Raw genomic sequence first — 144,179 nt, forward strand, 5'->3', positions numbered from 1 at the left:
CAGGGCCATTTTGTGGGTGGCTATTGCCTGGTATAAAAAGGATAAAGCTACCAAGTGGAAGAGAAGGGATCTTGTGTGTATCAGAGATGCCTTACAACATGTGGTCAGTTTGACAATCCTTGATTCTTAAATGACAACCTTACTCTCGGAAGTCAAAGGAGAGATGCAGAGTAAAGAATTGAAGGATGCCTCTTAAGCCAGATTGCATAGTAGAAAAACTTGGTTGGAGCTTAGGGTTTGTGGTTTGGTGGGTGCTCATGCTGTCCAAGATGCCGAATCAAGAGATGCAACTTCTAACGTCCTATTGGGGATTGATTCGAAGATCATAGATTCACAGAGGTCAAGGTTGGGTACGCCCTTTTCCCTTAATGAGCTGTGGAAAGCTCTCAAGTCCATGAAAAGGGATAAAGCCCCTAGTTTTGATGGGATAACAGTAGAATTTTATGTTTATTTTTGGGACTGTATGGGTAAGGATTTATTGATGATGGCCAATGCTGCTGTGGATAAAGGGATTCTGTCTATGGATGTCAACACTGGATTGATAAAACTCTTTTCCCAGCATCAGAACAGACTTTCTACAAATGATTGGTATCCAATTACAATGTTGAATAACTCTTAGAAAATTATAGCCAAAGCTTTGGCTATTCGAATTCAGGATCTTTGTGTGTAGGTGGTTGACACTGGACATCTCTATCCTGTTCGTCGGTCTAGACTTGGATAAAGCCTGTGATCATATAAGGTGGGATTTTACTCTTCTGATGCTGGGTTTTGGTAATGCCTTCACCCAAAAGTTGTCACTCTGTTTGGGAATGCCTCAGCAACCTTATGTCTCAATGGTGGGGTAGTGGGATGTTTCAATCTCATAAGGTCCATCAAGCAGGGGTTGTTAGAATATCATTGTCCCCACCTGTGAGCCCTCGATTTGAGGGGACAAGGAGGAAGGAGATAATAGGGGGATGAAGAGGGCATGCAGGGAAGGATTGTGGCCTACCAACTATAGCCCAAAGATCCCTATTTGAGGGCCCATTTACAGGCCAGGCCAAGTCAACCTGGTCTGCTACTACTGGTTGGCAAAAATGGCCGATAGTAGAAGGCGCCACATGCAGGTCGTGCATGCTGACTGACCCCATACTGGCTAGTTTTGATAGCCCTAGATAGGGCCTATATAAAGGGCACCTCACTCCTCCATTCCCTCATTCACTAGACTGAAGCCTTTACCCACACAGGCAACATTCTTTGAGGGAGGAGATTTCTGAGATACTAAGTAGTTTTAGATAGCACCCTTGCTACCTACTTTGTGCTCATCTAGGACTTGTTTATTACACACTATGTGGAAGAATATAGTCTGAGTTTTGTCTCTCTCTCTCTCTCTCTCTCTCTCTCTCTCTCGCGTACTGTTCCAGCAAGGTTTCATAGTATATGTGATCATCTATCACGAGGTTTTTGAGTGTTGTATGAGTTGAGATTGGAGAGAGAGGTGAGAGATTCTATACTCTTATTTCCAACATGGTATCAAAGCAAGGTTTCTAGCTTTAAAAGGGATTTCTTTAGTAAGAAGGTGACTCCAATCAACACTTAGGTTTGCTGCGTGGTGAAGTTCTCTACTACAACTCCATTTTTCAGTTTGTTGTGTGCTATTATAGTGAAGATGGAAGAGAAATAACCATCTATAGCCTCTTCATCCCATGCTTGTTCTTCCTCCTCCTTTTCTCATCTTCCTTCATTCATCCCTAACTTTGGGGAGTCTAGAAAGCTGGATGGGACTAAATATCCCACATGGAAGGTGAATATCCGGAGCCATCTTGTGGCTCAAAATCTCTGAAAGCTTGTGATGTGACAGGTGTTTGTTAACCCTGTGGCAACAAGGGCCAGAAGTGCAGTAGTCTAGGACAACAACTATGAGAGCATTGTGTGTGTAGAGTAGCAACAAATCTCTGCTTGTAATATCTTGAGCCTGAAAGACAGTATGATGAATTTTAAAGGATGAGGATAGCCAAAATCCTCTCTAGAAAAGATCCAATCATATTTGCAAAATCAAGATCTAGAGAGAGAAAGCCTAAATCTAGAGAAAGAAAGACTAAAAGCCTACACTTTCTAAGGTCCCTCCACTTTGTATAGAGACCCAAAAGGTCCCCCCACTTTGTGTAGAGACCCAAAAAGTCCCCCCCAAAAGTGAAGGGAATTCTGTCCAAAAGGTCTCCTACAAAAGAGGTCCCACCACGGAGATACCTAGGAATTGTGTAGAGACCATGTATAAATATCTTTCAATGGAATGAAGTTCCCACTCTTTGGGGCTCAGTGTTAAAGCTCACTATTGTGTTCATGCGAATGATCTCCATTGCATCCATGCTCTCTTACACTATCGTGTTCTAGTATGCCCTTACCCTTGCACTTTCTACCCATGTACTCCCTCCTCCTCCTCCTTCCTCCCTTCTCCTCCCTCCTCCTCCTCTTCCTTCCTCCCTCCTCCTCCCTCCTCCTCCTCCTTTCTTCTCCTCCATCTCCTCCTCCTCCCTCCTCCTCCTCCCTCCTCCTCCCTCCTCCTCCCTCCCTCCTTCTCTTCCTCCCTCCTCCTCCTCCTCCTCCTCCTCCTCCTCCTCCTTCCCTCCTCCTCCGCTCTCCTCTCTCTTCCTCCTCCTACCTTGTCCCTCCTCCTCAACCCTTACCCCTCGAATCCGTGAAGGAGACCAACTCTCCACTCCTCAACCTTGGACTCCTCCTAAACCCTGCAATCCCCTTTGAACCCTGGAAGTCCTAGTTAGTTCTCTCAACCCTGTCCCCCTTTCGGACCCTGAAATCCCCTTCTAAACCCTTGACCTCTTGTGGAGGTGAGAGCCTCCATCAATTGTTATGATCAATCTCTCTCTCATTCACTCGCGCATGAGATCTGCTTTCCATGCTTTAGCCTACACCTCTCACTAGAACATGACCTAAGGACCTATGCTACACTTGTGAACACCTATGCTACAATGAGCAATGACACGACTGTAGGTGACCAACACCCTCGAAACCTACACTTGGGAGAAACATGGACAACATTTTGGCCTAAAGTGAAAGCAGAGCACGTGTTTGCATGTGTGAAAAAGAACCCCCTTCGGAAAACCATTCAAGATACATCCCTCAAGGCAAAGGAGTGAAAAAATTCTTCCAAATGGTGCAAAAGGATAATGTTGACTCACAAAATCACATTAATACACTAAACACCCAAAATTAACCCTTAATCCCCCCACATCCTATAAAAGAAACACCAACCCCTCTCACTTCTTTCCCCACACTTTTGCAAGCCACTTCCTTCTCCAAATTCTATTAAACCTCCATATTTTTCGTCTATCTCTATTTTTCGTCCTCCAACTTTCGTCCACTATTTCCACCACCACCACCACCACCACCACTTCTTTTTCCATCAACCCCCCTTCCACCACCACTTTTTCCGTCACCCCCCTTCCATCTCCACCACCACCTCCCATCATCTTCCTCCCCACCACCTCCACTTTTTCCGTCCATTCCCCACTCAAGGTAACCATCCTTTCCCCCTCCACTATCTCTCTACCTCTCTCTATACCCCCATCTCCCCTTTTTCCCCTCCATATCCCCTTTCCCCCCTCCATCTCCACCTGTTGAGATATCGAGCTCCACTCGTGATATGCCAGGGTGACCGTTGTGCATTTATGTCACCGACTTGTTAGCTGCAGATGCGGTTGGTACACCGCCCATGAATAATAGCTATATGACAGCTATCCTTATGCACTCTAGTTCGTGGCTCAGTTAGTATGCCACCTTATTAGTTGAGTTTGGTTTAAGACCCACATATAGGGTTCTTCTATATCTTTGTACTAGAGTTCTTTTGGCTTTCACAACTAAGAAGAGGAAAACTGTTTTCAGCCTCCACCTTTGTGTGTATTCCCCCATTGTGCTTGTGAGAAAGCCTCAAGTGAGACTCCTTCCCTCTCTCCCACTATCTTCACATGGTATCAGAGCCTTGTTCATGGTAAGGAGCTCAAGAAAGCAAACCAAGTTCGCGGTGTCCTAGTAAGAGGACCAGTGTTGCTTTTCTTTTTCAAGTTTGGGAGCAAATCTCTGCAGGTAGCACAGCCGGAAGTGCAAGAGTGCACTGTCTCAGATTGAGACGCCCTTCACGGTGTGGCGAGAGGGCATTATATGTTGCGGGTAAGGGCAAAGCCCTTGTTGACTTTATTTTTCTAATTCGAGGTCATTTCGGGGCCCGTTTTGGAGGTGGGAATTCTCCGCAGGCTCTCAGAAAAAGGCCCTGTTTTTTGCTGTGCGACCACTGTTCTGCAGGTCGGTGAAAAATTTCCATAAAAATTGCATCGTATGCCTATGCGCAGAGATATTGGAAGTTGCAGAATCATCCTTATTGCCTGTTGATGCAAAATCATCACTAGGAAGTGACTATGTGGTCAAATACCACTTTCGTTAGTTTTGCAGATTTGCCCTTGTGAGGCAGAAGCTGTGTTTTTTGCAGTGACAGAATATTTTGTAGTGTTCTCTAATGGCGTCTGATTCTCTTTCACAGATTGTCACTGAAAAGCTTGACAAGAACAACTTCCAAGCATGGAAGTTTAGAATGACGAATTTCCTTATGGGAAAAGGCTACTGGGAGTTCATTACAGGAAATGAAGAAGAACCAGTTCTTCCTAATGTTCCCAATCAACAGGAAATGCAAGCATTTAAAGGATGGCATGAGAGAGCCAGAAAAGTTATGTACTGGCTGTCTATCAGTATTTCAGATTCTATGATTGTGCATATTCAGGATATGCAAGTACGCCAAAGGTGGCATGGGATACTTTAGCAAAAATGTACAGCACAAATATGCAGGCCAAGAAAATGCAGCTCAAGCAGGAGTTGCATAATGTGCAGAGAGAAAATATGAGCATCAATTACTACCACATGAAGGTGAAGAAGATTGCAGATGCACTTGCTTCCATTGGGTTGCCAGTGGACGATGATGATTTAGTTTCTGTGACCTTGAATGGTCTAGGAAAGGATTATGCACAGTTTCGGACATCCATTGCCGTCCGTGAAAAATTTCCTGATTTTGAGGAGTTGATTGCTCTTCTAATTTCTAAAGAGTAGAGAAATGGTGGTGCATCTTCTTCAGGAGGAACTTCAAAAGAAACTATCTTCTACTCAAATGTTGGAAGAGGAAGAGGCAGAAGTAGAGGAGGCCAATCTGGAGGCCATGGTAGAAATCAGAATATGCAGTAAACTCAAGAAAACCAGTCCTATGCAGGAGGACGTGGTAACTCTAGAGGCAGGGGGAGCCAAAGAGGTCGTGGTGGATGGCAGAGAGGCCAAAATGTAAATAGCAATGTTGAATGCTACTATTGTGGTAAAATGGGTCATATGGCTAAAGACTGCTACAAAAAGCAGAATGACATCATGAATGGAAAATTGCAGCAAGGGAATTATGCATCTTCTAGTAGATAGGGTGATGACAGAAATGAGCATCTGTTTATGGTGCAACACATGACCAATTCTGTAATAAGTGTAGAAGAAAGCAATGATGTGTGGTATGTTGACTCAGGTGCATCAAACCACATGACAGGTCAAGCAGAATGGATGCAAGATGCAAGGGAAATGGAAAGACTAGGATTTGTGGAGACTGGTGATGATACTGCGCATCCTATTGTGCAAATTGGTAAAATTCCTTTGTCTATGCAGGATGGGAAAAAGAAATACATGTCTGATGTTTCTGTTGGTCAAATGGTTGAGCAGGGGTTGCAGGTCAGATTTAATCCTCATGGATGCTTTGTTGAGGATATGAAGAATAATGGTCGCTTGATAGCAAAAGGAAAGAAGAAGGGCAGGATGTTTACGTTGGATGCGGACATGCCTGAATTGAGTGCAGCAATGTTTGCACATGGGACCGGTGTAGTTGCAGATATTGATATCTGGTCATGTTAATGTACAGTGACTTAAATCAATGCAGGCCCAAAATATTGTTGCAGGATTGCCTAAATTCAAGGTTGCAGAAATGCATAAGGCATGTGAAGCCTGTCAATTTGGAAAACAGGCAAGGAAACCATTTCCTAGGCATGTTCAAGAGAGTAAGAAGCCATTGGAATTAATCCACTCTAATGTGTGGACTACTAAAGCTGCATCTATTGGAGGCTGTCATTATTTTGTCACTTTTATTGATGACTACAGCAGAAAAGTTTGGGTGTATTTTATGAAAAAGAAAAGTGAAGTGTTTGGGCATTTCAAAGCTTTTAAAGCTATGGTTGAAAAAGAAACAGGCCTGCAAATAAAATGCCCAAGGTCAGATGGAGGGGGAGAGTACCTCTCAAATGAGTTTGCAAGGTTTTTGCAGGAGCATGGCATAAAGCAGCAATATTCATGCAGTGATACTCCACAACAAAATGGACTTGCAGAAAGGAAAAATAGGCATATTGGAGAGGTATCTCGTGCCATGCTTAATGAAAAAGACCTGCCAAATTTTTATTGGGCTGAAGCAGTTGCTACAGCAGTTTACATAATGAAGAGGACTCCCAGTACAGCAATACATGGCATGATGCCAGAGGAGATGTATACTGGTAGGAAACCAGATATTTCTCATTTAAAAATTTTTGGTTGCATTGCCTATGTTCATGTGCCAGATGAGTTGAGGTCCAAGTTGGATCCTAAAGCTGAGAAGTGCATCTTTATTGGTTATTCTCTGCAGCAGAAAGGGTATAGATACTACAACCCTTCTACTCGTAAGTTTACAATGAGCAGAGATGTTGTTTTTGATGAGATGAGCAACTGGTATAAACCAATAAATGTGATGATTGATGTAGATGCACAAAATGGTAATGCTGCACAGAATTCACAGCAACAATCACAAAATATTAGTGGACCTGGAGTGTCCTCTAGCAGTGGTTCACATACTTCACCATGGACAAGCAGATTGAGATCAGGAGAATCTCCTCAAAGCAATGTAGATAGTGGTATGCAGGTATCATGAAAAGGAAAAGAGAAGGTAGATCAGCCCATGTTTGATGTGAATGCAGGTCACTCTTATGTGGATGGTGAATCCAGTGGCTCAGAACAGAGCATTGATGATGAGTTGGGTATTCCTTCTGTTGTTACACCTGGAGTAAGGAAGACCAGGGATGTTTTGAGAGCACCTGGAAGTGAGCCTATTTTGTGCAGGTCTACCAGAGCTAGGTATCCTGTGGATAGGCTGAAATATGATGGATTTACAGCCATTCACTATGCCTACATGGTCAAAGTGATACAGGAACCAGCAGAACCCACTTCTTTTGAGCAAGCCATGGGAAAAGAAAAATGGGAGAAAGCCATGGATGAAGAAATGGATGCCTTGGATGAAAATGCAACATGGGAATTTGTGCCTTTGCCTAAAGACAAGAATGCAATTGGCTGTAAATGGGTTTATAAGGTGAAGCACAATGCAAATGGTTCTGTGATCAGATACAAGACAAGATTAGTTGTTAAGGGGTATGCACAGACATATGGCATTGATTATGCAGAAACATTCAGTCCGATTGCAATAATGGCAACCGTAAGAGCAGTCATTGCTATGGCTGCATCGAAAGGATGGTCTTTACATCAGATGGATGTAAAGAATGCCTTCTTGCATCGTGATTTGCAAGAAGAGGTCTATATGGAGCAGACACCAGGTTATGTGCATGCTGTTCATCCTGAGTTTGTTTGCAGGTTGAAGAAAGCCTTGTATGGCTTGAAGCAAGCACCTAGAGCATGGTCTGACAAGATAGGACAGTATCTTGTCACTATTGGCTTTCAGATTTCCAAGGCAGATTTCTCACTTTATGTGAGAAAAATAGAGAAAGGTATTATGCTGCTTGTCATTTATGTTGATGATTTGATCATCACAGGTGATAGTGATGAAGACATCCTTCATGTGAAAATGCTATTGAAGCAGAAGTTTGAGATGAAGGATTTGGGAGAGCTACGTTATTTCTTGGGCATTGAGGTGATTAGGTCACCAAGTGGGATACAGCTCTTGCAGAGGCAATATGGATTGGACATGCTGTCCAAATATAGGATGACAGGCTGTAAGCCTATTTCAGTTCCTTTGGAGCAGAATGTGAAGTTGAGCACAGATGCAGGTGAGCTTCTAGAAGACCCTACTATGTACAGATGCATAGTAGGAAGTTTGATTTACATGACTATTACCAGGCCAGATTTGAGCTATGCTGTTGGATTGGTAAGTCAGTTTATGCAGGCTCCAAGGAAACCGCATTTGGATGCGGCTAGACGCATACTCAGGTATGTGAAGTCCACATTGCAGTATGGACTATTTTATGAGGCTGGGGTTCAGATTCAGTTGCACGGATACACTGATGCTGATTGGGCTGGTAGTATTTCTGATAGACGATCTACCAGTGGATATGTGTTCTCTTTTGGGAGTGTTGCAGTCACTTGGAGCAGCAAGAAACATCCTACAGTTGCCTTGTCGAGCACAGAGACTGAGTACAGGGGTGCAGCAATGGCTGCATGTGAGGTAGCTTGGTTGCATAAGCTACTTTATGATATGCATCAGTCTACATATGGGCCAGTTGTCATTTATTGTGACAACATGAGCAATATACACTTGGCAAATAACCCAGTCTATCATGCTAGAACAAAGCACATTGAGGTGCATTATCACTATGTGCGGGAGAAGGTTTTACTAGGTCTTATTGATCTAGTTTATGTCAGCACAGAGGATCAGGTAGCTGACATATTCACAAAGGCATTGGGTGTAGAGAAGCTACGCAAGTTCAGAGACCTGTTTGGTGTGAAGGAAATTGGATTGAGCTCGAGGGGGAGTGTTGAGATATCGAGCTCCACTCATGATATGCCAGGGTGACCGTTGTGCATTTATGTCACCGACTTGTTAGCTGCAGATGCGGTTGGTACACCGCCCATGAATAATAGATGTATGACAGCTATCCTTATGCACTCTAGTTCGTGGCTCAGTTAGTATGCCACCTTAGTTAGTTGTGTTTGGTTTGAGATCCACATATAGGGTTCTTCTATTTCTTTGTACTAGAGTTCTTTTGGCTTTCACAACTAAGAAGATGAAAATTGTTTTCAGCCTCCACCTTTGTGTGTATTCCCCCATTGTGCTTGTGAGAAAGCCTCAAGTGAGACTCCTTCCCTCTCTCCCACTATCTTTACACCACCTCCACCTCCAACTCCAACCCCCACCTCTACCCACCCACCCCCCTCCTCTTCGACCTCCCCCATCCCTCCTACCCCCCCCCCTTCAATCTTCCCCCCTCTCCTCCACCTCCACCCACCCCTCTACTCACCCCCAACACTGACAGAGGAAGAGAGGAGAGAGAAAGAGAGGGAGAAAAGAAGAGAGAGGGAGAGGGGAGAGAGGGGAGGAGAGAGAGAGAGAGAGAGAGAGAGAGAGAGAGAGAGAGAGAGAGAGAGAGAGAGGAGGGTGGAGAGAGAGGAGAGGAAGAGAGGAGAGCGGAGGAGGAGGGAGGGAGAAGAAGGGGGATCTCTTATCTGAACAAGTCATAAGGAGGTTCCAAACCGAGAGGCTACAAGATGATCCTACCCTCCAACTTGGGAATATGCAGATGTGCAAGAAGGACAAGGTTAGAACATACTTGGGGAGAATGAAGAGATTGATAGCCAAGTGTGAACCCTACCCTGACGAGAAGTATTTAATTGCATGGTTCATCTAAAGCCCATTTGCAAAGAGATGAAAAAAGTCAGCAACTGTGCACAATTTAGTGATGCACATGAGGCTGCAATCGACATCGAGGATGGCCAGACCGACTCCGATAGTGATGATAACAAATCAAGCCATCACAATAACAAATCTTCCAAGAAGGGTAGCACTTCCACCAGGACCGCACTACTGAGGATCGAATGGAGGCCATGGCTTTACAAATAAAAGAAGAAATGATGCAGGCCATAAAGCAAAAGTTGCGAGTCTCTCAACCACCACAATATCCAAGGAGAGACAATGCATGGCAAATGACACTGCCAATGAGTGTCCGATCCTGAGGAATAGACTCTACTCCCTAGAAATAGACCTCAGGGGGGTCACTATGTATAAACCCTCTATATCACGTGCGTTCAAGGCCTATATTTAAAATCTCTTATATGTAAATTTTTTCATTAATAAAATGTACCCCTTTTCTATACAAATCTGTAAATTTTTTCCAAAACTATTTTAAATAGTCCCTTATGTATATTTATTTCTGTAAATTTTAGAAATAAAAAATATCCTTCTGTTGAACTCACGTGATAGGGTTACATATGATGAGTGACCCCCCCGAGAAATAGACCAACCACCATAGTTATCGTGCCACATTTGCAATTTTTTGGGCCATGATGTGAATAATTGTTTCTATAATATGAGGGTTGTGCAACCCAGACCCCAGCAATACCAATAAGTGCCAATCCTTGTGTACCGGTATCCAGCACTTGCACCCAATGCACAACTACCAAGGCTCACCCCAATCCTGTAAGAACACAAGTGCCTCAATTGTTGAGAAATCCTAATCCTCCACAGTATCCCTGACCTCCCAGCTCCAGCAGTCCCACTTCAACAACTCCAACTTGAAGAGCTGGAGCCGCAATACGAGTATGAACAAGAATACCCAATGTACTACATGGAAGGTATAGAAGGTCTCATTCTAGTCTATGCAAATCAAGTAAGGCCAACCACATATCGAACACCCATCAAGTGTTTCGAATGTGGAGAAAACCACCAAATAGCAGAATGCCCACACAAATGTAACCCGACACATTTCAACCTGTGTGCAAAGATTGTGGAGTTGGGCATGCATGCATGGATTTCCCACTCAGAGCCAAGCCTCAACAGACCAATGACATAAAACATGATGTACCCCTAGGGATGATAAGTGTGGAAAATCACAGTATGGCAACACAAAGTGTGGATCACAGCCAACCTTGATCATAACAAGACAGCAGAAAGAAGCGGCACGACAAAAACTCCTTTATGCTCGAAAAGCAAAGAGCCCTCTGGCAAAATAAGCCATGCCAATCCCACAACACAGTGAGACCATACCTAGCACATCCATGAAAAGTGCCACCCAAGGAGCCAAGGAAGCATACCCCAATGTTGAAACTGAGAAGGTGCATTACCAAGCCTTGAAGAAATGGGTGCAACAAGAGCAAGAAAAATGTGAGATAGATAGGATGGCAATAGCAAAGGTCAGAGCACCCAGCATTGACACAATGGTTGACCCCAACAACTTCCAAGGGGTAATAGAGCAACATGCAAAACATCCCCAATTAGATGGCACCGCACTAGCAAGCTTGATAAGCTACCTCGCACGATGCAATTGGGACCTTACTAAGAAATTGCCCTACAATGTGCGAGAGTTTCAAGGGATGGATTGAATCTTTACAATACTTCCCCCCATTTGAAGAAGAGGAAAAGGTAATTTCAGTAAAATTCGGTGCTAGGGATGACATAAAAAATGTAACCATCCCTCTGAAGCATAAAGCCTTTTGGCCAATACTCGGCAATAGTGGACGGCGGAGCCGGAGTAGACATTCTGGCAAGAGAGCTATATGAGGAATGGGGCCTACCTCCAATGCAGAATGCCACACTTAACATCCACCTAGTTGACCACACAAAAATCAATCCCCCATTTTTTAAAGGGTTTTTGTGCAACGACTTTTGTTAGGGGATTGAAATCTTTGTGTTGCAGTTTAGTAGTTTGTTGGCATACGTCATAGCTTTTGACATATTCATAGACATCTGACCAAAGTGTTGGCCATCGAAATCCTGTGAGAAGGACTTTTCTTGTTGTTGCTTCCCCTTGGAAATGTCCACTTGCAATGCCTTCATGTGCTTCACCGAGGATTGGCATGATCTCATGTGGCATCACACATCTCCTTAAAACCTGTATAGTTGTATAGATGTGGCATGATCTCATGTGGCATCACACATCTCCTTGCCCATGTTGTATAGTTGCCCTGCAATGAGTTACTAGGGTGTAGCTTTTAGAATTAGCTTCCTAGCATCCACTGCTTTCAAGAGGTGGTCTTCTTGCCATTAAGTACCCAATGATGTCTGTAGACCAATCAGGCACAACGTCTATTTGAAATAATGCAGACCAATCAAGCACAGTGTCTATTTGAAATAATGCGGCATTGGGTAGTTCATCTTCTATTCCTTCTGGCTCTTCTCCTATCCTTAATCGTCGTGACAGGTGATCGAAAATGAAATGTTGAGCTCCTTTTCTCACCACGATTTTAAAATTGAATTCTTGTAGTAGTAAAAGCCATCAAGTGATCTGGCATATGGTACATGGCCCCGATTCGCAAGATATAATAAGGCTTGATGATCTGTGTAGAAGATAAAGTTAGTAGACAATAGATAGTGTCAAAATTTCTTCATTCTATAGATCATTGCCAAGGCTTCTCTTTCTATTGTGGTGTAATTCACCTCTGCATCATTTATTTGTCTGCTTGCATAATCCGAATGGCATGACTCTGTATGAAAAAATGCCCCATTCTATGGAAAACGGTGTCTTTGCCTGATCTTGAGGTGCAATTTGTACTTGGTTGTATCTACTGAACCCATCCAGGAAGCTATATACTTCAGATCCTGCTACCCTTTCCAAAACTATTTTAGTCAATGGTAGGGAATAATGATCTATGATTGTTGCTACATTGACATTCTTGAGATTCACACATATTATGAGCTTCTTGTTTTTCTTAGGAACAATCACAATTGGTGACATGCAATCAGTATGCTCGATCTCATAAATGAAACCATCATCCAATAATCGTTCTAGTTCTTCATAGACATGGGTGCCATACTTGGGATATTTGTCCTATAAGGTCTGCATACCTTTGGTTTGGATCCTTCCCTTATTGGTATGGTATGTACTGCAACTTCTGGGGAAATCCCTTTCATTTCTTTGTAGGACCAAGCCATGCAATCTCTATATTCCATCAACAATGCTTTCATTTCTTTTTGTTCTTCTAGAGTGAGTTGTTCACCGATGTATACAAGCTTTTCTTCTTCTCCGTCCAAGGCAAGATTCTTGTTCTTCTTTTTTGTTACTATTCACCATTTCACTCTTCATTCTCACATTGGGTATGAACTTTCTAAGCTTTTTGCTTTGTGAGACCAGTGATGGAATTTCAATAGGAATATCACTCCCAAGGAGTGGTTCTTTGGCCATACACACACCTTCAATCCCTTTAGGATCCCATTCAAAATTTTGACTCACGTGCTTTTGTGGGCTTAGCTAAGTACAATTCCACCACTCTGGTCTACATTCTTTCGAATTGATGTGCTCTATCTTGGCTTTTTGGCGTTGTACACCCTCCTTCTTTTTCCTGGACCGATTGCTATTGACTAGTGCTAAAGGGTCGATCTTGGGGTATTCTATGGCCATGAGTGCCTGTAGGATTGCCAAGTCATTGTCAAATACTTGGCCCTCCAAGGTTGCATTATCACCTTCTGTTTCTATATCCTTATCAATGTCGGCACTGTAGCCTTCTATTATGGACTCTTCAGGGTCACTGTCCCACTCGATGCTTGCCATGAAGACTGGCATTTCCACTACTTTAGATTCATCATCCCAGATTGGTGCTTCCAGTTGTATCATTTGGGCATCCACATATGGCAACATTAGATGTGTTGTTTTACAATCATCTATTGTATCCAACACTTGTATCCAATTATTGATGTCAATTTGTGTATCCCCTTCTATGGATTTTAGTACATTGGTAGGTACAGGGGATGCATGGCTGTAGTGGAGGAAGTGTCTTCAACATTTCTAGTGGGTCCCATCCATGCCATAGCAAAGGGAACACATGCATGCTACATCATTGTGGCCACCACCATCGATTATTTTATCAAATGGAATGAAGCTAAAGTAGTCAAAAAGGTAGATGCCGGAAGCACAGCAAGGTTCTTGTACAAGAATATGATCACCCGATTTGGATGTCCCATTGAAATTGTGTCAGATAGAGGCACACATTTTGTCAATGAGGTCATCCAAGAACTCTTGTCTGGCCTTATGGTCATCCATAGAAAGAGCACACCTTACTACCCCAAGGGAATGGACAAGCTGAATCCACCAACAAAATATTATGCATTTTCCTCACCAAGGTAGTATAACCAAAGTGTTCTAATTGGGTAGAGAAACTAAATGCAGCCTTATGGGCATACCAACCACACTCAAGGTCAGTACAGGAAATACACCTTTTCAATTGGTGTATGGCCTTGAAGCTTGGAATTTGTAATACCCGCTCTACGCATAGTAGTACAAATATGGGAGATCATGCATTGCTAAAAGAAAGATACAGAGACCAGATTAGTTGCCGACCATGCCATGATAACAAAAAAACAAAGAAGGAAGGCATGGTTTGATAGAAACCTCAAAGACAAAGACATCAAGGAAGGTGACCTAGTTCTATTGTACGATACCAAAGTCCATAAGGGCAAGCTTAAATTTCTAGGTCAAGAACCTTATAGAGTCAAAAAATGAACCCCATCAGAGCTGTGCTGCTAGAAACATTGGATGGAGTTCACTTCACAATAACAATAAATGAGAGCCCCGACTGAAGTGCTACTACATCAACATGCAAGCCATCCCTGACAATAATGAAGATTTGGGGGCCCCAAGTCTTCCATAGTTAGGACTAGATCGGATCATCACGAGCGCTCACTGGCATATGTACACCTTCGCACATATAAGTAGTTTCAATTGATTTCGACCTAAGGCTCAGAGGTGATGACTGATTCCTAGCTGCCCTATGATTCCCTTAGCAAATTAAGCATATAGGAGGAATGACCACCTCACTAGTCATGCGTAGTGCACCCACACGTTTCGAGCACCATGAATAAATTGCACAAATAAAAGCCCCAAGAGGTACTTGTTTTGATCCACACACACGGCACCCTCATCACAAAATGAGCCAAATGCATTAGCCACTCACAAAAGAAACATGCACTCTTAGCACATGGTGCTGTCAAACTAGGACTTGATTCATGTGTGCAATGCTAGGGTGAAGACAATCCAATAAGATGGGAAAAAGGCCTACAACGCCATCGACAAAGCAACACCATGCCAAATGGCCCAAGCCTCAACCTCAAGAGCCCTCCTCAAATCACCAACTTGAAGAAGGACACGATCTAGAATCACCAACCCAGAGGTCAGCACCAAAATGACCATGGCTAGTGGTTCTAGATAGTGATACTGATGAGCAAATAAATGCAACATGCCAAGAAGATATGCCACAGAACCTAAGGATCCTAGAGTCAAGAGAAATTGAGGCAAAGCAATTGACTATGCAGGATGCAGGTGCAGAACAACTTGATGACCAGACCAACAAAGAGCTAGCAATAGATGAAACAATACATCTTGTATAGCCATGAGTCTCAACGTTCGCCATGTCACCCGGTGCTTACAACTTCTTGTAGTCAAAGGGACTAGGAAGTCTTTTTGAGAAGCTAAAATCCTTCTTACCAACACTTGCTATGACAAAATACATTTGTCAATTTATAACATCATATAAAAGCAAAGAGTTGGAAAAAGATAAGTACGGAACAATAACATGTAAAAAAAATCCCTTACAAATCTACCTCAGTAGATCCCACTATGTAGGAGGCTTTCTCATTTCCAGAGGCACAAGAAGAATATCCAAAGAAACATTTGGATGCAAGATTCTCTCTACCCTCCCTTTGAAGTAGACTTGCGCTTGTGTGCCAGATTGATTGATATTGCATATATCCATTCAACTTGTGGTGCTTGTTGTCTATGTCTTTTTCATCATCATGAAGGCATCCATCTTTCAACCCCCCAATGTGCAATATCATCTTATCGCGTGCTCTGGTTTCATGCTCTTTGACTTCCATATATATAGATTCACTCTATTGACTTTGTTGTTGGCATTAGTAGCCATGTCTTGCTTGATGAGCTCACTTGGTTGGTGATCATATCCTTAACCGTGGAGACAAGTGGGGTGGTGATGGAGATGCATTACATTTGTGTATGACCTCTACAATAATTTCATGCTTCTCATTACTCTCCATATCCTGCACTTTCCTCCCAAGGGCTACAAGTTGGAGTTTCATCTCTTTGATTTCTTGCTGCAAATACTATATTTTCTCCTATGCGTTTGAGATTCTCAGTTTGTATGTCTTTGCATATAGGTTGGGTGTCTATAGCATATAGCACTACAATAGTTGAGTACAAGGGCTTATTAAGTGGAGTGGGCTTATTAAGTGGAGTCAAAGTGGAAAAAATCTTGTGTTTGGCAGTCTCCATAATGGCACGTGTAAAACTGAGTGCCCCTATGCCAAAGCTAACCCCCAAGTTGGGATAGGGGCTCAATCGTGGGGTGGGGTCTATGAAATTTGAACCTTAGGGCTAACCTAAAAAATACACTACAAAGGGAAAGACGTGAAATGAAGGGAAAGTGAAAAGGAGCTATGAACTGAACTAAAAGGTGGTTGAAAAAAGGTTGTAAAGACAACCTACCTACCCAAAGCTTGCTAATTGTACTAAGGTAAAATGAGTTAAAATCTTGGGGTCTCTTTGATTGGCAGTAGTACTTAATGTGGGGTTTTCTTTATTAGTAGTAGACCTTGCTAGAGATGGTTGCTTTGTTTTGGTTGTGGGCCTTTCCTTTGTTCTCATGCACATGAATGAGAGAGAGAGAGAGAGAGAGAGAGAGAGAGAGAGAGAGAGAGAGAGAGAGGTGAAGGGAGAGAGGGTGCATCATGGAGGGAGATGGACATAGAAAGAAATAAAGATGTATTACCATCTTTGGGATGCCTCGCCGATCTATGAGAAAAAGTACAATATTAGAGTAACCCATACAAACCTCTATGGGCTGAGTCAAAGGGGTCACTAAGGCCCTTTTCTAAGTACTATACTAAGGTACTTAGCAAAAAATCTCAGAGCTCAAAGCTATACTCAATCTCAGAATCAAGAAAGTACACTATTGGAGTAACTCATAAAACCTCTATGGGCTGAGGCAAAGGGGTCACTAAGGCCCTTTTCTAAGTACTATACTATGCTACTTAGCAAAAAAACTCAGAGCTCAAAGCTATACTCACTCTTAGAATCAAGAAAGTACACTATTGGAGTACCTCATAAAACCTCTATGGACTGAGTCAAAGGGGTCACTAAGGCCCTTTTCCAAGTACCATACTAAGCTAAGGAAAAAAACTCAAAGCTCAAAGCTATACTCAATCTTAGAATCAAAACACATAGCTAGGTGCCATGGTGGCTCACCTATTAGCTGCAAAATATCTCATATTTGTGTTTGATGGGTCATCTCCTGCTATGGTGAGGGGCACGGTCTTCGTGATCTCTACATCTGATGGGCCATAGCTGCTTCTTGGGCAATCCCCTCTAAGTAGACCTATGATGGGCTGAACCTCCATCATGCATGCTCTTGTCCATCTCTGCATCGTGTATGGCCCCTGCATCATCTCCAATGGTAATCCTCAAGGCATGTATGTGCTTGATGGCAATCCTCAAGGCGTGTAACACACCCTTGTCCTCTAGGTACTAGACTCTAATAACAACTCAATCCTCAGATACTCTTAAGAAGTACTTGTGGTAGAATTGGATCTTGGTAGGTTACTCCTGGTCCCCTCCCAACTTTGGGACGTATGAAGTTGTTGGAGTAGGTCCAACCATATAATATGATTGATCGCATCCCATGGGACCAAGGGATCAAGGAATCCAAGCTATAATGAAAGGGGAGGAGATGGTCCATCTAAATACACTAGCTGTCAAACCATCTATATATGTGTGTATAAGAGGCTATACAAATCCCACTCTTAGCTAGTCATATAGATGACTTTAGTGCCAACCTTGGTAGTCTCCCTCTAGGCAAGGCTCTGACCCTGGAAAGATAAGTGACCTTCTAGAAGATGGCATCGATCTAGAGTGGGGCCATGGAGAACGTTGCTTGCACGATTAGGTGGGGGACTGAGGGCTTACTCCAACTCATCCTAGATCCCCAACTCACCTATAGCCTCTCAAACACTACTCGGTCGCACTGATAGGTCACTCCCCTAGAAGGGTGCAATGTACATAGCTGTCAGTCTCACCAATGTGTGAAATAGCCAACCCTTAATTGGGGGTCTTAGAAATGTGCTTGAAAGCACTGTTGCTCTAGTCAAGCTAGTGCTCCCTGTCCTCGTGTAAGCCGTGCCCTGGATTTTTGGTTATTGTTAATACTAGCCCCATGAAGATTTCCACTGAATAAATGTATGACTATACAATCTCCACGGCCTCTCCTCTATAAGTGAAGCTGTGTCAATGAAGTACTGCTCGCAAGGCATTGAAAATCATAATCTTGCTTTTTCCAAGGTTGGTTGTCAAATCTCTCTCTCTACAAAACACCTCTAGGGCCTCTAGGTGTTTGTATAGGCCTGCTTTTGAAGAGGATAGGACTATGTCATCTACATACAATAGTATCTGTATCATCAAATCAGCCACTAGTAGTAATCCCTCACCTCTTAGGGGGTCAATGAAAGTCATGATCTCATCAATATAGAGCCCAAATAGTGTCGTTGAGAGGGGGCATCCATGCTTCACTCATATCATGATCTTGACTCAATCTAACAGACCTCAGGGGTGCATACTCTCCCTTTGAGTGACTCATATAAGCTCATCACCCCCCAAATCATGACTCCTGGGATTTTCATCTCCTAAGTTGCCTAATCATGTGAGATCATGGGACTCTATTGAAGGCCTTTTAAAAGTTTACAAAGCAAGCATAAGCTTTGTGGAATCTTGATTTCGCCTCCTTGATGACTACCCATAGAGTGATAATATGATCAAGAGTGGAATGCTATCTTCGGAACCTAGCCTGCTGTCCCAATGCCCATTGCTCGTGTGTATATGTGTAGGAGTTGATCTCTCTCTCTCTCTCTTTCTATTTATGTCTCTCAAGAAATGGTTGACACGGGCTTCTTAAAAATTGAGCAAGCAATCTACGGTGTTCATGGATTACAAGGAAAAGATCGACAACAAGCTCGCTCCATCTATCACTGTCGCTATCTTTACCATACTCATTGGGTAAAGACAACCACAACAACACATCATCTGTAGACCCAACCATAACCCAAGGATGGGTAATCAAATCGGTCCAAGGGAGTTGTTAACCCTGTGGCAACAAGGGCCAGAAGTGCAGTTTAGGACAACAACTATGAGAGCATTCTATGTGTAGAGTAGCAGCAAAGCTCCACTTATAATATCTTGATCCTAAAAGATGGTATGATGAATCTTAAAGGATGAGGATAGCCAAAATACTCTCTATAAAAGATCCAATCATACTTGCAAAATCAGGATCTAGAGAGAGAAAGACTAAAAGCCTACACTTTCTGAGGTCCCTCCACTTTGTGTAGAGACCCAAAAGGTCCCCCCACTTTGTGTAGAGATCCAAAAGGTCCCCCACTTTGTGTAGAGACTCAAAGGTCCCCCACTTTAAGAGACCCAAAAGGTTCCCCCCAAAAGTGGAGGGACTCTTGTCCAAAAGGTCTCCTACAAAAGCATGTTCCTCCTCCTCCCTCCTCCTCCTCCTCCCTTCTCCTCGTCCCTCCTTCCTTCTCCTCCTCCCTCCTCCTCCTCCTCCCTCCTCCTCCCTCCTTCCTTCTCCTCCTCCCTCCTCGTCCTCGTCCTCCCTCCTTCCTCCTCCGCTCTCCTCTCTCTTCCTCCTCCTTCACTCTCCTCTCTCTTTCTCGTCCTACCTTTTCCCTCCTCCTCAACCCTTACTACTCAAATTCGTGAAGGAGACTAGCTCTCCACTCCTCAACCTTTGACTCCTCCTAAACCCTACAACCTCCTTTGACACTTGGAACTCCTAGTTAACTCTCTCAACCCTGTCCCCCTTTTGAACCCTGAAATCCCCTTCTAAAGCCTTGAACTCTTGTGGAAGTGAGAGACTCCATCAATCATTATGATCAATCTCTCTTTCTCATTCACGCGCGCATGAGATCTACTTTCCACACTTTAGCCTACACCTCTCATTGGAACATGACCCGAGGACCTATGCTACACTTGTGAACACCTATGCTACAACGAGCAAAACGACATGATTGTAGCTGACCAACGCCCTTGGAACCTGCACCTGGGAGCAACACAACAATGTTTAAGAGAGGCCGGAGGATGTTCTAGACAAGAAGGAGAGAATTTTGATTCTAGTAGACGCAGATGATCTCACAGCATGGGAAGAAAAATATGTCCAAGCCCTAGCCATGCTGATAGGGACGACGGTAGATGCATTAATTCCCCACATTTAGTTGGCAGAGATGTCTGTAGAGTCGTGGGCTATCCTAAAGGATTTGTACAAAATAGATAACACGTCTCAGATCCTCACTCTCTAGCATCAGCTATACAATCTGGATACGAGTGAGGGAGACAATGTTCATGACCATTTGATAAAGTCAAGGTGGTGAGGGACCAGCTCACAGTAGTTGGTCAGAAGGTAGACTCAAGTCATCTAGCTTTGCTTACACTTCAGAAGCTACCTCAAAGTTTCAAGAGTTTTGTGACGATAGTCACTGCAGGACAGCGGACCACATTAGAAATGGAACAACAGAGGGTACATAGAGCAAAAGACTGGTAGAATAGCCCAGGAGATCACACAATGTGTGTTGGGAGTGGAATCACAAACTTCTTAAACTTATGTGCATCAAATAGATGTGCAGACTCATCAATTGACAATAATCCATCCAGATATAGAAGCTACCAAAAGAATAATATTTATGTCCAAAGCTATGGACACAATCCAAAAGAGAGATAGATCCAAAGTCCCACCAAACTGTGGTCTTTTGATCTTACCACAAGGTATTTCTACTATTTGCTTGGATATCTCTAGACTAGAGACTACGTGCTCCACCTTGAGCGTATGTAGACTCTTCGTCTAGATCCTTCTAGCTTACTATCTGTGTACAGCCCTAGGTATGCAACCTTCCAAGCTAGGTCTGCAGCTTCAAGATTCTCTCCTTCACCTCTAGTGATGAGGACCAAGGAAGGTCTCTGTGGCTGCTTCAAACCGTTGGAGATGTGTTGATGCAATTGATCAATGAATGAAGGCTTCCTCCAAAAATCAACCAGTCAGCATCATTCTAGCCAACTAGGCTAACCGACTAGTCTGTTGCAGGTCCAACCCTATAAGGCCTCTCAAAATGAGGCCTTAGGCCCTCTTTTCTATGCAAGGGCCCAGCCCCTTTGCTGGTCTGTTGGGCCGACCTTATTGGCTTAGCCCAACCAGCCACTATAAGAGGGCAAGAGGCCAACCCCCCTTTGCTCCTTTTTCTTCCCCTTCTGTCTTGCTGGTCTTGCCCTTGCTCAAGCCTGTTCCAACCCTTAAACCTGCTCCAATAGCTCCATCTTGTAGGTGTGGATGCCTCGCCATCTTACTACTCATTAGTAGCCTCCTCCCAGGTGAGGTCCAAGGCATGATGCCTTCTTTGCAGTGCCATCTAATGCAACCTCTGGAGCTCTCGGGTACTTGGCCTTTTTCTCTTTGATCTCTGCTCCCATGGCAACCACCTTCTCTCATGACCCAGGTGCCACCTCCCCCATGCTCTCCTCATATGGGGGCTTATAGATGAGAATTGACCTTTTCAATAGACCAAGCCTCTTACATTTGAAGAGCTTGGCCCTCTACTATTATAGGAGGAGGCTCGGGAGAAACTATTCAATCAATCGGACGAGAAGGCACTAGTGGCAAGGGACAAGCCAGGCAATAGCAAGTCCAAGGATTCCAAGAACAACAAGACCGAGGATGCAGAGAAAAAGAAGATGAAATGCTTCTACTATACTGAAGCAACCAATGTTACTACTGGCACTCTCTTTATCATTACTGAGTAATGCTCAGCCTACGTAGTTAGCGAAGGCAAGGAAGGCTAGTAAGTGGATAGTGGATCCTCAAAGCACATGTCCAACAAGAAAGATTAGTTCAAGATCGTGATGTTTGGCATTTAGGAGAGTATGAAGTGTGGTTATCTGGGTTGATGGTAGGGTTTGAGTTGAGGTCTAAATGAAGGCTAGCCCTACTAGGTGATGCATCAAGTTGGCCTTCTACACTACAAGCCTATTGGCTATTTGTATGGGGGGCCATATGTTATGGTATATGGGTGTCTAGAAACCAATTGATCTTCAGAGATGGCTCGGCTTTTGGGAGGTGTGAAAACCTGATCTTCAGTACTGTAAAGGTTTGTCTGTTGGATCTAGTTCTGCTGGTGAGATCGAAATTGATTTGTGATGGTAAGTGCTCTCAGAGATGTCAGTTCCGCCTTGATGTAACTCCACCCTGGTTAGGGTGTTTATATCTTGCTTTTTAGCGTAGGCCTAGGGTCTCATGCCCATTTTAGTATTGGTTTTTTTTCAGGGGATTGACCCCCCCCTTTTAATAAAATTCGGCATGTTTCTTTACAAAAGAAGAAGAAGAAGAATGCATTCAATTTGGTGTTTCCAATGCAACTTAATAGGTCATTTAAAAAGGTTTTGTTCCAATAAAGCTCCAAGGTGACACTCTACACATGATGCTAATAGAAAACTGAGATGCACTTATAGAAGAAATTAAAATTTTAGATAAGAGAGTGGGAAAGCCATCCTTCACCTACATGAAAGAAGGACATGGATCACTTTGGACTCAGACACTAAGAGAGGACATGCAAAATTTAAAGATTCTCCCAAATGTATAGATGAAGGAATCCTTCTTAAATTAGAAGGAAGATTGGGAGGTCTCAATGCCCATCACTATTGAAGTAAGGCACTTTCCCATGATTATTTCTCCTCTTACATCAAAGGCATTCGTCTTCTCTTTAAGAGCCTTAGTAGGGACTCCATTGTCTAATAAGGTGCATAAGGACCTTAGTTTAGGGCTGCCCCACATTGATGCTAAGGTGGCTAGTACTCATGCTAGAAACATTCTTGTTGGAGGAACTCTTCTCGCACATATCCTTTCAACAACTTGCTAGATAACTTGATTTAAAGCTAGATGATTTCACATTGGATCCTCTCCCACATGATGTTGGAAAGCTCATGATAGAACGTTTTGGGTATATTGATGTCTAACTCACTAGAAGAATATGAAGACATATTGGGCTTTTACATCTTCAAAGCCATAGGCTACGTAAGAGAGAAAATAAGAATGGTGATGTAAGTTTGATCGTCACATTTGGAAAGAATACATTAGCTATAGGAAGCTACAACAATTAGAAGAACAACAATTGTGTTGAGGATGGTGTAAATTGCACCCATTAGGGGAGAATTGGGGTCTCCAAAGGGTCCCCAATTAGTGTTTCTTGATTTGAAGGGATTAGTGAGGTATTTGAGGTGTACCAATGGGAGTGCTCCTTTTTGTAGGGCAATGCCATGTTGAGGTGGAGGGTGGGTAGACTTGCAAAAAACCCCTATTGGCTACTCCTCTTACAACTATCCGCCCCCCAACCCATGCTTGACCCTCCTCCCATGTGCACCTCCCCTAGGCAATCCTAAAATGCATTCAAGAGGCTGTAGGCCCTTCTGAAAAAAATTTCCCCCCCTCTCAGCTTGCCCTGCCCCCTCCTCTACTCTGATCCATATCCATTCTCCCTCCATTTTTCCAACATAGAAACTCATTTGGCAGTTGCTTTGCCCCCTTCTGCTCTGGTCCATTGTTTTTCTCCCTCTCCAGCACCATATAGCTGCTACTCTTTCTCTCTCCATTCCTAGCTACAACACATCCTACAGTAGCTTCTCATCCCCCTTTGCTCTTTCTCCCTCCATTCCTAGCTATAGCACCTCCTACAGGGGGGGCTACTCATCCCCCTCCGCTCTTTCTCCCTCCATTCCTAGCTATAACACCTCCTACAGTAGTTGCTCATCCCCCTCTTCCATTCTCCCTCCATTCCCAGCTACAACACCTCTTGGAGCTGCTCTCTACCTTCAGTTGCACCCTCTATACCTGCCCCCCCTCTCCCTCTCTCTCCCTCTATTGGAGCTGCTCTCTCCCTCCAAGTTGCACTTTTAGGTCCACTCTAGCTGTTGTGACCTCTCTACAAACATGGTGAGGAGACCATACACGTCCTCTATGTCCCATAGGAGCAAAAATGCACTGGGTGAATGGGCGCCTTGCATATACAGCTTGTGGATGGTCATGAGAGGGTCCACATAAGCTTCCTAAGAGCAAGAGAGGTGATATTTTGCATGAATGGAAGGGCTGCATCATGAAGTTCAAGCTTTGGAAGAAAGGATGGCTTGCAAAGGTGTAACACATCTACATGGGGAAGGACATGCGCCTTGCTCCGTCAAGCAATCAATCGACAATACCATCACATTGTAAGTCTGCATTTTGTGTAAGATATCTAAGTGTAATGCCTCCCTTTCTCTCTTTCCCCCTCCCTCCCCTTCATTCAATAGTCTCGCAGCATGAATCCCACATAGACACGGATCAACCAAAAGCCTTGCGGGCATGCCTATGCCACATGGACAAGTGCATTGCACTAGTCCCACAATATGTATCAATGGCCTTCCATCGATGAACCAGGGACATGTACGTTCCATGCATGCATGTGCAGCATCGTGTGTGATACCATATCTACAAGATTTTAGAGTTTTAAACTCTCAAAAGGTGTTTATTGATACCGTTATGATATCTTGAAGATTTTAGAGGACTCTTATGGTATATTAATGTCTTACATGGGCCATACATACATACATACATACATTAGAGGACTCTTATAGTAAATTAATATCATGCAAGGGCCATACATACATACATACCTTAATTAAATTATTCATGCAATTAAATTATTTTTATTAATTTAAATTATAATAAATTAAGTAAATAATTAAAAGAAAATTAAAACTTTTCATGTAGCTTACAAGTGTTTTTTTTGTATTAAATTGTGTCACGTTAAATTTTATAATTTTGATTTAATTTCCTTCAAAAAACTCTTAAAAATTGCTTGTTTTTATGTTTTCATCTTTGTTTTGAAGAGTGGGTTTTTTCTTAAATTTTATCCAAAATCTAGTCCAAAAGTATCTACAAAAATGAATTTGTACATTGACAAGTTCAAAATTAATGAAATAAGTGTTGATAGATTGTTGTCGATTGTTCGGAGGAGTCATTCATTGTGCTTGACAAGCGCCACAAAAGCCCTGTCGGCCGTATCCCAAGTCTGAAAATAGATTAGATGTTAGCTAGCATCATCTGTGCATCTGCTCTCTATCGAGTGTGCCACATCTCAGTCTCAAGGTCTTTGCCTCTCCTGCTATTTGTGATCGGAGGGACAACATGCTCTTGTTGGAAGTACTCTGTGATCACACTCTGAGATGGGTCAGATAAGGGCCTCCCTCCCCTGTGACTATGATCTAATGAGGTGCTCTCTATGTCAGGCCACCTCATGAATGAAAGTAGCGAGGCACCTCTAATATGGGTATAAGAGGAGCCTGGGAAGGTCCTCGAATCCCTCTCTTAAAAGGTAGTGGTATTGTCCCGTGGATCTCATAGTAGACTTGGCAACACAAGGCAAAGTGCTCCTCTGATTCGACCTCATGCTACTCACATAATGTGCATATACGACTCTCTCTAGGAATCCCCTTTGCTCGTCCACTCTTGATATGGAGTTGGTGTAATGACACACAAAACTATCCAATGGCAATCCTGAGTGAGTGTGGTAGGTGGATCTTCGTGTACCTTGGCAAGATAATGAAACCCTCCTCGAAGATGCGTAAGCAGTGGTCTCGATAGAAGCTGAGCTTCACAGGAAGCTCTGTTTGTGCCAACAAGGTCATGAATGTGTGTAGCTATAAAAGATCCTCTCGAATGATCAAGTTGAGCTCATTGCCATGAAATGTGATAAACGAGCATCAAGGTTGTACTGGAATGGTGGTAGCCTGTCTACATGGAAAACCAGTCTCCCAACAACCTCAGAGGGGAGGTGGAAGAGCATACATCTACACATCCATCCATAGTGCTCTAGGATCTGTTGCCACGCTATGGAAGCCAACCTACAAGCAGAGGGTCTACCACACCTAGAAGGTGATATGATGGAGTCCAACCCTTTTCTCCATCTAATTTGTTTCTACATCCCTCAAACAATTAAGTATGCTTAAGAAAGCAATTTGAGGTGTTGGGCCAAACTCCAACACTCCAAATCTCTTTCTTAAGCACTTTCTTAAGTTTCTCTGAAAAGAGCATAAACTCCTCTCATGTTTGAAATTTGGGTAGTTAGTAACTCTAGAAAGAGCACAAAATGCACTCATGTTTGAAATCTGGTAGGCAAATTGGAAAGCTACTCAAGAAAGCGATTTGGTCTGCTACTCCTGCTACCAGCTCTACAAATCGCTTCTTAGGCACACTTCTACATATTATTTTTCTTTTGGATTTTTGGTGGTGCTATTCTCTTTAGGCTTCTGAAGGTAGTTGGAAATTGCAACATGTAAAAATATGGAGTAATAGCTATAATGTGCTCAAGAAAGCGATTTGGGATCTTGGGCATTCTCTCAACCCTCAAAATCGCTTTTTTAGGCACATTTATGAAGTTTTGTAAGGGTGGTTTGTTTTAAAGTAGGGGCATCAGTTGCTCTTTCTTTTGGAATTTTTGTGGTGCTGTTCTCTTTAGGCTTCTGAAGGTAGTTGGCAATTGAAATAGCAGGTGAAAATCTAGAGTAATAGGTGTAATGTGCTCAAGAAAGCGATTTGGGATGTTGGGCATCCCGTCAAACCTCAAAATCGCTTTCTTAGACACATGTATGAAGTTTGGTCTGAGGTAGTTTGTTTTGGAGTAGGGGCATCAATTTCTTCCAGTTTAGTATTTGGATAAAGATTTATTTATGTTGGAAGCATATATAATTGTGTTAATCAGTGTTTTAAAAATGTGCTTGGATTTTGTTCATTTTTTACATTGCTAGGTGTGTCATCTTTCAGTTGTGTTGGACTTCTGATCAATTTAGTGGAATATGGGAGATAAATAGATTGTGTGAGATATTTTTTCAATAATGTGCTTAAGAAAGCGATTTGGCCTGTTAGACAACTACCAACCCTCCAAATAGCTTCCTTAAGCACACTTTTACATATGTTTCTTGCGTGTTTTTTCTTGTTCTTCTTTCTCTATAGGGCCAATAGGGAGTACTTCTCTATTTAATCTCTTGCTTTGCAGGTTGGAAGACTATCCTGGCAAGGATAAAGCAGATAGCTAGGGTGGTTAGTAAAAGGGGCCTCCCATTGCTCAAGCTACCATTGGCCCTACTGCTACTGCTAGTGTCAGAGGTTCTCATAAGAGGAAAGGGAAGTCATTGCGTATTCTTGAACAAGCAAAGAAGAGGAGGTTTTCCCAAAAGGTATCAATGCTTAGGGAGATAAGGAAGGCACAAAAGGCCATGGGATATGCAATATCAAAGGCTCCCTTACAAAGGCTTGTGAGGGAGATATGTGATAACAATCAGCTAGGATATAGATGGCGTAGGTCTGCAATGTTTACCCTCCAAGAGTCAGTTGAAGATTAAATGATAGAATTCTTCCAAGATAGCATGATTGTTGCTACTCATACTCATAGAGTCATCTTGACGGTGAAGGATTTTGAGACACTCGAGAGTTCGTTATAGATAAACAAACTCCTTCATCCTTGCGATTGGGTGGACTTGAAAATGAGGGATATTCGATTTGTGCCACTAGCAAGGAAACCAAAGGATACAAATAGAGGAGGTAACACACAACAAGGACACAAGGGGCAAGGTTGCTTATGAGCAGGCCATGATAGAACATACCTGCGACTCAAAAATCCATGATTTATGGTGAAGAGGTGTGTATGGTGATGTCTCAGCCTCCTCTCGCACTGCCCTGGCTGGCCTCTAAATCATAACTTAAGTATATGTTTATTGCAAGATGTAAAGAAAGTTTTTTGCATAAGATCAAGATTTTACCAATATTTTTATAAAAAACGAACCAGTAAGGTTTTGAATATCAACCTTTGACCTAGTAAGAGCCATGAAGTTGTAAGTTTAGGTTATGGATTTTACTGACTCTACTATAAAAAATACATTCTATTATTTGTGATATCAATATATGTTCTACATAGTTGATTCTAAATGTGGACAAAATCTTCACCCACCCAATGAGAATTTCTGTCAGGTCTAAGTCAAGATGAGATGTCTCTAGTGGGAAGTAGCAGATTGCTATGAAGAGATCTCGACTAGTCGTGCATTGTAATCGGAACCAAAGGAATCTTTTTTTTTTCAAAGAAAGGAACCTTCTATTAATGCTTGAAAGATTTCATACAAGATACCAGCCCCGAAGGTGCTGAGTGGATCCAAAGGAATCTAGAGTGTGAGTCCCTTCTTTCAACTGAGATCGCCCTAATGAGGGATGATCTATATAGTATTGCCACTCCAAAGCTATAGCGTCGATACCAAAGCTCCAAGCTTCAAATCCGCACTACCAGAGCTTGCCAAGCAGAGGTTTCAAAACCTAGACATCGCAATAGTCAAAGGGCAAGAGGGTAGAAATTTGATTATCGCATGCACGATTCGTGTGGGCAACAGAAGGGGTGATGTCGCTATCAGCCGTCGAGAGATTGTGAATCCCCACGAGAAATCAACGAGGGCGATTCCCAGACTAGCAACGATAAGCAACCAGCAAAGAAAATGAATCCCAATCGATTCCCAAGGCCGAATTGAGGGTCGCAATTTGAGAAGCAACAAGATTCGTTATGGGTCGCAATCCAAGAAGCAATAGGATTCGTTACAAATCGTCAACACAAAGAAAGAGGTAAGGGCTTTTGGTTTTTTGCCTTTGGGTTTAGGTTAATTAACCTACTTAGATTAATTGGATTAATAAGTTAAATAATTAGGTTAATTAGGCCATTAGTTAGGCAATTACTTAAGCAGTTAGGTAAATAACTAGTTAAGTATTTAGTTAAGTAATTAGGTAACTAGTTAGGCAATTACTTAAGCAGTTAGGTAAATAACTAGTTAAGTATTTAGTGAAGTAATTAGGTAACTAGTTAGGTAATTAGTTAAGTAGTTAGTCTTAACTAATCAACTAATTCACTAATTACGTAATTAATTATCTCATTAACTAGTTACCTAACGATTAACTAGTTATTGAACAATTAAGCTAATTAACTTAATCATGGATTGTAGAGAATGGCACTGGTGGCAATCTCCACAATCCATGAGAGGAATTTCACTAAATAAATTTCCATGAAAGCATGAATATCACAATAAGGGATATTACAATAATTTAATTTTATCTATATAGGGAGCAATTTGACATTTGTGTGCAACGATATGTGCATGGGAATGCAAGGATTGTGAGGAGGAGCAAGGAGCACACAGGTATATGTAGGACCTCTCATTCAACACTTGGTGGATAATAACGCTAGAAGACCTACTTCAAAGGGGTTTCGCTGGCGAAACTACCTGGATGGCTTGCTTCAATGAGTTTTCTTTGAAGAAACCCTTTCATGAAGATAGGTTGAGAGAGGTTTTTTAATGTCACCCCCTATTAGTAAAAGTTGTAAGAAGGATCATAAGAGAATTTTCATAGAGAAGTCTACTCTACATGTGGGTTTCTTCAAAAGCCATCCCATTATGTTCTCACCATTCCTAACGATTCACGTAAAGATTTGTGTATAAAATATGCATTGCTATAATACTTTGCATATTTCTAAGTGAAACTATGCTTTCTTCTGATCCATTTTTGCCATATTTTTGCATAGTTGGAAGCTTTTTTTTTCCTTCGCTCGGACGCTCGGAAGATTTCGCTCGAAAAATGCTCGTCCCGGGTGCTCAATAGCCGAGCAATTCCTTTTCAAATAATGCACGCTTGTTTGAAGTCCCAAAGACAGTGCTAAATGGACTCCTTAATAGAAAGGCAACGAGCACAAGTGGAATCTGCGCTGAACCTCGACCTCCAGATGTAGACAGCCAAAAGAAAAGAGTGATCTTTCTGTTCTTGAGGGATTTCTAGAGTTGCTTCCAAAACTATTTTTGCAACTCTATAGAAATTTAAAAATTCTCCCAATGAAGCGCATTGGTAGGCCTCTAGTCTCTCAACCTAAGGTGATATTTCCTGGCATTACTCACCATGTATCGAAAGAAGAGGAGGCTCTTATCTTGATGTCTTGCATCAATTCCTATTCTCCGAGATCCCACTGCAAATACTTGATTAGAACCCCTCTATAAATCCAAAGAACACCATATTAGATAAAGTGGGAAAAACCTCACGGGAGTTTTGAAATTGGTTGAATTTCATTAAATTTGTTTTTTGTTTTGTTTATGGTAAGTAAATTCTATTAATTATGGGAATTATGCCAATACTGAAAATTTTATTGATTCTGAAAAATGCCAATGATTATGAGAAACTTCATTGGTTGTGGAAAATTTCATTGGTTATAGTAACTGGAATGTAGCATTTCAGTAGTGTCGTGGAGTTTGGAAATCATGTAGTTGGCGGTGTTAATAAACACCATCTGGGTATGATATGGATAATCTACTAGCGGTGTTAAAAAACACCAGTTGGTGGTATCAATAAACACCATGCAAAGTGAACCACAAGAAACATTGTAATATTAATATGCAACTATGCATTTTTAAAGATGACAACAAAATTGATGAGAAACATCACATGAGAACATATTACATTCAGGATCAAAGTTTCGGAGATCAATAATACCAAGCAAGCCTTCATGTGCTTTGACACATACATTCTGTGGAATCTTAATCTTCTTGGGTCAATTTATGGCTTTTGACAGTCACGATGAGACCACCGCATCAATACACCCATACCTTTGGATCCGACCTATTCTCTGCCCAATACTTGTTCCAAAACTCAACATAGACATCTATATCACTAAGACCTTTTCTTTCAATTGATGGTGCCCAATAATTTCTTGAAGTTAGGAGATGTAGCATCCATCTCAACACTTGATTGGGCAATCCTAAGTCATATGGGGTATATAAGGTCTGATGGCGTCACGAAGACAAAGTCACCTTGCTTAACCTCTACCGTTGGTCCAAACTCCTCTCTCCACTTACCTCTTAAAGGCCCGCAATAGTGATCATTACATTCCTCATAGCCTTGTAACTCATTAATGCAAGCATCTTTATTATCGTCATTAGGTGATTGTGTTCTTGGTCAAAAATCTTTGTGCACTCGTGTCTTTGAGATGTTCTCTTGTTCGAGCTCACCAATCAGGTTTTTTCAATAATCTATCACTGACCTAGTATAGGACTCATATAGTGCATTCTTTCCACTTGCGCATGTCTCCCAAAACTTAATGTAATCCTTAATCCCTGATATTACTTGCAAGTGGTCTCTTACAAATTCAGCAATTGGCAATATATCTAGATAACTTATTAGTAACAATGTTTGTCCCTTGCTGGACAACAAGTTTGGTGATTTTGGATCTCACTTTGTACTACATCATCGGTGTGTCACCTCGCATGAAAAATTAAAATTGCAATAGTTTTGCATGACCAACTAGCATATCTTGCCCATCATGTAGGTAGCCTTCTACATAACCCTTGAAATTTGAAACTCGTTTAAGAAGGAATGGTGTTGGTGAGGATGATATACGTTTTTTGAATGTATCCATTAGATGAGGGAAAGTGAACGTTTCTCCCACTCGCAATCTCTCGAAGAACATGCAGAACATTGCATCAATATCCTGATGTGTGTGCCCTACCATAAAGAAGCCCAATTGAATAGTCTTGAAAACGCCCCTTGTTACAAGAAGAGAAAAGTATGCAAACAAGTATCTGTTTTTATTCTCAAATGCACAATTTTTTAGTTGAAGAAGTAAGTTCGTTGGCAACTTTTGGTATGATGGCTCAACAGTAACACTTCCATTTGAAGAGGTTGGGTTTTCACGTGTATGTGACGGCAAGAAATCACTGCATGTGGTTGTAGCTGTCACAATGGAAGTTGTCATGGCATCCGTGCTAAATATTGGATTACCATCTGATACAATCTCTAGATCTGCATTTATGATTGTGTCATCTACAATTTCACATGAGCTACCTATAGGGGAAAGCTGTGCGTGGTGGTGGTTGGGATATACTAAAAACAAGCATGGGATTTACCGTTTGGGATTTACAAAAATAATTTAATAAAACCATCATGGTGGTTATTTGGAATATGCTAAAAAGAAGCATAGTCTCAAATACAAATTCAAATTTGTAGGACAAGTGGACTTTAGAACTGTAATGAGAGTCTAATGCCTTTCTTGAGCATAAAGCATGAACATTGCTTCTTGGAGCAAGGTCTTCAAAGTCATGTGTATCCATCATCACCAGGTTGCGTAAACAAATTGAAAGGGATTCGATTGTTAGGTTGGAGTCAAATGGCAACCATTGAGGGTAAAGTGTCCATAATGACATGTCCATGCCCATGAGTAATCATTCCAATAAGTGAAACTTGCAATTGCCATGCGAAATTGATGTCCTTTGACCACACCCGAAGTCTTGGAATTGTTGTTTCTTCTGGTCCATCTTATCATGGGTTATGCATACGTATTTTTGTGGATCCATCTCAGAGTACCTATGCAATGCATATAATAAGCTCCTACAACTCTGTTGCTGTATCATATGCTTATTTTTCTCCTCCATCAGCCAATTGTGCTCCTCTTGGTTTTTGTGGTTGCCAATTGAGCCTTGATCCCATTGCACAAGCTGCATTTAGAGAATTCACTACTCTTAGTAAGGGCTACATTTTTTAAGTTTGTATTCCAAATCCTACCAAATGTAGATATGGATAGGCTGTCACAACCACATTATTTTAGTAAAGTGTTGAGCTCAAGCAAGATATCTATTGCATCAGGTATCGCCAGTTATATCTCTCTAGAACCATCCATACTCTTGTGAGGCATATGAACCATCCATACTCTTGTGAGGCATATGTTTGAGCACATCTATGGAGTTATATTTTAAAAAATCTTACATATATAGTATTAAATATTACATGTATTTTATGAGAGTGATATATAAGCCTAAGTTAATACTTATTTATAGTAATTTAAACTTCTTTAGAAACATGTCCATAAATATCTTGTTATTTATGTTTTAAAAACACTCAAAAGATATTACCATATGATATAAATGTGTTAATAAGTAATTATATATGTATAGTATTATTATATTTAGAGTGATTATGAGGGATGTTTCTTAAAGAAATTATTTTTTAACACTTTTTTAAGGTAATAACACGGGTATAAAGGAATGTCTATGAATAAGAAAATTTATGTTTGTGTAAAAATGAATGAGTGACTAGTATGTATATTTTTATGATAAAGGGATCTAGTTCTAGTGAAAATAAAAGTATTAAAACCATGTTTCCTAAAGAAATACAATTTTTTAAATCTCTTGAAAAACACGCTCAGATAAACTTGCTCATAGGTTTTTGCTCGTAAAATTAACGTATCCTTGAGCACCTTTACACACTCCACTATCTATATGAGTTGGGGATCAATAGCGTGGCTTTCCCTTATAGGCAAAAAAAGCCTCACATTCTATACGAAAGACATGACTTCCTTTGGGCTCTATTGATTCAACGACATGTAGTTGAGTCATGTTCCTTGGATGATGTTTCGATACTTCCACACTGCATGACTTGATACATCTTCGTAGATTTTAGCGAGCATATCAACATGGCATATTTGAAGGTCTAGATGTACAAGACCTTGGATGGCTTCCAAGTTCATCCCTTGACCAATATCTGGATAGACACTTTGATGGCCATATGGGTGGGGATGCAAGGATCCTCGCGGCAACCTCCTCTAGGAGGGCAATATTTCTCAGGGAATGGAGTGGCTCCCCTTTTTTCTTTTGAGTCACCTACTGGGTTAAGATGGCATTTCCAGCCTCAACCACGGTTGTTTCATTGCTCCAATTAGGAGCTTATTTTTTACTCTAGGGTGTATTTCATGTACTCCCTTAAGTGTTCTCAGAAGGGTCTTTCATACTTAATAGATGTCTTTTTCATATTAAAAATATCGCTTCAATATCTCTAGGTAGTATTTCTCCAATGAGATAAACGTACTGCCCTACTCCTATTAGATTTTGATGCCAAGAACTCATGAAGAAGTCCAAGGTCGGTCATGTCAAACTCCACCTTCAATACAATAGAATCTTCACATCTTTAATCTTCTCCTCGTCATCCCCTATTATAACCAAATCATCAACATACAAGATCACCATCAACTTTTGTCCTCTGAAAGGAGATACTTTAGATCAAATCGATTTCGACACAAAGTAATCATTCTCCAGTGAGATAAACGTACTGCCTTGCTCCTATTAGATTTGGATGCCAAGAACTCATGAAGAAGTCCAAGGTCGGTCATGTCAAACTCCATCTTCAATAGAACCTTCACATCTTTAATCTTCTCCTCGTCATCCCCTATTATAACCAAATCATCAACATACAAGATCACCATCAACTTTTGTCCTCTGAAAGGAGATACTTTAGATCAAATCGATTTTGACACAAAGTAATCATCGATGAACCCATATAATGTCTTCCTAAGTTTGCGCATGTCATCTTGGATCTAGAATTCAAGTGGTTGTCCCATGTAGAACTCCTCCTTGAGGTCTTTGTTCAAGAACCTGACTTGACATCCATGTGGAAGATGGACCATTGTGAATGGGCTGCAAATGCGATAGAGGACCTATTGAAGAGGATCTACATCAGAAGAACCATCATATGCTAGTAACTGACATTTATTTCCTTGGGAGTTGAAAAGGGTTTGAATTCATGCAATTCAAGGCTGTTTACATATTTATGCAACCCTGATCCTGTTATGGGGGTATATGTATGTGTGTGTGTGCACACACACACACCCCTTTGTAAGACTATAATATATCCAATCGTACAAATTCATATTTTTGTTGCTCTAAAGTCCAAATTTCTACAATGAAAATAAAAGAGAAAATGAAAGAGACCCATCTTTCCATTAATTTGCAGAAATAACACATAATGCAGAACATATGTGTTATTTCTGCAAGTTTTTGCTAAAAGCATTTTCCAAATAAAACATAATGCAGAACATATAAATCAAAACTATCGACCATAAAACATTTACTCACTTGCTGGATTAACAATGCAGGATGGTGATGAGATAGTCATGCTGGATTAACAATGCAGGATGGTGATGAGATAGTCGTAAGTTCCCTCTATAAAACTTCCCCAGCTACAGATGTTACAACGAGCTTACATATTTGCATTGTATAGATTACTCTCTCATGTTTTTTACTTGAGTTAAAACTGAACTACATACATTTGCGTTTTGCCAGGCTAAGAACTGCTGCAAATGTTCAAATCATGTGCTGCTGCATCATATGGTACACTCTATAGAGTATGAAACAGTCTGAATTCTAGAATCAATCCCATGAAGACTTTTATTATAACTAAAAGTCTTACCGAGTTTCCAAATCAGGTCGGTGATCCAAAATTTCACTGTTCACCGAGGCGCTGAAAGCATTAGGATACTTAGCAGTCAAGCGTGACTTGAGGCTTCTGCAAAAATAATGAGCCAAACCAATTTAAAATCCAAAAAACTCTGGAATTTGATAGTTCCAAAAAAAAAAATCATGTGTTGTGCAAACACACACATTAACACAGCCTGTGTATCAAACCAGAAAAACCAAAGTTTAGAATAGCGTGGTTTAGATCAGAATTACATATTCAGGAAGTGCCAATGTATCACCTGATACGGAGGAAAATATAGTCCAAATCGTCCTTCATTGATTTGACGAGTTTTGTGTTTCTCTGAAATTCGTTTGCAACAGCAGAAAAGCTGCGCTCTGAAAAGTCATTCAGATGGGATAGTATAGCATTGCTGTCCTGTAGTCTGCCTAGCCTGAAACAAAACACAATGTGCAGTATCAATTATATGCTTCCTGTTGTTTTTGGAGAAGAGGCTTCCTATAATCTATTCAGACCTCAAAGTAACTATGGGCTTTAATAAGGTGAGAGGGTTTCATTGCAATACTAGCAATGTTGAGCATTAATGTTTTGTTGGATCAGCTTGATCCTCCTTGAAGATACCACTTCTTACTTACAAGCACATTTAGAGTGTTTGGACCATTCAATACAGCCATGGTTCCATATGGAGCTTATTGGTGCACCTAAAGACCTAAGTGGATATGTAGTGGGATGCTGGGTTACTCCTAAACCTGTGCACATTCAATTCCGTTAGGATGCTGATTAATTTAGACATTAGAACCATTTTTAAAATAAATTCAACGGTCATTAAAACTCTAGACCATAAAGAGAACTAGCATGTGGCACAAATTAAGTCCACAACTTCACGCACTGAGCTTACTGTCGCTGTGCTTAGGAAATGGTATCCAATTGATTGCTTGCTTTTAATTTATAAGTACCTCACTCAAACCCTCATGCTTTTGCTTTCCATTTGTGAAAGGGAGGTGGCTTGCTCTCTTTGCAATAATGATAGAGCTTTGGATTTTGTTAACGATGGTGATTCAGAATGTAATGAAGACTGAGAGGAGTAATATGTCGGTGAGCCACCATCTGCCCAAATGGAAGAACCCCAAGTAGAACTCGCCACAAGAAATATGTTGACAAAGGTAGAGTTTGCAAGCCCAAATTTGCTGCAACCTCCTCCACCACCGAGAAGTACATGTGATGGACTAGATGTAATTCGCATGAACAGAAACCCAAGGAGAGGCAGCAAAAGCTTATACAACCCTAACATCATCTAACAACAACGAACGGCAAGTAAGATCATCCGAGTGAAGAGCCCACTCCTTGAGGCGATCTATAATCTCAAGATGAGACACTAGCTGAAAGTCATAAAGCATTTGTGAGAATAAATGCCATAGGGGTCTATAATGCTGTTCCAAACCAAATTGTCTAACCGTTTTACAGAAAAAGATATCACCATATAGCGGCATATCACCCATCACATCACCAACAAGGCAAACCTTTTGGACCAAAGAAAATAAGAGAGGCGGGGCTCCTGCAATGCCTGTGCAAACACCTTTGACCAATGAAGACACTCAGCACACAAAGAGTTTCTACAAGAGAATCCCTGCCATTCCATTTAAAATTAGACAGTATATGCTTCTAGTCAAAAAACAAGCGTGTGCCAAAAGGGCATTCTGTCATGACAAGAGAAATCACTAATTTGTGATTAGTAGACATTAGAACATTATTATATATTATATGCCCATTTAATGGTGTAGCATGTATTTGTATTTATGAAGGACACTGACCGAATTGTTATGTCGACAGATCATCTGAGTATATAGGGCTAGTCGAGCTGGAGCCACTGCTTCAAACGGCATCAAATTTGGACATGTAACACTTATTTTATTAATAAAGATGTGCACCCACGTGTCTAGGTCCTAGGGACAATAGGAAGGGAAGGGTGCATTAAGGTGCATCAGATGGTAGATACATGGGTCATAGGCTAAGGGTAGGTCTAAATGGGAAGACGGAACCTGAGTGATCTCAAGGGACATTGATGAAAGGATATCACCCTTCATTGTGAATCTCACGTAGCATTCTCTATTCACCTTCCATTTCATCCACCACCTCTCTTCCACCTTGCATGTAGGTCGAAAAGAGAAAAAGTACTCTCACGAGGTCGCTCTTTCCCATTGGAGAGAAATTCAACAATAGTAGCTGAGGAGGAAACAAGACCATTTGGCATTCAAATTCTGCATGCATTGCACACAGTTGCATCCTTGAGAAATCTTGTTCTTCCCATTTGGTATCAAAGTAGCGACAATTCATGACCGAGACGAGAAGAGGAAGAGGAGAAGAAAGCAGAGAAGGAGGCGAAGCACGGACATCCAGCCATACCGAGAAAAATATGGACATGTGACAGGAGATATACAAACAGCCAAACACACGGACAGGCAAGAAAGGACAGAGCTGTAGATGCATGGGTCATAGGCTAAGGGTAGGTCTAAATGGGAAGATGGAACTTAAGTGATCTCAAGGGACATTAATGAAAGGGTATTACCTTTCATTGTGAATCTCACATAGCATTCTCTATTCACCTTGCATTCATTTGCCATCTCTCTTCTAACTTGCATGTAGGTCAAAAAGAGAAATACTTACTCTCACAAGGTCGCTCTTTCCCATTGGAGGATCAATTGGCATTCAAATTATGCATGCATTGCACACATTTGCATCCTTGAGATATCTGGTTCTTCCCATTTGATATTAGGACAGCGACAATCCGCGACCGGACGAGAAGAGGAAGAAAAGAGCAAGCAAAGGAGGAGGCGAACAAGCACGGACATCCAGCCATACCAAGAGACGTATAGACAGGTCGCGGGAGACGTACGGAGTCCGGACAGCCAATTGTACTAGGAGACGCACGGATAGGCGGGAGAGGACAACCTATGGCTCAGCCGACAAACAGTTTTTTCCATACACATACGTCATACGGGTACGAAAGTATGATTCAGCCCCTAGGGATAAATCATATGTGACCCTGATTTTACCCCCAAAAAAAACTAGGAAAATATACATTGTATACATTTACTTGAGAGAGAGCTACAAAACTTTCAACTTCAAACTTTAAACTTTTATTAATTTTATAGTCATGATCCATGGAAGACAAGGACTGGATTCTGTCATTGTCTGACACATAGTTATAGACACCAAAACATCATATACCTTGTAAGACTAGAATAAGTCCAATCATACAAATTTAGAATTTTTGTAGTTCTAAAGATAAAAAATCTACAAAGAAAATAAAAGAGAAAATGAAAGAGAAGAAAAAAGAGGTAAACAAAAACTTTTATGAAAAACAAAAGGAAGACATACTTCGCAAGCAAAGCAACACTTATGTTTTCATCAGTGCCTAAGCATAAGCAACTATACTGGGTTTCTAAAGACCCGCGGAGTCTCTTGGGCAAACCCAGTGCTTACTAAAATACGTCAAAAAAACAAAAGAGAATGAAAACAAGAAATAAAGAAGAAACGAAGCAGGTGACTAAGCAAAAATAAACAAGCAAGTCAAGAAACAAAAACTTTCAAAAAACTAGAAACTCTCTCTCTCTCTCTTATTTAAAACATAAAAAGCTAAATGGCCCTTTACACTTATGTATCGTTTCTACAGAGGCAAAAATACATTTCTAACTTAGAAAGCACGAGTATACTCAAACAAACTCTCTTTTGAAACTAAATGAAAAACGGGCTATTCAGCTCCCCGCTTTTTGTTTTCAGCTTATGTTCAATCATTCTAAACAAACCTAAGGCTGAAACACCATAGATAAAAGACTTCATATCTAAGAATGTGCGAACTTTTTTCATTATTTTCCTTGGAGTATACCTCTTGTGTAATAGTAAAGTGATCAAATTACCACATTGAGTGATAAAAGACTCCTTAGTTGTACAAAGGCGGGAAAATCTATGGAATTGGGAAGAAATGACTTCATATTTTGCCAAAGCAGAAATGTTTGAGTCAATGTGAGGCATTTTTACCAAATCATATGTGACCCTGATTTTACAAAAAAAAATTACTAGGAAAATATACATTGTATACATTTACTTAAGAGAGCTATAAAACTTTCAACTTCAAACTTCAAACTTTTATTAATTTTAAAGTCATGATCCATGGAAGAGTCCAAGGACTGGATTCTGTCATTGTCTGACACATAGTTATAGACACCAAAACATCATGATCAAAGGTAGCAGGTAGTAGATACTAGAAAACTGGAAGTAGCTTGTAGGTACTACACCAAAACGCAAAACATCATATAACAACCTGAAAAGGCTGCCAGCAGGCAAGCTGCAAAACATCATATAACAAACTGAAAAACGCTGCCAGCTTGCAAGCTACCGCAGCCAGGAAACAAAGCTGAAATGCATCACAACTGATGAGGCTCGAGCCTCACAGTGCATTCTCATCAACCTCATCCTCATCATCATCAGCATCAGTGCCATCCTCCTCCTCATCATCATCCTCATCCTCATGACTATTATTCTCATTCGCCTCGCCATGGGACTCCAAAATACTAGAGCTGCTTGAAGTTGCAGCAACATCCATGCTTCCTGTAACAAGAGGGACTAGAATCTCCTCTTCTCCCTCTGTAGCCTCTTGCAGAGCAAGCCTCTCATCATCCTTCTCCTTGTTGATCATTTCCAAGGTCACTTCTATCTTCTCCAATCCTCTTTCCTTGATTTTGGAGATGAGTCACAAATTAGTATAGATGTATACTAATTTTTTTGTATTCTTTAGAAACAGCCTATTCCTTCTTTTGGTATGTATAAGAGAGAACGTGCTCCAATTCCTCTCACAAGGGGAAGCACGTGTTCTTACGAGAGCAACCGAATAGCCAACTCCTATAAATTTGGAGTACGAGCCCCAAATCAAATAAGATGCCCTACCTCTCAATATCATACTTCATGTACTACTTTATGACATCCATCCACCCATCATGCACCTCCTTATCACTGTCTAGATTTTTCTCTCCAAATAGAATGGAGAACAAAAGCTATTGCATGCAGAGGAGAGTGCATCATATCCCACCTATTAACACACAATCCTTTGACATCAGCTAACTTTGAGGATTTTATTCCATCCATAGTCTATATCTTCTCTACCATTCGATGAGTGAGCTTATATACAAGTCCCATGGTAGCCTCTTCCCTATCAACCAAACGAAGGATCTTCAGAATAGGTGCACATATCTTTACCATGACTCTTGCTTCCTGCCAGAATGAGGCACCCAATACAATGGAAGACACATGTTTTGCTTTTATAGTGCGTGATACTTCCTTCCATCACTCACAACCATACGGCGCAATCCATTGTAGACTCTACCATCCAACAAGTTTGCTAACACGACAAACAATGTGCTTCCGAGTAACAAACGTCACAATCATGTTGGCATGAGCTAACACTGGCTTCACCCAAGCAAGCTACCCAATGTCCTTAAACAAGAGGCCTAGGCAATGACATGTGCATCTAGTATAGAAAATATGGGGCCACTCCTCCTCTACCGATTCTCCTCCCATCACACAGTTAGATGCATTGTTCTATCCCAAAAATGTATTCCCTTGATTTTATACTGCCCACTAGTATCCACAGACTTCAATAAGGCTGAGCAAAAAATGCATGAGACCATGATATTAATGATAGGCCTACACAGAGTGTCAGACCAGCCATCACACACTATGCTGCATCCATACTTTTTCCATTTCTCTCGAAACAGCAACAACTCTTAATTTATGCATACCACCTCATTTTTCAACTCCGAAGTCCGCAAGGCTTTATAAGATGGAGGCTTAAAGCTAGGCCCAACTTGGCCAATTACACGGACCATTTCCAAAAAATATGGACTCCTCACCTTCCAATGAGGAATGTCCTCTGCAAAGAAAAAGCGTCGAAAAGCAATTTAGGCATCCTTCCGTGCCTGGAACTCCCATGCCTTGGCCAAGGCTCCCTTTAATACCTTTTGTTTCTTCTGTTTTAGCTCATGTGCAGATGCACTTGCAGGCATCTCCCAAATCAATCACATCTGCATCAAGCTCTTCTACCAAAAAAAATTAACCTGTCTTTGCTTGCAACCTTCTACAAGTGTCTTTCACACCTAGGTCCTCCATCCCATTTGTGAGGGAAATACTTGCATTTACAAGTGAATTTCCCCTTTCCCAAAGGCTTCGCTGTCTCCACAACTTCCCATTCTTTTCCTTTCTTCCTTCCCGTCTCTGCGAGAGAGAGGAAGAAAGTTTATTAAAGTCTTCGAAAGACCGATGGGTCTATGAGACTGTGAAAAGTCCAGATACAAACAAGCTGTGTGGGTGGAGCTACAAAACGAGCATCGACTCCAATGCAGAATGCAAAAAATAAGTGTTGAGTGCTACATAGTCATGTCAGAATGATGATCGTCTACACAACACTAACATGCTCAGCGTCGAGGGGGATGAGGTAGTGAGGGCATAAAGTCAGAGATAGAGTGTCGGCGGCTGTCCGCGGACGTGGTTCTATGTCATCTCCTGGTCGTAGCTCTGCGTCTGATAAGGGCTACAGTGAAGCCTGTCGGTGGAGCCCCAACTTTGAACAAGGAAGGAATATCCCCAAGTGATCTGTGCATCAACCCTCTGTCTGAGCTGTCGTGTCGCTAGCTCTATGTCACGATTGTGGCGGGGCCTTGTGGTGTGGGAGTCCGCATGGTCTGGCTGGAAGAGCTCAGTGATCAAGCTCTAAGAAGAGTCTATCAAGAAAGTCTGCTCTTGTCTCCATGATCGAAGTAGACGCTCGTAGTGTCTGACTGTCTCGTGAATGAAGGCGGCTAAGCATCTCTGGTCTGGAAAGGCAAAAAAGTGGGACAATACCCCAGAACTGTCTCTAAAGAGGCCGTAGAAGCATCCTCGAATCTCATGTATACTGGGCATCTGAAAATAAAATGTTCCTTCGACTCCATGTCCTGTATGTCACATAATGTGCATATGTGCCTCTCCCTGAGCAAACCCTCATCTCTGCCACTCTTTATGCGAAGTCTATGTGAAGAGACCTAAAACTGTCCAATAGAGATTCTTAGTGAGTAGGGTAGGCGGATCTGTGTATATCCTAGTAAACAATAATCCCTGTAGAAGCTGAGAGAGAGAGAGAGAGAGAGAGAGAGAGAGAGAGAGAGAGAGAGAAAGCAAGAAAGTTTATTAAAGTCTTCGAAAGACCGATGGGTCTATGAGACTGATAAAAACCGGATACAAACAAGCAGAAGGGTGAAGCTACTAAGCAAGCATCATCATCCATGCCAAATGCTAAGTCCTAAATACATAGTCATATAGCATCAGTGGTGTCATCAACATCATCCTCATAAGTTAACTACGATTAGTGGATAGGATAAGGTTTTGTCACTTAGACAAAATCTTCTCCTTTGTATGTTCTCTCTCTCTCTTTTATTCAGTACGTTTTGTGCGGCTTGCTCTCCATCTCTTGCTTTTCCTTCATTTGGTATCAGAGCAGAGCCAACTCCTGGACCAACTCCCAAAACTCCCATAGCTTCCGAAGCCGCTCCTCCTGCTGCTGCTGATTCGTTGGCGTCAACATTCCGTATTGCCCATTTTCGTCCGTACAGGTGCCGTACACCGTACGACTGCTGTCCATAAAGCTCGCACATGTGACGCCGTACGTCTATACTTGCAAGCGCCGCCATCCGTACCTGCCAACCGTACCACCTGTGTTGTTGCTCCCCTACAACTCTATAGCACATCCGTACCACGTACGGATTTCCGTACTGCAAGTGTCATCATTTCCATACGCATCTACACGATCGTACAGCCATACGACTGTTCTGCTTCATGCACATCCTACACGTGCGCCGCCAGCTAGACTTGCTGGTTGTACAACGTACCACTCGTCCGTACACCGTACGGCACTACTGCAAGGTGTCCTATTCAAGTTATTTTTGCAGGTTACTTTTGCAGGATTGCAGAAGCATTTGAAATTTAATGCCATCCTAGCAAGACCTCAAAGGCAGCTTGGGATATTTTGGAGAGTATGTTTTCAGCCCGCAATGATGCCAGGGTCTCTCTCCTTAAGAGAGAGTCCACTCATACTCATATGGATGAGGGTGACTCTATGTCTGAGCACCTCACTAAACTTCAGGATTTGCGAGAGCAATTGTTGATTATTGATGAGATCATTCCAGATTCAGAGATGGTTACTACCACTTTGAATTCTCTTCCTGAGTCTTATCTTGGTTTTCACACCTCACTGAACTTGTCTTTGAGGGGCGGTGGCAACCCTCTCACCTTTCATGAGTTGATAGGGCTTTTGTTGCAAGAAGAACAAACACGGAAGAAAATGGCTTCACGGGCTGGTGAGCATGCCATGCTTTCGAAATTCAAGCCCAAAGGGAAGGGGCAGCATAAGCAGCATGCAAATCAGCATAAAGCTACACATCAGCATAAAGCTGATCTTGGACAGCCTTCTCACAAGGCTAAAAATGATGCAGAGAACCCCAAAAGAAAGGACATTTGTCATTATTGTAAGAAGTTGGGTCACTACATAGGAGAATGCAAGAAAAGCATTGCCAAGGAAAAGAAAAAGGATTCAAGTATGGCTATCACAAATTTAGCTCCTCATGCACATGATGGTGATGCTTCAGCCAACTTAGTGGAAGAAGACTAAGCCTTTTTTACTTACATTCCTGATTTTCAGGTGGCTGCTCCGGATATTACAGCCACATCTGAGGATGACTCTTATGCTTTTCTGACTTGCAGTTATGATCCTTCTAAGGATTCATGTGCTTTCAATGTCAATGAGACATGATAATAGGTATTTTGATAGTGGTCCCACTGGAAAAAGGGTGTCTTGCGCAAATGATTCTTCTTATTCAGTTCGTGGTATTGGTGAGATTGTACTTATAGTCATAGATGGCACAAATTTCAGAATTCACGATGTACTTTATGTACCTGGAATCAAGAAGAATTTGCTTTTAGTGTCCTCTCTCAATTAAAGAGGATTTCAGGTTGTCTTTGAAGATGACAAGTGTGCAGTTCGAGATAGGGAAGATGATTATGCCTTGAGACTATCTCGCATGCTCTTTCGTGGCCTTTTTCAGCTTGATGTTTTTGAGAAAAGACCAGATGATGCACTTCTAGTTCTTCTCCCACTGCTGCTATGCAGAATGTAGAGTTATGGCATGCTAGATATGGGCATATGAGTTATGGTAGCTTGATGACACTTCAAAAACATTCTATGGTTGATGTTTTGCCTCCCTTGGAGTCACCTCCCCCTCATGCTTGTGGAGGGTGCATAGTTGGGAAGATCCCTTCAAAAAGGATGGTGCAGTAAGAGCTGTTCGGAAATTACAGCTTTTCATAGTGATGTCTATGGTCCCATGAGGACTCCTGCATTGGGTGGTTATCTCTATTATGTCACATATACCTAGATGAATCTAGGAACATTCCCCAACTCATCCTCTAAAAACACAACATAGTGCAGTTTCAATCTCACAATAGTCACTCATAAGATTGAAAACCATAAACTCCATCACACATAGCAGGGACTAGCTACTATGACATCCCCACTGACGTCATCAGTGCCCAACAGTGGGTGTAGACCATAGTATAAAAGTATGCTCTCACACATACAAATCCACACACCCACACATACTTGAGCATCCATTTATACAAAGTCTTCGTACTGAGTTTCTGTCGGCACTCCGGAGGTCAACATAGTGCAGTTTCAATCTCATGATAGTCACTCATAAGATTGAAAACCATAAACTCCATCACGCATAGCATGAACTAGCTACTATGACATCCTCACTGACGTCATCAACACCCAACAGTGGGTGTAGACCATAGTATAAAAGTATGCTCTCACACATACAAATCCACACACCCACACATACTTGAGCATCCATTTATACAAAGTCTTCATACTGAGTTTCTGTCGGCACTCCGGAGGTGAAGGGCAAACTCAGCCATGACAAAGGCTAGCACTAAAGGAGAAGGCTAATTAAAAAGTAGTCCAAATCTCTTCATTCAAGCTACAACTGCTTGTGAAGTCTCAACGATTTCATTTTAGTCTCTCCCAAACGAGGATCTAAATCTAAATCTAGCTGATAGGACAACACGCCATTTAAGATAGAAAGAATTATCGCAATACTAGCAGGCAATGACACAATACTAGCAGGCAATGACAAGACAACCTCTCCGTAAGCCCACTCTGCGCTCCCGGGCATTGGCGCATCATCTGACGAGCTGCCACTTGTCCCTTCCATCTGCACATTTCCAAAATCACAACATGAGCTGCAAGGAAATTTATTAAGATACAAAAAATAGCCACCCATGAGCTCTTTTTCTCTCTTCTGACAATAAGTGCCCTGAACCGTCGCTATATAGCGACGCTTTGCCCTATTCCGTCGCTATATAGCGACGCTTTTTTATTATAAACATCGCTATATAGCGATTGACCAGCGTCGCTATATAGCAACGCCACAACGTGAAATTCGCATGTCCGCTAATACAGCAGAAGCATATACCTAGATGAATCCAGGAACATTCCCGAACTCATACTCTAAAAACACAACATAGTGCAGTTTCAATCTCATGATAGTCACTCATAAGATTGAAAACCATAAACTCCATCACGCATAGCAGGGACTAGCTACTATGACATCCCCACTGACGTCATCAGCGCCCAACAGTGGATGTAGACCATAGTATAAAAGTATGCTCTCACACATACAAATCCACACACCCACACATACTTGTGTTGGAATACTAAAAGGAAAGAGTAGAGTGGACACAAAATCAGAATACTTGCATATAGAATGAAGAAAAAAGAGGTCCTTAAGTAGGCACCTCATACAAGGTCACTGACATCACTGATGACCTCAAAGCTCCACAATCATCTCCTCAATCTGCTCCTAGATTCACTCAATCATCCTATGTGGCTTTTCCACCACCTAACTGTGCTTGTGGGCACCTAACTGTGCCTCTAGCACTCACACATAGAAACATAAGGTGTGCCTGAGGCATACACCTTGAGATATCCCAACAAACCCCCCCTCAAGGAGATGCCTCAGGCTATGTCAAGGATACATCTAGTCTCATAGTTTCTCATGCCATCTCATGGTGGTCAAGGATAAATCTATGGCTAGGTTCTCATGCTAGCAAGGGTTTCCTTGGGTGTAAGGTAAACAGAAAGGGATACATAAAGACCTTCCAATGGTTATCTCCCCTACATGTACATGCACACAATGTCTGTAGGAGGTACCATGGAACAAACCATACACATGGCCTACATCATAAGGTGACCAGAGGTGTTTACAAAACACACAACACACAATAGTTTATTTTCATTCATTTTGGAGGACTATCCAGGCTGAGTACCTTGACATAAAAAGAGTGATCTGGAGCATACATAGAGATGAGTTTAAAATGCATAATCTTCATGGGATGCCTCATCTTGTGGAGGCAAAATATCCATGTCAAGGCAAGGTCTTACCACATGGGCAGTGTCTAGTGCCTTATAAGATGGTACTATGATAGAACAAGTGGATCTGAAAGTCATATCCTTCAAGAGAACAATTATCTTGAAATCTCCATAGTTGTGTAGAGAAGCATATCTTAGGTGTCTGACCTTCATCTTTTTCTTGTACTTGGAGTCAAATAAAAGTGCCATGAGAGTGTAGATCTCTGTATTTGCTTCCTTTTTGGCAACCATTGTTTTGGCAATCTTCAATAAGGAAGTCAGGTTGGCATTTTCATCCTTTGTAGCATAACAAGACATTGCTTTATGTTTTGGCTTTTCACATATTTGGCATAAGCAAGCCATGAGAGGCTCTAACCCAAGTATTGGGTAGTGTCTATCTCTCTTACAAGGCAAAAAGAACTGCAATACTTCCAAAGTATAGCCACTTGTTGTAGCAAATAGTAGTGACTAGTTTTCAAACAATGATGCTACTTTTTATATGCTTCATAGAAGTGGATGAAATAACCACTTTCCAATCACAACCAGGTCTAGCAAGTCAAAACAAAACTGAAGCAACACTTGTAGTGAAGTTATTAAAAACTTCAAAAGACCAGAAATGCTAGAGTAGCATTTTATGTAGCATCATTTTCAAAAGCATGTAAAAACTGTCAAAACTAGAGAGCTGAACTTGGAGGGCTCATAGCACACTCTTCAAAGCAAAAGAAAGGGGGCTTTCTGAGGCAAAAGAGAGCTGGTATACCACAGTAGATCCTCTGGGAAGAAGAGGCGAAAATATGCGTCAGGTTGCCTTCACCTTCATGAACAAAGTCGACTGGTTTTTCTCTGTTTTCTCCTTCAATATGCAGCCATTGCTGCTCAGATTTCAGCACAAGGTAGCTCTAGGTATGGACTAACTCCCCCTGAAAGGAATTAGAGAAAGTCGAAGCAGGCGCAGAGAACTTGCAGCAGAGAACTTCGACGACTTTCGTACAATGGCGACCAGCAGCGCGGGTATTTCGTCGATTCCTTGCAGCCAGGAGTTCGCCCCATCTAGGTGGATCTTCAGCTGGAAGGGCGTGGGAAATGAGTGAGAAATGAGGGAGAACAAGCTCAAGCAAAATTTTTGGAGAAGAGGAAGATATGGTGAAGAAGAAGAAGAAGAAGATGATGATGATGTGGCAGAAATGGGCTCAAGGGGGATGAAATGGCTCTGATACCATGTTGGAATACTAAAAGGAAAGAGTAGAGTGGACACAAAATCAGAATACTTGCATATAGAATGAAGAAAAAAGAGGTCCTTAAGTAGGCACCTCATACAAGGTCACTGACATCACTGATGACCTCAAAGCTCCACAATCATCTCCTCAATCTGCTCCTAGATTCACTCAATCATCCTATGTGGCTTTTCCACCACCTAACTGTGCTTGTGGGCACCTAACTGTGCCTCTAGCACTCACACATAGAAACATAAGGTGTGCCTGAGGCATACACCTTGAGATATCCCAACAACTTGAGCATTCATTTATACAAAGTCTTCGTACTGAGTTTCTGTCGGCACTCCGGAGGTGAGGGGCAAACTCAGCCACGACGAAGGCTAGCACTAAAGGAGAAGGCTAATAAAAAAGTAGTCCAAATCTCTTCATTCAAGCTACAACTGCTTGTGAAGTCTAAACGATTTCATTTTAGTCTCTCCCAAACGAGCGCCTAAATCTAAATCTAGCTGATAGGGCAACGCCACATTTAAGATAGAATTGTCGCAATACCAGCAGGCTGCAACTTGGACAAAAACTTCACAAGGTGAAATTTGCATGTCCACTAATACGACAAAAGCATATACCTAGATGAATTCAAGAACATTCCCAAACTCATCCTCTAAAAACACAACATAGTGCAGTTTCAATCTCACGATAGTCACTCGTAAGATTGAAAACCATAAACTCCATCGCGCATAGCAGGGACTAGCTACTATGACATCCCCACTGACATCATCAGCGCCCAACAGTGGGTGTAGACCATAGTATAAAAGACCATGGTATAAAAGTATGCTCTCACACATACTTGAGCATCCATTTATACAAAGTATTCGTATTGAGTTTCTGTTGGCACTCCGGAGGTGAAGGGAAAACTAAGCCATGACAAAGGCTAGCACTAAAGGAGAAGGCTAATCAAAAAGTAGTCCAAATCTCTTCATTTAAGCTACAACTGCTTGTAAAGTCTAAACGATTTCATTTTAGTCTCTCCCACACGAGGATCTAAATCTAAATCTAGTTGATAGGGCAACACACCATTTAAGATAGAAAGAATTATCACAATACAGCAGGCTGCAACTAGGACGAAAACTTCACAAGGTGAAATTTGCATGTTCGCTAATACGGCAGAAGCATATAACTGTTGGGATAAAGGCACATTGCCACCCCTTTATTAAAGATAGGACACCTATGACTGTCTTAAGACAGTCATAGGATAAAACCTAATCCTAATAAAACTAATGAGTTTGTGGTGTGGCTCATCACTTCACACCCGCACATTGGAGTCTTCTCTCTCTCTCACTCTCTCCCTCTTGCTCTTCTTCCCCCTTCAAGCCCTTCAACTGGTATCAAAGCCACCTTTCCCCTCTACCCTAGCCTAGCCCTTACCCCTCGACCTCTACCTAGCCAGCAAGCAGCGCCGTACGGACGTACGTCGTCCGTACATCCGTACGGACGGGCATTGAGCAGCGACGGCTTGCATCGCGAGCGCGGACATCGAGCGTGGGCACGCATCGGATCAGGGCGCAAGGCGGCAGCGCGTCGACGAGCAGCCAGGGCGGCGGCGCGTCGTCGCGCAGGTCAGGGAGGCGCAACAGCGCGCCACTTAGCAGGGGAGCAGCGCATCGGCGCATCGCGCAGGAGCAACCACAGGCTCCCTTCACGCGCCGTACATCCGTACGGCCGTACATCCGTACGTTGGCCGTACGTCCGTACATCCGTACGGACGGCCCTGTGCCGTACAGTACAGACTACCGTACTGTACGCTGACAGGCCCTTCAACTGAGCAGGGAGCTGCTTCCGATTTTTGCAGCAGGGAGGTATTTTTTTTTTCGGGATCTGTGTCAGAGAAAACTTTTCTCCTTGGATTTGGCTTTTGCACAAGTACAGCAAGTACGAAAGTACAACAGGTACATTTTTGTTTGGGGAAGAAAGAGAGGAGAAAGAGCACTCTGCTCTTCATTCCTCTTGATTCAGGATCATCTTCCAGTTTTCAGAACTGTGTTTTCTTGAAAGTACAGCAAGTACCTTCATTTACCTCGTGCTTGAGGAAAAGAGAACCACAGTGTGTGGTTGATTGCACAGTTATTTTGTTCTGGGAAGGTAATGCCTTGATTTTGCAAGAAGACATATGCTTTTACTGGGTTTGAATCTCAGTCTACAGGTGAGCAGATCATAGGGCTTTTGCCCGGCAGGTGATGCTTTGTATGCCTTGAGGCACTGTGGTGCCAGAGAGCACACATTTGTCTTGATTTCCGCAGTGTCGAGGTGACATTTTCTTGCAGGTCACATTTCTTGTGCAAAACTCAGAGAACCTCAGTTGAGCCACGCTTGGCGAGGGCGCATCGAGTTTACTCGGTCCCTAACTGTCCATCGTTGACAGTGCTCAAAAGGTTCCTCATTGAGTGTTTGTACGTTGGGATCTGCGTATGTCATTTCTACACAGGGCAGTATATGCATTACACTGTTGGATGATTTTGTCAGAGAGATTTTTATATTGCATGCTACCTCAGTGTTGAGGTGTTCTTCACTTGGTTCAGGTGTCAGATCAAGGGGCTTTTGCTCAGATTTTGTTTGATAGCACTTGGGTCACCGACAGAGATCTTCAAATGCATTTTATCCCCTTGGCAGAAGGGTGATTGCTTGGGATTTATCCCATTTTCTGTTGCAGGTTTTGTGACAGGCTGAAGTGTCATTTTTTTTTGGGTGTTTGCCAAGTGGTTTATGCATATTAACTCAGTGCAATACCTCATCTGAGGTGGGAGAAGTGATCAGTACAGCCAGTACAGCAGTGTTTACAGCAGTGTTTGTGCTTTGTCAGCTGATTATGCACTGTTAAGCACTTGTTGAGCAGCTGCAGCAGTCTGAAATTACTGTTTTTTATGCCTATTTGAGCACGGTACAGTGTTTCAGAAGGTCCAGTAACTGGGAGAATTTTCTGTTCTGCTGCAGATTTCCTGACAGTAAAAAACAGCACTATTGTGAGTGCTCCTGGCTCTTAATAGAGCAGGTTTTTTCTGAGAAATCAGAATTTTTATTCAGTCTTTTTACTTCCAGTGAGTCAGATACTTTCCTTATCTGATATGGCATCAGGGGGAAGTGATTCTTCAATTCTGAACATAAAGAAACTGGAAGGAGCACACAATTATGCATTATGGGCAGAACAGTGCTTGAATGTACTTCTATTAAAGAAGATTTCTAAGCCCATAAGGGTGAAGGGTGTCAAGCCATCTGACATGGCAGCTGATGACTGGGAAGAGCTTGATTTGTCCGCAAGGGCAGCTATCATGCTCACTATTTCTGACACTCTTGTGTTCAATGTTCAGGCTGAAAAGACCTCTTATGGTCTATGGCAAAGGCTAGAAGAATTGTATGCCCAAAAGAGCTCAGCCAGTAAGGTTTATTGGTTGAAGAAGCTGGTTGATCTTCGCATGAAGGAAGGTACAGCTATGACCTCACACTTGAGTGAGTTCAATGCCATCTTTACACAGCTGATTGCACAGGGATTGAATCTTGATGAGGAGTTCAAGGCTACTTTCTTGCTGTGTACCCTCCCTGAGAGTTGGGACACTTTCAAGACCACCCTGTCAAATTCGAATGTCACTCTTATTTATGCTGATGTAGAGAGCTCACTCCTTATGGAGGAGATGAGCAGGAAGAATAATGCGAGCAGCAAGTCTTCAAATGCCTTGCAGGTACAGGATAGAGGCAGGACTCAGCAAAAGCGGAGATCTGCTAGTAAGTCCAAATCCCGCAGTCAGTCCCGTGGCAAAAAGGATATTGAATGCTTTTATTGTGGCAAGAAGGGACATGTGAAGTCTAAGTGCTTCAAGTTCATACGGGATCAGAAAGCCAAGAAGGCTGAAACAAAGGATGCAGGCAATGGAAGCAAAGGCAAAGGCAAGGCCAAGGCAGATGACTTGGATGCAGTGAATGTTGCAGCAGAGGACAGTGACAGTGACATACATGATGTTTTATGCTCTTCTGCTGTAATAGCACATGCTTTAGTTATCGATGGCCATGACATGCACACCTGGCTCTTGGATTCAGGTGCTTCTTTTCATGTTACTCCTCATAGGGAGTGGTTTACTTCCTACACAGGTACTCATGGAGTTGTTCACCTTGGGAACAACTATGCATGTCAGATTGCAGGGATTGGCAGTATACAGATAGTATTTCCTGATGGACGCATATTCATGCTTGATGGTGTCCGCCATGTGCCGCAAATCAAGAAAAATCTGATTAGCACTGGCTTATTGGATGACAGTGGTTACCACACCACATTTGGGGATTCCAAATGGGTGATTACTGATGGCCAGGCTGTAGTGGCTGAGGGTTTTAAGAGTGATACCTTGTACCCTCTTTATGTTTCCAGTGTGGGTAATCATGTTGTTGCCATAACCGAGCTGCCAAAGGTTTCATTGTGGCATAGCCGGTTGGGACACATGTCTGTTAAAGGAATGCAAGAACTGTCACGTTTGGGTTATCTGCCGTCTCTTTCTTTTTCAGATTTGCCTACTTGTGATCATTGCATATTTGGCAAACATTCTGTGACTCCTCATAAGAGGAGAACTTCCCAGAATAGAGCACCACTTGATCTAGTGCACACTGATTTGTGTGAGATGCCACAGTTATCACTAGGGGGTGCCAAATATTTTATTACTTTCATTGATGATGCCACACGCAAAGTGTGGGTCTATTTCTTGAAGCATAAGGGCGATGCCTTAGATGCTTTCAAGAAGTTTGTCGCTCAGGTTGAGAATCGGACAGGTCGCAGGCTGAAATGCCTCAGATCCAATAATGGGGGTGAGTATGTGTCACATGCTTTTGTGCAGTTTTGCCAAGCTAAGGGCATCAAACAGGAACTCACAGCTCCTCATAATGCATCTCAAAATGGTGCAAGTGAGCGGATGAATCGAACTATTCAGGAGAAGGTTCGATGTATGTTGTCTTATGCTGCATTACCCCATGGCTTTTGGGCAAAAGCCGTGCAAACAGCAGTTCACATTATTAACAGGTCGCCAAACAAGGCTTTGGAGTTGAAAGTGCCAGAGGAGGTGTGGTCTGGCAAGCCACCTTCATATAAGCACTTACGTGTATTTGGCTGCGAGTGCTTTGCTCATGTACGCAAAGAACTGCGCACCAAACTGGATCCAAAGTCTATTAGATGCATCTTTATGGGTTATGGTGACGAAGGTGAAATGGGGTACAGGTTATGGGATCCCGTTAAACGGAAGATTATACGCAGCAATGATGTCATCTTTAAAGAGGATAGTGTACACAAGGAACCCGTGCAACCTGTGGAATACAGGAGGGTTATTTATGATGATGTTGGACAGCAAAGAATGCCCATTTATATGCAGCAGCAGACTGCTGCAGATAACCCTGTTCAAGAGGGTATACAGGCTGAAAATCAGCCAGATAATTTTGCCAATGATGCACCACTGGATATGCCAGAAGATGGGGCTGTAGAACAGCCAGATATGGTGGTACAGCCACCCATCATGCATGAAGAACAGGCTGGACAGCAGCCTAATCCGGAACATTTTGTTAGGAGGAGCACCCGTGTACAACGGCCTCCTGCCAGGTTTGTTCCAGGAGCCAATAATGTGGCTGATTTTATCATGCTGACAGATTGTGGTGAGCCTTCCGGCTTCAAGGAAGCTATGGGAAGAACAGAGAAAAAGAAGTGGGAGAAAGCCATGCAGTCAGAAATGGACTCCCTACTTCAAAATGATACATGGGACTTGGTGCAGTTACCTGCAGGTAGAAAGGTTTTGCCATGCAAGTGGGTTTACAAAGTCAAAGTGGATTCAAATGCTTTACCTAGGTATAAGGCCAGATTGGTTGCCAAGGGATTTAAGCAGGAGAAGGGCATTGACTTTGATGAGATCTTTTCCCCTGTAGTCAAGATGACTACTTTGAGAGCAATGTTAGCTCTTGTTGCTCATGACGACATGGATTTATGTCAGATGGATGTGAAGACAGCCTTTCTTCACGGAGATCTCCATGATGAGATCTATATGAGTCAGCCAGAGGGATATGCTGTTAAAGGGAAAGAGCAGCTTGTGTGTAAGCTCAAGAGGAGCTTGTATGGACTCAAGCAGGCGCCAAGAGAATGGTACAAGAAGTTTGATGCCTTCATGCAGTCCCAAGGGTATCATAGGTGTGAGACCGATCATTGCTTGTACACCAAACGGGCAAAGGATGGCAGTTTGATGCTACTCATTCTATATGTGGATGACATGCTTATTGCCAGTAAATCTCAGTATGAGATTAGTGCTTTGAAGAAACAACTGCATAAGTCTTTTGACATGAAAGACTTGGGTGATGCAAATCATATTCTTGGCATGCGGATTACTCGTGACAGGTCCAAGGGACTTTTGTTTCTGTCACAGAAAGAGTACATTGACAAAGTACTGCAGCGCTTTAAAATGGAGGGGGGGAAGTCTATTAGTACCCCGTTGCCTCCACATTTATAACTCAGCAGTAAGGACAGCCCCAGATCCAGCCCCAGATCAGATGATGATAAGGCTGAAATGGCCAAGGTTCCGTATGCATCTGCAGTTGGATGTTTGATGTATGCCATGGTTGCCACTCGTCCGGATATTGCTTTTGCGGTGGGAGTCATCAGCAGGTATATGGCAAATCCAGGCAAGAGGCACTGGGAAGCAATGAAAAGTGTCTTGAGGTATCTCAAGGGTACCAAAGACTTGTGCATATGCTATGGTAGGCAGGATGCATTGATGCATGGTTTTACAGATTCAGACTATGCAGGGAATCCAGATAACCGGAAGTCTACTACCGGTTATATTTTCACATTTGCAGGAGGTGCTATATCATGGGTGTCTCGGTTGCAGAAATGCATTGCACTGTCAACTACTGAAGCTGAATATGTTGCAGCCACTGAGGCTTGCAAGGAAGCAATATGGCTTACTCGGCTGGTGGGAGACTTGGGCATTACAGGAGATATGCCGGTTTTGCATTGTGATAGTCAGAGTGCTATCATGTTGGCAAAGAATCCGGTCTTTCATCAGAAGACCAAGCACATAGATGTGAAATATCATTTCATCAGGGAGGTACTGGAAGACAAGCGACTTGAGCTTGTGAAAGTGCATACTGATGATAATCCTGCAGATTTGCTCACTAAGAGCTTGCCTACTGAGCGGTTTGCACATTGTCGCCACATCATGGGATTAGGATGAGACCGTTCTTATTTTATGGTCCTGTATACAGTAACTGTATATTGTTGTAATTTTTATTCTTTTCTCCCCTTTAGGCACATTGGCCTTTAGGTGGGAGGTTGTGGGGTAAAGGCACATTGCCACCCCTTTATTAAAGATAGGACACCTATGACTGTCTTAAGACAGTCATAGGGTAAAACCTAATCCTAATAAAACTAATGAGTTTGTGGTGTGGCTCATCACTTCACACCCGCACATTGGAGTCTTCTCTCTCTCTCTCACTCTCTCCCTCTTGCTCTTCTTCCCCCTTCAAGCCCTTCAATAACTAGATGAATCCAAGAACATTCCCAAACACAACATAGTGCATTTTCAATCTCATGATAGTCACTCATAAGATTGAAAACCATAAACTAAATCACGCATAGCACGGACTAGCTACTATGACATCCCCACTGACATCATCAGCGCCCAACTGTGGATGTAGACCATAGTATAAAAGTATGCTCTCACACATACAAATCCACACACCCACACATACTTGAGCATCCATTTATACAAAGTCTTCGTACTGAGTTTCTATCGGCACTCCGGAGGTGAGGGGCAAACTCAGCCACAACGAAGGCTAGCACTAAAGGAGAAGTCTAATCAAAAAGTAGTCCAAATCTCTTCATTCAAGCTACAACTGCTTGTGAAGTCTAAACGATTTCATTTTAGTCTCTCCCAAACGAGCATCTAAATCTAAATCTAGCTGATAGGGCAACGCAACATTTAAGATATAAACAATTATCGCAATACCAGTAGGCCGCAACTTGGACAAAAACTTCACAAGGTGAAATTTGCATGTCCGCTAATACGGCAGAAGCATATACCTAGATGAATCCATGAACATTCCCAAACTCATCCTCTAAAAACACAACATAGTGCAGTTTCAATCTCACGATAGTCATTCATAAGATTGAAAACCATAAACTCCATCACGCATAGCAAGAACTAGCTACTATGACATCCCCACTGACGTCATCAGCGCCCAACAGTGGGTGTAGACCATAGTATAAAAGTATGCTTTCACACATACAAATCCACACACCCACACATACTTGAGCATCCATTTATACAAAGTCTTCGTACTGAGTTTCTGTCAGCACTCCGGAGGTGAAGGGCAAACTCAGCCATGACAAAGGCTAGCACTAAAGGAGAAGGCTAATCAAAAAGTAGTCCAAATCTCTTCATTCAAGCTACAACTGCTTGTGAAGTCCAAACGATTTCATTTTAGTCTCTCCCAAACGAGGATCTAAATCTAAATCTAGTTGATAGGGCAACACACCATTTAAGATAGAAAGAATTACCGCAATACCAGCAGGCCAATACCAGCAGGCCACAACTTGGACGAAAACTTCACAAGGTGAAATTTGCAAGTCCGCTAATACGGCAAAACATATAACTAGATGAATCCAGGAACATTCCCAAACTCATATTCTAAAAACACAACATAGTGCATTTTCAATCTCATGATAGTCACTCATAAGATTGAAAACCATAAACTCCATCACGCATAGCAGGGATTAGCTAGTATGACATCCCCACTGACGTCATTAGCACCCAACAGTGGGTGTAGACCATAGTATAAAAGTATGCTCTCACACATACAAATCCACACACCCACACATACTTGAGCATCCATTTAGACAAAGTCTTCGTACTGAGTTTCTCTCGGCACTCCGGAGATGAAGGGCAAACTCAGCCATGACGAAGGCTAGCACTAAAGGAGAAGTCTAATCAAAAAGTAGTCCAAATCTCTTCATTCAAGCTACAACTGCTTGTGAAGTTTAAATGATTTCATTTTAGTCTCTCCCAAACGAGCATCTGAATCTAAATCTAGCTGATAGGGCAACGCAACATTTAAGATAGAAAGAATTATCGCAATACCAGCAAGTCGCAACTTGGACGAAAACTTCACAAGGTGAAATTTGCATGTCCGCTAATACGGCAGAAGCATAAACCTAGATGAATCCAGGAACATTCCCAAACTCATCCTCTAAAAACACAACATAGTGCAGTTTCAATCTCACGATAGTCATTCATAAGATTGAAAACCATAAACTCCATCACGCATAGCAGGACTAGCTATTATGTCACATATATTGATGACTACTCAAACTACACTTGGGTCTATGGTTTAAAGAAAAATCAGATGTGTTTAAGTATTTTCCACACTTTGTGGGAAAGGTTGAGAATGAAACAGGACTCATGGTTCAAATCCTACGCACAGATAGAGGGAGTGTCTCATGAATTTGAGGCTTATTTGAAAGAGAAAGGCATCACACATCAGCTTACAGTGAGGCTTACCCCTTAGCAAAATTGCAAAGCTGAGGGGAAGAATATAACTCTTATGGAGATGGATAGATGCATGCTCACAAGCAAAAAGTTGCCTCACTGTATGTGTTGCATATGCCCATGTGCCTATTGAATTCCGACATAAGTTGTCAGAAAAGGCACTTAAATGCATATTTGTTGGGTATAGTACAGAGAGTAAAGGTTACCGTGTCTACAATTCTACTTCACGCAAGATTTTTGTCAGCGGAGAAGTGATTTTTTCAGAAAATTCAGCACATTCACAAGCTGATTTAATGTGCCAGCTTCTTTTACATCAGATGAGAGATTACTACCCATTGCTTTGGGTTCCGCAGATGACATCCCTGCTGAAAATCAGCAGTTATAGCAAGCTCCTCATGTTCCACATGCCCCGATTCAGCCACAGGCCGATTTAGTTCCTCCACAAGCAGTGGAAGATGCTGTTAGGCAAGAGATTACAGAAATGCACACAACCAAAAGTGTTCCGAATTGGCTGCTCCAAACTCTGAAGGAGAGTAGGCTTGATGCTCCTTTGCCTGGCAAAACTTGTAGTGCAGCAAGGCACGAAGGGGGGGCTCTCTCTATTGAATCAGCTTATGCAGATACTCTTCTTGATGAGGAAGAGCCTGATACTTTTGAAGAAGCCAAGGACAATGTGCATTGGATGCATGCCATGCAAGATGAGTTGCAGTCTATTGAGAAAAATCAGACCTAGAATCTTGTGGATTTGCCACCAGAAAAGAATGCCATAGGTACCAAATGTTTCAAAGTAAAAAGAAAGTCAGATGGATCCATTGACAGGTACAAGGCTGGCTAGTTGCAAAAGGCTATGCTCAGAAGAAGGGAATTGATTATGAGGAGACATTTGCTGCTCCTATTTCCAAGATGACCGGAAAGTTTATTAGCAGTTGGACATATAAACAGCTTTTCTTAATGGAGACTTGTTGGAAGAGATTTATGTCAAACAACCTCCTGGCTTTGAAATTTTGGGTAATGCACATAAAGTTTGCAAGATGACTAAAGCTTTGTATGGGCTGAAACAAGCCCCATGTGCATGGTACTCCAAGATTGATGCCTTTGTGACCAGCAAGGGGCTTCATAACAGTCCAACTGAAAGTACCCTCTACATTAAGAAGGATGGGGGGGATATTTTGGTCATCATTCTTTATGTTGATGACATGCTGCTCATAGGGTCACATGAAGGAAAAATTACAATTTCAAAGCTGAATTGGAAGCTATAGTTGATATGTCAAATTTGGGCATGTTACATTTTTATTTGGGGATCCAGTTTATACAAGAGAGACGTGGAATTATTATGTCCCTTATTAGAGGTTTTTTCCCCTAACCACAACTAGGATCCCTAACTACGGTTAGTGGATAGGATAAGGTTTTGCCACTTAGACAAAACCTTCTCCTTTGTATGTTCTTTCTATTTCTTTTATTCAGTACGTTTTGTGTGGCTTGTTCTCCATCTCTTGCTTTTCCTTCACCTCAACCCATGCACATCAAGGAAATAAGATCGGCGAGGCTCTAAATCAGCAAGAGGCTCTAGAAATACCCTACTCCAATGAATGCTTTCAAGACGCAAGGGATTCCCAAGCTGCCTCCCTTGCCAATGTGAGTATTCCAGAAAAATTTGCCAATATTGAATCAGCCTAGTGTCATACAGGACAACCTTTGATTTATTCTCTAAACCTTCCAAAAACTATTTCAGTGTAGACAAATGGTCAAAAGCTTTGGTTTGCATGACTGTTACCAAGTGAGTAAGCATAATGGTCCAAGATTGTCATTGACGTAATAAGGGTGCTTTTCTGCGCAATGAGACGTAGATGAATGTCAAGTATGTTAAGTCCACCGTGCATCTTTGGAGTGCAAATCAAATCCTTTTCTGAAAGACGAAGAGGTTTTCGATCCATAGTTGTATGCCATAGGCATTCTAAGACCTTTGATAAGCACACATCCAAATCTGTTTTTGTCCAAGGAATTAATGGCAATTGAAATTGAATATAGGCAATGAGCAAGGATTGTACAATTCTTAGACACACACGCAAGGGCACATAGACAGCTTCCAAAATAGTTTGTTTGATGTCTGGGTTTCTCGAGCACCTATTGCTGCTCTTGCTTAAGAGAAAGTTGCCAACCAATAGCACATATCATATCCTAAAGTGTCTCACAATTTCTATGAGAGGAAAAACCTGTCTTGGCCAAATAACACTATGCCAGTCACAAGATTTCAGTGGCAAGTGCTTGGATTTCTGCACCATATAACTGTAATGCATCCATGATGTTTTGAAGATCTATTAGCATGTTTTTGGGAAAGGAGTTGCCATCAGCATTTGCCTAACTGACAAAATCTCTTGATCCAAGTGCAAGAAGGAGAGAGGAGTCTCTCATTGATAAGTTGGTTTCTTAGCAATATCATTGAACAGCCCGTAATGACAAAATTAGGGACTAAGAGAGTGCTTATTTTTTGGGATAAAGATTTAAGTAACCCCTCAAAGAGAGCCGAATTCCAATCCCGAGAGAGAATAGAATTCCTAAAATATGATGGAGTAAGAGAGGCGGATTAAATTGGATTCACCATTTTGAGCTATTTTTTGCCCATCAAGATAAGACCGATCAGGAGAAGCTTGCTCATGCCACGTTGCATCTACAAAAGGAACAAACTAGAAAAGAGCCTATTCTTCAATGGTCCAAGTTTGTAGAGCAGTTGAAGGCCACTTTCATGCCTGCGAGGCATGAAGAAAAATTGATCTTCCGTTGGTAAAGGTTTAGGCAATTCGACAACAACCACAGTAACACTGAATTGACAGCTAAGTTTTGCAAACTCTCTTTAGAGTTACCTTAAAAGAGTGAGGATGATAGAAGAAAGAAGTACTTAGCAACCCTAAGCCCGAAAGTGAGGTATGAGGTTAAAATGTTCAACCCAATCACCCTTAGAGACCTCACTAAATTGGCTGAAATAGCTGAGAGGAAGTTGAATCCTCGTAAACCCTTCAATAAAGGAAAGGAGAAAGCTATTGTACAAAATGTTAGCAACCAAACACTTCCTGGATGGGTATCATTGTCACGAGGACGTGAAATTATGGGACTTTTGATTTCTGACTTCCGTAATTTGTGTGTGACTGCCTTGAGGGGTGCAAGGGTCCGGCCATGGGGCGAGACTTGGGGAATTAAAATTTCCTAGTGGGCCTTTGGAAACTGTGAGAGTGTGCCCAGTTACTAGGCAATTAATTCCTAGGGCCAAAGTAAGCAACAGGGGGCCAGAAGAGTGATGCAATTAAAAATTGCTACTTTTAGCACAGGATGTCGACAATGCAAATGCGTGCAATGCATGCAAAATTTGAATGCCGATTGGCCCTCCAATAGGGAAGAGCACCCTCGTGAGAGCACTTGTTTCTATTTTCGACCTACATGCAAGGTGTGTGAGAGATGGCGGATGAATGCAAGGTGAATGAAGAATGCTACGTAAGATTCACAATGAAAGGGTGATACCCTTTCATTAATGTCCCTTGAGATCACTCAAGTTCCATCTTCCCATTTACACTTACCCTTAGCCTATGACCCATGCATCTACCATTCAATGCACCTTAATGCACCCTTCCCTTCCTATTGCCCCTAGAACCTAGACACTGGTGTGCATATTTTTATTAATAGCATAAGTATCACATGTCCAAATTCGATGCCGTTTGAAGCAGTGGCTCCAGCTCGACTAGTCCTATCTATTGAGATGATCCACCGCCATAACAAATTGGTCGGTGTCCACCATAAATACATATACATGTTACACCATTGGCGTATAATATATATAATAATGTTTTAAAGTCTACTAATCACAGATTAGTGATTTCTCTTGTCATGATAGTCCCTCCTACTTGAATGGACAGAAGTCCTCTTCTGGATCCTCTCTTGTCTCTTTCTCTTGCGTATGCTTCTCTTTTACTTCTGCATTTGCATCTCCTCTTCATACTCTGCAATAGTCTTCTCTCAGTAGTACACGATCTCTTTTGAATCAGAACTTAAATCTCATCTTCAAGTTCTAGTTCCTCTTGATGCTTAATATTCAAATGCAGAAGTACCACTGCAGTGCCTCTTCAGTATCTCTTCATGCTTAGAATCCTCTTCTGAATACTTAGCTGCTGAAATCTCTTTACAGTAACCTACTCAATAAGCTGAAACATGTTCTCAACAAACTGGTCAGTATTAAAACGATTCTCTCACCCAAATGTTTAATTGAACTAGCTGGACCTTGGCTATAGATGATTTTGTGATGAAGAGCTTCTTAATCTATAGAGACTATAGATCATCACTCTCTTTTTCTAACTCTTCTATTTCAGCCCTATTCATCCTATCAGACGCTCTACACGGAGAGAAAAATATTTTCTCTGTCCATATTCTACAATGAATATGCCTACTCTCTGTTCAATTCGCACATCCATACACCCATGTTGGCTGAATGGATAGCATTTACTCTTGGTTCTATGTTCACCGTAGAGTCTTGGGATGAGGAGGTACAAGCCTCACCCTCCTGCTTGGATGCTTTGGCTTTTCCTTTTACAGAATTTGTTTTAGCAATTTTGGCTAATAGAGTAGGACATTTATGCCATGGATGCCCTCGCTTATGTTTCTTACATCCGAAACATTTACCTTCCTTAATTAGCTTTTTCTTCTCATCGTCAGTCATGGAAGGCAACGGTATCCATCCAGGACGTATTTGGTTGTTAAAACATTTTGTACAATAGCTTTCTCATTTCCTTTGTTGAAGGGTTTACGAGGACTCAATTTCCTCTCAGCAATCTCAGCCAATTTAGTGAGGTCTTTCAAGGTAATTGGGTTGAACATCTCAACCTCATATCTCACTTTCGGGGTTAGGGCTGCTAAATACTTCTTCCTTCTATCATCCTCGCTCTTCTTAGATAACTCTAAAGAGAGTTTCCAGAACCTAGCTGTAAATTCAGCATAACTCTCATTTTCGACTTGCCTGAACCTTTCCCAACGGAAAGTCAATTCTTCTTCATGCCTCGGAGGCATGAAAGTGGCCTTAAGTTGCTCTACAAATTTGAACCATTGAAGAATAGGCTCTTTTCCCTTTTGTAATAAGGACCACCACATCAAAGCATCGTTCTATAGATGCAGTGTGGCAAGAGCACGCTTCTCGTGGTCGGTCTTATCTTGATGGGCAAAATATAGCTCAAAATGGCGAATCCAATTGAGGATTTTATCTGCCTCTCTTGCTCCATCATACTTTGGAAATTCTATTCTCTCGAGATTGAAATTTGGCTTCATCCCCAAAATTCAGCACTCTCTTAGTCCCTAATTTTGTCATAATGGACTGTTCAATCATATGACTGTGCTGAGAAACTAGCTTATCAACAGAGGACTACTCTCTCCCTCTCACACTTGGATTATAATTCATGTGTATGGGATTTTGAGTTGAAGGCGTAAACTCAACGCCTTGCTCTTGGACGGACTCGTTTCTCCCTTTATTTCTAAACGAAAACTCCCTATCAAGAGATTCTTGAAGGAGAGATGAAGGTAATTCTATACATGGGTTATCATACTCAATATGTGTAAAACTCTCATCTACATCATCCTCTTCAGGAGGAGGTGATGGTGTTCTCTCCCTATGTCCTTCTGGTAGTAAAGGAAAAAGGACAAGTTCATTATCAAATATCCCTTCTCCTTCCATTCTTTCCTTTAAGTAATACAAGAGAGAAAATGACTTGCTGTAATTTCAGAAAAGGGGTTTATTTTACAGCAAAAGTCAAGTGTTATAGAGTTGGTGGTACTTATCGACTCCAGCTTCATTTGTGTCGAGAAAACACTTGAAATGACCTCTTCTTCCTTCTCTGTTAAGCTTTTCTTCTTGTATTTCTGCTGTAAACTAGTGCGCTCAGTTTGGGCTACTTATTTTGAGTGGATTGGAGCTCTAGATACCGTTATAGGGGGTACTTGGTGGGTGGATCACCCCCTTAAAATCTTGTTCCAATCCGACTTTCCGTTGGGGAGAACGAGGGATCTCTTTTTCCCACGGTTTAAGGGTTTTGAGGGTCTATTCGCATGGGGGGAGGGGGAGTCACCCCATTAGGACACCTCGTTCCCCGTCCAAAGACCCAAAAAATCAGAGAAAGCCCTTACCTCAAAGCCTCTGTATTCCGGGAGTCGCTTCCCGAAAAAATTTAGACCCGTCTCCTACGACGTACACAAACAGGATGCCGGGGTGTCTTGCGTCGCAAATTGTTGTCCTAGGCCTTGCTTCCCGTCTACTGGCTTCCGCACCACCATTGTCAACAGCGTGGCCTCGTCCTCCGACACCTTCAGACCACTTCGTTCCTTCCGCCTGCCTTTCGCACCTTCTTGCGCGTGGCCTGTGAGTACGGAGCTTCGACGCTTGCTATCATGCATCCTTTCCATACGGACCCTCCTCTGCGCTGCGCTGCAGTCCGTGCATGCCCCGCTACACTCTTACCTGTGCGCCACCTTCTCATGCGGCTCCCTTCCGCGTTGGTTGTTGTCCCGCGCGCTTGCGCCTTGTCTCGTGCTCGCTGCTTCTCCTTCTCTTTCCGTCCCGGTAGTGGAACGTCAAAGCTCTGATACCAAATGTGAAGAACCAACTTTCTCAAGAATGCAAATGTGTGCAATGCATGCAGAATTTGAATGCCGATTGGCCCTCCAATGGGGAAGAGCGCCCTCGTGAGAGTACTTGTTTCTATTTTTCGACCTACATGCAAGGTGTGTGAGAGATGGCGAATGAATGCAAGGTGAATGAAGAATCCTACGTGAGATTCACAATGAAAGGGTGATACCCTTTCATTAATGTCCCTTGAGATCACTCAAGTTCCATCTTCCCATTTACACTTATCCTTAGCCTGTGACCCATGCATCTACCATTCAATGCACCTTAATGCACCCTTCCCTTCCTATTGCCCCTAGGACCTAGACACGGGTGTGCACATTTTTATTAATAGGATAAGTATCACATGTCCAAATTCGATGTTGTCTGAAGCAGTGGCTCCAGCTCGACTAGTCCTATCTACTGAGATGATCCACCGCCATAACAATCGGTCGGTGTCCATCATAAATACATATACATGTTACACCATTGGCGTATAATATATATAATAATGTTTTAAAGTCTACTAATCACAGATTAGTGATTTCTCTTGTCATGACACAGGACTCCAAAAAGAGCAAAGAGCCATGTTTTTGGGGACAGAAGGCCAAAATAAGTTCTAGAAGGAGCCAGATCATCTATTGGGAGCTGCCAGGTGCTGCTAGAGCCAAATCATCATCTGCCAGGAGCTTCCACATCCTGCCGGGGAAAATCACCATCAACCAGGGCCAAAACCAGTGCATCCAGGGCTTGCCAGAGGAAATCGCACCTGATCCAGGAGCCTGTTGCAGATTGCGATTTCAGCCAAGGTGTCTTCTGCAGATTGTGATTTCATCTACAGCTCTTCCGGGCTATGCCAAGTGACTACGACCTGTTCCAGGGCTCTTCCAGGTGTTTCCAGGCTGTCCAGGTGGGGCTATAGAAGATTGTCATTTGCTTTTTCAGAATTTCCAAGCTTTGCAGGAGATTTCGACCTGATTTCTTGAGCCTTCTGGGTGTTGCTACTGATTTTGGTAACTTTCCACAGGCGTGGGTGTTCTCTTCTAATCTGCTTTTGGGGTTGTGCCAGAGCAGAATTGGCTTTTCTCTGCAGGATCTAAGGCTTTCCAGCCCCGGTGACCTATCTTCTATGGATATTGGGTAAAAGAAGGCTTGCTTTTGCCATTCCCTGATTGATTGCTGGCTAGTTATTGCGTTTGGGTTTCTTTCCTCGCGAAGAAAGGTTGATCTATGCTGTTGGGCAATGGCCAGAGAGGCTGTAGATTGAGGCAACCTGTTTGGGAGTGCTTTGTCGATTGATTGCACCAGAGTTTGGCTGTTGAGGCCTTTGTCTTGCAATTGTTCAGGCGTGTCTGGCTGGTTGGGCACTTGGCTGTGCAATTGCAAGTGTGGCACAGACAGTGGATGCTTTTGGGATCTTTGTTGCATACTTTTGGGATCTCTGTTGCATACTTTCGTTGGCTGAGGACAGAGGGTTGTCTAGTAATTGGATGTCATTTCACGGTTTGGAAATATTACTCCACCCATTTGTTCACCCTTTCCGACTTTCCATCAGCCTCAGGATGGTAAGCAGTGCTAGGTGTGAGTAAAGTACCCCACTGCTGTAAATATCTCCTGCCAAAAGTGACCCATAAACTTTGCATCTCTGTCATTGACAATTTCATGAGGGAAACCATGATGCTTAAAGACATGTTCAATGAATTGCCAACCAACCTGCGATGCTGAATATCGGGTCTTAGTGGGTATGAAATGGGCCTGTTTTGTCATTCTATCCACCACAACAAAGATGATGTCCCATCCCCTCTCTGTAGAAGGCAATCCTGTGATGAAATCCATTGCTATGTGCGTCCATTTGCCCTCTGGAATGGGTAATGGCTGCAAGAGGCCTGCGAGTAGCTTACTGTCCACTTTATTTTGTTGGCAAGGCAAGCACTCAGCCACGTATTTAACCACATCCCTCCACTTGCCCTCCTAGGTAAAGCTCTGATTGATTCTTTCATATGTTTTAGTGATACTTGAATGTCCATCCATGGGAGAGGAGTGTATTTCTTGCAAAACCAGCTGGTGGTATTTTGAGTCTGGCACTAAATAAATAATGTCTTGTTACCACAACCGCCCATTATGCAATTTGAAATCGGGATGACCCTGACTAGAAGGCTTTTGCAAATCTGAAAATATGAGAGCTGCTTTAGAATTCTGCATGTACTCTTCCTGAATGCCATGAATCCACTCCTGATATATGGTAGAGATAGCAGACAAATTGCAAGCCCACATCCCATCTGCAACCACATTTTCCTTTCCTATTCTGTACTCAATGTCAAAATCATAGGATTGGACTGCAGCCAACCACCTCTTCTGCTTATATGACAAATTTGGCTGGGTGAGGAAGAATCTAAGTGTCCTATGATCTGTTTTCACCTTAATTTTACTTCCGTACAGATAGTGGTGCCATTTTTTGAAAGCATGCAAGATAGCCAGGATCTCTTCATCATAAACATGGAAATTGAGTTCTTTGGCATCAAACTTCCTCCTTTCAAAGGCTATTACCCCGTGTTCCTACCTCAAAACAGCCCCCAATCCTTTGCCACTGGCATCTGCCTCCACAATGAAAGGACGCACAAAATCAGGGCATACCGAGACAGGTGCATGAGTGAGAGCAAATTTCAGGTCTTCAAAGCTGCATTGTGCTTCCCTTGACCACCCAAAAGCATCTTTCTTCAAGAGGTCAGTAAGAGGAGCTGCCCTCTTGGCAAATTTGCAAATAAAGCGCCTATAGAAGGAAGCAAGACCTAAAAATCCTCTCAACTGGGTGGGATTTTGTGGCTGTGGCCAATCTTTGATGCATTTCACCTTTGCAGGATCCACCCGAATGCCACGTCTACTCTATGCCCCAGGTACTCAACCTCCTTTGCCATAAAAGTGCATTTGCTGGCTTTTGCATAAAGCTAATGCATCCTTAGAATTTCCAGCACTTGCTTCACATGCTCAAAGTGCTCTTGTCTATCCTTGCTGTAAATGAGGATATCATCAAAGAAAACCAACACACATCTGAAAAGAAGTGGCTGTAATATCTTGTTCATCAATGCCTGGAAGGTGGACGGTGCATTAGTCAATGGCATCACCTTGAATTCATACAAGCCTCGTAAAAATGCGGAAGGCCGTCTTGTGCTCATCTCCTCCTTTCACCCTGATTTGATGGTAACCAGACCTCAAATCTATCTTCGTGAAAAACTGAGCACCCTTGAGTTCATCCAACAGGTCATCTATCTTGGGGATTGGAAACCTGTTCTTGATAGTGGCCTTATTTAGATCCCTGTAATTAATTCACATGCGGTATGATCCATCCTTCTTCTTCACCAGAAGCACTAGAGAGGCAAAAGGAGAAGCGCTATGAGAGATGAAGTTCTTCTCAAGCAATTTCCGCACCTGTACTGCCACTTCCTCCCGCTAAACCTTAGAAAGACAATATGGGGCTTTGTTTATGGGCTTACTGCCAAGCTCTAGAACAATGGCATGATCCACATCCCTCTTGGGAGGCAATTGGGATGGCATATCAGCAAAAACATCAGCAAACTCCAATAGCATCTGATGCATATCACAATCCTCAACACGGAGAATGCTACCCCCCTAAGATACTGACACATTCAATGCGTAGAGGGCATGTTCCTTCTTGAGCTCTCTGGCTAACTGCCTTGCTGAAATGACCTGCAATTTAGGAGTAGCAATGCCATGCAATGTTACAGTTCTACCCTTGTGGACAAAGCTGAGCGATAGTGCATTTAAATCCATGCTGATTCTACCCAAAGATTTCAGCCAATTGCAGCCCAGGACAGCATCTATTGGGTCCATATCCAGTGCCAAGAGATCCCCAGCAAATTCATACTCATCAGAGAGCTTGATCCTTGCATCTTGGCAACAAAATTTACTGACCAAATGCTGTCCATTTGCCACCTCTACTCTCAGCCCATGATCAATCTCAGTAGCAATCAGTCCCACCTTCTGTAAGGTCTTAGAATTGATGAAACTATGAGTGCTACCGCTGTCCACAAGCATGTGAACAGTCCTGCCATTAATTTGTCCTTTCAATCTGATAGTTTCAGCACGTTTGGCACCCATCAAGGCATTAGAAGAGATAGCATAAATGGCTTGCTGCGCATCCCAATAGATCTCCTCTTCGTCCACAGGAGCACTGCCACTTGTATACTCGACTATGACGGCGTACCGGTCTGCGACAAGGCATAAAATTCAGCCAAGTATTGATCCAAGACAAGTGGGGATACAAATGTAGTGACCATCAATTCTTTGAAACCCCTCCAAGTGGTTGGTCTCTCAGGCACATCCCTCATGTATCACCACCATCTACGAGCATAGTCCTACATGTGCATACCCGCAAAAATGATGCACTCCTCCTCAGACTTGCGGTAGAAGCGGAAATAGTCTTCCAGCTTCGTGAGCCACTCCACCAACTCATTGGGACTCGGGAGTGCGAGTGTTCCCTTTAAACTTATGCACTGTGAGTTTGTCCTTGATATCCTTGGCTGCATAATTCTTGTGTGTAACCTCCAGAACTGCGGGCATCATCACGCTTGAGGTTCACATAATCGGAGAAGGGCATCTCAAGTTTGATGGCCTCAAGTAGGGCCTTATATGAACGCAAAGAATCTGCCAACATGTCATCAAAAGTGGCTTGCTGCCCACCACCAGCTCCCTGCTGCGTAATAGCTGCTGCCATCAGATGCTCTGGCTGCGTCTGGCTATATGTGCTCGCTGGCGGAGCGATAGGTGCATGAACCCCGGACTAGCACTCTCTGCCAAATGCATCTCTCTGAAACGATGGCATACTAAAGGGCTGAGAAGAGGACTGACCTCTCTCCCAAGGGTGTGCTACCATATAAACTAAAGCCAGCTCCAGGCATACTCGCTGGTGCTGTGAAAGGAGTACTAACTAGATGCACACCAACAAGCCGACCCAAAAGAGATGGCTCAGCCTGCATAGATGCAGAAAGCTGTGAGCCAAAAGATGGCCCGACATCCTGCAAGAAGGTGCTCTGTGGCATAGGAAATGCATGATCGAAGTCTAGATAATCCCCATGTTGGGGTACATGCAATGGTCCAGAAGACTAATGCTCATAGGCACGACGGGCATCTGCCATAAAACCCCTGCGTGGAGCAAACAAAACATCCTTGGTGGGGTGCGGGCTGCTTACCCTTATCCTGCAGAGCAATGGCAGAAGTGATTTGCTGACCAATCTCCTGTCCCATCTGGACAAGAGCCGTATCTTGCATAGCCATGGCTGTGGTAAGCTACTAGCTGAACTCCTATCCTATCTGGCAGAAAGCACCTTGGAGCATAGAGGAAAGGGCATCCAGAAACTGCGTCTATGCTACCTGCGCTTCCCGGGATGCAGGAGAAAGAGGCTGAGTAGAAGGAACCTTTGCGCCGATGCAGCCACTGTGGCAGGCACTTGCTCATACTGAGCAGCCTCATCAGTGTCATGCAATATATCACGAGCACGCTTCGTCATTGTATGAGTGGTTTCAGAGATGTTGCTGAACATCTAAAGCTAAGTATTTTCTTTCAGGTTTATTAAGATTGAGATCTAACCCTTGTACTACAATACAGGGAAAAGAAGTATGTTGTTTCTCTTTGTCTATTTCAGGAAACAAAGGCAATACACACACTTGGTTTGATTAGATATCACAGTTATACTCCCGTGGATCTTGAAGCACTCTTCGTCCAAGTATTGAAATAGCAAGAACATATGCCGAAGAAATATAGAGCTATGGAATTAATTTCTGTGACTAGCAAAGTCGCATGTCCGTTATGAATATAGGAGAATATTAATAGTTCAAGTATGATTTGGAAAGTTTTATGGTGAGGCCAAGACTTTAGTTAAGAAGGTGAGAAATCAATTTTCACACAGGTATTTATTCTGAGTTATATTATCTCAAGATCTAGAAGATCTGAGTTATAATGTCTCCATTATGGAACTAGTTTCTACCATTCAATCAAGATTATAGACTTGCAGTCTTCTCAGTGCAAAGGAATATGGAAATATATCGTGGATATTGAGAAATACATAGTTGGACCTTATATGATCCCTGGCCCTATTAAGTGCCAAAAACAAAAAAAATAGTCTCTCATTTCACTCCAAAGCTCCCTGCTTATATGATTCAAACATAACTCGAAGAGTTCTCATACAAGAGAGACCAAGTATCTTGGAGATTTCAGGACAAGACCCACGTGAAGGTAGTACGTTCCAAGTTGAAGTCATGAATATGGTTTTATTCCATTAATGACACAGTTATATGTTTCCAGCTATCTCATTCCAAAGGATTCAGTTATGATATTCAGACATGCTCAAGTACCCGCTCTCAATATGGCAGCATTTTAAGGTCATTATTGACCAAATATTTCCTTTAGGATTCTATTATTCAATAGTTTCCATTGGGATTTGTTTTATAAAAGAACTCTTATGGTTTCTCATGGATTATTATGGCCAAATGACACAGTTTTTCAGTTTTCTTTCAGATATATGTCCTTATGGAACGTTTCAGAACCCTCCACGTACGTATCTAACCAGCACAATAAGTGCTTGGCAGGAAGAAGACCTTGAGAATTTGGAGCACTTGTGCAGTGAATGGAATCTATTTCAGAATAGTTCTTTCCAAAGCAATCCCAAGAAGAGGTTCACACTACTTCGAAACAGTAACAGTATATCTGCAAATCACTCCGTGAGAGAAGACTTGAGGGGTCTCTCAAGAAAAGAAGACAAAGAAAGGCTCCGAGAAATATATAAGGCTAAGTATCTCTTTTATGTTGATAAAGTTTGCCTTATGAAGATCTAACCCTTGTATGGCAATGCAAGGAGAATAGTGGATTGTTTTCTAGAATTTGTTTCAGGGAAACACTACTCATAAATGAGAAGTCTTTAGAGCTTGATGCGCTCCCTCGGTACAAGTGATCATTGGCCAAGTGTTTCTTTATATATATACTGTCATGTGCACGGATTGGTATCTGACGTGTACTGGGTACACAAGACTAGCTCGGGTAGCCTGGGGAGCCTTAGAGCTAGGCACGCTTGATTCTCGGGTTGAGTGGCAAGGGTACGAACCAGTTAGAGGTCTTCGCTATTTTTGGCGCTTGGGGCCCGAGTCTATAAAAGGGGCCCAAAGGTTCAGTTCTCAGAGAGCCGATGGGAACAAGTTTCGTTCCTAGGTGCTAGGTCTGGATTGAGTCGCGGACGTGCGCCTGCATCATAGCGTAGCCCAAGGCCCAGTAGCAGATCCCAGGCTTCACAGTGCCACCTGGTGGTATGGGACACCAGGCTGGTTTGGATCTGGTTGGGAGCTCGTGCCAGTAGCTCAGCTTGTGGCTCGGAGGGGACATCTCCTGATTCGGGATCACATCCCGTAGATGTCATGGTTGGGTGGTGAGCAGCCTGCTCAGTTTCCTCATGTTGTGTGTGTTCTTGTGTTTGCTTGCAGATCGGAGGTTTCAGGAGTGCTGGGACGTGTCAGTTGGTATCAGAGCCAACTCCTCAGGTAGGAACTTCTGTTCCAAGAATTTTGGACGATTTGTTCCTCCAGGTATGCCCTAATTTCGAAATTCATGTTTATTACCCTGCACGTGCTTTATTGGTTCAAGGTTAAGGGTGGTGGTTAGATGGTGGAAAGAAGGAAGGAGAGACAGAGAGAAAAGGTGAATTCGCAAGAAGCAAGGTGGAGTGGAAGAGAGGCCATGAGAAAGGTAGTCTGTAGGGGGAAGCGCTTGGGAGCAGTTCGTTAGTTGTAGAAGTTGGCGCAAGAAAGAAGTAGGAGCGAGTTTCAGAATAAAAGCAGAGAGCAAGGACGTGATGGAAGGCCGCGGGCAACCTTCAGGATGAGAGTTAGGGAGCGGGTATTGATGGCTGGAGTGAGGATGGAGGTGCGCAGTAGATGACAGTCTCGAGGGACTGGTTGGGATGCGAATCAGGCAGGGGAAATCTGCGTCCAAATTAGGCTTGGAAAGCTAAAAAAAGCAAAAGCCCTACCAAAAGTAGGGGACTGTTTTTTTGGGCGTGCAAGAGCTGCATCCAAATTAGGCTTGGACAGCTTAAAAAAACAGAAACCCTACCAAAAGTAGGGGACTGTTTTATTTTTGGCCTGCAGGCTGCTATAAGCCTGCAGTGAGGCGCTCTTTGCTAAGGCAGCCATCTCGCCTGCTCTAATCCGCAGTCCATGAGTGCGCCTAGCCAACCCTCCACCCGCCCTCACCCGTTAGCTCAGGCTGCTATCTCGCACTTCTGAGTTCAGAACAGCCCTTCTCTCCTACCCTTCCAGTTTGCTACCTTGCTGCTCCTCTGCTTCACCGCTCTCCCCTCGAACGAAATCTCCAGGCAGATCGTTATTTACTGCCTGCTGTGGGATTCTGTTTTCTCTGCTGCCCCCTCCTTTCCTCGCGACTCTCTCTCCTTTCCCTTTGGCCTTCCGAGCTCCTTCGCTCCACATCCTTTATGGCTGATTCTATAGACCCTGAGCTTGCGATGGGAGACCAGGATTTGAACTACCATGCGGAGGATGACCAGGGTCTCTACGATGATCTGATTACAAAAAAGGCCTTCAGTGACTTCACCACTCCTCTTGATGGAAAGTTTGAGCAAGTTAATACGAATCAAATGGGGTTGACACAGCAACTCCAAGGGATTCAGACTACACTCACACTTTTGACTAGCATTGTTCAGGCGCTCACGCATGTGGATGCCATGGCTTCAATAATAGGTCCGAACATCACTCCAGATCCTTTTCCCAAAGATCAGAAGTCTCGTATCAAGGAGGTTGTTGACACTTGGTTGCACAAGTGGCACGTACACTTCCAATTTCACCCTTACCCAAATGACAAGAAAATACAGCTTGCAGCCGGGTTTATGTCTGGAAAGGCTTTATTGTGGTGGAAGGAACTCCAACCCAAGCCTGCAACATGGATCGAATTCGAAGGGGTCTTCAGGAAAGAGTTTCTGAAGGAGGAGGAAGATTACGATATCGTAGGCAAGCTCAAAGCCCTCGATATGTCCAAGCTGAATTTGACTTTTGAGGTTTATCTTCAGGGGTTTCGGGATTTGCAGACCAGAGCTACAAAGATGGATCCAGTGACCTTGTTAAGTTTCTTTGTGGATGGTTTGCCTAACTCCTACAAGTTACAGATCAAGAACAACAAGTGTATCACGTTGCAAGAGGCCATGAATTACGCGCGTATTTATGATGATACCATGGCCAGTGCAAAGGGAACCACAGTTGCCGACACGGGTGGGAAGAACAAGTGGAAGTTCTTCTAGTCTACCACTGATACTGGGGAGACGAAGTCTATAGACAACCCCTCCAAGAAACATTTGACTCAGGTGAAGAATGGTCGTGCCCGTTCCAGAAGAAATCGCCGAAACCGAAGCTCCAGGCGGGTCTGGGTACCAAAGCCAAGGAAACTAATCAAGTTGCGATGACAGGTATTTCTGTAAATGTCATTACCTACCCACTTTCTTGTAATTGCACTTTTAATACTTCGTTATTTGGTTCCCATGATCTTTTCCGAGTTTATGGAGAAGTTAGGGACCAAACAGTTCACATTCTCTTTGACCCGGGCAGCTCTCACAACTTTGTTAATTACAAACTTATGTAGAAGATGGGGCTGTCCACGATACCTAGCGATCACACCTATGAGGTGCAGCTTCCAGCTGGGAAGCAGTTTTGGGATGGCAAGATTGAAGCCCTTCCTATCCGGATTCAAGAATACACAGCGGCTCTTACGTGCTATGTCATGCACTTGAAGCATGTGGGCTTATTAATCGGAATTGAGTGGTTTAAAACCCACGATATTCGGATTGGATGGAAGGACCATATTCTTTTTTTTTTTAATAAGGACACCCAATTTTGTATTCAGTGTGATAACATTCCCTCTTCTCAGGGACCTATTGTATCTGCGATGCAGCTTCGGAATATATTGAACACTTCTCATTATGATGTCTATCAGTGTGTTTTGATTCCGCTTTCTTCATTTGTTGTCTCTGTTAATAACAAAAATGATTTAAGTGTATTTGAACACCGTGAATTGAGAACGTTGTTAGATGATTTCATGGATGTATTCCTTGCTCAACTGCCGGAAGGTTTACCTCCAGAACGGGCAGTAGATCATCGCATAGACTTAGTACCTGGGGCTCAATCTATTAGTGTTCCACCTTATAGGATGAGCCAGCTTGAGGAAGATGAGTTAGCTTCACAGCTACAGGATTACTTGAATATGGGCTATATTCGCCCGAGTAAATCACCTTGGGAAGCACCTGTCCTCTTAAGAAAGAAGAAAGATTCTACATGGAGAATGTGTATAGATTATAAACGATTGAATAAAGTGACAGTTAAGAATCGATACCCTCTACCTCGTTCCAATGATCTAATAGACCGTTTTGCCGGAGCGAAGTATTTCACTAAGATTGATTTGCGTACGGGTTATCACTAAATCCGTATCTATGCTAAACACATAGATAGAACCGCATTTCGAACTAGATATGGCCACTACGAGTTTCTTGTATTACCTTTTGGTTTGACCAACGCTAGAGGATCACATAGGACACCTCCGGATTGTCTTAGTTATTCTAAGACAGCATAAGCTCTATGCCAAGATGAGTAAATGTCACTTCTTTATGAAGGAGATCATTTACTTAGAACACAAGATTTCTTCTGAAGGTATTAGCATTGATCTGGATCGTATCCAGAAGGTTTTAGAATGGCCTATCCCTCAGAGTGTGAAACAACTTCGTTCTTTCCTAGGATTTACGGTATTTCTACGGAAGTCTGTGCGTGATTATTGACACATCACGGCACCCCTGACAAACATATTGAAAGGTCGTAGACGCAGGTCTACCCAGCCGATCTCTTGGAATGATGCATTGAATAAGGCTTTTGAAACCTTGAAGTTAACTATCAAGGAAGCACCCGTTCTTGCATTACCCGATCCTACCCAACCTTATGTTTTAGAGGCCGATGCGAGTGATTTTGCGATTGGGGCAGCTTTATTCCAAGAGGGCAGAAATGTAGCTTTTGAGAGTAAGAAGCTAGACGATACCCAATATCGTTGGCCCACACTAGAAAAAGAACTCTATGCAGTAGTGTATGCCCTGAAGGTTTGGAGACACTACTTGTATGGTTCGAAGTTTCTTGTATTGACCGATCATCAGTCAATCAAGTATGTGTGTGATGGGACTAAATTGAGGGGACGGAAAGCTAGATGGGCAGAATTAATGCAAGATTTTGATTTTGAAATACGTTATCGCAAGGGTTCGTTAAATAGTGTGGCGGATGCCGTAAGTCGAGTCAAGTTTGTAAATGCTATGTCATTTACGGAAATATCCTCAAACCTATTTCAATCCTTGAGAGGGCTTTGCGCAATTGATAGTCATTTCAGTTCTTATTGGCAGAAAGTCCAAGATGGGACCTCCATGGTTGACCAGGACTCAGGGATTGTGCCACCTACGGTACAAGCGGCGGGAGGTCAATGGATGATTAGGAACGGCTTGCTGTTCCGGAATGGAAAGATTTGTGTGCCAGATGTTCTGGAACTTCGATCCAAGATTCTCTCGGAGTGTCATGATGCTCCTAGTGCTGGATATCCGGGTATACATCGGACTCTGTCTCTTGTGAAGCATACCTTTTATTGGCCTAAGATGCGTGCATTTATTGAAAACTATGTGATAGGTTGCCGGGTTTGTCAGGTTACTAAGGCAAAACGCCTTAGAAGTGCGGGTTTATTACAGCCATTGCAGATTCCAGGTAATAAATGGGAAAGTATTTCCATGGATTTTATTACTGGTTTGCCTCGAACGCGCAAGGGTCATGACTCCATTTGGGTCATAGTTGACCGTCTAACAAAAATGGCTAGATTCTTACCTACTAGAACAACTATTTCAGCTGTTCAGTTGGCTCACGAGTTTGTGGACCACTTGTTTAAGCTGTATGGTTTGCCCTCTGACATAGTCAGTGACAGGGACTCAAAGTTTACAAGTAACTTTTGGACACTTGTTTTTGAGAAGTTAGAAACTACTCTAAGTATGAGTTCCTCACATCATGCACAATCCGATGGAAGTACAGAGAAGGTCAACCAATTGGTTGAAGATATGCTTCGAGCATATGTTTCTAAGAGACAGTCTTCATGGGAACATTATCTACCTATGATAGAATTTGCTTATAACAGTGCAAAGCATTCGAGTACAGGTTACAATCCTTTTATGCTTATGTACGGGTTTCAACCTAAGTTACCATTTATGGTTGGGTTAAAAGGAATCCAAAATGATGCTGCAAAGACCTTCTTGCTAGACATGCAGGAAATGTTGCAGTTTGCCAAGGAGTCTATTAGAAGTGCCCAAGATCGGGACAGATTTTATGCTAATAGACATCATTCACCTAAAGAGTTCTCTGAAGGAACGATGGTATATTTGAGAATTCCCAAGGAATCCAAGAGCCTGAGTACTGGTTTAGTTCCGAAGTTATCCCCCAGATACTATGGTCCCGTTCAAGGTTATTAAAAGAATTGGACCAGTTGCATATCGACTAGAATTGCCTCCTGATGTTAAAGTACGTCCAGTCTTTCATGTCAGTAGACTGAAAGAAGTATTGGGTGCGTATGATCAACTTGTTTCTCCTCAAGAAATAATAGAAGTTACAGATTTTACTTTTATTCCACACGAACCCGAGTGTATTCTTAAATTTCGTGAAAGACAGATTCGTAATAGAACTATCACGGAGTACAAGATCACGTGGAAGGATCGTGTTGAGGAGGATGCAACATGGGAGACATTACAGAACCTCCAGAGAACATTCCCGGGTTTTTTAGCGAAGACCTCTAACTGGTTCGTACCCTTGCTACTCAACCCGAGAATCAAGCCTGCCTAGCTCTAAGCCTCCCTAGGCTACCCGAGCTAGTCTTGTGTACTCAGTACACGTCAGATACCAATCCGTGCACATGACATAGGGGAAGTATGTCATGTGCACGGATTGGTATCTGACGTGTACTGGGTACACAAGACTAGCTCCGGTAGCCTGGGAAGCCTTAGAGCTAGGCAGGCTTGATTCTCGGGTTCAGTGGCAAGGGTACGAACCAGTTAGAGGTCTTCGCTATTTTTGGCGCTTGGGGCCTGAGTCTATAAAAGGGGCCCAGAGGTTCAGTTCTCAGAGAGCCGATGGGAGCAAGTTTCATTCCCACGTGCTAGGTCTGATCCTGGATTGAGTCGCGGACGCGCGCCTACATCACAGCGTAGCCCAAGGCCCAGCAGCAAATCCCAGGCTTCACAGCGTCACCTGGTGGTATGGGACACCAGGCTGGTTTGGATCTGGTTGGGAGTTCGTGCCAGTAGCTCAGCTCGTGGCTCGGAGGGGACATCTCCTGATTCGGGATCACATCCCGTAGATGTCATGGTTGGGTGGTGAGCAGCCTGCTCAGTTTCCTCACGTTGTGTGCGTTCTTGTGCTTGCAGATCACAGGTTTCAGGAGTGCTGGGACGTGTCATATACCTAGATGAGTCCAAGAACATGCCCAAACTCATCCTCTAAAAACACAACATAGTACAGTTTCAACTCATGATAGTCACTCATAAGGTTGAAAACCATAAACTCCATCACACATTGCAAGCACTAGCTACTATAACATCTCCAATGATCATCAACGCCCAACAATGGGTGTAGACCATAGTATCAACATATGCTCTCACACATATAAATCCACACCCCCACACATACTTGAGCATCCATTTATACAAAGTCTTCGTACTGAGTTTCGATCGGCACCCGGAGGTGAAGGGCAGACTCAGCCATGACAAAGGCTAGCACTAAAGGAGAAGCCCAAGTGTTTCTTTCTCTTTTACGGAACTGTTGAGGTTATCTGCAAGGAAGATGATAAGCAGAGTATGGAAAAACTGATGGATTTCTATTATTAGAGTCTTATGACTGTTTTGGAACACTTTCCTTTCACGACCAGCGTAAATGGCAAGAGTCAGGGCCTGTGAAAGGCAAAGCCGTCAACTCCACAGGAAACAAGGGCATGGATTTGCCAACGGAGAAAAAAGAAAAAAAGGTCTGAATTTGCCAAGAAAAGAAGGGTGTATGGCTGCCCAATGTTCTTAAAGAGCAAGAAACGCCAAGAAAAAGAAGGGCATATGGCCGCCCAGAGCTCTTAAAGAGTAGGAAACACCAAGAAAAAGAAGGGCTTATGGCTGCCCAGTACTCTTAAAGAGCAAGAAATGCCAAAGAAAAACAAGAATCTCCGTACGGCAAGCAAGTGCTTTAGATGCAAGGAAAGAAGGGTGTGTGGCTGCCCAGCGCTCAGGAAGGCCAGTCGGCCAAAAGAAGCAGAGAATGCCACAAGATCGATCGGAATTTACCAAATAAACAAGAGCCACCTAAGGTGGAAGAAAGAAAGAAAGAAAGTTTATTAAAGTCTTCGGAAGACCGATGGGTCTATGAGACTGTGAAAACCCTGATACAACAAACTGTGGTAGTGGAGCTACTAAATGAGCATCCATACCAATGCAAAATGTAAAAATGCAGAATAGCAGTACTAAGTCCTAAGTACAACATAATCATGTCGATGGTCGACTATATATCAGTCTCAGCATCGTCATCAGTATCATCATCATCGACAGCAGCCATATATTAGGATGGATGAGGCAGTGGAGGCATGAAGTCGGCAATAGAATGTTGTCGGCCACTCAGAGGTGCGGTCCAACGAGAACAGTATGCGTACTGCACAGAGAAGAAAAGCATCGAGAGGCAAGTTTATCTACAGGTATCTTGCCAAATACCATAACTAATAGGCGATTGATGCCAAGAGAGGAGGTATCCTTAAGTTTTACAGCTATCTCAAGAAGCTTTTCAGTTGAGGACAACTGATTAGAAGCCGAGGGGATGTCACCAATTGGTATTTCTCCAAAGAAATAAAGAGGAGTCTTTATCAGATTGACTACGGTCAAAGAAAGTTGACTTTGGTTAACTAGAATAAGTTTTATGTTTTTACTTTTACTTTGCATTGGTAAAAGAGAACTATGGGGACGCCCACAAGGGACTAGGATTAGGCCAGGAACAAGGAATGCATGCATTTTGCTAACCTTTGATGGGGTAAAGTGTTAGTGTTTTGTAGGACTTGAAAAAGTACAAAAGAGCTCGCAAATGATGGAGCAAGTGCCAAAGAGCAGGTCCCACAAGGCCAAAAAGCACCAAGGAGATGGTGCCATTAAAGCAGACCCCACAGGGTTCTAGAAAAGGCTTAAAATGTGGCCCCACCGTGCACAAAAAGCAAGAAAGTCTATTTTTGTAAAACGTAGCTATTAAAAGCGGGTCTAGCTTTTTGCTAGCCCAAGTCTATAAAAGAAGGGCCTCAAGGCTCCTAGATCATTTAATAGTTGTACTCATCCTAATGCTCTTTTATGAGCCGGTTGTACAATGTTAATTCTATTGCAATAAAGACCTAGGGGGGGGTCCAACCCTTATTTCTAGGCCCTAGTGTGTGTGTTCTCTGTTCTCTCTCTCCCTCTCTCATTTTGTTTTGATTCCTAGTAGAAATCTGTTGTTGCTCCTCGTCAGATGAAGTTATCAGATGCTGTTTTTTCCCTATTATCTATGAAATTCGAAATCTATCTTGGTGATTATCTGCTGTGAATCAAAGATCCAGGCTGTGTTTCTACTAGGAGGTTTCAAGGCTGATCACCAATTTGTTTAAGGATTTCAAGGCTTATTACCAATTCGTTTTAGGTTTCAAGGCTGATTACCAATTCGTTTTAGGGTTTCAAGGCTGATTACATATTCATTTTAGGGTTTTTGGTCCGGTTTCAAATGGCTTGACTTCCACCTTCTTTTTGAGTTTTTGGAAGCACATCTCCACCCCAATTCGGTGGGCCTTTCAGGAGATCTTTGACTCAGGCTCGCTTCCTTAGTCCTTGAGCAAAGGCTGGATTTGCTTGATTCCAAAGGGGGAGACAAGTCAAATATTCGTCAATGGAGACCGATCACCTTACTGGATACGTCCTAAAAGATCTTAGCCAAGGTCTTGAGTTTGCGCCCACCTTGCCAATATTATCCACGACAAGCAAAAAGGTTTCGTTTAGGAGCGCAGCATCCTAGACAACATCTTCACCTTTCGGAAGGCAGTGGATTGGGCTCGTGAGGAGTCTCGGCCTATTGCGATCCTACTTCAGGATTTGAAGAAGGCTTACGACAAGGTCGAGTGGTCTCTTCTAGAAGGCACTATGCAAAGGATCGGCTTTTCAGACAGATGGATTCATGGGGTCCCGGCGATGTATGCAAGGAGTGCTAGCTAGATGCTTATTGGCAATCACACAAGGGAGACCTTCTCCCTTTTTCGCTCAGTCCGACAGGGCTGCCCCTCGCTCCCTTCCTCTTTCTCTTTGTTGCAGAGGCTCTTGGCTATTTCCTTCCTTCCCATGCAGCCGGTGTCTCAGGGATGAGAATCTTGATTTGCCAGGAGGAGGAGCTCCTGGACTCGGAGTTAGTGGATTACACAGCGTTCTTTGTGGAGGGCATGGTGGAGAGTCTCGAAGAAGTCCGCACAGGCCTAGAGACTTATTGTTTGGCCTTAGGAGCCAAGATCAACTAGACCAAGTCAGTTGGTTTCCTCACAGCACTGAGGCGTTTCAGAAGGTCCGAAAGTGGGGGGCTACTTCCGGATTTCAGTGGATCCCAAGAGGTTACACAACGAGATATTTAGGCTGTCATGTGGGCATGATATCTCAGGAGAGCAGCAGATTGTGAAGATCCACACTTTTCGAAAGTGCAAATGTGTGCAATGCATGCAGAATTTGAATGCCAATTGGCCCTCCAATGGGGAAGAGCGCCCTCGTGAGAGTACTTGTTTCTTTTCGACCTACATGCAAGGTGGGAGAGAGATGACGGATGAATGCAATGTGGTAGAGAGAATGCAACGTGAGATTCACAATGAAAGGGTGATACCCTTTCATTAATGTCCCTTGAGATCACTCAAGTTCCATCTTCCCATTTACACCTACCCTTAGCCTATGACCCATGCATCTACCATTCAATGCACCTTAATGCACCCTTCCCTTCCTATTGCTCCTAGGACCTAGACACGTGTGTGCACATTTTTATTAATAGAATAAGTATCACATGTCCAAATTCGATGCCGTCTGAAGCAGTGGCTCCAACTCGACTAGTCCTATCTACTCAGATGATCCACCGCCATAACAAATCGGTCGGTGTCCATCATAAATACAAATACATGTTACACCATTGGCGTATAACATAATAATAATGTTTTAATGTCTACTAATCACAGATTAGTGATTTCTCTTATCATGACACTCCCTCCTGCTTGAATGGGCAGAAGTCCTCTTCTGGATCCTCTCTTGTCTCTTTCTCTTGCATACGCTTCTCTTTTACTTCTACATTTGCATCTCCTCTTCATAATCTGCAAATAATCTTCTCCTGGTAGTACACGATCTCTTCTGAATCCGAACTTAAATCTCATCTTCAAGTTCTGGTTCCTCTTGATGCTGAATATTCAAAATGCAGAAGTACCACTGCAGTGCCTCTTCAGTATCTCTTCATGCTCATAATCCTCTTATGAATACTTAGCTGCTGAAATCTCTTTACAGTAACCTGCTCAATAAGCTTAAACACATTCTCAACAAATTGGTCAGTATTAAAACGATTCTCTCACCCAAATGCTTTCATTGAACTAGTTAGACCTTGGCTATGGATGATTTTGTGATGGAGAGCTACTTAGTCTATAGAAACTATAGACCTTTAATCTCTTTTTCCAACTCTTCTATTTCAGCCCTATTTATCTTATCAGACGCTCTACACGGAGGAGAAAAATATTTATTCTCTGTCCATACTCTACAATGAATATGCCTACTCTCTATTCAGTTCACACATCCATACACCAGTGTTGGCTGAATGGATAGCATTTACTCTTGGTTCTATGTTCATCGTAGAGTCTTGGGATGAGGAGGTAGAAGCCTCACCCTCCTGCTTGGATGCTTTGCCTTTCCCTTTTACAGAATTGGTTTTGACAATTTTGGCTAATAGAGTAGGACATTTATGCCATGGATGCCCTGGCTTATGTTTCTTACATCCAAAACATTTTCCCTCCTTAATTAGCTTTTTCTTCTCATCGTCAGTCATGGAAGGAAATGGTATCCATCCAGGACGTGATTGGCTGTTAACATTTTGTACAATAGCTTTCTCATTTCCTTTGTTGAAGGGTTTACGCGGATTCAATTTCCTCTCGGCTATTTCAGCCAACTTAGTGAGGTCCTTAAGCGTGGTCGGGTTAAACATTTCAACCTTGTACCTTACTTTTGGGCTTAAGGTTGCTAAATACTTCTTTCTCCTATCTTCCTCACTCTTTTCGGGTAACTCTAGAGAGAGTTTCCAAAATCTGCCTGTAAAATCTGCATTACTCTCATTATCGAACTGCCTAGACCTCTCCCAACGAAAGGTTAGGTTCTCTTCATGCCTCGGTGGCATGAAAGTGGCTTTCAGTTGCTCCACGAATTTAGCCCATTCATGAATAGGCTCTTTTCCTGTTTGTGACAAGGACCACCACATTAGAGCATCCTTCTGCAGATGCAACGTGGCAAGAGCAAGCTTCTCTTGCTCGGTCTTGTCTTGATGGGCAAAGTATAGCTCAAAATGGCGAATCCAATTGAGGATTTTGTAGCCTCCCTTGCCCCATCATATTTGGGGAACTCAATTCTCTCTCGTGGTTGGAATTCGGACCTCTTAGAAGGGGTACTCAACTCTTCATCCCCGAAGTTTGAAGTCCTCTTAGTCCCTAACCTTGTCATAATGGACTACTCAATCATATTGCTAAGCTGGAAAATCAGCTTATCAACAGGAGTCTCCTCTCTTCCTCTTGCACTTGGATTATAATCCATGTGTACTGGGTTTTGAGTTGAAGGCGTAAACTCATCACCTTGTTCTTGGCTAGTCTCATTTCTTCTTTCATTACGAAAGGAGAACTCCCTATCAAGAGGTTCTTGAAGGAAAGACTGTTGTAAATCTATTTGTGGGTTATCATACTCAAGATGTGTATAACTCTCACCTAATCCATCCTCTTCAAGAGGGGGTGAAAGTGTTCTTTCTCTCTCTCCTTGGGGTAATGGAGGAAAAGGAATAAGTTCATTGTTATATGTCCCTTCCCCTTCCATTCTTTCCTTTTAGTAATACAAGAGAGAAAATGTCTTGCTGTAATTTCAAAAAAGAGGTTTATTTTATAGCAAAAGTCAAGTGTTGTAGAGTTGGTGGTACTTATCCGACTCCCGCTTCGTTTGTGTTGAGAAGACACTTAAAATGACCTCCTTTCCCTTCTCTTTTAAGCTTTTCTTCTTGTATTTCTGCTGTAAACTGGTACGCTCCGTTTGGGCTACTTGTTTTGAGCGGATTGGAGCTCTAGATACCGTTATAGGGGGTACTTGATGGGTGGATCACCCCCAAGAAATCTTATTCCGATCCGACTTTCCGTTGGGAAGAACGGGGGTCCCCTTTTCCTCACGGTTTAAGGATTTTAAGGGTACATTCACATGGTGTGTGGGGGGGCGGGGGGGGATTCCACCTCGTGAGGACACCCCGTTCACCGTTCAAGACCAGAAATTTCAGAAAAATCCCTTGTCTCAGAACCTCAGAGATCGGTCGATCGTGATCCTCTTCCGCAACTTCTCTTGCGACTTCCGTTGTCCGCAACTGTCGCCCTCTTCTCGTCCCGCTCGTGGATAGTCACTGCTCTGATACCAAATGTGAAAATCCACACTTTTTCGAAAAAGCAAATGTGTGCAATGCATGCAGAATTTGAATGCCGATTGGCCCTCCAATCGGGAAGAGCGCCCTCGTGAGAGTACTTGTTTCTTTTCGACCTACATGCAAGGTGGGACAGAGATGACGGATGAATGCAATGTGGTAGAGAGAATGCAACGTGAGATTCACAATGAAAGGGTGATACCCTTTCATTAATGTCCCTTGAGATCACTCAAGTTCCATCTTCCCATTTACACCTACCCTTAGCCTATGACCCATGCATCTATCATTCAATGCACCTTAATGCACCCTTCCCTTCCTATTGCCCCTAGGACCTAGACACGTGTGTGCACATTTTTATTAATAGAATAAGTATCACATGTCCAAATTCGATGCCGTCTGAAGCAGTGGCTCCAGCTCGACTAGTCCTATCTACTTAGATGATCCACCACCATAACAAATCGGTCGGTGTCCATCATAAATACAAATACATGTTACACCATTGGCGTATAACATAATAATAATGTTTTAATGTCTACTAATCACAGATTAGTGATTTCTCTTGTCATGACACAGATTGCCTTGGGCTAGAGAGTGTGCATCACAAGCTTTTGTATTGAAGCTCGGCCAAACTCTCTTTGGTAGGCAGAGTCCTAGTGGCCAATCAGTCCTTTTGGCAATGTGCTAGTACATTGCCTCTTGCTTGTGCTTTCACAAAAGTTGCATGGGTCAACTCAGGCACCTAGTGCATAACTTCTTATGGGCAGGTTCCAATGTTACAAGGAATACTAGAGCCAGAGTCGCATGGCAGACAATGATCCTGCAACAAGTCCGAGGCACCATTGACCTAGCAGAGCAGAGCCCTCTTGGGCAAGCTAGTGGACCACGGTCTCACCCTAGACTTTGAGCCCTGAAAGCTCTTGCTGCTGCAGCGAGGGCTTCTTAGGAGCACCCCCCGCCCAGGTGGACAATGGCAGGTGGATTTTTCAGAGGCCCCCCTCAGAGGAAGGGCTCCCCCATGATGAGGAGCCTTCATAGGGTTTGGAGACGATTGTCTAAGGGAATCAACTAGTCAAGCCCCACATGCAAGGAGGAGTTTGAGAGGCAGCCACTCATGTGGCACCCAGAGATCCGAGATCAGGAAGGACACATGCTAGGTCAGCAGACTCATATCAGTTGGGCACAATGGGACAACGGCCCAACAAGGTCATTTGAGGGCTTGGAGTCAACTTCCGGGGACGCAGAGGCCACAGCGTAGGCTCTCGCATCTTAGGGGGGAAGGTGTATGGATGACAGAGATTGACGCATTGGTCCCCGACTTGTGGTGGGAGGGGCTGAGCAGCAAGCACTTTTTATGTCATTACCACGAGAGGTATTCGTTGGATGTATATACCTCCACCCTGGTTGTTGGTCCCTATTACAGGAGACTACCTATGCATTGCATGATATTGTGTGTTTTCTGTCACATTTGCATTCTGTTCTCTCTCTCTCTATTTCAGTGCTATCCAAGTCTTCAATTCTGTTAGTCTAGGGTTGTTTAACTACAGTCAGAAGCCTCTGCATGTTACAACCTTCCTTGATCCACCGTGCAACAACCACAAGCTTTTGTCATTAAATTGTCCTTTCATCCTATGCTTACTCAGGGCACTCACAAAAGGAAATGGAAAAAACTGTGTGATTCTTCCTTGGGCTTTCTGTCGTTTTTTCTTAACTCTTTAAAAGGAGGCCTTGTCTCAGTTCAGTTCCCTTCTGTGTGTCATTCATTTTGAGAAGTCACTCAAGCTTTAACAAGCTCAAGAGGACGAACCTCTTTCAGCAGATTCATAAGCATAACAGAAAAAGATAGCCTTTGCAAGAACACACAGGCTAAGCCACATACGTGAAGCCACTGCTATGTGGGGCACTTAAGACAAATAGTGAGAATCGTCTGCCAGCCACCATGCATCTCATACGAAGGAGCCAAGTGTTCTCATTGGAGGTCCCAACCTTCAAACATTCGCGTGGGATAAGTTTGTCCATGATATTTCCAATAGCTTCAGCTTTTCAGCTTTTGAAGCATCTCAACAACTCACTGGTCCAAGGGCAATATAAAGATTGCCATGCCAGCATACGTATTCGTTGCGAAAGTTACAGGTATGGTATCCACTGGTACTTAAGACACTACCAACCGGCCTTGAGCGGGCACACATGAAGCTTCAAGAGGCCTTTTAATCATCATGGGCTCTACAATTTGGGGCATTCGGTAATGAAGAAGCCACGAATTCATAGGAAATTATCACACCTTACAGTAACTAAACCCAAACCTGCAAGCAAAGATATAAGACTGCTCTAAGGATTCCAGATTGCTATCTATGTGTTTGTTTCCTATCCACAGGATGGGATGACACTCGTATGCCCTAGTTTTCTTTTATTGTGCAGCTCCCAGTCATAACGAGAGACCTCGGGTAATTTTTCGTTCGCGCGCCTTCTTCCCTTCTTTCCCATTCCTTGAAAATCTTCAATCGCCTTCAAGAAACTCAGCTTTTTGCACATTATTCGTTTCAAGTCGTGCTGCGGACACTGCCTAAGCTACATGCTTCTCGAAAAAGGAGAAGCAGAGAGGCGCTTACACAAGAAGCTGCAGGTGCTTTAACTCGGTAACATCAGATTCGCTGAGCAGTTCTTTGATTTGGCGAGCAGCATCAGTGGATGCGGTAGCGATCTTCAGCTCATCCTTGGCCTCCATGGGTTTGTTGATTGATAATTTTTGGGTAAAATTGACCTGTCCTTGAAGGGATAGGACTAAGTGAACTTAAAACGAAAATTAATTTTAGCATTCGTGGGGGGCGTTGAATGAATGCTCACAATAAAAGCCAACGATAGCACTCACTCGTGGAGGAACCCACTTGTACGGCTTAGGCTTCTTTACAGCTGTCGTAGTTTCACGATTCACTCGCTTGAAGCTTGCCGAGCTACTCGGTTGATGTATTCCTAGATGAGCTTTAGGTACCCTTGTGGAGCTCGAGATTCTGAACAAGATCTACATGCAAACAGAAGAGAATGTCCTCCATGGTACCTTCAAAATTACACAGCCTCAGCTCGGCTTCACAAGTTATGGTTTCTTCTTAGCAGGCCTAATGAATCTCATTTATCTTGTTTTATAAGACGCACACACTTTTTTTGTGTGGTTAAAGTCTCTCTCTCTCTGTGTGTGTGTGTCTCACACAGACACACACACACACACACACACACACACACACAAAAACACACACATATAAACTCTCATAAGGTGGATATTGTGACTCTCCTCCCCTTGTGATCTGCCTCCTTCTCATGTTCTCATCAGATTTGTTGTTGCCTTTGCCCTTTCTTTAGGTCTTATCCTTAGTATGAGCAATAAAGGCCTTGTCCTTTGCTATGGTCTTTTTCTTCTTTTGATCCACCCTCTTCTTCATGCAATCTCTCTCATAGTATCTAGGCTCTTCACAATAGTTTTCTTTTTCTTGCCTCCACCACCAAAAGAGTCCTTGCCCTCAGCAGACTTGTTGTCACTCTTAACTTGCCTTGGGAGGCTTGCCTTTCCCCAAGCCCTTATCCTTAGTATGAGAAGAAGGACCTTGTCCCTGTTGTCTTTTCCATCATGAATCTTTGCCTTGCCCTCTTCCTGCACCAATATAGCAACTCTTCAAAAGAGCTTCGAAAGTGAGTGGCCTTGACCTTTTTGAAGTTGTAATGCTTATAACAAAGGATCTAAAGTTTCTCATGTGTTGAGCCTTTTTTAGGCAAGATTGTCATCGTTTACTTGGAAGTCATATTGATATAGAGTAGTCGCTTGAAGAGGACCTTATGTATGTGGAAAGCGTGATGCAAAATTTCAAAAAAAACGGGCTTTGTGATTTTTTGATATCCAATGAAGAGGTGGGAATGGATCTACAAAAGATTGAGGTTATTGTTGTAACATGGCCCATACCTCAAACCAAGATCAAAGTTAGAAGCTTCCATAGATCATGGGGTTCATTGGACTCTATAAGCATGCCTTTTAACAAATGAAAGAGATGATGAGGGCACCTATATTGGTGCTACCAAAATTTTCAAAGGCCTTTGATATTTGAATGTGATGTCAAGGAGTTTTATAGATGACTAGTAGGGGACTCGTGTGTTGCTCTATTGGCTAACAAGCCAATAGTGATACTTTATAGTTTATGTGGTAGAGTAGAGTATCACTATTGGCTTGTTAGCCTAATGGTCAGGGCTCTTGGGTGTGATGAAGTGGTCTTGGGTTTAATTCTTGAAGGGAAGCATGTCAATTCAAATTTTGGTGGGCGATGTGCACGTGACATGCGGATGCAACTGCTCTGCTCTGGCATACACGGTGATTCAATTCTCTTGAGAAGGACCACTATTGCATGATCATCGCGTCAACTTTGAAATTGATGGATGCAAGTTGAGCCATAATGCTATTGAGACTAGAAATATGAGCCCCAAGACTCCACCTGAGTGCATCTGTAAGTCATACAACTTTGTCTTCAAAGCAATATTGGACTTTTTACCTCTTGATTCATATAATTTGTTAAGAGCCTCCCACATAGCCTTTGCCATCATGAGATCAAATACATGATGAATGAGGTTCTTTGTGAGGTGTAGCACAATGGACTATGCTTTCTTATCATCGCCAATGTCGTCATTATCATTGGCATTGATTTTCCTTGTCCCCTTCACAAGTGATCACACTCCCTTTACCATGGGCAAGTGCAATGATGGACAACACTTTCTCATTTTGTCTATGTCATCCAATTTCCTTTTTCCCTTCATGAGTGACCACACACCCTTTGACATGAACAAGTAACGAATGGAAAGCTACCATGTGTGGAAACTATCTCCATAAAATTTGTCCACATATATTATATCTTTTGCCATGGCAAGAAGGTCTTACCAGCTTGTAGATTGCACGACAGTGTCTATCCTTAACATGCTATTATAACCATAATGGGTTTATAGAACACAAAGCATAGGAACACACAACAAAAACGGGCCCCAAATGGGCTCAAAAACAATGAAGCATTATAAAAATTAAAGACTTTTTTGTTGCTTGTTGCTTCTCTTCTACCATATTTTTTGTTGCTTGTTGCTTACTGGTGCAAACAAGTGGCTATAATAATGGGTGAAAGCATGGATAAATGGTTCCAAAAGTAGTGTCATTGACATTCCTTTGTCATGTGCTAACAAGTAGTAATCTAACGTGCTAGTAAGAGAGAATGGAAGGTAGTAACGTGCAAGTAAGAAGAATGGGTAGTGGTGAAAATAATGAGTACTGGTAAAAAAAAGTGGGGAACTGTTATTTCTATTTCCTCGTTGCACGTTGTCATGGGTCTCTCTCTCTCTCTCTCTCTCTCTCTCTCTCTCTCTCTCTCTCTGCTCATACTGCACATTGTGGTGCAAGAACATAGCTTTTTTTCCAAGCTTCCTAGCCTCTTTAAGCTCGGTTGTCAACTTCCTTCAGCTTCCGTGCTTCCTTCAGCTTAGTCATCGTTAGCTTCCTCGCCTTCAACTTCCTCGACTCCTTCCACTCTTTAGTTGTGTCGTCAGCTTCCTTTAGCTTCACCACCTTTAGCTTTCCTGCCTTCTTGCTCTTCCTGTACTTTCTTGTCTTCTCTACCTCCTCCCTCAGATTGAATCCGTCACCCTTATTCTTTGTATCTCCCTGTGATACATATAGAAGGTGCGCTTCCCTCCACTTATCTTCTTGCATGTTTTCTGGTTGAAGGAACTTGTAGAGTATGGATGGTCATGCAATGGTAGAAGATCAATTTTTGAATGGCCATGCATTGGGAGAAGATCAATTTTTGCACAATACAGTACCGCAAGCAAATGGAGGCATGGTTGTTCATGGTCAGCAAGGAATTGAGTTTATCAAGAAATAATGGGCTTCAAAGCAAAAGGAACATCGACAAAAAGCGAAGGAGAAGAAAAGTGATGAAGAGAATAGGTTCATTGATGAGAAGGAAAGAAAGAAGATTTGTAGAGCTGTGGCTAACTCCTGGTTCTCGAGCGAACGAAGGGCCTCAACAAAGCTACTCGCAAGCAACTATTTCTAGAACTCCTCCTCCATCCCAGTTTCTTAGATGTTCGACTTGAAGAAATGGGCTGCAATCGAGATGTGCTGACCAACATTCGCAACACGTTGACACAAGCCAAAGGGACCCAATCAAATGATGAACTTTTCATGAAGAGGTCATCCCTAATGATGGTACTTAATGTTCAATGGAGAAGGTGGCAACAACAAACGTGTCAACTTGTCAAAGGTAGCACAGGTTCTGGGTCTCCATAAGAGAAACCTTTGTGCAGCCAATGCTCGCCTATAATTACAAGAGGATGGAGTCTTGCCCCTGCAAACATGCCATAGACAGCAACCTATAAGTACCATCATCACACAAGAGGCTAAAGATCTTGTTTTTGAATTTTCGACAAAGAAGATTTGAGTATCCCCCAACAAAAAATATGTTTGCTGCAAGAGGACAAGGAGACATTCTTTTGTAAAGCATCCCATACATTTGCTTGATGAGCCTCCGGTTTGTACACTTTTATTCAAGCAAAATACCAGTAGTTCTATAGCACCTTTAGACACTCTAAAGCACTTTTAGGTGGTACTTTTAATAGCTTTGAAGCACTTTTAAGTGGTCTTGAAGCACTATTAACTGATCCTAAACTGGTATTAGTGGTTTTGTAATACCATTAAATAGTTCTAAACTACTACTAGGTGGTCCAGAAGCACTACTCAATGCTTCTAAGTGGTCCGGTAAGTGCTTCTATGTGGTGTAGAGGTACTATTGACTGGTTTATAATAAGCACCTCTTAGGGGTCCTAAAGGACTTATAAATGGTTCTTAAGCTTCTTAGAGGTCCAAAAGTTCTATTAAGTGGTTTTGCAATATTATTAAATGGTTTTGAAGTATTATTAAGAGGTTTAAAAGTTTTATAAAGTGGTTAAGTGGTCTTGAAGCACTATTAAGTGGTCCTAAACTAGTATTAAGTGGTTCTACAACACCGTTAAATAGTTTCGAAGTACTACTAGGTGGTCCAGAAGTACTACTTAGTGCTTCTAAGTGGTCTATAAGTACTCCTAAGTGCTTCTATATGGTCCAAAGGTACTATTGAGTGGTTCATAAGCACTTCATAGGAGTCTTAAAGGACTTATAAATGGTTCTTAAGTGCTTCTCAGTGGTCCAGAAGTTCTATTAAGTGGTTCAAAAGTTTTATAAAGTGGTACAGAAGTACTTGTAAGTATTACAAAAGTACTATTAAGTAGTCTTGAAGCACTAGTAAGTGGTCCTGAAGCACTAGTAAGTGGTCCTAAACTAGAAATATTGTACATGCTACAAAAGTACTATTAAGTGGTCCAAAAGTACTGTCAAGTGGTCCAAAAGTTTTATAAAGTGGTACAGAAGTACTTGTAGATGCTACAGTACTATTAAGTGGTCCTGAAGCACTATTAAGTGGTCTTAAACTAATATAAAGTGGTTCTACGATACTATTAAATAGTTTTGAAGTACTACTAGCTGGTCTAAAAGTACTACTTTGTGCTTCTAAGTGGTCTAGAAGTACTCCTAAGTGCTTCTATGTGGTCCAGAGATACTATTGACTGGTTCATAAGCACTTATTAGGGGTCCTAAAGGACTTATAAATGGTTCTTAAGTGCTTCTCAATGGTCTAGAAGTTTTATTAAGTGGTTCTACAATATTATTAAATGGTGCTCAAGTTCTATCAAGTGGTCCAAAAGTTTCATAAAGTTTTACAAAAGTACTTGTAGGTGCTACAAAAGTACTATTAAGTGGTCTTGAAACACTATTAAGTGGTCCTAAACTAGTATAAAGTGGTTTTGCAATACTATTAAATAGTTTTGAAGTAGTACTAGGTGGTCCAAAAGTACTACTTAGTGCTTCTAAGTGGTCCAAAAGTTTTTATAAAGTGCTACAAAATTACTTGTAAGAGTTGCAAAAGTACTATTAAGTGGCTTTGAAGCACTATAAAGTCATCCTGAACTAGTATTAAGTCGTTCTACAGTATTATTAAAGTACTTTTAGGAGCTACAAAAGTACTATTAAGTGGTCCAGAAGTTCTCCTAAGTGCTTCTATGTGGAGTACTAATTAGTCCTTTTAGCTGGGTTTTTAAACACCTCTAAACCACTTTCAGTGATACTTTTAATAGCTCTATAGATCTTTTAGGTGGACTTTCAAGAGAGAAAAGCTTTGCAATGTTTGTTAATGTGTTAATCAATATGGCCCTTGAGGGGCCCCCTTTAGGGGCAAGGGCCATATTGGCAAACACTTGTCAATGTGTTTGTCATTATGGCTCTTGCCGCTAAAGGGGACCCCTCAAGGGCCATATTAACAAACCACTTACAAGTGTTTAAGAACTTCCACATATTTTAAAGTGATACTGAAGTACTTCCAAATACTTTAGTGCCACTTGGAAAAACTTCAGGAAATACTTTAGTCCTAAACCATTATCAAGTGGTCCTGGAGTACTATTAAGTGGTCTTGAAGTCCTGAAGTACTATTAAATAGTTATTAACTACTATTCAGTGGTGTAGAAGTACTATTAGTGGGTCATTTTTAAAACCCTTTTGTTCGTCCTATTGTTACAGATGATGAAAGAAGCAAGATGGGTTTGTCAGGAGGCCAGAGCTATTAGGATTCTCTTAAAAGATCTGCTCATTTGAATGGACTCGTAACATTGTTTGTAATCCACTTTTCATGTGGATCTCATTCCATTGGATGTGTTTGACATGAGAAATTGAATGAGATCAACATGGAAAGTGGACTACAAACGATGTTCAAGTCTCCAAAATTATCTTTGCTTAAATTGGACTAGATCTTTTGGAAAGAGAGAGCAAAGGAGAACCTACTTCCTGTCTGAAAACGGAAATGCAAAATCAAAGCACAAAATCGTTGTTGATGTTTAAGATTTGACCTTAAACTAGAAGGCTTGAATTGGACATGCAAGCTTGATAGTCTAGAAGTACTATTAAGTAGTTCTGAAGCACTATTAAGTGGTTTTGGAATACTATTTCCCGAGTGAAATCTTTCGAGCGTCCGAGCGAAGGAAAAAAAAAAGCTTCCAGCTATGTAAAAATATGGCAAAAATAGTTAAGAACAAAACATAGTTTCACTTAGAAATATGCAAAGTATTATAGCAATGCCTATTTTATACACAAATATTCACATGAATCTTTGGGAATGGTGAGTAACATAATGGGATGACTTTTGAAGAAACCCACATGTAGAGTAGACTTCTCTATGAAAATTCCCTTATGATCCTTCTTACAACTTTTACTCCTATCTCAACCTAGCTTCATGAAATGGTTTCTCCAAAGAAACCTCATTGAAGCAAGCCATCAAGGTAGTTTCGCCAACGAAATTCCTTTGAAATATGTCTTCCAAGGTAGTTTCGCTGGCGAAACTACCTTGGATAGCACTTTTAAAAGTGGCATAACTTTCACATCCAATGTCCAAATATAGTCATTCAACCACTCAAATTGATGAGAAAACCCCATTTGAGCACATCTATGGGGTTATATTTTGGAAAATATAGCATATATAGTATTAAATATTACATGTATTTTATGAGAGTTATATATAAGCCTAGTAATTTAAACTTCTTTAGAAACATATCCATAAATATCTTGTTATTTATGCTATTAAAACACTAGAAAATCTTGTCATATTGATATAAATGTGTTTAATAAGCAATTATATATGGATACTATTATTTACATTGAGAGTGATTATGAGGGATGTTTCTTAAAGGAATTATTTTTCAACACTTTTTAAAGGTAATAACAAGGGTACAAAGGATTTCTATGAATAAGAAAATTCATGTTATGTAAAATTGAATGAGTGACTATTCTGTATATTTTTATGATAAAGAGATCCAGTTCTAATGAAAATAAAACTGTAAAGACCATGTTTCCTAAAGTAATACAATTTTTTAAATCTCTTGAAAAACACGCTCAGATAAACCTGCTCATAGGTTTTTGCTCATAAAATTGACGCATCCCACTATTAAGTGGTTTGCAGTACTATTAAATCGTTTTGAGGTACTATTAAGTGGTTCTTAGTGGTTCAGAGATACTATTAACCGATATTTGTTTTGTGGTAGGTGGAGTTAAAGTTCAACGCCCGCTACCCACAGATCAAGATTTCTTAAAGATGCTTTGAGGTCGTGAAGCCCTTCTTTATGCGCAAGTTGAAGGATCGATACACTTGCTGCTGTGTTTCACATGTGCAAATGATATTTTTGAAAGAATCATTCAATTACATGCAGCGAAAACAATTCGGACTCTATGGGACACTATGCACATGTGCCTGCAGTGTTTGTGACCATGGTAGGATAAATTTTATTTGTGAAGGTGCAAATTCTATCTACAATAGCACCACAACTCTTTGTGAATAATTACTATGCCCACAACTAGTAGATGCATTGTTCCACAGTTATGAATTCTTAATGGGGCTGTCCTAACGAGACAATAGATAATTACTTGCTCCTCCCTGTGAAGGTCTTTCAAGATATAGAGACAGGAAAACTTGATGAAGATGGTGGAAAAAAAAAGAGAAATGATCTCTCTCTCTCTCTCTCTCCCTCTCTCTCTCTCTCAGGATACTAAATATAGCAGTACGAACTCTTAATCCTTCTTTACAAAGCACATCAAGAGTTTTATTCAAGACAACTTCATTTGCAGGTGGCAGGCTCAACAATACAAAGATTATATTGAGGATTTTCCATGTGATGTTGTAGTCTCAGTAACTGACTTTGCTGAGAATTATACCTTTAAAGAACAGAATGAAATATAGTCCATGCATTGGTACAATTATTAGGTTACCATCTTAGTGCACATAACATATGTGTGAAGTAATTCAAACTATGTTAGGAAACTTTATATATTTCAGATGACAAGACACAATGTCATGACACCCTCTTTGTGCAACATTGCTTTCTTTTACACTACCAGTGGCTTAAACATCAAGGTCTTGCACTAAAAAGTCATTGTGTGTGGTCGGATGGATGTGTGGCCCAATTCAAAGTGAAGAGTCCTTTCTACTTTGTTGCCATGCACTTTAGCCTAACTGGACTTGAAATGTTATGGAGCTTTCTAGCTTTAGGCCATGGGAAAGAAGAACGCAATGGAGCTGGAGCTGTCATAAAGAGAGCTTACACATGAACAATTGAAAACAAATGATGGACTTTGAAGGGTGCGGTTGAAGTCGTGAATTTTCTAAGGGCCAGTTTTTGTGGCAGTGAGGTGAACAGGGTCTTTTGGGAAATCAAAGAGGATGAACTAAATAGAGATAATAAGTGGGACTACAAGCATGTGGTAGGTTCACGATCTATGCATTCAGTTAATGGATACTCAGCTATAGATAAATATACCTTGAGATGTACGAGGCTCTCTTGCTTTTGTGATCCATGTATGCAAGGAAAATGGAGACGATGCAAGCATGAGGCGTATGTAGAAAGTTGGGACTATCGTGCCAGTCACCCAGATGCCTTGAGTGATGCATTGTGTGTGGGAGACAACTTTGCTCTGTCAATGTGTCAAGTAATGTGGAGGAAGATGCAAACTTTTACATTATTAAGTGCTCTAAGAAAAAGGAAAAAATATTCAGGGCAATGTCAGACAATTGGGGCAATATTCTTCTTGCTAGATCACTAGTAGTTACGGGATACTACTATGAGAGAGTAGATGATGATGTGTGGGAGCTACTTGTCAACAAACCTCCCGTTCTCATTTATGCACACCTAGTGCGGGCCATCAACTTTCATATGGAGCCAATACTAGGAGAGGAAAATCTTTTCAGGTTATCACCCGAGGTTGAAGAAAATGTATATAATAGCATGCCTTTCACCGTTTAGGTAAGTGCTAATTTGTACACCTGCCTTCTACAGTTACAGCTACAACATTTTTTTTACACCTAAGTTCCACAATTACAGTTGCAACATGATGTGTCTTTGACATTAGATAGACTGATGAATGAATGACTAGTTTTGGGTATATGATGCCTAAATGAATGACTTGTTTTGGGTACACGTGGGTTACTTTCAAGTAAATGGAAAGTTCCTCAAGAGTTCTAAAAGTACTTCATATGCAAATAAAATATTTTGCAAGTACTTACAAGCACACACTCTGAATTATTTTCCCAATACTTTATAGTACAATGTAAAAGGCATAGTGAAAACATGGTGACCAAGTAAAGTAGTCTACACATTCTGCAATTTACATTGTATCAGTAAAATTCTTGCATTTATACATCAAATTTTTGCAATTTACATTGATGTCAGCCACTTGCATTTATACCAGCAAAATTATGGTGTAAATGGGTACATAATTTTCCCCTTGCCTCCTTTTTTTTCTTGTGACAATCCCTTTCGTGGCACCACCACTCATTGTATGGTAAAATTCTTCCTCCATTAAGTAGAGACTCCTGTAGAAACTGATTTTCAAGCATAATGGGCACATTGATGCTCATTCCGCCCAATCAACTGCTTTCAATCACTTCTGTAGCCATCGCCTGAGGTCACACGGAAGGAAACTTCTTATCTCTTTGCGAGATTGGTCCTCCATCCTCGAGACTATCACATATGTACCCAAGGGATTCTTGCAGGACCTGTACCTTGAGTCATCCACCAATAAGGTGTACGTACCATCGAACTGCAAATCCACCCAGCCAACAACTCTTTTGTCCTTGCAAAGCATTTGTTCAGCTTGTGTTCTAGATTGGCAAGCATTGTAGTGCTTCAAATAAACGCATAAGTACTTGCCACAAACAAAAATTGCTCTGCATCTTTCCACAAGAAGTGCTTCACCCCATCGTCTCACTGATACATTGTACAATGTCTAAGCTCCAATCAAGGGGGGAATGGTCCCTTCTAGGGTCAAAAGTGAAGAGTAATGCATTGTTAAGATCGAGGATAAGGGCTGCTTTCCCTTCCAATAATCTTCTTGAAATTTTGGAGGTGCCACGAACGCCGGTGAATCTCTATGTTCTTGGATTTGAATTAGGAATAAAAGGACTGCTAACCCTAAGGGAGAGAAGGGATGTCTAGTAGTCTATGTAATAAAGTAAAGGATTTTTGGGGGATTAGGAAAAGTGGATGTGATGGATATTAACTCCAAGGGACAAAAGAGAAAGCCCTTTGCCACGTTTGTCTCCTCATTTATCCTAAAAGATCATTTATCCTGAAAACTTAGCTAACTAAGAACAAATTAAGAGAGTGATAACACTCTTCTACAAAGAGCTTATAACAATTACCAAAATCTACCTACAAGATTGTCACCATTTATATTGTATGGGAAGCAAATTTGAGGTACTCAACATAAAGAGTCTATGTTATTAAGTAAAGGATTATTTGGAGATTAGGAAAAGAAGGTGTGGTGGAGTATTAACTCCATAAGAGAGAAGAGAAAGCCCCTTTCCCACATTAACCTGCTCATTTATCCTAGACATTGATTTAACAAGAGAGTGAGAACAATCACTTTCAACAGAGAGGTGAGTATAAGCTCCTTTCCTTGTTTTTTCCTCATTGTAGTTGTGAATTTGAGTGTGAATATTATAGAGTATTCATATTCCTACATTCAACATTGTGGTGTATAGTATATGCGAGAGATTGAAAGAGAGAGAGAGAGAGAGAGAGAGAGAGAGAGAGAGAGAGGGGGGGGGGGGAGGGAGAGGAGTGAACTCATGATAGAGAGTGTTGATTCTTTGAGTTCATCGGATGTGTGTGTATTGTTGAGCAAAGGAGAGGAAGCTTAAAGACATAATGCTTGTCAATCACATTGTGAGAAGAAGTGAGAGGGTGAGTTCTAGATCCATAATATATCTCTCTATAGTCATTCATGTGAGTAGTTTTGGATGGTGGGAGGTAAGCCTACAACATGATTTTGTTGAGCTCTAAATGATACTAAAGTGAAGGGAACCAAAGGTCAAATTGCAAGTAGTCTAAAATTTATAGTAAGGATATCTCCTTGTAGAAGCTTTGATAGAGGAATAGCTTAGTGGGTAATATGTCCATTTATAGATTACTAAGGTGGTCAAGTTTGGTTCCAATTGAAGGTGATCTGTATGATTTCTACATTTTGGCTTGTTGTAATAAACATCCTAAATGCATATGGTATAAATTTTTAGATGAGTTTGGGATGAATTAGAGCTTTGGAGTGTAGGTTATTGGATCAATGAGTACTTGGGAAAACTAGCAAGGTGCTTAACCAAACAAGCAAAATGGTTGATCATTGACCAAACTAGCAATGTGGTTGACCAAACTAACAAGATGGTTGATTGGACCAACAAGATGGTTGATTTAACCAACAAGGTAGTTGGCTAGTAAGTTAAAGTATATGCTATTACATGCTAGGGTTCGGTAGCTAGATGCTACATTGACTCCTATCAAGCTAAAAATAAGCATACTTGTGTTTAATGAATTTATGATTTGTGCAGCCTATATATCGCTTCATAAAGTTAATGCACATTGTCTGAGCTTACAGGTTTATTGTTCCTACATTAATTGGTATCAGGACAACACATAAGTTGCTCCTAGGAAGGGTTTGAAGGCTTAACTTATTAGTTAAAAATTTAGCTTTTGTTCCCGTAATAGAACCATCCCCAAGTTTAGTAAAAATCAAATTTGTGCTCTCAATTTCTACAAAGGGTAAAAAGTGGATTATCCCCCTCACACCTCTAATAATGGTCCAACAAGAAGGGAGTATCAAGCATATTAATGGTCAAAAAATCAATTATATATCTACATGAATATCTATATTTGGCTAGGGAGTTAAGTGCTATAGTCACCTATCATTGAAACTCAAACCAATAGAAGTAAAGCTTATATCATATAGGTGAGCAAGTGAGGACCATGGGAATATCAAATAGTTGTTTAAACACCAAGTTAAATAATCTAACATGCATATTTATTAAAAGCCAATCACTAGTAGCAATGAGATAGCCCAAGTCAAAAGTAGGGTTCTTTTATGGCTTAGTTTTTTTCCAAATAGCTTTTCCACCAAGAATCAATGCAATATATCCCCCTATACCATTTGAAAGGTCAATTTGCTCATGATGATTTTGAGAGACTATATCCTTCAGGAGCTAGTAGAAGTCCTTGCCTTTATGTGTGCTTGGTGCAGCTATAATAGGCCCGTTCCTCTTTGTCGATATAGCTGTAGTGGTGTTTAAAGTGGCCGCTGTAGTAGATGAGAAAGCCATTGTTGGGGCCATTGGGATCATGGACTGTTTCTTGACCTTCTTTATTATAGGGGATGTTCATCGATTGTGACAACCGAGGTGCAGCCATCATTAGAGTTGCCATATGTTCTTGCTAATCAATTCGGTAGTTAATTTCCCAACACCATGTCCTCTTAAGAATGACATGTTCATCCATAGCACCTGCTAGCATAACATAAAACCTGCTAGCCACACGATGGTTATTGTGAGGACTGATAAAGAAATTTCAATGTAACCTATAGTGGGCAAGATTTACTACTCGTAGGTGTGGGTTCAAGAGTTATCTTGAATGTTAGGAGTCGGGGACACATTTTGTATGAGGTTAAGTTGTGATTGGCACTAGGATCGATGAAGGTGTCGGCTGAGCATATTGTTTCCTTTACACAACTGAAAATCGGCTTGTACCCTTGCGGGGGTAGCGGTAAGGTCTTCCATGTGGTTCAATCCTTTCATGGACGCTTTACATATTGTTATAAGCCCTAATTTTTTTGCTTTGGCCTGACACACTCTAGCTTCTTCTACCGCTTGCCGCTACATTCAAGCAACTTCCTTTTTTAGTTCATTTTCTCAGTGGATGGCCTATAACATTTGTAGTGTTAATGGGCCATAATAGCACTTAAGCTTACTACCATTAATGTGACCGCCCATCTCGGTACTGTCAAGGGTCGCAATTCTGCATAACCCTTGAGGTGTGATTTCTACACCCCGATACGGACCCATGCCTCGATATTTCAACTTACGCTTGGTGTTCCTTACGCTATATAATAGCACGAGATCACCTTCCTTTAGGTCCTTGTTTCGTAGGTTGCAGCCAAACCATTTCTTGCGGTGTAGCTTCTCCACTTTTATGCCATAGGCTGCCCTCAATCTCGTTTCATCAAGCATTTCAAGCTGATTAATCTTTTAGGAATTGCCTCGTCAAATATCTGATCCCTAATTGTGGTTCTAAGGCTTGGCACAATAAACTCCATAGGCATAACTGCCTTTACCCCAAACACTAGGCTAAAGGTTGTGCAGATCATAGCAACCTTGTAGGCTGTTCGGTATGCCCATAGTGCTACAGTGAGTTTGTGCTCCCAGTGATTGCGGCTAGCCTCGATCGTGCACGCCATAATGCATCACAAAAACTTATTTGAGCTTTCGGCATGACCATTCGCTTGGGGGTAATATCGGGTGGATTTTCGGATGTACGATGAGGAACTCACTCATCAATCTTTGAATCATGTCGTTTATGAAGTTCATCCCTTGGTCACTCACAATTTCAAGTGGAAGGTCAAAGAGGGATATTATATTCTCTTATAGGAACTTAGCGATGGCTCCCGCATCCACTTTCCTTGTGGCTCTGGCATCTGCCCACTTGGTGAAATAGTCCATGGCCACTATAAAAAGGGCCTGGGTCCCTTTTGCGGTTGGACTAATTGGACCTACAAACTCTATCCCCCACTTTTCAAAAGGCTAGTTTGTGAGAACGAACTTCGGTCAAAGGCATATAGTCTTGGCTGTGAGGTATGAGACTCGTTGGCAGGGATCACAATGCTTAATGAATTTGACTACATCGATGAAGACCGTTGGCCACCATAATCCGGCTTCTAATACTTTACAAGTTGTAAGCTCTCCCATGAGTGACCACCAGCAATGCCTGAATGGGATTCCTCCAAAACCTCTACAAATTCATCTTCTCGGACATAGGGATGCATAATGTCATCCTTTCCCATCCGGTAGATATGTTCGACTATTAATTGAAATGGGACTACATCCTTGATCAAATTTCTAGCTCTATCTTTGTTGAGTGTCTTATCCTGAGGGAATCCATTATATAAGAAGTGTTCAATCTCCTGCGCCCACTATAGAACCAAGTCAACTACAAATAATGGGGCATTTGGAAGATCCTCGTGCGTGGGTTCTCCATCGTGATTCGGGACATATGAGCAGCCATGAAGTGTGCACATCCCTTTTTGAAAGCCACAGTGAAATCAAATTCTAAGAGGATGAGCATCTACCGCATGATGCGACCAGTCATGCATGGTTTATTAGATTAAGGAGAGCCTGGTGATCCACAAAGAAGACAAAGTGGTTTGCTAACAAGTAATGGCTAAACTTTTTAACTACATACACAATGGCAAGTCCTTCACGTTCGATTGTGGTATAATTCATCTCGACATCATTTAGCTGGGCGACTAGCAAAGTATATTGGATAACCCAAGTTAAACTCACCTGCCTGTGCCAATACGCACCCTATCACAAATTTTGAAGCATCAATATGGACATGGAAGATTAAGTCCCAATTGGGTGCTTGTAGAATCGAGGCTGATGCCAAGACTAGCTTAAGGGTCTCAAGGATAGTTGATTCTTCTGTCCAATGAAATATGATCAACAATTTGTACAAAGGGCAGGCAATCTCAGCATAATTGTAAATAAACCTACGGTAATGGCTCGTATGCACGATGAATTGTTGTACAACCTTTGCATTAGTGAGTGGGGGTAATCTTAATTTGATTATAGTCCGTGGAAATTCCATTCTACGTGCACAAGTATAGCCCCGTTTTTCACCCAAATTTGGCACTCCAAGGGGTTGAGGGAGATTCATTAGAGATGACATCTCTCAAATACAAGTCTCAAATACTTGGGATGATCATCGCATTTGGAATGAACACACAGATCATCGAGAAAGGCCTTTAGAAAATCTCTCTGGTATTCTTTGAAGGTCATGATCATCAACCTTTGGAATGTCGTGGGAATGTTAGTAAGACCGAAGATCATTACTTTTGAGGCATAGACTCCCCATCCGTAACGAATGCAATTTTATGTTGATCCTATGGAACTATAGACACCTGATTGTATCCTGAGAACCCATCTAAGAAGCTGTAAGCCTCTTTGCCTATGACTATTTCCAAGACATGCTCCATGAAGGGTAGTGGGTAATGATCCTTATGAGTTGCAATGTTTACTTTCTTGAGATCAATGCATACTCTAACATTGCCATTCTTTTCTAGTACTATGACAATGGGGGACACCCAGTCTGTATGCTCAATGTTGTAAATGAACCCTACGTCAATTTGCTTATGTATCTCTTCTTAGACAAGCATCGCATACTTTGGGTTCATTGGATAGGGTCGTTGTCGCACTGGTCTGATGTCATCCATCATAAGGATGGTATGCTATACAACTTCGGGTGGACGCCCTTCATGTTCATATATTTCCAGGCAAAACAATCTTGAAACTCGTGTAGCAAAGCAAGCAAGGCATGTTCTTGCTCGGGAGTTAGATCATCGGCTATGTAGACTAGTTTAGGGTCTTCACCTTCCTTAGCAAGGACCACCTCCTTGACCTTAGCAGGCCCATCATATTCTTATTAGTCTCCTTGTTCAAGTGACCTTTTAGCCTGCTCTAGGAGGGTCATGCGATCATGTACTGTATAAGCCTTGAAATGCTTCAAGACTTGTCGCAGGTCAGTTTCTTCCTCCTCCACATCCTCTTTTACGGCTTCTAGAGCAGGTTGCTTTTCCTTGGAGGAGCACCTTCTAGAGCTCCCCCCCAATTGGTGTATAGGGTCAGACCAGGGACCATTGGATTCGGTAAAGTGCTCTCCCCAAAGTCCATTTGATCATTCCCTTGCCCATTGGAACTTGGTGGCCAGAACATAGGTACCCAAGGCTCGAACATCCTCACGAAGTATAGTTCACCCTCATAGAAGTAAACCAGTGGCCCTGTAGGCTCCCCAGTTGAGATAGGTGCGGGATTGCTTTGATCATTACCTGATATGGACATTGGTTGGGTGTCTTGCTATTCTTCAGCCACTCTAGTTTGCCTGGCAAAGAGATTGCCTAGCTCGGGGTTAGACAAGCCAAACCATCCTATTTAATTGGAGAATGACTCCCTCAAATGTGAGGATCGGGGCCTTATAGAGCTGGAATTAGGAGCCACAGAGACCCCAAGATTGGGGTTGAGTTTTTCCCCCATTTCAGCATCAAAGCTCATGGTGTCCTCCAAACTTGAGGGCTCCGTGGGTGTGGGTTCATGTACCAAATATGAACTTAAGGTCGAGATCCTGGAGGGCATTGACAGCATGACGTTAGATGGACCGGTTAGGACGTTGTTTGAAGCACTATCCTATGATTTAGGTTCAACACCTATCACCTTACTAGACCTCAGGTGCATGTGTCGCCCACTCATCCTAGCTACCCAGTCAGAATCAGTCTCTGCATTTTTTTGGCCCTTAAAGTAACAATCGTTGGGTTAGCTTTACAACGACGACTCAGGGTGTCATTGTGTTATTAGTCGATCGCTACGTTAGCATTATAGCAACGACTCTTAAAGCAACGACTAAGTAACGTGACAGGTGGTTAAAGCAACAATTGATATAGTAGGACTGGTAAAGCTTAACGCAGTGGGTCAAATATAGCAGCATGATAACGCATCTGGTGGCAAGTCGTTGCTTTAACCTTAAGGTGGGGGTTGACCTTTGAAGTGAAAGCTGAGACCATCACCTACCTATTGATCTCTCACTCGTGTTGATAAATACAAACAACACTAAGGGATGAAGAAATGACTCACTATACAAGGAGCAAAGAGACATGTGGATGAAACAAGGGATAAATGAATGAAAGTTGAATCATGACTTCCTTCTCTTGAGAATTTGAGGTGTCAATGGTGGAACGTTGAAGGAAACGTGATTAGAGATTGAGGCTACTAAACCAAGATAGTTGTCGAAGCGACCTCAAAAAATTGATGTTATGCTTTTATACAACTAGCACACCATTACTAATCATGAAAGCTTTTTGTTCATAATTTCTACCACTATTTTGTTCAAGAGAGATAAAGAGTTACCACTAAAGGGGAGGCATTCATTGAAAAGATGTCATTTTAGTAGACCCTAGACTTTTGAAGGTGCATTTGATCTCTCGTCCTCCTAGCATGACTTACACATAGTCTCTCCCTCCACTACTTTTCAATCTTGTAAGCCCAACATACGTAAGTAAGTTTGAATTAATTATAATTTCCAGCCGATTTATGCCTTCCAAAATGCGCTGATTCATTCACTAACTTTCCCATTTTTAAAATGACGTGCTCCTTTAAAACTTACAACACTTACAGAGTAGAGTACAGAAGGCACGACCTTCTTGTTTATCAAATGGAGGAAGCGAAAACTCTACTCAGCCATTTATCACATGTGCAAAAGAGTCCTAAAAGTACTACATAGCTTCAAGAGGGGATGCAAGAGTATACTGCTTGAATGCAGCGTTGGAAAGAACCGCAAATTTTCCAAGTTACAATTGATCAACGATAAGAATGTTGAACCAAGCTAGATCACAGCTCTCTATCCTGTTTCTCCTCTTTGAGAACGGAATAGTGCTTCTCCACCGCTTCTTCCACATCCCAGGTCACAGTCATCCCATTAGGGAAGACAAGGAGGTCACCAGCACCGATCTCGAAGAACTCAGGCGAGTCCTCAACATACACCTTCACCTTTCCCTTCACCAAATAGCATGTCTCTGTACCTTTAAAGGTCCATGGTATCTTGCTCGGAGGGCACCCCCACCTGCAGAACTTCAACAGACATCTTCAAAAGCACTACCTCTGTGCTAAAAGGGAAAGACACTGTGCTGCAGAACGAAAGGAGAAACTCAGTTCAGTTCAAGGCAAAAAATGGTTGTAGTAGAGAAGAGAAGGGGAACAGACTTGGGCCAAGACGACACGCCTAGCTCAGCGAGGCGCGAATCAGGAGGGTTCCGCTCGATCTTCACTCCTAACTTCTCTTCTACCTTGTATTCCGCCATTGCTGTACAAGCGAGACACAGAAACACAGAACAGGGGAGGAGGAGGTGCGAGTAGTGAGAAGAATTCTTGTGAAAAAAAGGGACATTATCTGGAAAACTAATAAGTGTTCAGCTATATCAAAGAATGGAAAATTATCTCGAAAACTATAGAGTGTTCAGCTAAAATGATCAATTGAGATGTATCAAATACATCATCAAGTTGGTAGGGATCGATGTACCAAGAGCGGCTCTGTTGTCAAGGAAGGTCCTTCCATCATATAGTCTCCTCCCAAGGTCTGCTAAAAATATACCAATAAAGATCTGTGCCCTTTCAAGTTAAGAGTAGTGTGCCCTTTCAAGTTATCTACTCTAAAATATTCCACCTTCTTGAGGCTAGCCAAGTTCATAAGCCATTAGCTCATTTGGAAGTTCAATCAAGCCCAAGCTACTATGCATGCTTTTTTTTTAAAAAGGTCCATTAGAGAATCTATTTTTGTGAAAAACTGATGTATTACAGTTCTTAATATGTTTACAAATCCAAAAAGAGCTTGCAAATAGATATATTAAAAAGATATGTGGCATCAACTCTAATTTTTTATATTGATGAGCCAACTACTCCAGAATATACCCTACTCTAATGCTCATTTTGGAAAGAGAGGGTAGAGTTAGGGGAGATCCTAAAATTTCAAGGTTCATATGTTGCTTGCAAAACCACCAATCTAGCATAATTTCATGAGGCATCAGCATGGTTGGGAAGCACTAGGCATTAGATCATGCACCCCCACATAGAAATTTGAGATTTTTGTACATAAAGAACCTCGTTGGTGCCACTTTTTGTGAAATAGCATTACAACAAATAATTTCAAAAACTACAAATACATCTCAAAATCACACTTCTTCAACCTATCTGACATTGTTACTTACATGCATACAAATCTAAAAAGATATGTGCCCTTTCAAGTATCAACCCTAATTTTCCAAATTGATGAGCCAACTGCTCCAAAATCCAACTCTGATTCTCATTTTGGTATAGTAGGGGAGGCACTCTAATAGACCCTCTAATTTATGGATTCGCATATTTCTTGCAAAACCACTAATCTAGTAACAAAAATAGCCAATTGGTACGGCATTAGCCTCCTTACAAAGTCATGGGGATCTAATCACACCCCCTAAAATAGGAATGTGTTAGCGAGGGTATTATGTTGTGTGTGTGAAAAGAAAAAGATTCATCAAAGAATCTCGTAGGTGGCAATGAAATATACTGCTCAATATATCGTTAAAAAAGAGGTGTGCCCTTTTAAGTATCAACTCTAATTCTTGATATTGATGAGCCAAATGCTCAACATATGCCACTCCAAATCTCATATTGGAAAGAGAAGGTGGAGTAGGGGAGGCACCCCAAAAGACCACCATCTAATATCTTGGATTAACATGTGTGTGTGTGTGTGTGTGTGTGTGTGTGTGTGTAATATTTAAAAGGACACATATCTTTCTTAGTGAGAATATATATACATTTATATTTTATTTTTTTTATATTTATATATATATATACATTTATATATATATATTATATATATATATATTTTTTTTTATGTATATATATATATATATATATATGTATGTATGTATGTATTGGGTTCGTAAACACGTGAATACTATTTTAAGATATCTTCAAAAAAAGTTTTTGGATCAAGATACATCTAAAATAGCATATTTACCTAAGTTGCAATACTTCGAGCGAAATTTTTTTAATTTAAAAAAAAAGAAAAAGACAAGACTTTCTCTATACATTTATATATATATATATATACATACATATAAATGTACATATATATATATATATATATATATATATATATACATATAAATGTACATATATATATATGTATGTATGTATGTATGTATGTATGTATGTATGCATGTATGTATGTATGTATGTATGTATACATTGGGTTCGTGAACATGTGAATACTATATAAGATATCTTGAAAAAAAGTTTTTGGATCAAGATATATCTAAAATAGCATATTTACCTAAGTTGCAATACTTCGAGCGAATTTTTTTTAATTTAAAAAAATAGAAAAAGACACGACTTTCTCATATTAAAATGTTTGAAACGTTTTATTTATACAAATAAGGTATTCATATGAATAACATTTTATTAGTACGAATAAGTGATAATATGAATAACTTATTCATACATATAAGTTATTTGTGTGAATAAGTTAAGCTATTAAAACTCGTCAAAACATCATTTACACCTCTTTTTGGTCCCACACTCCAGTTTCTCCGGTCACATTCTCCTATAGTTGGATTCCCATTGTTATCCTGCCATTTTGCACTATCTTCACAATAACACTTTGGTTGGTGAGTTTCCTTCTTTCTTTTTCTTTTCTCTAAAAGTGGCACTCATATCTCTTTTGAGAGTTGTGTGTTGCACTTCTATTTTACGATTTAATTTCATTTCTACTTTGTATTTTTACAATTCAGCCTGGCACTCATCTCTTTCGAGAGTTGTGTGTTACGGTCTAAGCTAAAATTATGTATTCTAATAGTTTTGTTTAAAATTTGTAAGTCTCAAATTGGCACTCAACTCTTTCAAGAGTTGTGTGTTGTAGTTTGAGTATGTGTTTGTGTAGTATCGTTTTGTGTTTGCGGTGACTTAGGTTGGCACTCATCTTTGTATAGAGTTGTAGTCTGAATTAAAATTTTGGATGTATTGTTATTGTTTTGTTTGAAGTTTTTGACTGGCACTCATCTCTTTTGAGAGCAGTGTGTTGCAATCTGAGTTAAAAATCTATGTGTTGCAATCTGAATTAAATTTTGGATGTGTTGTTATTGTTTTGTTTGAAGTTTTTCAGTCTCAGACTGGCACTCAGGTGTGTTGTATTCTGAGTTCAATTTATAATTGTGCTTGTGTATTCTATGTTTGTAAAGACTATGATTGGCACTCATCTCTGTATAGAGTGTGTGTTGCAGTTTGAGTTCAATGTGAGTTGTGTGTTGCAGTCTGACTTCAATATGTAACTATGTTCTATTAATTTCATTCTTAGATCCAAACTAGCACTCATCTCTCCAGAGAGTTGTGTGTTGCAATTTGAGTTAAGGTTAGATATATGTTTATACATTCTTGTTATATATTCGAAAAGGCTCTCACTAGCACTCATCTCTCTATAGAGTTGTGTGTTACAGTTTGAGTGCAAATTATCGGTAAATGTGTTCTGATAGTGTGTTCGTGTAGTTTCATTATTTTGTTTCTACACACCTAATTCTACACTCATATGTGTCAAAATTTGTGTTGTAATCAAATTGAACATGGCATAACTGGCATTGAATCCAATTTAGAACTCTGCATTGCAGTTTCATCAATCACACTCTATACCAATAGGGATAATTTTTTAGATCAAGATGGCTCATGCGGGTGAGAAGTGAAAGCAATTCGAGCATCTAGAGCTCAACAAAACTTTTGAATAATGAGAATGTACACTTCTTAATGACTATTTACAAGATAGAATTGAGAAAGATTTCAATAGTGGTGAAATCAGTGTACAACATATCATTGAAACTATGGCAAAGTGTGCATTGAATACTCTATGAGAACGGTTGCCAAAAGCTTTTCCTGTGGAATCTAGAGATAGATGTCTACACCACTTTACACTTGAGAATCAGCAATGTCTTGGTCAAATCGATCAAGATATGTACTAGGTGCATACAATTTAGAACACTTTTCTAACCTTGTGCACAGAAAACAATAGAAACTGCTAGATTGATTACACAGTCTGACTTGAGTCCGAACAGAGAAAACATAAATTCAATTGTGTACAGTTATTGGAAAACCAAAAAGCTACAGTCATGGCTGCATGCAAAAAGCTTCTATTTCATTTCTCTCTTGGGAAAAACAAGAAGATCCATCTTGAACTAAATAAGAGGCCCTTATAGCAGTTCGACAACTGTCGAATCTGCTCATATGATTATTATGACAAAATCAAGGTAGTGGCTTACAAGTAGTTATAGTGCCACTACCCCCAAGATAACACACTTAGATAATGGTTTGGGATATTACCATTCATCTTACTCCTCTTAGGATGGTGATTGGGCAAGGTGGTAAAGTACCCCTCGACACCTAGCACTCCTAGTGGGATAGATTTTTTGGGACAAAAAGTCAAAGACCTGAACCCTTACTGGAAACATTGCTTACTGTATTGAAAGTTGATTGTTTGGCTGCACTTTATGCCAATTTTCTCTCTCATGCCAAGCAAGGTGTTGTCTTCCCATGTTGAAATTCCTTCTTCAGCTAGCTGTTCTTCCACTTACTGGGAGTCAGCTTCATGTTCTCGAGCAATTTGTTCCTCTTCTTTCAATTTGTCTATAGCATGAGCTGCCTACTGGCTCTGTGATTGTTTGCTCACCACTTCTTGCATTGTAAAATCAACATCAATCTCTGTGCTGGGTTTGGAATGGCAAAATATGACGAGGGGAGATGAGAAGAGTGGAGATGAGAAGAGAGGGCACAGCTAGAGAGCACACCACAAATGACTAACTGTACACTAGATTTAGTTGAAAATGTAGAATATATACAAACCCATTCAGGATTAGGGTTAGGGCATCTAAGCCTTTCCTTTATAGCACTCTATGTGTGTTAGTGCTATGCACATATAATCACATGATGTTGAGCGTGGTCTCTCAACATCTGCTTTCAAGATCAACATCATGAAGTAGGCCTTCCCTCAAGATGATGATTCTGGGGAATTGAAGAAAGATTGAGCATTACATTCCATCAGACCCCTTTAATGGGAATGTCCTACTGCATCAAACCAAGAGCTTGTTGGTGTTTCTCCAAAATCTCTTTATCAAGTGGTTTGGTAAAGATGTTTGCAGCATTCTCTTTGCTATCACAATGCTACAGTGTGATGTCACCAAGTAACACTCTTTCTCTGATGAAGTGCTCTCTTACATCAATGTGCTTTGTCCTGGAGTCATATACTGGATTCTTAGCCAATTCTTGAGCCGATTGTCATAGTATATTGTTGTTATTACAAGAAAGGATTTCTCAAAGCGCTTGTTCGAAATGACATAAAGTATTTATAGGATCGCCCCCAAACGTGGCAGGGGTTCTATTAAATACTTGGGTTTATAGTCAGGAACACCTAACTAAACTTTTGCCATTAATAAGTATCATGGGTGATTGCATTTAGAAATACTCACATTAATGGATTGTCGTTTGTAAAGACCAATACTTAGCATGATTGGCTAATCATATGATGTATATCATTGTGCTAAGTATTTGACGGATGGGAGTAAACACACTCGAGGGAATAAAGGCTAAATGCCATGGTTTTGTACTAGTGCTATGTGAGTATCAAATGGCCAAGGGTCATTACATTTTTGGATAAGGCTCGAGTGCTTAAAAGTCTTCCACTTTTGACATGTAATTTTAAAAGAGTACGTGAGAAAAGGAGTGACATAGAGAAAAGTAAGGTAAAAGGATGCTCAAGAGAAATGGATGATCAAGAGATGCATACGTGACTTTGTATCAATGGCTCATGCTCTTATTGAAATATTATAAATACTCTTGGTGTGGGATCACGAGCCACACACCTTGAGGGGGGAGATTGTACCCAGTGATTGGCTCTTATCTTTTCATGAGTTTTCGTGCATATTTGATTTTTGGTGCTATTGTATGTGTTTGAATGGTTTTTTTTTAAATTGGTATCAGAGCTCCTTCTACGCTCCACGGGGATTGAGATTGAGAGGTACTTCTCCAAAGGATTGTTGGAGTCGACCCAGATTTCAAGAAGGGGAACTCCAAATGCACTTTGGAGAGTGGTAAAATTTTGAAGGGCTTTAGGACTTTGATTAAAGTCTTCTTCTTCTTCTTTGGAAAAGAAAAGCAGAAAAATACGTCTCTGTTATGGGATGTTGCACGGTGCTTCTTCTTCTCTTCTTGATTCGCATGCTCCTTCCATTCCCTAGCTCTAATACATAAGCCTCTCCTCTTGCCAAGCCTCTCCAAACAACAAATAACGACTCGGCGTACAAAAATTCAGTTGGTTACTCTCCCTACTACAAACGGCCATGCGAGATCAAGAAGAATCAGCCCATAAAATTTTGGCAACGAAATCATTTCTAGAATCGGCTGTAGGGTTTTTAGACCCTCTGAATCCATTCCCCCAATCGATTCAGGCTAATTCTGACCACAGCAACGGGTTCAAAAATGCTTATCAAGGAGAAATCGTTGAAGAAGAAGATAAGAGCAGTTTGGAGTGATGAGAGGAAGAGAATTTGCTTGATAAGTTATCAAAACTATCAATAACTTATCAAATCCCTCTACTCTTTTTCTACCCTCTTATTTTTGTGCTATTTCTCTCATATCTCAAGCATACGGATAGCTCTCCTCAAGCTGATTTTTGGAGGCTCTTCTACTCCGACAACGTCATGTTCGACAACATCCAGAAGCCGTAAAGCTCTTGTCACTAAGCATCAAGAAGGTTCTCTCATATATTGATAGCATCATAAAATTGGTATTGCGGATCTTGGCGAAGATGATTGGCAACGCGAGTGGATGCTCTCAACTTGGGTGTCGAACACACAAGAGATACATATAACGACTGAGTAAAATTCATTTTATTGAGTGTAAGAGAGTTTATTTGCTTCCACAAAATGGCACACCATCTTTTGCCATCTCCTACGATTCAAGAGCAAATTGATGCACTTCACCTTCAACTTTTGCAAGAGAGAGATCAACGAGAGAAGTTAGAAAAAGAGCTTGAGAGCAAGAAAAGGAAGAGACATGCGAGAGATAAGAGCTCATCGGGATCTGATAACACCTTCATTCTTGAATTTGGGATCATTTCATTGGATTTCTGACTCACTGTGTCAATTTCTACGTTTTTCTGCCTGGGTGTTGGAACTCAAGTTTGGAGTAACCATTTGCAAATCTATCAGTTCCGGTGGACTCAGGAGGTCCTAAAACTTCTATGCTGCTCATCATTCACACTACGGTGGAGTTTACAAACAGTTTTGTTTCCAAAAACATTTTTTAGTCCATGTGTTGGACCCAGTGATTGAGACCACGGTTTCCAAAACCATCTATCCCATTGCATTTCGGACACCTAAAAAACTCTATCTGTCAGTTCTTGCGCAATTTGATGGAGTATTTTTAGAGTTATAGATCTCTGTGTATTGGATTTCATCTCTCTGTTATGCATTTTTCATTCTAAGCTTTTGAAACCTTAGATTTATGCCACATGGCAGTGGATAAGTGTTCACTCCCATTTCTCACTCATCGGTTGGGATTTTGGAGTTCCAACAGAAGAGAGATATTTGCAGATTTTCTTGCTGAGTCCGATTATGCAATGGCACCCATGTTTTGAGGCATCTCAGGTTCTATTTTCAGTAGCGGTCATTGCCGTGGGACCATGATTTCTTAAGCATACCTTATGCAGATCACTCTGGTTGCAGTTTGAGCCATGTGCGCTCATTTGTGGTGTGCATTGGGTTGCAGTGGATGATTTATAGGCCATTTGGATGTATTGCGATCCTCATTGGATGCGTTGATAGGCCCAGATTGCCTTGTGGGATGCTATTTTTATGGACGCTTTGCACATGGATACTATTTTATGCTGAGGGACAGCTTTGACACATTGCAGGTGATGCAATGATAGTGTTATGCTCTCTTGGATGAGATATTGGTAATGCATATGCCCATGGATGGTGTTTATGCTTGAGCCATTTGGCACTTATTGGCATTTTGGATTGCCATTGCAGTTGGCATTTTCTTTTGGGCCAGATTTGCTCATATGGATGCATAGTACATGCACATGAGTCAGCTGCATCTTTTGATGCTTTGAGCTTTGAGTTTTGGTGATATTTCACTCTATTGTGGCATACACATTTGGGTGCACCTGGTATTTGGTGTTGTAGGCACTAGCATTTGGGATTTTGCTTCATTTGCATCATGGCGTCCTCTTCCATGTCTGAAAAGGAGTTTTTCAGCATTAAAAAGTTTGATGGGATAAACTTTTCTTTGTGGAAAGAATAGATAAGGGATGTGCTTATTCAAAAGAAGTAGATTAAACCCTTGGTAGGTATTGAAGCTAAGCCTGCAAATATGTCTGAGGATGATTGGAATGAGTTGGATGCATTAGCAAAGTCTACTATTAGACTTCATCTTGCAGAGTCAGTTTATTTCATAGTAGTAAATGAGCAGACTACGGAAGATTTGTGGAAGAAACTGTGTGCCACTTATGAGAAGGAAACTGCCTCTAATAAAGTTTTACCTCATGAAGAGGTTCTTTGAGTTGCAGATGAAGGAAGGGGTCTCCATTGCTTCTCACTTGAATGAATTCAATATTATTTTCAACCAGCTTCAGGCTCAGAAGATGAATTTTGATGCGGAGACTAAGGCAATATTTCTCTTATGTTCATTGCCATCCTCATGGAATACCTTTCGTACAGCTGTCAGTAACTCTGCACCTGGTGGAGTACTGAAATTTGATGATGTTGTGGGTAGCTTGTTGGCCGAGGAGATTAGACGAAAGTCTATGAACAGCAACAAGCAGGATGCAGCCTTAAATGTGCAAAGGGGCAGATCACAGTTCAGGGGGAACTCCCAAGAAAGAGGGAAGTCTTGTAGCAAATCCAGGGCATGGAACACGGAGTGTTACGACTGTGGCAAGAAGGGCCATATGAAAAAGGATTGCTACAAGCTGAAAAGAGAGCAAAAGGATAAGAAAAAGAATGCAAATTGGGGTGCAAATCAAAAGGAAGAGAGTCCAAGGGAGGACAAAGGAAAAGTGAAGATCGAGGAGATCAATGCAGTCACACATGATAGTGACAATGACATTCTCTTCATGTCTAGTTTATCTACAGAGTTGCTTACCACTTCAGATGATGCATATTCCCAGGATTGGATTTTGGATTTCGGTGCTTCATTCCATGTTACTCCCCATAGGGAATGGTTCTCCACTTATGACAGTGGAAAGACAAGTTATGTGCATCTTAGAAATGACTATGCATGTGACATAGTGGGAGTAGGTGACATAAAGTTTTCTTTTGCAAATGGGTCTGCATTTATTTTGAAAAATGTGAGATATGTGCCTAAGGTGACCAAGAGTCTCATTTCAATGGGTCAGCTAGATGATGCTGGTTTTCAGACCATTTTTTGCCTTGGGAGTTGGAAAATTCAGAAGGGCTCTATGCTTTTGGCCAGGGGTGCCAAGTGTGGGACTTTGTATCCCTTACACGTATCAGGGGTGTTTGATCATGTTTCTTCTTTGGTTCTTTTTAGGTGTTGGGTCAGATGCATCGATGTAGAGGCTGATGTGCATGTAAGAAGTGGATTTGTCGGCGACGAGGCTCAAAAGTGAGTGATATTGCACCAAAATGTGCACATGATATGATGAGCACGTAGAGCACAAAAAATCAAGTGATTTTCATTTTCGGAACGCCCTCAAATTCTTCCTAGATCAAGAGATACGGCTTGATCTAAGTGGAGGGGGAAAAAGGGTGCAAAGTGATCAATGATGATGTGCCATTCAAGGGGTCAGATGCAGTGATTGTGCCTAGCAGGGAGTGTGTGTGTGGAGCCTTGTGTTGAGGTGGCAGGAGTGGTCACATGCAGTGTGTGCACAGTGTGCCTGGCAGAGGACTGTGCCTGCAGGGGTTAGTGCCACATGGCAATGATGATGTGGTAGTAGCTGAGGTGGACTGATGACTGGTCCTACTGAGGAGGTAGATAAGATGACATGGCATAGTGCCACGTGTCGATGTTGATGTGTCTTATCGGTGGTGATGTGGTAATTGGACCCGAGTTTGCTGACATGGTAGGATAGAGTCTGCGACGATGACATGGTGCTTTGAGATAAGGTCACCACGTGGCAGCCCTTTGACCACACCTTTGTGTGTGGTGACCCTAGTGGATAGGGTAGCTAAAGGCTGGGTGATGGATACCTCCGGAATCTTCAAAATTTCGATGACGTGAAGAGCTTTTCGTAGGCAGGTTACCTGAGTCATCGGGCGGCTATGGAAAGATGTAAAGGAGCAGTGATGGGAGCATAGAAGGCATGCTGTGGGAGAATAGCCATCGGGCTGGTTGGTTGTTTGCTGCTCCTGCTAGTTGTTGATGGAGCAGGCGCTATTGTGGGGTGAGCCGCTTGTTTCTAGTTGATGAAGCCGTTTCGTTGAAGGTGGCATGTGCGCCAGCTTGAGGGACTCCATGCCGTTGATACTGTGAGGCCGTTGATAATGGATACAAGGAGAGGGATTTGTTGTGAGCCTTTGGAGTGATGGGCTTTGGAGGCCGGCTGACGATGGCCGATGGAGTCCGCAGTTGGAGGGCTTGCTGGTGGGTGCGCGGCTTGGAGATGTATTGCAAAGGGTCATCGTGTGTGGTAGTGGACAGTTTGCCAATGCTTGGAAGGGCTTGTTTAGCCGACAATGTGCTACCGTTTGCGGTGGCTGGAGCCATGGGAGCTTGAGACACATCTATCACTGGAGCCGCTGATGTAGAGATGGTTCGTTGGAGCTGCGTTGGGTGTTGAGTTGTAGAGATGCTTTGTTGATGCCCAATCAGTGAGGGGTTGCCGACCTCTTTCTTGGCGTTGTTGAAACTAAATGGCCTTGTGTGTAGCTGACCACCTTAGCCACTGTAGGCATCACTGGTGAAGCGCTGAGAGCTAGAGAAGGTTGTTGGCGTGTTGTTCATTGTTGGCAACTATGGAGCTGCTGCAGTCCGGCTGCTTACAGAGAAGACTTGTTGATAGTTGCTTAGGTCCTTAGCACGTTGTAGTCCCTACAGTGTTGCTTGCCTAGGTCTTGCTTTTGGTCATTTGCGTAGATGCTTGCTATAATCATCTTGCATATAGATGCGTGTAGAGTAGTTTGTCGTAGGTCATTTTCTTGCATGAGTTGTAAGCTGCTTGCGAGTTGTTGTTGCTTTGTAGTTCTAGGAGTCTATGCAAAGTCCCCTCTTGTCTTGTTGTAGGGTGGAACCGACTTGAAATGGATAGGATAGTAGAGAAAATCTCTCTCTATATAAGGAGAAGAACTTCTCTCACATCTCTCTCAATGAACTAAGGAATACACAAAGGTCTCTCTCTCTCTCACAAGGGATCTCACGACGGAAATCTATTAAGAATGACAGAAATTTTCTCTCAACACAATGAACAGAAACTTATCTCTACGGAAGTAAACTCTCACAAGAACACTTGAGAAGCTCTCAATCTCTCAATGACTCTCACACTCTCAAAGATCGCAATGCCTCAACGGAAGGTAGGGATGCTTCTTTATCCGGATGGGGTTTCCATACATTCCATGGAAACTTTTCATATGCATACAATCCTACCTTTTGGAGCCACTTACAATTGCAGTTGAGGTCTAAGGAGACTCGAAATTCTTTGAAACTTGCTTGGATCATCTGTCTTTTTGCGAGTGGTATTAGCGCATCGTCATCTAACTCACCCTCATCGGGTAGTGCAATCGGTATTGGTCCGATCTCGGTGACCTCTTTCTTCCTTGGGCTTTTGCGTACTGGTGTTTGGCCTCTCTTCTTTGTCATCACTTCAGTGGTGGCTATGGTGTTCCTAGTTGCAAGTTATCTGCTCGAGCCTATGATTTACGGTAAAGAGGGCACGCTTGAGAGCCATGTAATCTCTGAATTGTGTGAGGCTAGAGTAGGGTGTCACCGAGGGCTAGAGATTAGTGTGGGAGAAGTGAGGCCGAGTACTATTGTGACTTGTAATGTCTTGTGCACAACCGGCTGGTGCATGCGATTTGTGAATTTTGTGCCCAATTCGCATGAGACGTGTTGTTAATAAGAAAGATGATTGAATGTCGTATGATTCGAGATAATGGTGATGATTTTAAGAGCTTTTTGTCCATAGTCAGAACGTCGCATAGAGGTCGAACTTCAGTTGTTGGGTCCACGTAGAGGAGTCAGACAGCAGGGTGTTGTATCACAGTCGGATGTGTCATGGGAATGTCCGCTTGGATGAGGTGCGGATTGCCATTGTCTCTTTTTAATTTGTGAAGTCGCGGTTTAGTGGGGTGCGGTCAGAGTGTGGGCCCAATCGCAATGACTATTGCCCAACTATATTACGCTTCAATGGGAGTCACCACGGTCAGATATATTGCATCTTGATGCCCGATGTTTCTCGGTTGTGTATGGTACTCCTCCCTTGCTGTTGTGAGCATATGTAATTGTGGATAGCTAGCCGCTATGTTCCTAACATGCATTGGTGAGGCATTGGATCTTGCTTGGTCCTCTCCCCCGAGGGCTTTGTCAAACATGTTGACATGTATGTTGTATCAGTAGCGCAACATGCATAATTCATTTTTGTTGTAGATGGATGTGTTGTACTCGATGGTGAGGTTAGGGTTGTTGGTGCAATGGTTGATGCTATTGAGCCACGTTTCCTCTTCGAATTGTCGTTCTTTTTGAGTTTAGGAAGCTTATTTCTTAGGTTTGTCAGTGTTTTGAATGGGACAAGACCTTGGCTGAGGAGATGCGAGAGGCTCCCAAGGAGAGGCGTTTTATGAACTACCAATCTTCCAAGTACCCCGGACCTTTGCCAGTTATGGGGCACCACAAGTTCCACCTTATCACCCAATGCAAGGAACCTCCATGCCAATGCCCTGTGGCCCACCCCCTCTAGGAGTCCGATCATTCCCACCCACATCTATTGCTCTAATGGGCATGTCCGCCCCGATGCCAATACCAGCAATGCAATGAATTCCACCCACAAGGCTAGATTTAAGGCCACCCCTACATCCCGTTAGGCCCACAATGGCACCACCCCCACCAGCTGCCCAAACGGTGCTATCAGATGAGGCAATGCACATCCTGGTGAATGTGCTAGGAAGGGGGGGCACACCACTCCCACCTACACGAGTGTTTCCAGCAAGGATCATGAATCCAATCCATATCCATCTCCAAGTTGATGACCAAATTCCTTGAGGAAGGAGACCCGGTCTCCCTCATGGAGCGATTTGAACAGATATGTGAAGCCTTTGAAGCTCCCAGAGATCTAGAAATGGCTAATGCATTTGGTCTTAGTTTGGATGGCAAAGTAGGCCAATGGTATAGGGGTCTCACCTCGAAAGAAAAAGTCAACTGGGAGACGCTGAGAAAAGCCTTCATTATAGGGTTTGCCCCCACTAGACATAAATGGAGCCCGATTAATCAGTTATATGAGGTGAAGCAAAATGGAAAGGAAAGCGTTTGGGATTACATAGCCAAAATCAAGCACCTCAATTCCCATTGCAAACCATACAAGCAGATGAGCGACAAACAATTATTGCCCTGCTATTGGTAGACCTGAAGTTGCATGACCACCTGATGGTTATGAATCCTACCTCCTTTGAACTATGCAGTAAGGTAGCTATCCATATAAGTTGATGGACAAGGCTAACTCGAATAAAACCCTCACCCCATCAAAAGTATCACCATCGGTCAGGTCTTCTAGTGTGGAGTCGGCCAAGAAGAACAAAAATGAGCCCAAGGGCTTGGATATGAGTGAGCTAGCTTCAAATTTACTGAATCAATTGGGCCAACAATGGAGGTCAAGAACCTCCAAGGAGGCGCAAAGCAGCCCCCACTTGTTTCCACAGAGAGACAACATCTGGTGCAGGATATGTAATGGCAATCATCCCTCCAATGAGTGTCCCCACCTGAGGGCATGGTCAGCCCTCTACTATGCACACTTTCATAGATGGGAAACTATGATACCTCCCAATGCCAATTTTTGAGATCCTTGCCCCAACCTATGTATTAAGTGAGACCCCCATTAGCCATGAATACCGTAAATGCACAAGGTGCCCCTTTGGCTAGTCCAGGCCAATATAGAGTAGAATAGACACTCCACTTCTGCCACCCATATTGGTTGTCCAACCTCCCCCACCCTGTATAGCTCTTGTCAATCAAGTATTGGTAGAGGAATTGCCCAATGATTGGAAGGAGATGGATCTGAGCCATGGACCCCTCGACTACTACCCTTACAAGGAAGGAAGTGGCACCCTAAGTCACTACCTCCTTCAAGAGGATCAACAAGTCCCAATGTTCTAGACCACCCCCTTGACCGTAAGGGCAAGAGACATAAACTATGTTGCTTCTAGTCCCCTAATCCAATGCTATACCTGCCAAGGCCCACATAGGGTAAGTGAGTGCCCCTACAAGGGTACTTCGAACCCTCCAGTGTCATGCTTTAAGTGTTAGGGGCCGCATTTCTTAAAGGACTACCCCTATATAGGGATCTTCCACCAGCTGCTCCCCCACAACAACTGGACCTACACCCTTGTGTGCGAGGTGCAAAATCAAGCATTTATTCAAAGATTGTCCCTTGAGAAGACCAGCAACCCTAGTCACCCTGCTTAAGAGCACCATCCTTGACTTGCTCACTATCGAACAAGGCCAAGTGGCCGTGGTACCCTTGAAGGTCATCACAAGGATGCAAGCCAAAGCCATAGGTAGGGAAATGAAGAAACATGCAAGGAAGGTTAAAGGGCCCCTACTACAAGGCCTCGAGGTCTCTCAACCCCCGCAAACCCGGTTCCAACCGACCATCTCTCAAGGATCCCAAATGGCAAAGCTCTGACGGGAGTCTAAGATGACCTCCCTAATGCTTCCCTTTTCCTCATCGACATCATCCTTGAATGGGCCGTCGAGATCAATCACTACCTGGCCAATGGCCTACCCTTGGGCCAAGCTCTCAAGAAAGACAGAGCCCGCAAACTCATCAACAAGGATGCAATGCAGTATCAGCTAATTATAGGCCAACTATACTGCATGGGCAAAGATGGCATTACACATAGATGCATCTGATCTATCAAGGCCAATGAGGCTCAAGGATGCATCGTAGACTAGTACATACCCTGTGGCAATGAATGGTCTAAGAAGGTTCTCTTTCCACTCATGGATCTCATCCAGAGTCATGACTGGTGTATCATCAACTGCATGATGTGGCTAACTCCATGATGGAGACGGTCTGGTGCTCTGTGCAAGAGGCTTACCACACTGGGAGGCTTATGCTAAACTATCAAAACCAAGTCATGTGAGAACTATAATGTGTGCCAAGGATCAAGCCTGTAGTAGAAGGATGACAATGGTGTCGAGATAGCCAAGAGGCTATACAAGGCTTATGTATGTGTGCGGAAACCAATGCCAAAAATAGTCAACAAATGTGACTGTACATGGGTGGCATGTGTGTGTGCATGAAAATGCAACCATCCTGAATCCAAGGAGGATCTCTGCCAAGTGTCACACTAAGGTGCTGAAGTGCCAAATGCTAAGAGACTTAGCTGGTGTCAGTGTGTGAATATGTATGCCGATGATAGATCTACTGGGACTGACATTGCTGGGACATGGGAGTGGCTGCAATCTTGCAATCTGCCATATGAAACTTCTTCAGGAGACTATCAACATATTTGAGCTAATTCATAAAGGTCTCGTCTAAATCTCCCTAGAACTCAATTCCAAGACAATAGTGCATAAATCCAAAACCTTTCATGTTAAACTCTACAGATAAGTCTTGTTTCAATTTCTTGATGGAGCTATCCTTGCTTCCGGTCACAATCAGATCATCTACGTACAAAGTGCAATAGTAATGTCTTCCCTTTGAAATTTGTAGGAGAGAGTATGATCTACGTTAGAGTTTATGTATCCCAGATCAGCAAAATACTTGTCGATTCTACTGTACCAACTTCTGGGTGCTTGCTTTAAGCTGTAGAGACTTTTCTTGAGATGGCAAACTTGATTCTCTTTTCCTGGTTCAACATAACCTGTTGGTTGTTGCATGTATACTTCCTCATCTAGATAACCATTGAGAAATGCATTCTTGACATCGATCTGATACACATTCCATCTACTGAGTGTCGCTAGTGATATCAAGAATTGTATGGAATCCATCTTTTCTACTGGAGCATAAGTCTCATCATAATCCTGACCATATTGCTGTGAAATCCTTTTGCAACTAGTGTGGCTTTGTATCTTTCAATGCTTCCATCTATATTGTACTTAACTTTGTATACCCATTTGTTTGCTATGGCCTTCTTTCTTGGTGGAAGGTCACATAATTCCCAACTATTATTTTTGTACAAAGCATCCATTCCTTCATTCATAGTAGTTTGCCATTCTGGCTTGTCAACTGCATCTTCAAAGTACACTACCTCTTCTATAGCCATGATGGTAGTCATAAGAGCATAGTTGGTGGTTTCAACCTGAATTGCTTTGCCTTTCTGAGCATATGTCAATCTAGCTAGAGGTCTACTTTCCCTAGTAGACCATCTGAGTTGATGTGGTTCTGCTTGGGTGCTTATGGCAATTCTTTCTCTTCATCATCAACCTTTTCTATAGATGACTGAGTAATTGGTGCATCGATTTCCTGTGCATTTGATGTTTTTCATTTTGATTCCTTATCAAAGATTACATCTCTAGAGATAATGACCTTGCGATTGATGGAACCATACAACTTGTGTTTTGCTTTCTTCATTGTAGCCAACCATGATGCATTTGCATGACTTTGCATCCGATTTCCTGCGATGGTCGTCATGTATGTGACTTTGCATCCCTTTTCTTGTGATGGTCATCATGTATGTGACTTTGCATCCAATTTCATGTGATGGTCATCATGTATGTGGGCATATGCTATGCAACCAAATATGCATAGATGCCCAATGCATGGCTTGTGTCCAGTGAATGCTTCATAAAGTGTCATACCCTAAATCGGTTTGGTAGTAGGAAGCCGATTAAGCAAGTAGTTTGTATTGGCTCTTCTGCCCAATACTGATTCGAAAGATGCTTCTCACTGAGCATTACTCTAGCAATGTCTACTAGAGTATCATTCTTCCTTTCAAATCTTGCATTCTGTCGAGGAGTATCTGCACAAGTGAATTGTCTTCGAATGCCGTGACTTCTACAAAAGTTCATGAATGTTGAAGACATGTATTCACCTCCTCTATCTAATCTCATGACTTTGATCTTTCTGCCTATCTAGTTTTCTACCATGGCTTTGAATTCTTGAAATCTAGAAAACACTTCATATTTCTCTTTCAAAAATTAGACCCAACAATATCTGTTGTAGTCATCGATGAAAGTCAAGTAGTAAAGTAAACCATTGATGTTGTGGGTCTGAGGAGGAAAGGGTGGCGATGTAGTAGCTGCAAACAAAAGCAAAGGCACCACCTTTTAGACAAGCAAAGAACTAAAATTAGATGAAGGACTGAAAATAGAGGGACACGTGGCTCAAGGAGAGTTTGGATTTTGTGTTTGATGGCACTAGTATGCTGAATGGTTAAAGATACAACATTACGGTTGAGAGGTGACTACATTGGATGGGCTCGAGGCAACAGCAATAATCACTCCTATGAAGCACCTTGTGGTGAAATCCCCATTTAGAAACAGTTGGTCTATCCACCAAAGAGGACGTTGATTCATCCTCGTGAGCACAACACTGTCAGGGAGGGTTTATTTAAAGTTTTGAAAAGATTTTATTTAAAATTTAGAATTCATTATAGTTAAACATGCATATGCTTAAAGGGAAGAAGCATATGCTCAAAGCTTTGAAGCATATGCATAAAGCTTAAGGATTTAAAGCATATGTGTAAACCTTTGAAGCATATGCTTAAAACTAGGTATAAAGCTTCAAGGGAGGAAACAGAAGAAATTAGAAAGAGAGAAAATAGAAGAAAAAGAGGCCAAGCATTAAAAAGTTTTCATCATCACTTGTTTCTCTTGATATTCTTGAATGGACTCACTTCCTACCTCTCCCTATGCGGTTGTGGAGACTAGTACCATTCTTCCTATAAGGTAGTGGAGAATGTCAATTGTGAGATAGACAATTGCACAAAATACTATCCCTTATCACCTCATGGAGAGTGCATTTGTGCATTTCTCCATGGCACTAGTGCCATTCTCTACATCATGAGGATTCTCAATGAAGCACTTAAAACACAACAAAAATGCATTGCAAAAATTCTAAAGCTTGTAGGAAATGGACATCAATACAAATGCAATAAATGTTGATAAAATAGATATCAAAAATACGAATGGGAAGAATGACCTTACTCTTATTCTCCACAACCTCATATGAAGTGCTGGAGAATCACACTAGTACCATTCTAGTTTCAGTGAATGACAATAACATATGATCCCCTTATGAGGTTATGGTGAATTTTAAGAAAACCTCATTAGAGAATGGCACTAGTGCCACTCTCCAAATTCTAATGGATCTATGGAAAGAACTATAATTCAAACTCTTTGGAAGAAAAAACATTACAATACATTGCAATACATCGGCTTCAGATCACACAAAAAAAAGTGACAATGTTATATAATTGAAATGGTTGCTACTACTTTTTAAAACTAGGAGTGACATGCCATAAATCCCTTCACAAATCAACAAGTGACAAAACAAGTGGAATAATAGCAATATCTTCGGTAGCTATAGGAGGCAAGGGTCCCATTGGCTCACCACATCATCATTTGAATCACATAATTGTGGTTACTGACTATGCTACTAAGTGGGATGAAGCTAATGACTTCTCAAAACACTTACAAGTTTATCTTTGAAAATATCATTTCTAGATATGGATGTCCTTTACAACTTGTTAGTGATCAGGGTTCACATTTTGTCAATGATGTTGTGCAGTGCTCAAAACTCAATTCAAAATTATGCATATAGTTTCGACCACTTATTATTCTCATGGCAATGATGAAGCTAAGTCAACAAACAAGACACTCAAGCTTATTCTCACTAAGATAGTGCAACCATCTAAGAGTGATTGGGATACTAAACTTCATTTCAAACTCTAGGTATACAGGAACTGCTTATAAAATCATTACAAATCTTACTCCTTTTCATATAGCCTTTGGCTTAGAGGTAGTGGTCCCCTTAGAATTTAATGTTCCTAGTCTCTGTATTGCTACCGACCATCACTTAGATGAATTAGAAGCAATGAAGGGATGATTGCATCAACTAAGCCACTTGGATGAATTACGCCTCTCAATAGCATGGTCACAGCAAGTGATACAGTGCAAGAGAAAGGCATGGCATGTTAGGCATATTGTGCCTAAACATTTAAAGAAGGGTATGCTTATACTATTGTATAATGCCATGCTCGGGCGGACCCCTTAAAACAAATTTTAAACTTGGTTGGAATGGTCCCTACCACAGCTAACTGAAGTCTATTCCAATGGGATAGTACAACTCAAAGATCTGGAAGGGAATGTATTCCCTGTGTTGTATAATGGGAGTAAAGTGAAGCCCTATCGAGTAGTAGTGGATTCCTCAGTCATGCAGAACTTGGATGTAGGCTACTCAGATGATAATGCCTTGGAAAATTTTATGCAAACACAGGTGCCACTTAGTTGTTAAGTGACAATGGAAGGGATACACTGCATGCCAACACGTGGCAATTTGAATGTTATGGGAGTATTAATTCAAGATGATCATATCCAAGAAAGGGGTACTCCACTTAATCATACGGCCATTCAAGTGATTGGACATCCAATTTCAAATCCTATTTGGATACACTTAGTTGGGAGTTTTCATCATCTCCATCATTTGCAATTGCAATTTTCTATAGCTTTCTTGCCTCTGTAGCTTACAATAGACTTTTCACTTCCATTGTGCCCAATAGCTTCCTTCGCCTTCTAAGATAAGGCTCAAACACCTTCTGTATCTAGGACTAGAATGTTGGCGATGTGTTTTTCAATATGAGCACACGGCAATATGTGGCTCATGATTAATGGCAGCGTTAGAGGACGACCTTGTAGTGGACTAGTTCACAAATCTTAAGAAGGCAATTAGCAAGGGACAAACCCATTGCAAGCTCAGAACCCATCTTTGCATGCTACATTACAGGCTCACAATTGGCCAAGTACATTGGCCAAACACAATCCTAGCACATGGTGGGGTGGATTCATCAGGAGCCAAGGATGAAGAACACATCTCAAAATGACCATGTTGACCAAGGGATTGAGGATAAGGAGCTGACTCTAAGGCGAAGAGTGGAGAGGGCACCTCCAAGGAGTAATTGACAGTTGAAAATGCTACAAAGGGGGTAGATGAGGGAGACACCGAGCAGCCAAAGCAGGCACCCACCAAGCAAAACTGACAGCCCGAGCAAAAGACTGGTTGTATAGTAATGGAGACTCGAGCCCGCGCCACATTCCCCTTGCCTCCCTTTGCCTTACGAGGCTTACCTATCCTTGATCTCTTGCTAACACAGATTGGAATGCAACCGAGTCATAGTGGCAAATCATAAGGGAGAATATGGTCTACGCAACTCAAGCCCTTGACTACTTAGCCAACCACTGACTCCCTCCTCAAGTTTTGAACCATAATTTGTTCCTTTAGGCACAGTACAGGGCGGTATTGGCTTTGTTCTTTGAACAAAAATGGCAAGATCAAGGCAGACCCAAGCAGATCTCATAGTCGAGTGCAAGAGTTTGCTTGAGAAGCTTGATAGCAGGAGGGCAATGCTTGATGAATTGCTCCAAAACTATTCCCTGCTGAGTCAAAATCATATCGAGCTACAAACAGAGAATATAGCAACCTCAAATGTGAGGTGGACAAATTGAGCAGTTACTACCAAGTCCCAAATTGAGTTGGTAAATGTTGTAACGAGGCCAATATAAAGCTCCAAGATAGGTTGGCAAAAATGCAACAAACAAGGGTTGACTCAAAGGCACTCGAGATTAGCTCTTAGGACTCTTCCTAATCTTAAATGCATGTGCTGGTTAGCAAGAGGGCAGTGCTTGATAAATTGCTCCAAAACTATTCCCTGCTAATAAGTCAAAATCATACCAAGCTACATACAAAATATGGCAACCTCAAATGTGAGGTGGACAAATTGAGTAGTTACTACCAAGTCCCAAAGTGAGTTGGTAGATGTTGCAATGGGGCCAACGTAAAGCTCCAAGACAGGTTGGCAAAAATACACAGACAAGGGTTGACCCGAAGGCACTCAAGTAAGCTCTTAGGACTCTTTCTGATCTTAAATGCATATGCTGGTTAGAGTAGTTGAGACCCCAACTCTAAGCTGATTTCACTTTGACATGAGGTTAAGGGTTGGCAGCCCCCTATGCCTTCCCTATGCCACAACAATGTAGGGTCTAGGGACAGTATCCTGGCGAGGTGTAGGGAAATGTCCTAGCAATTTTTTTGAAAAATGGGGTTTATTTCAATGCAATTTGCATGCAAATTTCATCAATTTTGTTTGTATTTATAGCTTGCCAACCTTCCATTTTTAGGAGCTAATGCACCATGGTCAAATCTAACCCAACGTCTAAGGCAGATTCCTCACTTTATGTGAGAAAAACAGAGAAAGGTATTATGCTGCTTGTCATTTATGTTGATGATTTGATCATCACAGGTGATAGTGATGAAGATATCCTTCATGTGAAAATGCTATTGAAGCACAAGTTGGAGATGAAGGATTTGGGAGAGCTGCATTATTTATTGGGCATTGAGGTGATTGGATCACCAAGTGGGATACGGCTCTTGCAGAGGCAGTATGGATTGGATATGCTATCCAAATATGGGATGACAGGCTGTAAGCCTATTTTAGTTCCTTTGGAGCAGAATGTGAAGCTGAGTGCAGATGCATGTGAGCTTCTGGAAGACCCTACTATGTACAGACGCATAGTAGGAAGTTTGATTTATATGACTATTACCAGGCCAGATTTGAGCTATGCTGTTGGATTGGTAATTCAGTTTATGCGGGCTCCAAGGAAACCGCATTTGGATGCGGCTAGACGCGTACTCAAGTATGTGAAGTCCACATTGTAGTATGGACTATTTTATGAGACTGGGGTTCAGATACAGTTGCATGGATACACTGATGCTGATTGGGCTGGTAGTATTTCTGATAGATGATCTACCAGTGGATATGTGTTCTCTTTTGGGAGTGCTACAGTCACTTAGAGCAGCAAGAAATAGCCTATAGTTGCCTTGTCAAGCACAGAGGCTGAGTACAGGGGTGCAGCAATGGCTGCATGTGAGGTAGCTTGGTTGCATAAGCTACTTTATGATATGCATCAGTGTACAGATGGGCCAGTTGTCATTTATTGTGACAACATGAGCAGTATACACTTGGCAAATAACCCAGTCTATCATGCTAGAACAAAGCACATTGAGGTGCATTATCACTATGTGTGGGAGAAGGTTTTACTAGGTGTTATTGATCTAGTTTATGTCAGCACAGAGGATCAGGTAGCTGACATATTCACGAAGGCATTGGGTGCAGAGAAGCTGGACAAGTTCAGAGACCTACTTGGTGTGTAGGAATTGGGATTGAGCTCGAGGGGGAGTGTTGAGATATCGAGCTCCACTCGTGATATGCCAGGGTGACCATTGTGCATTTATGTCACCGACTTGTTAGCTGTAGATGCAGTTGGTATACTGCCCATGAATAATAGCTGGATGACAGCTATCCTTATGTACTCTAGTTCGTGGCTCAGTTAGTATGCCACCTTAGTTAGCTGAGTTTGGTTTGAGACCCACATATAGGGTTCTTCTATTTCTTTGTACTAGAGTTCTTTTTAGTGCCTTAGCATCTATCTGTGAGAAGATGGGGTCTAATGAATGGCAGTTGTCAATGGGTGCCAATGTTTGTATCCAATTATTAACGTTGCTTTGTGAGTCACCCGCTATGGCATGTTGTTGCAGGGGAGCTAATTTGCTTGAGATTGTCATGGAAGATGTGTCATCCAATGCTCTAGGCATAATTGGTTTTAGAACTCCTATTCCCACATTCACCCTGCTTGCAGTGTCGCGATTCTAGATTGTCAGTCTATCAGTTCCCCAGTCACGGAGAACTGATGCTTCCCGTAACCAAGGATGTCCCATTAAGATTTGATAGGATTTTTTGGAAAGATCCAAGATTGTGAATTGAAGGGAAAAGCAGACTCTTGTGATCTTTGTGGACACACCATTTACTATTCCCAAGGGTCATCGACAAGGCGTATGTTGAAATTAGCCTTTTGCATTGGTGGGAGACCCCATTCTTCGTAGAGCTCCTTTGATAGGACATTTACACCTGCTCCACCATCCACTATGTCTTGGACTTCATTATATGCCTTATGGATTAAAGGCATAGTAATGTTGCATATGTTATCTCTCACCCATCTGCACAGGGATATCTGCAATGCTGTTCATAGGTGGAGGGGGATTTGCAAGTTCAATCCATCCTTTGAGACTCTCCCAGAGATTGGGACAATTTCGTGGGAGGATTCCGATGGGAATTGACACAGGGCAACTCAGAATGCTAGAGAGTGCGGCTCCTTCAAGTTGACGTGGCTATACATTATGTTGTGGAGTCTGTTGTTGGAATAGAGGCTCAAGTACAGTATCATTACTTTGTGGGGCCAAGTCATGGATTGGGTCTTGAGCTTGCTTGTCAGCCTCAAATTGAGCTTGTTTGTTTTGTACCCATTTTCGAAGTGCTTGAAAATGAGCCTTCTCCACCTCTGCATTTGGGTATGCAGCTTCTTTTATTTGAGGCTCGGGAGTTGATGCAGATGAGCTCGGCTGCTCACTGCTTGGCAGAGGTGGAGGCACTTGTGCTTTCTTTTTCAGAAGTCGCTTTGGTTGGATTAGAATGTTAGGGTCCTTGGTGGCCTCTTTTTGTTGGCGTGTAATTACATTTATAGGTTGTGATTTTACACTTGCAAGGACCCAGACTTTGATGGTCCACCCCAATGATGCCGATGGGGATGTTAGGCTTAATTTTTTTTTGTTCTGGGACCTTATTTTTCATGGGACAATCCATACAAGCATGTCCTATGCCACAATCTCTGCAGAGTGGTTGGAAAATAGCTGGGCTACCACGATGAGGGCACTCTGGTGATTTTCTCCACAACCGTAGAGCTTGATTGGTGCACGATATGTGTTGGGACGTACTTGATTTGCATAAACTGGTATTAGACCCTTTGCACCTTCTACATAGTACACTGGGTACTCTATTTCATACTCAAATGGCAAGTCTACTTCCTTGGCTTGTAATTGATGTATTGGAACTGCCTGAGGAGCTAGATTTGGTGCTCTTGGATATGGTCATGGATTCAGATTCATGAGTAGTTGTGGGACTTGTGTCCAAATGGAAACATGATTTAGCCTCGGAGCTGGGGGCACTTGTGCAAGTACCGGTTGCCTGTATACTGGCATGGGTGCCGCATGGTATTGTTGAGGTCGAGGCGGGTTGTTGTGCATGTTGAAGATGCAACTATTCTCATCATGGCCGCCGATGATGCAGATATGGCACCACAACCTTGGTGGTGGATTTGCTTGTGTAGTGATCTTGGCTCTTAGGACCAAGCACTCATTTGCTGTATGGTTGGCCATGTAATGTGAACAGTAGATATTTTCTTGCCGTGGATATGTATGAGTTTGCGGCTGTGACAATTGAAGTTTTTGTTCCATGCCTGCATCATGTCTTCTTTCAGATTGAGGGTCATGGCCTCTAGGCGATCTTCATTTGATGATGCTGGTTCCCTTGCCGGTTTCCCTTTTGGGTTTGAGAACGATTGCCCTGACCGTTTCCCTTCTTGTTTTGTCCATTTCCTTGGTTTTTTGGTTTTCCATGGGCTTGGGGATTCTTTTTCTGGTTTCCCTTGCCTATACTCTCTGCTATAGATTTCTGCATTTGTTTGACTTGTGCCTGCACTTGCTTTTGAACTTGTTGCCTCACCAGCTTGGCAATAGAATCCTCTCTGGGCAAGTTTTTAACTTCTCCCATTGCTTGATCATGTGCCTCTCTACGCTCAGCCAAGGCATTCTGAAGATCTGCCATCATCACTGCTAGTGTTTGAGAACAAAGCTCAACAAAAGCCTTTCACCCCCTCAAATGCACAGCCTTCACGAAAAAACTAGAATGCCTAGAAATCTGGTTCATGAAGACAACAGAAATGACCAGGTGCAGGAAGCAACTCTGCTCCACCAAGTCGAGAAAGAGACCAAAACAACCGCCGCTAAGGTGACTCTTTTGGCTCCCTCTCCTAAATCCAAAACATTATGCTCTTATCCTTTTCTCTAGGAAGACTCCTTCTGAGGTTCATTGCCATATCTCCAACATTGCGATCCATAACCTCTCTCAGATACGTCTCTCCTTTCATGAGAAGAAACTCTTGGGTTTAGGTTTGGGCTACATCCCTCTGCCCACTCCTCCAGAACCAACTCAGCTTTTTGTAGACTTTGATTTTTTGCGAGACAAATGCGCCTTTGATGGTTTCTTCACTCCAATCCGGATAGGCTTGCTCCACTCTTTAGAGTACCCAATCCTAATTGGAACCCTCCAGAAACTTCCCAACCTCTCAAAGATATTATCACCATCGGCAGACAGCTTCTCCACGAGTCTATCTCCCGTTGCTCAAATCTCTCCAAATGCCACCTTCCTCGTGCCTTGAGAATGGCTCTCAAAATATTACAGAATAACCCAGATATTGTTATCAAACCAGCTGACAAAAATCTTGGTCTAGCCATCTTGGATAAGTCTTGGTATCTCAAAGATGGAGAAAGGCAATTGACAGATGCAGCAGTATATGAACCGATTCGGGAGGTTCCCTTAAAGGAGCTATTTTTTCGATCGCAATAGGTTTGCTCAGAGTCCAAGATCCTTTCATCAGAAGAGGTCAGATACATCCTCCAGAAGCCTAGTTCAGGTTTCCAAGTTTGTGCCCTGTACTTCCTCTCGAAGATCCACAAACCCACTTTGCTAGGTAGACCGATCTGCTCTTACAATGGTTTTGTATTTGAGCATGCTTCTATTTAGTTGCACCACAAATTTTTTTTACTCTTCTGTGATAGAAACAGCAGCTCAAGGACTCTATCACTCTGTTGAAAGAAATCTCTGAGTTGCATTTACCAAAAGATGTCATTCTCTTTACCTTTGATGTGGAATCTCTATATCCTAGTATTCCCATGGATGAAGGTCTTTCAGCCTTGCGGCAGATGATCAGGAATGACTTCAAGACAATGGAACTGAACCTCATCATGTCTCTTACCACTTTGGTTTTAAAAAATCACTATTTAGAATTCGACGGCAGATTCTGGCATAAGAGGAACAGCTATGGGAAGCAACTTTGCCGTGGTTTATGCTTGCCTTTTCCTTTGTCACATGGAGAACATGCAGGAAGTTAAATAGCCTCATTCAAAGCTGTTTCTGATCTAGACAAATACCTTGAAGATTATGGAAAAGATTTTCAGGACCATATTAGAATTGCCCCATGCTACTCTACATCCTCCATTGATATTCTAGACATTCACCTTTTCAAGGGACCATATTTTTCTTTCACGGGAAAACTCTCTTCTAGTTGTTATCAAAAAGAGTTGAGCAAGTACCAATATCTTCCTTACTCTTCTTGGCATCCGAAGCACCAGAAAGAGTCTTTCATCATCGGAGAACTTCACCGCTATGTCATCAGGGAAAACATGTTTGAAGGCTACAAGAGGCTTAGAATCTTGTTTTACCAATGCCTCAGATTTGGCAGTTACCCAGATAAGGTTCTACGGAATTTCTTTAGCAAAGTCACCTATAGGCTGAGATCGGCTCGACTCGAAGGATCTTCTAAAAGGCAAAGGGCCCCCCTTGTTCTTAAGCTTGACTACTCAAAGTACACGAAAGCTTTAAACTTGGAGGTCGCCTAAAGCCTAAACTTCACCGGCTTTGCCAACAATGTCTTGAGCTACAGCATCTACCTCGACCAATCATTTGTTGGAGGAAACCACAAAATCTTCGTTCTTGTTTGGTCAAATAATGTCTTAAGACGCCTAGGTCTAGTTAGGCCGTGCGGGTTCCATCTTGTAAGACACCCCCTGGAGCATCCGCCTTTATGGCATATGAGACCTCTCAGGCTCGGGTCATCATTTTGGGACTTTTCGCACTCTTTTTGGACCGTTTTTTAGCATTTCAGGGTTATTTTTGGGCTAACGTAACCGGTCCCTGAAAATCAAATTTTTTATTTTGTGGGCTGTTGACACATGGCGATGCCCCAAGAGTAATCCCATAAGCAAAGCGGACAAAAAGTGGCCTCCCCCCACTATAAAGGGGGAGCTTCTCTCATTTGTATTCTCACATTTTGGGTGTTCCATTGATCAGCTTGAGAATATTAAGCGAAACTAGTTTGGAACAAAGCACTCGTTTGTAATACAAAGAGGATTTTCTATCTCTTTTTGTCTCTTTTGTCTTTGTGTCTTTCTGTCACATACATGTGCAACTTTGTTGCTCATGTATTGCTCTTGTGTGTGAGTACTTGTGCAACTTGTTGCTCATGTATTGTTTCATGCTTGCTTGAATGTTTAGTATTTGAACATCAATTTGTTCATGTACAGTGTGTGCTCTTGGCCATCTTTTTGTCCATGAGCTTTTGGTTGCTTAGTTTTGTGTTTAGTACTTGAGTATTCTACCTTAGTCATGTATTCTTAGCACTTTAAGCACCTTTACACACTTCACAAGCACATTCTTCACACAGGTTTTTAGACACAGTTTTAAACATGTAATCGACCCCCAAAATTTTCATTTTTTGCTCTCGCAGCGACCGTTTTACTGCCCTGACTGGCCAATCACTCACACTTCACTGCTACATACCTTTTCTTATTTTTCTAAACCCTAAACCCTAACCCTAACCTAAACCCTAAACCCTAACCTTAAACCTTGAACCCTAACCCTAAACCCTAAACCGTAAACCCTAAACCGGTTTGCAGGCCATGGGAAGCAATTTTGCGGTCGTTTATGCATGCCTTTTTCTTTATCACATGGAGAACATCTAGTTTACCAAGCAACCACTTTCAGAACTTCTTTATTACAAAGGCTACATTGATGATGCTTTCGGCATTTGGAATAGGTCGATTTCTCAGCTTCAAGATTTCTTAGGCAATTATGGTTCAGATTTCCAACAACACATCAACATCACTCCTTGTACTTCCAAGGACTCTATTGACATCTTGGACATCCATTTTTACAAAGGACCAGACTTTTGTCACTCAGGAAAACTCTCAACTGCCTGCCATCAGAAGGCACTTAACAGGTATCAGCACCTTCCATACTCAAGAGTCTTTCATTACAAGGGAACTTCGTCGATATGTCATGAGAGAGAGCACTCCCAAGGGTTACAAACATAGAAGATTGCTCTTCTATAATCAGTTGAGGGCTCGAGGGTACCCAAGCAAAGTTCTGCACAAATGTTTCCAAAAAATCTTCTGCAGCATGAGGACAACTCTACTTGGAACTACTTCTAAACAAAAAAGTCAGACAGGTAAAAGGACCCCTCTGGTTCTTAAGCTGGACTATTCAAAGTTCACAAAAGCTTTAAACCTTGGGGCCACCCTAAACCCTAAACTTCATCGGCTTTGTCAAAGTCGTCCTTAGCTAAAGCATCTACCTCGTCCTCTCATTTGCTGGAGAAATCCATGAAATTTGTGATCTTTTTTGGTCAAATCACAACTCAATAGCAATGTGGGCCCAACATGATGCCTGTGATAAAACGGTCACCGTCAAATATTTTTTGGTGAAGAGATAGTTTTGGTTCTTAGCTTCTTTTCACAATAGACGGCTTCTTCATGGGGTTCATTTTGAGTCAGTTATGGCCATTTTTAGTCAAATCGCTAGATGGGAATAGCGTGCACCTTACGAGGTGTTTGGAACGTCCGAACGGGCGTCGTTGGATTTTTTAGCAAAAAGATTGTACTGGTTCTCAGCATCATTTTACAATAGACGGCACCTTCATCAGGTTTGTTTTGACTCATTTATGAGCTTTTTTGTACCTTGTATTCCATGGGCTCTCCTATGCAAAGTTGAGGGAGTTATCCCATATACAATGCTGCAAACCCTAGCGATCCCCACTTCTATATAAAGAGAGAGACTCTCATTCTTGTATCACATTTCAAGAGGTGCCCCACTGAAGAGCTTGAGAGATCAAGCGAAACTAGTTTGGAGCAAGCACCTGCTTGTTTATGTGTTTTATTTGTGTGTGTATGATCTTATAGAAGATTCTCTCTTCCCTTGTGGAGTCTTGTGTTCTAGCTGCCTTCGGGCAAAAGGGGCACTCAGGGATGCGTCAATTTTACGAGCAAAAACCTATGAGCAGGTTTATCCGAGCGTGTTTCAACAAGAGATTTTTAAAAATGTTTTTCTTTAGGAAACATGGTTTTTACACTTTTATTTTCACTAGAACTAGATCCCTTTATCATAAAAATATACAGACTAGTCACTCATTCATTTTTACACAACATAATTTTCTTATTTAGAGACATCCCTTTGTACCCCTGTTATTACCTTAAAAAAGTATTGATTCCTTTAAGAAACATTCCTCATAATCACTCTCAATGTAATAATACTATGCATATATAATTACTTATTAGCACATTTATATCATATGGCAATATCTTTTTAGTGTTTTTATAGCATATTTATGGACATGTTTCTAAAGAAGTTTAAATTATACTATAAATAAGTATTAACTTGGGCTTACATATCACTCTCATAAAATACATGTAATATTTAATACTATATATGGAAGATTTTCCAAAATATAACTTCGTAGATGTGCTCAAATGGGGTGTTCCGATCAATTTGAGTGGTTGAATGACTATATTTGGACATTGGATATGAAAGTTATGTCACTTTTAAAAGTGCTGTCCAAGGTAGTTTCGCCAGCGAAACTACCTCGGAAGACTTGCTTCAAAGGGGTTTCGCTGGCGAAACTACCTAGATGGCTTGCTTCAATGAGTTTTCTTTGAAGAAACTCTTTCATGAAGATAGGTTGAGAGAGGGTTTTCAATGTCACCCCCTATTAAGTAAAAGTTGTAAGAAGGATCATAAGGGAATTTTCATAGAGAAGTCTACTCTACGTGTGGGTTTCTTCAAAAGCCATCCCATTATGCTCTCACCATTCCTACAGATTCACCTAAATATTTTTGTATAAAATAGGCATTGCTATAATACTTTGCATATTTCTAAGTGAAACTATGTTCTCTTCTGATCGATTTTTGCCATATTTATGCATAGTTGGAAGCTTTTTTTTTCCTTCGCTCGGACGCTCGGAAGATTTCGCTCAGAAAATGCTCGTCCCCACTCAGGGCTTCATAAGAGTCGAGAGTAGTGTTTGCTTGCGATAGGAGTCTGTCCCTTCTGCTGTCCCGCAATAGGGGCAAAAGGAGTAGATAGGAGATCCTTTCCTCCCTTGTGGAGTCTTGTGTTCCAGCTGCCTTCAGGCAAAAGGCTTCGTAAGGGTCGGGAGTAGTGTTTGCTAGAGGCTAAAACATTTTGCATCAACGCTCAGCCCACTTTCCCGTTCGCATTTGCTTCGCACTTTGCACACACAAAAAGACTTTTCTCACAAACACTCACTTAAAAAAAAACAAGCACTCGTTGGTTCATAGAAAGCGCACCACACTTTGGGTTTTGCACTTTCTAAGTGCATGTAACCGGCCCCCGAAAATTCCATTTTTTACTACCACAACTATCATTTTGCTGTCGCAGCTAGCCAACAGTTTATTTTACACGAGTTGTCTTTGCAGCACTCCTTCACAACTTTTTTAACCCTAAACCCTAAACCCAGATAAGGTTCTATGGAATTGCTTCAACAAAATCACCTACAGGATGAGATCAGGATCTTCCAAAAGGCAAGCCTCGTTGGGTAAAAGGACCGCCCTTGTTCTTAAGCTTGACCACTCAAACTACACAAAAGCTTTAAACTTGGGGGTCGCCCTAAACCCTAAACCCAGATAAGGTTCTACAGAATTGCTTTAGCAAAATCACCTATAGGATGAGATCGGCTCTACTCAAAGGATCTTCCAAAAGGTAGGCCTCGGCGGGTAAAAGGACCCCCCTTGTTCTTAAGCTTGACTACTCAAAGTACATGAAAGCTTTAAACTTGGGGGTTGCCCTAAACCCTAAACTTCACTAGCTTTACCAACAACGTCCTGAGCTACAACATCTACCTCAACCAATCATTTGTTAGAGGAATCCACGAAATCTTTGCTCTTTTTTGGTCAAATCATGTCTTAAGATGCCTACGTCTAGTTAGGCCGTGCAGGTCCCACCTTGTAAGACACCCCCTGGAGCATCTGCCTTTATGGCATATGAGACCTCTCAGGCTCGAGTCATTTTGGAACTTTTCGCACTATTTCTAGACCGTTTTTTAGCGTTTCAGGGTTATTTTTGGGCTAACGTAACTAGTCCCCGAAAATCAAAATTTTGATTTTGTGGGCTATTCACATGTGGCGATGCCCCAAGAGTAATCCCATGAGCAAAGAGGACAAAAAGTGGCCTCCCCCTACTATAAAGGGTTCTCACATGTTGGGTGTTCCACTCATGAGGTTGAGAATATCAAGCAAAACTAGTTTCGAACGAAGCACCCCTTTGTAATACAAAGAGGATTTTCTATCTCTTTTTGTCTCTCTTGTGTCTTTGTGTATTTGTGTGAAGTACTTGTGTAACTTTGTTGCTCATGTATTGCTCTTGTGTGTGAGTACTTGTGCAACTTGTTGCTCATGTACTGTTTCATGCTTGCTTGAATGTTTAGTACTTGAACATCAATTTGTTCATGTACATTGTGTGCTCTTGGCCATCTTTTTGTCCATGAGCTTTTGGTTGCTTAGTTTTGTTAGATATCAATGCTCCACTCTTGTGTAACTACGCAGGGACCAACTAACTCTACTTGTAATCCCCCCATATGAGGAGAAGGCATTTGAGTAGCTCGGTTATCCGGTAGGTCCTGGTTTGGATACCAAATGGGGGCCATGTGTGGCCTGATGGCTGGACAGCTCCAGATAGAGTTGGCACATTACCAACTAGGCTACATGCAAGTGCGGGAAGGCATCCCATGACTGACCGCACTGAGGGTAGATGGAGCATTTTTGAGGGCAGCCCACTCTCGGGTTACGAGGCCCGTTTTGGAGCCCTAGTGATCCTGGATCAAACGGAGACCGTAGGTTAGTTGATCTATTCTATGCCACGGTTCTAACATGTGGTCAATGGCCTATTTTAGGACTGGCCTCCAATCGGCCGTTTTGGGCTGACTGGGTCTCCCAATTGGGTCTAGCTGACTACGACTGGTGGCTATATAAGAGCAAACCCATGAAGCCCATCATCATCACTGGCTACAGCGACCCTGATTCCTTAGCATCCAGCCTCTGTTCTCTACTGTTTCCAGCATGCCATCGAAGCTTCTCACATAGGAGCGCATGGTTGGGAGGCAGCGCCATCTATTGTATCAATTTTACAGTAATCAAATTTTTGATTCTCCATATTATCTGCTTTTCTCTCTTGCATATGAGATCCTGTTATCTGTTGAGCACAGATGTATTGCTTTCTTACAAGTTTTGTGTTTAGTACTTGAGTATTCTACCTTACTCATGTATTCTTAGCACTTTAAGCACCTTTGCACACTTCACAAGCACATTCTTCACACAGTTTTTTAGATAGTTTTAAGCACGTAACCGGCCCTCGAAAATTCCATTTTTCCTATTTTTTGATGCTGCAGCTACCGTTTTGCTGCCGCAGCTGGCCAATCACTCACACTTCATTGCTACACACCTTTTCTTATTTTTCTAAAATCTAAGCCCTAAACCCTAGCCCTAAACCCTGAACCTTGAACCCTAAACCCTAAACTCTAAACCCTAAACCCTAAGAGTAATCCCATAAACAACAAGGACAAAAGGTGGCCTCCCCCCATTATAAAGGGGAAGCTTCTTTCATTTGTATTCTCACATTTTGGGTGTTCCACTGATGAGCTTGAGAAGCAAAACTAGTTTGGAGCAAAGCACCCATTTGTAATACAAAGAGGATTTTCTATCTCTTTTTGTCTCTCTTGTGTCTTTGTGTCTTTATGTGAGGTACTTGAGCAACTTTGTTGCTCATGTATTGCTCTTGTGCGTGAGTACTTGTGCAACTTATTGCTCATGTACTGTTTTGTGCTTGCTTGAATGTTTAGTACTTGAACATCAATTTGTTCATGTACAGTGTACGCGTCATCAATGTAGCATCTGTAATAGAGAAGTTCTAAAAGTGGTTGCTTGGTAAACTGCATGTTCTCCATGTGACAAAGAAAAATGCATGCATAAACGACCACAAAATTGCTTCCCATGGCCTACAGACTGGTTTAGGGTTTAGGGTTAGGCTTCAAGGTTTAGGATTAGGGAGGGTTGAGGGTTAGGGTTTAGGGTTTAGGTTAGGGTTAGTGTTTAGGGTTTAGAAAAATAAGAAAAGATGTGTAGACAAAAAGAGATAGAAAATCCTCTTTGTATTACAAATGGGTGCTTTGTTCCAAACTAGTTTTGCTTAATATTCTCAAGCTCATCAGTGGAACACTCAAAATGTGAGAATACAAATGCGAGAAGCTCCCTCTTTATAGTGGGGGGAGAGCAATTTTTGTCTTCTTTGCTTATGGGAATACTCTTGGGGCATCGCCACGTGTCAATAGCCCACAAAATCAAAATTTTGATTTTCAGGACCGGTTAGGTTAGCCCAAAAATAACCCTAAAATGCTCAAAAAATGGTCCAAAAAGAGTGCGAAAAGTCCCAAAATGATGACCCGAGCCTGAGAGGCCTGATATGCCATAAAGGGGGATGCTCCAGGGGGTGTCTTACAAGGTGGGACCCGCACAGCCTAACTAGACCTAGGCGTCTTAAGACGTGACTTGACCAAAAAATAGTGAAGATTTCATGGATTCCTCCAACAAACGATTGGTCGAGGTAGATGCTGTAGCTCAAGATGTTGTTGACAAAGCTGATGAAGTTTAGGGTTTAGAGCGACCCCCAAGTTTAAAGCTTTCGTGTACTTTAAGTAGTCAAGCTTAAGAAGAAGGGGGGTCCTTTTACCCGCCGGGGCTTGCTTTTTGGAAGATTCTTCAAGTAGAGCCAATCTCATCCTGTAGGTGATTTTGCTGAAGCAATTCTATAGAACCTTAACTCGATAACCACGAGATCTGAGGCATTGGTAAAACAAGATTCTAAGCCTCTTGTAGCCTTCAAACGTGCTTTCCCTGATGACATAGCAGCGACGAAGTTCTCCGATGATGAAAGACTCATTTTGGTGCTTCGGATGCCAAGAAGAGTAAGGAAGATATTGGTACCTATTGGTAATTCTGATATGGTCCTAAAAATCTTTTCCATAATCTTCAAGATATTTGTCCAAATCAGATAAAGACCCTACCCATAAGCAACCAAATAGAAGCATGCTCAAATACAAAACCATTGTAAGAGCAAATCGGTCTGCCTACCAAATTGGGATTGTGGGGATCTTCGGGAGGAAGTACAGGGCACAAACTCGGAAACCTGAACTAGGCTTCTAGAGGATGTATCTAACCTCTTCTAACGAAAGGATCTTGAACTCTGAGAAAACCTGTTGCAACCGAAAAAATAGCTCCTCTAAGGGAACCTCCATTCATATACTGCTGCATCTGTCAATTGCCTTTCTCCCTCTTTGAGATACCAAGAATTATCCAAGATGGCTAGACTGAGATTTTTGTCAGCTGGTTTGATAACAATATTTGGGTTATTCTGCAATCTTTTGAGAGCCATTCTCAAGGCACGCAAAAGGTGGCATTTGGAGAGATTGGAACAATGGGAGATAGACTCGTGGAGAAGCTCTCTACCGATGGTGATAATATCTGCGAAAGGTTGGAAAGCTTCTCGAGGGTTCCAAATAGGATTGGGTACTTTGAAGAATGGAGCAGGCCTATCCGGATTGGAGAAAAAAAATAATCGAAGGTGCATTTGTCTCACAAAAACATCAAAGTGTGCGAAAAGCTGAGTTGGTTCTAGAGGAGTGGACGAAGGGATGTAGCCCAAACCTAAACCCGAGAGTTTCTTCTCATGAAAGGAGAGACGTATCTGAGAGAGGTTATGGATCGCAGTGTTGGAGATACGGCAATCAACCTCAGAAGGAGTCTTCCTAGAGAAAAGGAGAAGAGCATAATGTTCTGGATTTAGGAGAGGAAGCCAAAAGGGCCGCCTTAGCGGCAGGTATTTTGGCCTCTTTCTTGACTTGGTGGAGCAGAGTTGCTTCGTGCACCTGGTCATTTCGGTTGTCTTCCCGAACTAGATTTTTGGGCATTCTGGTTTTTTTGTTGACGAGGAAGGCTGTGCATTTAAGGGGGTGAAAGGCTTCTATCGAGCTTTGTTCCTCTGCTATGCTGTCTGTTTCCCTGCTGGTTTCTCCATCGGTTTCCTTGCAAGTTTCCCTGTTGGTTTCCTTGCGAGTTTCCTTGCCAGTTTCAACTTCAGACTATTGGGAACTGCGCCTTCCTGCTTCTGTTCTTTAAGCCTTTTACAAAAGCTCTTAGCCCTGTCTAGTGCTTGGAAGATCTTTTTGTACTCTTCAATGGACTTTCTAAGAAAATTCGAGCAATGTGAAGGTAGCTTGATAGCTTCCAAGAAAGTAGTCAGGGTACTCGCAGTGGCGTCAGTTGTGTCTTGATGATGCTTCTGTCGATTTCCAACAATACTGAAGGGGTTATGTGGTACATCTTCACTGACAAAACGAAAGACCTTTAGAGCTTTAGAAGAAGCTCCCTCATGGTCACCTTTAAACCAGTATAGGGTTTAAGGGTTTAGGGTTAGGGGTTAGGGTTAGGGTTTAGGGTTTAGAGTTTTGGGTTTAGGGTTTAAGGTTTAGGAATTAGAGTTTAGGGTTTAGGGTTTAGGGTTTAGGCCTCTTTCTCGACTTGGTGGAGCAGAGTTGCTTGGTGCACCTGGTCATTTCTGTTGTCCTCCCTTCTCCTAGTTTTCTTCCCTCTCCCTTCTAGAAAGCACTTGTAACTACCCTCTCTGTTCCCCCTCCTTCATTTCAACCTTCCAGTAGCTTGGCACAATAGCGTCCTGTCTGTTTCGACCAGCTTGAAAGCTTAGGCATCAGCATCATGTACATCTAAAGCTGATTATTGAAAACTATGCCAAGCTACAAACTTCCATGCTGAAGCAATTCTGTAGAACCTTATCTGGATAACCACGAGATCTGAGGCTTTGGTAAAACAAGATTCTAAGCCTCTTGTAGTCTTCAAATGTGCTTTCCCTGATGACATAGCGATGGCGAAGTTCTCCGATGATGAAATACTCTTTCTGGTGCTTCAGATGCCAAGAAGAGTAAGGAAGATATTGGTACCTGTTCAACTATTTTTGGTAACAACTAAAAGAGGGATTTCCTATGAAAGAAAAATCTGGTCCCTTGAAAAGGTGAATGTCCAAAATATCAACGGAGGATGTACAGTAGCATGGGGTAATTCCGATATGGTCCTGAAAATCTTTTCCATAATCTTCAAGATATTTGTCCAGATCAGATGAAGACCCTACCCATAAGCCGAATGCATCATCAATGTAGCACCCATAATATAACAGCTTTGAACAAGGCTATTTAACTTCCTGCATGTTCTCCATGTGACAAAGGAAAAGGCAAGCATAAACCATGGCAAAGTTGCTTCCCATATCAATTCCTCTTATCTCATGCTAGAATTTGTCGTCGAATTCTAAATAGTAATTTTCTAAAACCAAAGTGGCAAGACACATGATGAGGTTCAGTTCCATTGTGTTGAAGTCATTCCTAATCATCTGCTGCAAGGCTGTGAGACCTTCATCCATGGGAATACTAGGATATAGAGATTCCACATCAAAGGTAAAGAGAATGACATCTTTTCAACGATTACTTTCAACAGGGTGATAGAGTCCTTGAGGTGCTGAATCTGTCGAAGGAGAATCGAAAAAAGTTTGTGGTGCAACCAAATAGAAGCATGCTCAAATACAAAACCATTGTAAGAGCAGAATGGTCTGCCTACCAAAGTGGGTTTGTGGCATCTTGGGGAGGAAGTATAGAGCACAAACTCGAAAACCTAAACTAGGCTTCTGGAGGATGTATCTGACCTCTTCTGACGAAAGGATCTTGGACTTACCCAATATGGCTAGACCGAGATTTTTGTCAACTGGTTTGATAACAATATCTGGGTTATTCTGCAATCTTTTGAGAGCCATTCTAGGCCCCCGGCGGGTAAAAGGAGCCCCCTTGTCCTTAAGCTTAACTATTTAAAGTACATGAAAGCTTTAAACTTGGGGGTCGCCCTAAACCCTAAACTTCCCCGGCTTTGCCAACGTCCTGACCTACAACATCTACCTCGACCAATCATTTGCTAGAGGAATCCACGAAATCTTTGCTCTTTTTTGGTCAAATCACGTCTTAAGATGCCTAGGTCTAGTTAGGCCCATGCGGGTCCCACCTTGTAAGACATCCCCTGGAGCATTCGCCTTTATGGCATATGAGACCTCTCAGGCTTGGGTCATCATTTTGGGACTTTTTGCACTCTTTTGGGACCATTTTTGAGCATTTCATAGTTATTTTTGGGCTAACATAACTGGTCCCCAAAAATCAAAATTTTGATTTTGTGTGCTATTGACACGTGGCGATGCCCCAAGAGTAATTCCATAAGCAAAGAGGACAAAAAGTGGCCTCCTCCCACTATAAAGGAAGAGCTTCTCGCATTTGTATTCTCACATTTTGGGTGTTCCACTGATGAGCTTGAGAATATCAAGCGAAACTAGTTTGGAACAAAGCACCCGTTTGTAATACAAAGAGGATTTTCTATCTCTTTTTGTCTCTCTTGTGTCTTTGTGTGAGGTACTTGTGCAACTTTGTTGCTCATGTATTGCTCTTGTGTTGGAGTAGTTGTGCAACTTGTTTGCTCATGTACTGTTTCATGCTTGCTTGATTGTTTAGTACTTGAACATCAATTTGTTCATGTACAATGTGTGCTCTTGGCCATCTTTTTGTCCATGAGCTTTTGGTTGCTTACTTTTTTGTTTAATACTTGAGTATTCTACCTTACTCATGTATTCTTAGCACTTTAAGCACCTTTGCACACTTCATAAGCACATTCTTCACACAGTTTTTTAGACAATTTTAAGCACGTAACCGGCCCCTGAAATTTTTATTTTTTTCATTTGTTGCTGCCACGACTACCATTTTGGTGCCACTGTTGGCCAATCACTCACACTTCACTGCTACACACCTTTTCTTATTTTTCTAAAACCTAAACCTTGTTATCATGGTGAATATAATGGAAGGCGACCACGAGGGAGCTTCTTCTAGAGCTCTTGAAGTCTTTCGTATTGTCAGTGAAGATGTGCCACATAACGCCTTTAGTAATGTTGGAAATCGATAGAAGCGTCGTCAAGACGCAACTAATGCCACTGCGAGTACCCCAACTACTTTCTTGGAAGCTATCAAGCTACCTTGACATTGCTCGGATTTTCTTAGAAATTCCATTGAAGAGTACAAAAAGATCTTCTAGGCACTAGACAGGGCTAAGAGTTTTTGCAAAAGGCTCGAAGAATAGAAGTAGGACGGTGCAGTTCCCAACGGCCTGAAGTTGAAACCACCACGACTCTCAGTGCCAGATGATGCAGCCTAGCAGACCACGATGCAGCAGTCTTTGACAGCCCTATGCAATGAGTACAGGATGAAATGCCATGATGCTAGCCTTCGTGGAATTTTGGCTTTGATGACTAATCTCAACCTACTTGACACACCACAAATCCTTTGAGAAAACACTACCAACGAATGGCACAATCAATTGGTTTGAGATTTTAGAAATGCCATCAACAATTTCAGCATTACCAATCTCCTCAACAGTAAGATCAAACAGAATGCGTTCGCCAAGTGTAGAGAGGCATAGGGATGAAACAAACATAAACAGGAAATGGAGTGGGAGGAGAAGTGTGCAGGAGAGCAATTGGAGGCATAGAAAAGTTCGTAAGTAACACGGAAAGGAAGTTCAGCAGATGGAAGAAGGAAATATGGAGAAGGCATGTGAAGAATGTAAAAGATGGAAACAAGGAAACTTGGGAGCAAGGAGAATTGGAAGCTTGAGTATATTGCAAAAGGATTGAAGATACAAGAACTCTCGAAGGCAGACTCTGCCTTACAAATGAGCCAAATAAGCCTTTATATAGGAGGGGGTGAGTGGCTTCTGAGTGGGGAATGAGCTGTATCGCTTCTTCACCCAGCTTTACGTTCTCCCTTCCTCTTGGCATCATCCTCGGCTCCCGCATGTTTTCCGTCTAGTGTTTCTCTATGCTCCACATTCTCTTCTCCTTTCCTATTGCCTATCACCGATCGTTTGTTTCCTGTGCCCATTCTTGGTATCAGAGCCTTGACGTA

The 144,179-nt window shown here is 42.0% G+C and overlaps 2 protein-coding genes across 3 annotated transcripts; both read right to left on the bottom strand.

Moving 5' to 3' along the window:
• Positions 1-35,027: 35,027 nt before the first annotated feature.
• Positions 35,028-86,913, bottom strand: LOC147902276 (kxDL motif protein). Of its 2 annotated transcripts, XM_087375135.1 has the most exons (5): positions 86,643-86,913; positions 86,473-86,538; positions 45,585-45,656; positions 35,642-35,794; positions 35,028-35,451 (listed from the first exon to the last, which is right to left on the bottom strand). In XM_087375135.1, the coding sequence occupies exons 1-5, from the start codon at positions 86,756-86,758 to the stop codon at positions 35,352-35,354; spliced, it is 507 nt and encodes a 168-aa protein (XP_087231261.1). In that variant the 5' UTR covers positions 86,759-86,913; the 3' UTR covers positions 35,028-35,351. The 2 variants fall into 2 exon arrangements, with proteins under 2 accessions (XP_087231261.1, XP_087231263.1); XM_087375137.1 differs by lacking the exon at positions 45,585-45,656 and having other exon boundaries at positions 86,643-86,911.
• A 17,592-nt stretch (positions 86,914-104,505) lies between these two features.
• LOC147902277 (uncharacterized) lies at positions 104,506-105,268 on the bottom strand. The gene is made up of 2 exons (XM_087374909.1): positions 104,964-105,268; positions 104,506-104,823 (listed from the first exon to the last, which is right to left on the bottom strand). Exons 1-2 carry the CDS (start codon positions 105,059-105,061, stop codon positions 104,592-104,594), a joined length of 330 nt encoding a protein of 109 aa, XP_087231035.1. The 5' UTR covers positions 105,062-105,268; the 3' UTR covers positions 104,506-104,591.
• Positions 105,269-144,179: the final 38,911 nt, after the last annotated feature.

This window comes from Dipteris shenzhenensis, chromosome 5, assembly GCF_047967505.1.
Source record: "Dipteris shenzhenensis isolate YYH24624 ecotype China chromosome 5, Dip_SZ_1.0, whole genome shotgun sequence".
NCBI lineage: Eukaryota > Viridiplantae > Streptophyta > Polypodiopsida > Gleicheniales > Dipteridaceae > Dipteris > Dipteris shenzhenensis.

Coding starts and splice junctions, on each gene's coding strand:
- LOC147902276 (XM_087375135.1), bottom strand. CDS start 86,758: ATGGAGGCCAAGGATGAGCTGAAGATCGCTACCGCATCCACTGATGCT. Junction 86,539..86,642: donor AAGCACCTGCAGCTTCTTGT/GTAAGCGCCTCT, acceptor AGTTTCTTGAAG/GCGATTGAAGATTTTCAAGG. Junction 35,452..35,641: donor TATATTTTCCTCCGTATCAG/GTGATACATTGG, acceptor TTATTTTTGCAG/AAGCCTCAAGTCACGCTTGA.
- LOC147902277 (XM_087374909.1), bottom strand. CDS start 105,061: ATGGCGGAATACAAGGTAGAAGAGAAGTTAGGAGTGAAGATCGAGCGG. Junction 104,824..104,963: donor GGCGTGTCGTCTTGGCCCAA/GTCTGTTCCCCT, acceptor GAAGTTCTGCAG/GTGGGGGTGCCCTCCGAGCA.